The sequence below is a fragment of the Meriones unguiculatus genome, chromosome 1 (assembly GCF_030254825.1).
Source record: "Meriones unguiculatus strain TT.TT164.6M chromosome 1, Bangor_MerUng_6.1, whole genome shotgun sequence".
In the NCBI taxonomy this organism is placed as follows: domain Eukaryota; kingdom Metazoa; phylum Chordata; class Mammalia; order Rodentia; family Muridae; genus Meriones; species Meriones unguiculatus.
In genome coordinates this window covers 28,893,028-28,996,156 of record NC_083349.1, presented here as the reverse complement: position 1 = coordinate 28,996,156, position 103,129 = coordinate 28,893,028, and the positions used below count along the sequence as shown (strand labels likewise).

General features: G+C 49.3%; 2 protein-coding genes and 2 long non-coding RNA genes across 9 annotated transcripts; 1 reads left to right on the top strand and 3 right to left on the bottom strand.

Moving 5' to 3' along the window:
- Positions 1-5,504: 5,504 nt before the first annotated feature.
- On the bottom strand, positions 5,505-70,318 carry LOC132655125 (uncharacterized). Its single transcript, XR_009592765.1, has 3 exons — positions 70,074-70,318; positions 10,722-10,909; positions 5,505-6,174 (listed from the first exon to the last, which is right to left on the bottom strand). It is a non-coding gene; the product is annotated as an uncharacterized LOC132655125 (long non-coding RNA).
- LOC132655127 (uncharacterized) lies at positions 22,527-23,688 on the bottom strand. Its single transcript, XR_009592767.1, has 3 exons — positions 23,593-23,688; positions 22,707-22,805; positions 22,527-22,610 (listed from the first exon to the last, which is right to left on the bottom strand). It is a non-coding gene; the product is annotated as an uncharacterized LOC132655127 (long non-coding RNA).
- Positions 51,005-72,088, top strand: Cd5 (CD5 molecule). Its single transcript, XM_021636030.2, has 11 exons — positions 51,005-51,153; positions 60,018-60,056; positions 63,622-63,927; positions 64,306-64,368; positions 64,848-65,189; positions 66,853-67,140; positions 68,147-68,272; positions 68,876-68,929; positions 69,902-70,021; positions 70,595-70,686; positions 71,676-72,088. Exons 1-10 carry the CDS (start codon positions 51,006-51,008, stop codon positions 70,681-70,683), a joined length of 1,575 nt encoding a protein of 524 aa, XP_021491705.2. The 5' UTR covers position 51,005; the 3' UTR covers positions 70,684-70,686; positions 71,676-72,088.
- A 3,804-nt stretch (positions 72,089-75,892) lies between these two features.
- Positions 75,893-101,545, bottom strand: Vps37c (VPS37C subunit of ESCRT-I). Of its 6 annotated transcripts, none has more exons than XM_021636123.2 (5): positions 101,330-101,545; positions 84,171-84,269; positions 79,929-80,100; positions 79,068-79,150; positions 75,893-77,948 (listed from the first exon to the last, which is right to left on the bottom strand). In XM_021636123.2, exons 2-5 carry the CDS (start codon positions 84,261-84,263, stop codon positions 77,235-77,237), a joined length of 1,062 nt encoding a protein of 353 aa, XP_021491798.2. In that variant the 5' UTR covers positions 84,264-84,269; positions 101,330-101,545; the 3' UTR covers positions 75,893-77,234. The 6 variants fall into 6 exon arrangements, with proteins under 6 accessions (XP_021491798.2, XP_060242621.1, XP_060242633.1 ...); XM_060386638.1 differs by lacking the exon at positions 101,330-101,545 and adding an exon at positions 86,506-86,527; XM_060386650.1 differs by lacking the exon at positions 79,929-80,100 and having other exon boundaries at positions 101,330-101,367.
- Between the last annotated feature and the right edge of the window lie 1,584 nt (positions 101,546-103,129).

The window sequence follows — 103,129 nt, the reverse complement described above, 5'->3', positions numbered from 1 at the left end:
TCCCCGTAAATTTCTCTCAAGGGAGAGGTGGCCCAAGAGCAGCCATCTTCCCATGACACTGCGGGTAGACCAGGTGCAGGCCCTGTGCCAGGGATCCATGCTAGTGGCGGGCAAAGCAAAGGCAGCTTTGACCCGTTTCGGCAGAGATGTCAGGGCTCCCATCCACTGTGGCCTGGCACCCTGGCCAGTGCAGGGAAAGGAGACCCGGGCCCACTGTGCAAAGGGTGGGCTGCAGATGGGAGCTACCCAGGCCTGTGGGCTAAGGTGGCTTTGCCACAGGAGCTGGCTGCCCACATCCTGACAGGTCGAGGGTCTCCCCAGACAGGACCAACGCTGCAGCCATGCTGCCTGGGTGGGACTGAGTTCGTCTGCCTGTGACTTTAATCTTGCTCCAGCCACGGCTCTACTCTGCCTGCACAGTGTGGGTCCAGCCTCCCTGTGGGGAGCCGGGGTGCTGGTTTACGGGCCTGCTTTTGCTCCGGGTACTGCTGTACCAGCCACAGGCGCTCCCGGGGCAACCGTCCCAGGATGTGGTCGCCTGTGATGCGGGTACCTCCCAGTAAAGTCTGCCCACCACTGCGGGGGATTCCTAGGGGAGGAGCCCCAGCTGCGGTGGGCGGGGCATACTCCTGGCCTGAACTACTGGGAAAGCTTTTCACACCACAGCCTGGGTTCTATCACTAGCGCTGTTTCCTAAGTCCTGTGGCCCCTCAGGCCAGCTGCTCACCCTCTCTGGTCCCCTGCTAGCAGAAGCTTGGCTTCTGGGTGTGCACAGAAACTCACGGTGTGAAGGAGGGCCAGGAGCTCTGCATCAAAAGCTCCCACATTGGTAGATAATTAAAAAGTCTGACATTAGAAGAAGGGGGGAGAGGATGGGGATGGGAAGAGTCTTGTCCCCAGGTCACTGAGAAGGAATTAGTATGGAGTCACAAATTCGGCCTCCTTATCCCCACTCCAGCCTCAGACATAGAGGGGGCACTGTCTCTAAACCCAGATAGCCCAAGTCCTTGAGAAATGGGGACCGCTGAGATGTCTCTCCTGCCACCTCCCAGTCTCTGGGCACCATGTAGCAGGGGAGGAGGGGGATGGGACCCAGCAGGAAGGCCTTTCTTACCCTATGCCACCCCTGTTTCTAAGCAGCCAGCATGATGGAGTAGCTGGCAGCGAAGTCCCTGACAAAGCTGGTGATTTCCCCCTCCACTCTCATAGACCCTTGATTTAGAAAAGACCGAAGAGTCGCAGGTATGGGTGAGAGCTCTCAGAGGAACCCCACCCAGGCAAAGGCGGCTGCAGAGATGGAGGGACACACGATTAGAGAGGGGTGTTGCCACCACTTTCTGATTCCTGGACCGGCTGAAGGATGGTGGAGGATTTGCCAGATCGGCAGAACCCCTGAGCTAGCTGTTCGAGGCCTGCAAGGAAGGCCTTCAGGAGGTGACACCTGAGCAGGTCCAGCAGAATCAGCAGCACCAGCAATGACGTTAGGGAGGAACCAGCCGTCTAAGTCTATAGTTAGATGTGAACAATGACACCAAGAAACTGAGGCTGGGGCCAGCTGTCTAGTTCTCCAGCCAGCCCTGTTCTGTGGGTGAGAGTGTTAAGGCTCATAGAGGCTCAGTGTCACCCTACTAAAAAGTGACATGCATGAGTCTGGGCTGAACACCCTTGTTCTGTCCCTGTGTGGTCAGAGCCATGCTGCCAGGCCTAGCAAAGGTTCCACCTCCGGCTGCACACTGTGGGTCCAGAGCTCACACCAGGCCTGGGGACACCAGATAGTCTGTCAGGGCAGAGACAGAGATAAACAGGGCTGTGTCTGTTCCCCCTCTCCTAGTACAGGGTCACTGACCCCCTGGGACCTGAGCTCAGGGACAGATGGTTTAATACCCACAGGAAGCCAGGGTCTTGGGTGGGGAGGGGCTGGGTGAACAGACAGGAATGGAACCTTGCCCTCACTCTTGGGGACATCACAGTCTGGGTTGTGGATGGGATGACAAAGTTGATAGAGGTAACAGAGGTGAGCAGTGTTTGCCAGGTGGATGTAATTTTATATCACCATGATAAGGGCACTCTGAGAAAGTTTTAGCTGCACCACTTATAAAGAAATTGAGGCCCAGAGAATTGACTGGCTAGGTAGAAGCTACATAGCTTGGCAGGAAGCACTGATTTTCCTCCCAACTCAAAAGGTCCAGTGAGGAGCCACTTGCTTACACGGTGAGGACACATCATGTCTAACCCACAGGAACCTCGGTGAGCCTCCCAGGCACCCCCAGCCCCAACCAAGCTCACTGTTCCCCTGAGAACAAGCCTAGGAGGGGCAGGACAGGAGGTAGGCCTTCTGTGACCGCCCCTCAGACTCTCCATTCTGGGCACATGTGGGCATCTCCCTAACCTGGAAGGCTTGTAGTTCATTTCTCACATGCGATGGCCTGAAATGAACTGTTTTATTGAATTGATTTGCGACTTCGGGGAGAAACATCTAGACTGAAGGCAGCGCTGCACAGTCTCATGCAAGCATCTTCCTGAAACGCTGACCATATTCAAGGTTTTTTGTTTTTTTTTTTCCTCTACTTGTCATCCAAGCACATCACCTCCATCTTTCACAGGACACCACCCACATTGCTATGGTGGAAACAGAGATGAAGAAACTAATTGCCTGAAAGGGTGTGGTGGGAGAAAACAGGATAAAACAAGGGATAACTGATCTGGCCATTGAAGGATGTATAGGAGTTTGCAGGATAAGAAAGTTGAAATATTCATAAATGCATCCAAATTGGGTTCATGCTACCTGCAGTCCACAAGCAGGGAGTCCAGGTAAGAAAGACCTGGAGGCCTGTGGATGTTGGTCATTGTTCTTGAGGTCCTAAGGAGTGATTTGATAAGAGGGAACTTCCGAAAGATCTCTGGTGTAGGAAAGAGGTTCTACGAGCCCCTAGTGAACACAAGAGCCAGGACTGCAGGTGGGGGAGATGGGGAAGACTGGAGAAAGGCTTGGAGTTCATAGAGTTCACCGGTTTTGAGAATGACTTTTTGTACCCAACAGCATCAAGCCTCAACAGAGATGTTCATACTGATTTGATAATGGCAGTTTCAGTCCTGAGCCCACTGCACACTTAGCTGTTCTGGGCCTACAGGACAGTGAAGGAAACTGTACAGTGAAGGAAACTGAGGCTGAGAACTGGTCTTTCTCCCAAGTTCATCTGCTTGGCGTGGTGTAACCAGGCCTTGCCTGTCACTCTGAGTGACCTCCTGAGGGTGGAAAGGTCTACGCTAAAGGCCCCTGTCCATGTCTGCTGTGGTGTACATGCTGGTCTAGAGCCACGTGCCCTTCTGCAAACCTCACAGTTCATCTATATCCTCAAGATGTCTGGAAGAGCCCCAGTGGATGGGGAGGGGGTAGTGGTGAGCAGATAGGCCAGGAGGAGTCTCTGGAAGGATTATCTATCCAGAACCAGCATAGATGTGGCTTGGAGGCTCGGAGATTCCCACCTTGCTGGCTGGTCACCAGCCTCCGGGACTAGCGCTCACCTGCAGGGCACACCTGAGAAGCTCCACTCCTCATCTCCCCACATGTAGTTGCCACTTCTGTAGATTCATGAAGCCCCCCTTCCCCATGACGCTCTTCAAGGTGGGCAGGGACACTGAGATGGGGCTGATCCTCAGGGTTCCCTCTAGAATTGACCGTGAGCCTCTGGCCTGGCCTGGAGAGATGGGATAGGGTCTCCTCAGCCGGGAGAAGCTGGGGAGGCCCTGCATAAAGGGACCAGTTCAAAGTTATCTCAGTGGAAAGTTTGTCTCCTACCACATCCTTCAGCTGTTTACAGGGTGGCGGGGGCCTGGCATCCTGACATGAAAAGAGACTCACTCCTCACCATCATGGAGGAAGGACCAAAATAGCAGCTAGGGGAGGGGGACAAAGAAATAGAAAGAATGTCAGGGGCAAGGTGCATCCCACAGCCTTGGTGAGTCCTGACCTCGGGCTGCAATGTTCTGACCTTACCGTCTTCAGTGAGAACTATGAGGCCCAGAAAAATCTTCAGAGTAGGTCAAGGCCACCTGGGTGGGATGTCAGGACCTGATTCAGTCCACAAACTATTGCCCAGAGCAGAAAAGATGTGTGGGAAGCCAGGCTGGAAGGGTCAGGTGGGATGGAGTCCCAGGGAGGGTCAGGAAGTGGGTCTTCCTGGGTAAAGATTATGGATGACCCAGAAGAGCTAAGCCATCCTGCATGCAGAGGATCTCCCCCACCCAACCCAGGCCCACCCGAAAGTCCAAGGAGGGAGAGGGCTCTGCCTCAGCCTCCCAGAGGTCACCAGCTTCCAGACATACCTCCTTCTTCTCTGACATGGCTCTCCACGGCATCTGCTTTCCCTATGAGGTGTCACACAGCAGAGGTGAGAAAAATGAGTTAAACACATCATGTTCCCCTATGGCCACACAGACACACTCCAGAGACCGGGGTTGTAGCACACGGAGCTTCAACAAAGCCACAACCCAGCGGGCAGTCTCCCTGACTGGGTGCAACAATCATTCCCCTGGACTCCTGATGTTTGGGCTCTGCTTCCCTCGCCCTTCCTGGAGCTGCAGGCCTTTGACTGCACAGATCCTGGCGGGAGTAAGCGGGAGGCAGGAATGCCAGGGGACCTCAGGCGGTGGGTGAGTGTGGTAAGAAACAGACTTCTCAGGAGGAAGGCTTCGTTGAGCAGCTCATTTGATTGGGGGTGGAGTGGGACAAAGGCTATTTAAACCTCCAAGGAGTGGGCAGAGAGGTTTTTGGGTGAGCGTACATCAGAGGCAGGGGCTTCGGTTCTGGGCATGCCTTATTTTTATTTGTTCGCGGAGGGATTCCAGGCGCCTGTTAGACATGACCTTATAAGGAGAGGGGGAAGTTTAACCTGGCTGCAACTACGTGACCTCCTTTGGTTGGGACAAAGATGGGGGGTGGGGGAAGCATGCGGCTGGGGTAGGGGAGGGAGTGGTCCTCACTCCTGCCGCTCTCAAGACAGGTTTCTGGGGCTGGGCACAGCTCAACCCCACTCTTGCTCCAAACTGGCTCCTCCTGCCTCCACGGTACCCTAGACCCACAGATTCCATCCCTCCCTTGACCTCCATCCTTCCCTTGTTCCTTCCTCCAAACTCCACTCTTTCCTTGACCCACAGTTAAAGTTCCTGTTTAAGCTCACACCCATCCAGGAACACATCCTTGCCCCCTAGAGTTCCCACAGGAGAACCCAGCACCGTACTTTTTTCTCTGAGGTGGGCTCCCTCTCCTAGTGTGGAGCATTCTTAGTGTCAGTTCTTTGCCCCACGGCCAACCACCCCAGTGGAGTAAGGAAACAGGGCAGAACACTGTTGAGTCAAAGCATTTCCTCAGCCCATTTTCCCCATGTGTCGTCAGTATTTTATCTGAGGACTGCTTGTTCCTCTGGCCCCCTTTCTAGATTTTCCTTAAACGAACTCATCTTGTAGAAAATAAAAGACAAATAAGTTTATTTTCAAAGGGATCTTTGACATTTTACGAAGCATCTGACATGTGTTCCTTAAAAAACAAAATACAAAGACTCAAGCGCAGCTCCCTATCAGAGCAGCCTGGAACTGAGGGTTTTCCTTTGCTAAGAAGACACTGATGGGCAGGCACAAACAGGGGTGAGGTCTACAGGTCAAATAACAGGATGCAATCAGGGTCAAGTCTCAGGCTCTGAACCTATGCTGGAGTCTGCAAATAAATATTCTTGCTTTTTGAAACACAGCAGTCTCCTGACACTCAGGAGGCTGTGGCAGGGGGATGAGAGGTTCAAGACCATCCTTTGCTCTATAGTGAATTCAAGGACAGCCTGGCGACAGGGGAGCCTGCCTCAGAAATAGACAGGCAAACAAGCAAACACAGAGCATTGCCTTTCATTGGAGTCCTGTCCCATGGCTGTGGGTTCTAGATCTTCAGGTCAGGAATGCTCAGCATGTGCTGGCAGCACCAGGTCCACGTGAAGTCCGGGAACCTAGAAGACAGGGACCGTGTCTTTGGGAAAGTTGTCCCCTAAGCATCCCTGGTGTGGAGCTGTGTCTCCAGTGGAACTGGCCTCTCTGAATCCCACGTTCCTGAGCTCCCAGAAGTTCAAGGTGTCGACCTGAGGGCTAGCACATATCCCAGGAGTAGATGCAGAGTGGGCTAGCTCAGAGCTGGGGAGGAAAAGAGAAAATCATCAGATCCCGGAGATGAGGGGTCCAGTCCCAACTTCCTTCCCTGCACATGCCCCACCCCAGAAAACCAAGCTTCAAAAGCTCACCCTGACTCCTGGCTCCCACTGGCTCTGCTCCCTTCTGCCCGCCAATGCAGCTTTCTCTCCACCTGCCTCGGCCATATTTCTTTTTTAAACATTTTTTTTTTAATTTTAAAATTATTTTAAGACTTTCATAAATGGTACAGAAAATTTCCCTACACTGTGGGCTCATTTCCCTGCTATGAAACACTTGCATAAGCAACATAAATTTATCACAATTAAAAGAATTAAGAGCAGCCAGGCATGGCGGTACAAGCCTATAATCCCAGCATTTCAGAGCTGGGGAGGGGAAGGATGGAGAATTCAAGGCCAACAGCAAGCCTGATCATTTTCTCTAATCCCTTTACCAAGACTCTTGGTCCAAAACCAAGAGATGGCTGCCATCTTGAACCTAGGTCAACGGCAAAATAGTGGAATCACCCTGGCAGATGTTGACCTGAGGCTGCCTCCGTCAGCTTTCTCCACTGTGAAGCTACGGTTTTCCAGTCCTGTTTGCCTGGAACGTTCTGGAAGGAACCAGCTGCTCACAGCCCACAGTGGGGATTCCATTCCACGCCTGTCTGTACAATCAGAGCTTCTGCACAAAGGCTCAGAACATACCCCTTTGGTGTTTCGGACAGTTTCACATACTACAACAGGTTTCTTTGAATGCTTGATGCTCAGGCCCCACAAAACGCTCCTGGTTTTCGAAGGGAAGGGGATTTGAATACGCACTACAATTATGGGAAGCGTCGTGGTAGGCAAAATGGACGGAGGTGCACACACAAATCCATAAACGCTTCAGTGTGTCTCAATCTGCACCTCCAAAAAGGCCGTCCTAAATGCATGCTGCTGCCCCACGATAAGCCAGCACAATGTGCTGAGTAGCATTCTAGCCTTCACTTTCATTTGTAACCCTCCCCCACGCCCCAAGTGGGAAACCGGACTCCTGCCGCCTGCCATCCATTGGCCCCATCTTTCTATCCTGTGTATCACTTTGTCTCATAGTCTGATTTCTAATTATAAATTATTCAAATCATAGATGTGTGCTGGACATGGTGGTGCATACCTACAACCCCAGCCCTCGGGAGGCTGAGTCAAGAAGACGATGACTTTCAGGCCTGCCTGAGCTCTGTAGTGAGACCCAACTCAAAGAAGAAAGGATGACCGACAGACTTTAGAGAAGCAGAGCCTGAGCTTGCCTGGTGGTTTCCTTATTCTTTCTGCCCCCATTTTCCCATCATCAACCAGAATGTCTTTTACAAAATGGCCTATTGTTTTATGAATATCGACTGCGCCATTTTCTCTGCTTATCTTGGGTAGGTGAGACGGGGCGCTCAGCCCTCATCTGCTCCCAAGGCCAAGAGATCTTTGCGGAACATGTGTGCACAGTCTTGGCGTCTGCCTGGACTTATGAGACTCCTCATCACAGCAGAGTCCCTGTGAAGGCGAGGCAGGTAGAACAGCCTGAACTACCCACATCTGTGGAAGAAAGGAGGTCTACACTGCAGCCTGTCACCCACCTTCTCTATAAGGACAAATGGAGAAACAGAGGTGCTAATTCTGGTGGTTGGAGCAGAGGAGTGCTCTCCCTGTGTTGCTGACCTAACTCAGGGAAAGCTGAGCAGGGGCCAGCGCAGAAAAAGGTCCACACCCAGCCCCGGAGTGCCCTCCTCATCACTCACAGGGAAGGGATGGGTTAGAGAACCCAAACTAGCCTCCATGTGGGGCTGCCCAGGGTCACCTGGCCCACGTGACCTCCAAGGCATCGATACATGTAGCCATGGAAGGTCTGGGACTAACTGTCTGTCTTTGCTCAAGAATCAGGTTTGTTTCTTTCTTTGACGTGTGTTTCTATAAATAGGCTACCCTTCCACCTGAACATCTGTGTCCCATAAAGGGTTTTCAAAGGGTGCAGATGGGTGTTACTGCCTTCCTTCATTCCTGCCCCAATTTAAAACAAGAACCCAGTTTCACCATCCCCCATCACCTTCCTGACCCCCTCTTAGTTTGCTTAATATCCCTGACATCGCCCTTGGGTGTCCTTCTCCAGGCTAAAATGCTCAGGCCCCCCAGAACTGAACTGGAAATTTCCCAAGTGCATTGCTTTTTAATCAAGCAAGATGAACCAATTAAAAGTAAGAGGCTTCAGAGGAGCAGAGTGAGACTCATAAGTTACTATCCCAAAGGCAGAGAGAACCAGGGAAGGGTGACAGGGTCTCACTATGTAGCCCAGGCTAGCCTCTAACTCACGGCCTTCCCGCCTTGGCCTACAAAGCCCTAGGATGACTACATGCCCAGCTGGCTTTTGTACTATACTCATACAGAGTGGAAATCACTGTTTTCATTTGATTTGCAAATATGTAACCTGCTAATGCTCAAGGGCTCCTCATCCTTCCTATCCTTCCTTGCTCCATTGTCTCATGTAACAACCCTCAGTGGCATCCCATTGTTATTAGCCCAAGAAGACTCAAACCCAGCCCAGACTGAGTCTCTTACCACTCTTAGCCTCTCTTTCCACTCAGGCACCAAGGGTGGGGCAAGAAAATGGACCCCTCTGCTACATCCATTCAAGGATATCGGATTTTCCTCCATCAGGACAGCGCTCACGCAAAGCCCAGAAATCAAAGCTTTGTGTGTTGTGCAGTAAGTTTATCATTGCCATCTCAGCAGCCACCCCCTCCCCGGGACCTGCATCTGTAGGCGCAGTACTCTGCACCTACAGGTCTGAGAGGCTTCCTGGGGGGGGGGGGCGCGAGGGGAGGTACAAAGGGACCTTTGGCAGCCATCGATGCAGTCAAGGGGAGAGTGCGCTCATTGGCCCACAGGCTAGGTGGCCCAGCCCTCCCCTCCAAGAGTGACTAAGGGATGGGGCAGCCACCCTGACTTCATATCTACCAGACCCAACTTCACCTCAGTATCATCAGAAACCATTACCTAAGATGCCCAACCAGGAGAGATGCCGTGTGTAAGGACTGACCCTGGCACACATAATCCTCTCCTCTATCTAGAGGAGGGGGTGAGGCCCAGGGATTGCTGGCAAAGTCCAGGACTTTGCCCAGCTTTGGAGATGAGGTCATTGATGCTGAGAGTCACACAGGCCATAGCTGAGACGTGACTCCACAGTACAGGCCTTTCCCTCTCTAAGGGAGCCTCTGTCTTGGAATGCCGAGGATGAACCCATGGCCCTACACGGGCTGGGCAAGCTCCCTACCACTGATCTACAAGCTCAGCCGTTCCTTAATTTTTAAAATGTTTATGTTTTTAAAGACATAGTCTTACTAAATTTCCCAGGTTGACCATGGAGTTGGTGGCAAACATATGTGCCAACCCACTCTTCAAGCCTTGCACCAGGGTGCGGCTGATATGGGTACAGCATCCTTCCGGTTTACTGTGCCTGGCTTCCCTGAGGCTGCTATAGGTCCAGGAAGTTTGTAACCTGGGAAGGGGCTGCAAAAGGCATCCAGGGACAGTGGTGGGTGCTTGAAAATGAACCGATAGATGGATACAAACTGTCATCTGTCTGCCACAAATTCTGAAGCAGACAGTTCTGGGAAGAGCTCCTTCACCAAAATGTCCACAGTCAACTACTCTGGTGACTTAGCTGCCGTTAGCCATACACACACACACACACACACACACACACACACACACACACTGTCCTTCTTCTTTAAGAGGCTGGTCCTCTCAAGAGTCGTTTTTAAAGATGGCTTCTCCTTGGGCTGGAGAGATGGCTCAGCCGTTAAATGGTAGGCTCACAACCAAAAATATAAGATGGCTTCTCCTGGGAGGTACCAGTCATGAATCCCTGAGCACAAATTGCTTTCTTGAAGTTCTTAGATTCTTAGTGCTGAAGCACAGCTCAGAGACCACATTGTCCAAAACAACCACTTTTTTAGATTCAGTGCCTGGTCAGTTGCAGGGCCATGTGACTAGTAAATACCTCAGGATTCGATGGCTACACGAACATCTGCCGATGTACCATTAAAATACCATGTCTGAAGCCCACGCAGTAACACTTAAGTTTTAACCCAATTTATCTAAGACTTAAGAGAAAAGGAAGAAAAGAAAAGGAACGAAAAGAAAAAGAAAAGAATTTCAAATCACTTGAACCCGATCATCAGTCTTTCTTCTTTTTCTCGCCGTGTGGAAAGGCAGAAGCTGCTGGGAAGGCCACGTGCCCCTGATCTCTGCGAGTGACTGACAGCAAGCTGCGCCCAGGCGCTCGCCTCGTGAAGCTGTTTTTCACAATGTCTCGTTAAAGGTTTGCTAAAGCAGGATATGATTCATAACTCGTGCCCAATGTCATATTTTCAAGAGTGAAATTTTAAAAGAAAACTTACATCATTCTCTCAAAATAAACTTGGTAGGCTAGAACTCTGGTAGCCAGAAAACTTACGTCACTCTTTTAAACTAAACTTAGTGGGATAGAACTTTGATACCCGCCTCTGTCCAGCAGCGAATCACCTTAATCCTTGGCTCCTTGAACTCTTCATCCACTCTTCACGGACCCCTTTTATCTTTCTTTCTTTTTAGGTTCTTGAGACGGAGGTTGTGTGGGAGGGTGAGTGCTGATAATGGTGCAAAGCAGGTAACATCCTGAAGTTTGATGGGGAGGAGGGTTGGTTGGGGTGGCTCGGCCTCCATGAGATGCCCTGTGGGGAGTGATAGACAGGGAGCCAGACTCACTATCCTGGAGAGGGGACGTAGCACACCATGAAGCTAAAAATGAGGTGAGCCAAGCATGGATAGGAAAACTGCACTATGTCAAGTGCTCTCTCTCTCTCTCTCTCTCTCCAGGGCCAGCATAGGCACGGAACCTGTGTAGACTACCTCACTCGACCCTCTGCTCCCCAGCTGCATTTCATGCTCTACAACCATTTTAAGTATGTAGTTTAGCCCTACATGGGAAAACCTTAAAAATTTAAAAAATCACCTTGACTGACATATAATTTACATGTAATAAAATGTACCTACTTCAAGTGGACGGTCAGGGGACTAGGGAAATGGTTCAGTGGCCGTGAGCACCTTCTGTTCTTCCAGATGATCCAAGTAACATTCTCAGTGCTCACAGACTTGCAGCCACATGTAACCCCAGCTTCAGTGTTATCTAACACCTTATTCTAACCTGTAGGATATAAGCGATTTCATTTCTCCTGGGCAAACACCCTCATTTGTTAGTGCTATATATAAAGGTGCCTTCACTGCGTGAAAAAAATGTGACCACCCTAGGGAGAGCCAACTACCGCTGTCTTGCCGAATGGACACACTGTCAAACTGCCTTCTCAATACTTAGGTTTATACGCATAGATTAACGCTGTCCTCAGCCCTGCCCAGAGAAGCTCCTCTCTGCCGTGGGCAGCAGCCAGTGTGGAGACTCGTAACGGCCCAAGTGCCGAGAATGACTAAGTATCGAGAGCTCACCCCAAAACAGTATCTAGGTATCAAATCCCCCCTCACCCCAGAGACTCAGAAAACATTGCCAAAGAGGGTGGAAAGGATGCAAGAGCTGAAGGGGGGGTGCTCGTGAAATGCCGACTTCCGGACACGGCATGGCCATTGCACACACAAGCTCACTGCAGCTGCAGCTAGCTGCATAAGATCCAGCCTAGATGAGGCAGCATTCCAACAGGGTGCAAACAGGGGAGGGCGTGGGTGACATGCTGGGGTCCCCGGGGGGAGTGGAGGAACTCAAGATACATTGCATGGATGATATCGTCAAAGAAAAATAAAATATATTCTATTTTTAAAAACAATTTAAAAAGTCAAAAAAACAAAAAAGCCATAGAGGAAAAAAAGGGGGGGGGGAATTACATGACAAATTTGGTTTTGTGTCTCCACTTTTCGGTGTCTATTTGGTTACAGATGTACCTTTGAAAACGTATTATTTTGTGTGATTGAAAAAGAAAATAAACTACTGAATCTGTCCCCCAGTGGGAGCGCGTTACACAGTCAGCTACTTGCTAGATGTGGGTCTTTCTGTTTCTGTTCTTGTTTGTGGCAGTCACATGCAGGATATCCAAAGTCAAGAAGCAAGGGGTTAAACAGTGATTGCTCCTTGCACTCCTTCTCCACAGCTTATAACTTAGAGCCACTTTACCTAAGAAGGTGTGGGGAAGTTATAGGAAGATACATTGAGCCTCGGGGATATAACGATGTTTTATAGGTTCTATATATGTGCTTAAAAACAGTCTCACTGTTCACAGAGAGACCTGGAACTTGCTGTGTAGACCAGGCTTGCTTCAAACCTACAGAGATCTGCTTGTCTCTAACCTCCTGAGCTCTGGGCTTAAACAATTGTGCCACCACATCTGCCTGTAATAATGGTTTTCACCTCCCATATATGAGCTACTGCTATTTGTTACGTAAAAAAAAAAAAAAAAAAATTAAAAGCAATGAAAATAATAAAATTAGGGCTCCACATCTTAATCATTAGGCTGCAATTTTTTTTGTCCTGTTGTTTGCCAGGTGTTTGTGTGTTTAATGAGACGCAATATAATCACTTCCTGAAACACCCTCCTTCTTTTCAGCCCCAGGACCTGTCCTGGTAAAATTTAAAAAATTAAGTATGAGACCTAAGTGGGGCTGTGGGTGTAGTTCAATAGGTAGAGCGCTGCCTAGCGTGCCTGGAGCCCTGGGCTCCATGCCCGGCGCCACAGAAACCATGCACCACATAGATCCAACACTCTGCTGCTGGAGGCAGGAGCCTCAAGACCTTCGAAGGCATCCTCGGCCGTGTAGCGACTGTGAGGCGGTCCTAGGCCACTTGAGACCTTGTCTCGAAAAAAATATTAAAATTACAAAATGATAATAACAAGAACAAGAAAGGGGCACCTTCCCGAAAATAGCAATATATACACGCTGTAACGTGAACACAGAGCGCTTTAGATACATAAAATCTCCAAAAAAAAAAAATTAAAGTTTTGCATGCTTTAACTAACAAGTACGTATCACTTATTTTACGGGGTTAGTGGGCAGGCGTGTGCCACAGGGCATCGATGGGAGGTCAGACAACAGTTTGTGGACGACAACTTGGTTCCCTCCTTCCCCCAAGTGGGTCCTGCCTCTGCGTCCCAAGGACATTAAATAAGGTATTAAATATTAAATAAGGTATTAACTAAAGGAAAGGAATTAGAGAAATGTGCTACCCTGCTGGCTGTTCGAAAATTCTGAAGTAATTTTGGAGAGAAGAACTATTTCTCACCCCTGAGTGAATTCCTAGGGCAGTAGTTTTATATATATAGAGAGAGAGAGAGGTGCTTATTGAACGTTTTTTAATCTTTTCTTTTGGAAACTGCTTACGTTTTCATTTGCCCCCAAGGCTCTTATCTTTTAAGTATTTACATATTTTTGAATCCCCGACATGTATGGCAGTGCCCCAGCACCTCAGCATTCAGCAAAGGTTAAAAGAACGAATGCAGATGAGCAGCTGATCCCTTTTCCTATTGCTCTTTCTTATCAGACACCTTAAACCTTTGCTCACATTGCTTTGTGGTTTACAGAATTTCAACATCTATTCTATTTGTCTTTTGGAGCTTGCCTCACTGTTCATCCTTAAGTCAGATAAACATCGCCTGTACCACCGCGGTCCGGAGGACGGTGCCCAGACCCTCACGCATGCGCGGCAAGCTCCCAGCCGCTGGCTGCATCCCAGCCCCATTTTAGAGCCAAGTAGGGTGATGCATGCTTGTAATCCCAGGGCTCAGGAGGCGGATACAGGAGCATATGTGCTTAAGGCTATCTTTGGCTACGTAGAAATACCAACTCAAGGGGAAAAAATGCTGTTGGTGAATTTTGCCAATGTTTCCTCTGGTTGACTTTGAAATTTAAATGCGCCATCAGTACCACCATCACTACGAGAAAATCTCTCTGGGCTAAGGTGCTTTTGAACTGTGGGTCTCAAGGATATCTTCATTCTCCAGGGTATCTTCATTCCCCACACCACCACCCATCTTCCCACCCCCGAGGCCCCTCTGGTCCCTGGGTCTTTTTACTGGAGTGACCCGGAGCTTTGAAGTTCCAGATCCCCCAAGATTTATCACACCTGTGCCAGCCTGAGCTGACAAGCTCAAAGATAGTTGATTAATTAATTAAGGAAGGGGCTTTAGTTTTTGTTTCGTTTAAATATTTACTTAGTCTCTCTCTTTCTCTCTTTGCCTGTGTGCGCTCATGGGTGAGTGTATATGTGTGCACCATGTGTATCCAGGAGTCTCTGGAGGTCAGAAGACACACTGGGATCCCCTGGAACTAGAGTTATAGGGAGTTGCGAGCAGCCAGGAACCTAACCTTGATCTTCTGTAAGAGCAGTAAGTAAGCCTCTCTCCACCGCTCAGCCACCTCTTCAGCCATTGTTTCTGCTGCTGCTGTTTTGTTTTTGAGCTAGGATCTTTTAGGACTTAGGCCAACCTCAGATTCAACATGTAGCTGAGGGTGACCTTGATTTCCTGACCTTCCTGGCTCCGTTTCCAGGGAGCTGAGAATACAAGCCTTGTCACCACACTGGTTTTTGAGATTCTGGAATAGAACCCAGGCTTCATGCACGCTGGGCAAACAGGCTACCGATAAAGCTACATGCCCAGCCCAATTAGTGAACATGTAGAAAAAAAAAAAATTATCCCCCTATTTGATGCGCTTGGATGACATAGACATTCTCTCGCTCCGGCAGTTGGAAGGTAAGGGAAAGACTGTTTGAAGCGGCTGGACTGTGTATGCTGAGGGTTTTAAATCTGAGCGCCTGTTGCTTTGTGATTTCTAATTGTAAGCTTCATTTCTATTTTTTGTCAGGAGCTGGCTCTACCCTGCGTGGTTTCACTGGGAGGATGGCATTTACAAAATGCTAATGTCTAGCATCTACAAAAGCCATCCAGTGCGCACTTGTATGGAAAGCAGAGAGATTTTAGACAGCTTAGAAATGGTTCTCTTTAAAGACACAGCAGGGTGAATAGCATTACCTGTGAGGCTCTCAGTATAGAAATGGATGGAGTCCTTTCTTTTTAAATTTTTAGGGCCTATTAATTGTACAAAATGTAGGTTTGCTTTACCAGTTTTTAAAGAATAATTTTTCAAGTTTTAGCCCATGAACATGTTTCCTTAATACCAGTTTTGCTCATTTGCTTGATAGCTTGTTTATTTGAGAGACATTTCTCATTATGTAGTCCAGCCTGGCCTGGAGCTTGAAGCCATTTTGCCTCTGCCTGAGGAATGCTGGGATTGTAGGTTTAAGTCGCCAGCCAAACTTCCTTGATTGCTTTTTATAACCTATCTTACATGAGCCTATTAACATTTTTTTAATGGACTTGGAGCCTGGAGAGATGCTCAGTGGTGAAGAGTACCAATTGTTCTTCCAGACGACCAGGTACCCACAAAGAGGCTCACAAATGCCCATTACCCCAGTTCCAGGGGAGTCAAAGCCTGCTTCTGGCCTCCTTGGGCACCAGACGTGTTTGTGATACAGACACATACATGCAGGCAAAACATCCAGACATAAAAGTAAAATTTTATTTTAAATAAACATAATTTTTAACAATTGCAGGGTCATTCAAAAGAAAAAAAAAGGTTGGTCAGGGGACTAAAAGCTTTAACACTGCATGAAATGTAAGGTAGAAGGCAAAAACAATCTAAAACCTCATCAGGGATACATTCCTGTACAATGACAGGTAATATAATCCCTCCTTTTCTCTCTCTCTCTCTCTCTCTCTCTCTCTCTCTCTCTCTCTCTCTCACACACACACACACACACACACACATTCTGAAAGCTGCTTTTCACTGGTCAGTATTCCATAGACAGCCTTTCACACAGATAACTGTCCATCTCCCTCATTCCTATTTAATGATCTGCACTAAAAAACATTTCCATCTCGTACAACTATGCCATTAATCACTGAAGTATCTTTTCTCTAATGATCCACCCGTATTTTGAAGTATTTCACTTGGTCACAGACATACCGATAGGTGGCTTGGGCTGAGAGGCAGCCTCTGCTCTACCATCTTGTCCGGTTAATTCCCCACCCCATCAGACCCTGGACCAGGGACGGCGGTGAGCATCACAGTGCAAGGAAGTTCTTGTGAAACTGAGAGTCACTGTGCAGCCAAGGGTCTCATTTTTCTGTAAGATGGTGTTGTGGTGGCCCTCTGTCTTAAATGATTCCCCGTCTGCAGGGTGTCGAGGTGGTTTCCAATGCCATCCTGGGTTCCAAACAAGCCAGGGTGCAGCCTGCGTTCAGAAGCACAGCTGTGCAGCCCTTGCCTTACACACACACAGATACACACACACAGACAGAGACACAGAGAGACAGAAAAAGAGAGAGAATGCCTTAAGCTCTGAGTTGGCTCTAGGGCACTTCCTCCACACACTACCTGCTGTAAACACTGTGCCCCCACCTCCGTCAGTGTAAGAACACACACTTATTAGCAAAGAGCCTCTGGGCTGAACAGCAAGCGTGAGAGTGGAACTCGAGGCTGGGAAGGTGGCTCTGTGGATAAAGAGCTTGCTGTGCCAATGCGAGGACCAGAGTTCAGATCCCCAGCACCTACGTGAAAGCCAGGCATGGCGATGCATGTCTGTCACCCAACACGGGATGATGCCAGGGACCAAATGAGAGTGATGGCGGAAGGCACTCAACATCAATTCCTGGCCTCCACGGATGTAACTCACGGGTAAGCACACCTACATACAAACACACACCCACATACACACCTGAGCCCGCACGCACGCGAGCACACACACGCATACACACACACACACACACACACACACACACACACGGTAATAAACAAAATGGAAAATTTTAAAGAAAGATCTAGTCTGCTGCAAAGTTCCTGCTACGACACTAGCTATGTCTACTGGTTCACACGTATTTGTGACTTTCATTGACTATGCTTTGGGGCAGACCTCCAGGCAAAGAGATTTTCTAAGAAACAACTTCATGAAACTTGCTGCTTATTGCTCCTGGAAATATTGAGACCATCTTTCAGGACAGCAGAGACGGTCCTCAAGCCTTGTGATCATCTCTTCGCTCTGTCTACCAGGAAGTTCAGAAGCAAATCTGTGCTCTATCACTTACCAAGTGGGTGGACCTTTCCCTGTGATGCACTATGGAGAGCCTTCCCATCAAATCCATTTTGTTTTATACCCTGCTTTCTTATCATCAAATTACTCCCTGGTTATTTTTCAACCTTTTCCAACTTATGCATTGCTAATGTATACCCATATCAGAAGGAAAGGGGGAATAGATAAGTACTTTCTTCAAGCACTGCACATTCTTTTTTGTTCTCTCTCTTTCTCTCTCTCTGTAGGTCCACATGAGGAGGCCAGAGGACCACCTTGGTGTCATCCTCAGAAAGGCTGTCCACCTTCTTTGAAGCAGGCTGTCTCATCGGCCCAGAGCTCACTAATTAGGCTAGGCTAGCCAGGCAGTGAGCCCCGGGGACCCCTGTCTCCTTTTCCCCAGCACTGGGATTATAAGCACGGATCATCACTCCTGGCATTTTGGCCTGGGTTCTGGGCATAAAACTCACTTCCTTCTGTTTGTAAGGTAAATGCTTTACCGACTGGGCCATCCCGGCAGTACCCCCATTGCACATTCCCACCCATTAAAACAAACCTATTCTCTTTGCCTAGCAGGTTAAGACAACAAAGTCAGTGTATAAAATGATCTATGAAAAGTTGGCTTCTGTGAACCAGAATTTTGCACTCATGGCCTACAGGCGTCTAAGGGCACAGTTAAGATACTCATATCAGCACACATCCTCATCACGGGGCACAGACAGCACCTTCCTCTGGTCTTAAGCATCTGTGCCTGGCCTTTACCTCCTTCTCCATCACTGAGCTCCGCCACCCCTACAGAGCCCTCACTGACCTGAGCATCCAGAACTGGGGAAGGACATGCTTCCTCCACCCCATCCCTCTTATGACTCTTTCAACACAGTTCTGCCCCATCCCACACCTCACCTCTGGGTCCCCCACGGATGCTGGTTCTTGAAATGCTAGTCTGGTTTCAAGAGAGATCAGAGTCAATTTCCTGCTTGGCTGCACGCAGCCTTTCCCTCTTGACAAACATTCAGCTAAAGCTGTAGGGCTGGCTGGCACCAAGACCAACGCCAAATCCCCCACACTGCGTGTTCTCAGTCCATGTTTAGATCAGCCCCAACCCCCAGCCCACCCAGCACCACCAAGCAATGGTTCCAAAGAAGCTATCACACGACAGAGTTTGCTGCACACGTCCTTGTCACCTGGAGAAGGGACATGGCCTCCCTCTCTCCTATCCAGCAAAGTGCCGAGGACTGCTGCACCTGCCCATGTGGGATTTATTTCCCTTCTCTCTGTTTCCTCATCTCCTTGGGTGGCTGTGACTCTGCTGTGACAAGGTGTGTCAGTCACATACAATACCAGGTATGGATGATGGGATGATTAGCTAGTCACCGTGATAGAACATCAATGGGGCTCAGCCAGCACTGACAGACGGTGATGTCTGGCCATATCACTTTGTCTAAGTTTCCAGAGCCCGTCACGTCGCTGTTCGCACGCTGTCAGTACACACTTTGCTGAACTGTCTTCTTTGTACTGAGGCCACAGTTTCACTATGGGGAGGGAAGAGGCTTGCCTTCCTTTCTGTTTTATTTTGTAGAGAAACGTTACTTTACGGCGATAGAATGTTACCTTAACTTTTTTTTTTCTTCTTTTTTTCTTTTTTCTTTTAGAATGAATTGGCTGACTCTGGCTATACTTCTCACTTCTCATGCCCAAGTTTTTGTTTGTTTGTTTGTTTTGTTTTTTTGTTTGTTTGTTTGTTTTCCTCTTACTATTTCATTTGAGTGTATGTGCCTGTGTGTGGGGAGGGACGATGTGCATGTGGAGGTTGGAGGACAACCATTACGAGTCAGTTCTCCTACCTTGTAAATCCTGGAGATTAAACTCGCTCATCACAGTTGGCAGTTAGCACTGTTACCCGAGGGGCTGTCATCTCACTGAGCTCCCTCTAAAGGGTATTAAATAAATAAATGAGACATCAGGGTCTGAAGAGAGAAACTACCCATAAAGCCTTTCTTTGTCTCCCACAAACCATTCTGCTCTGATCCCAGTCCCTCACCCTGCTGTATGACTCAGTTTCCCAACGTGGCCTCCCTGGATTCTGCCTCATGCTGGGTCGTGGCACATCCCTGGGCTTTTCTATCTCCTTGCCTGTCGCTGGGATGGGGAGCTTTGTCTGGTTTTCTCCATAGTTATCGCCCTGAGCCTTCTACAAGCCTGCGTCATGTAACGCAGGCTGCCCTGGAACTCGTCATTATGTAGGGTAAGCTTGTTCTTCAGGTCTTCCTGCCTCCATCCCTGGCATACAAAGATTGCAGTTATGTGCTACCATGCTTGGCTTAAGCAATGGTAGGGGCCGAACCCAGGTCTTTGTGCATGAGAGGCAAGGACTCTACTTACCAAGCTACATCCCTGCCTCCCAGCCTGCTATTTTGAATGCACTTTCATCTGCGTGGCTTGATGTTTGGTCCTTTTCCCTTAGTTACTTCCTAAGTAGCACATTGTCTTCACCCAGTAAATAAGCCTGTAGTGAGGCTTACCTACTTTAAACCCATACACGTTTTTGGTTTTTTTTTCTTCTAAACGGAGTCCTTTCTGTTAGTGCATTTAAAGCAAGAAGTGTAATAATCATAGTTCCCCTGGTTTAAATGTAACACACAGCGGAAGCACCTCAGGCATGCCCCCCAAATGTACCTATGACACGAGAACAGCTTTGGGCTGAAACCAAGGCTCCTTACTTGCTCCCTTCTGTCTTACAGAGGGGTGCGAAGTTACATCCATAAAAGTGATACAGAATTCTACTTGGAAAGGTGTCCCTTCCCCCACAGGGAGAATACGGGGACTCAGCTTCACTGGGGACTGGACAGTGCCAGTCAATGGGCAAGGCTCCAGCTGGAATCTGCAGGGCGTGTTCCACTTCCCACACATCAACACACTCAGCTTCCCCTAGAGCCTCTGTCTACTTCCTGCTCCATAGCTATCGCCCTGAGCCTCCTATAAGCCCCCAGGTCTCACCTCCCCTTGTGGTTCCTACTTCTTTCCATGAAACCTCCACTTACGTGAGAAATATAATTTTTTTGATATTAATCTTTTTCTCTGTCTAATTCTTGGGCCCTGGCTGCTGAGTCTAAAAGTAGAGAGTAAAAGGGAAAAGGTTTGTTGTTGTTTTTTTTTTTTTTTTTTTGGAAATGAAACAAAAACCCTACCTCTCCTGTTCAGTCATGTGCTGACATCTTAGAAAATGCGTAAGATCTGAACAAGAAAATATAAATTGCCTATAAACGACTTCTCCACTTTTGGACCAGCAACGCTCTATTTCACCATCATTTGTTCTAATTCCCCACACTGCACACGTGCATGTAAAGTTATGTTCACAGAACAATGGGAAGAGTTGGTGAAACAGAGTCATAGATGCCAGGTGGCTATTTCACCTCTGGGTCACATGAGCTTGATGTGTCACTTAACCTTCCTCAGCCTTGTTTCGTGGACTGCGATGACGGGGAGGAGAGTTTGCTCCACAGGGTTGTTGCAGAGTCTCTATAAAGTCAGACGTGGAATGAGTCTTGGATGTGCGCCAGCCAGTGCAGTGTTTACCTCGCAGGCTGGAGGCCCTGGGTTCAGTCAGCACTACAGAATGCAGCTATGGCGGTACATGAATAGCAGCTCATGTCAGAAGTCTGAGGCCACCCTCAGCTACATATAGAATTTGGGACCAGCCTGGGCTACATGAGATCCTGTTTCACACAGACAAACAAAAGGCACAGCAAAAACTGGTTGTTGGTGTCCATTAAACAGGACCAATTTAAACAGAAAGTTTCATCTTCCTAAGTACGTTTCGGTGGCCAGTATCTTAGGAATTAAAACATAATCTAGTCATATGTATTATACATTTAATAGTTTATAGGTTAAGAATACAACTCTGTGAGTACAAGCTGAAGTGATGTCACCAGGCTCCGGTGAACAATTCCAGACCCATGGTCACACAGGAGGCCCTAGTTAAACTCAGCGAGTCCCAAAACCAAACAAAGGGACACAAATTCAGGAAAGGGAATTTTAGGGAGGAGGGGTCTTGACAGGGATTTGGGAGAAATAAGGGAAGATGGGGTGGGTGGAACCAGAGTACATGATACATGTGTGTGAAATTGTCAAAGAAAATTTTAATAAAAGTTATTGTTAACTGAATGAAAACAGGACATAGTTATGACTACTGTCTCATTCTCCATATGAAGCTGGCTGGTAGAATGTCAGAATAGCTCCTGCTTAGAAGGTATTCCCATTACACCGAATCATTTATTTTTAACAGAGCCACCTACTCTTTTCAGTGTCATAAAAGCACAGCCAGGATAGGAGAGTCATTAGATCCCCTTTCACAGGACCTCAAAAGCTATTTCCAATCCGGCTCTGCTCAGCTTCATTAGCGAGTCTGTAAAGTGGCTTCCTGAGCATTTGGGCATTTGATTTATGAACAACAGCTAAAACGAAGAATGTTTCACCTCTGGAGGCAATCAAAGAGTGAGCGTCTCTACTCCATGGGCTTGAACAAAACGATTTTCTTCTGGGCCCTATGGGCACTGGTAGCGACCACTTCTCCGGGGCCTCAAAAGGAATCAGAGAAATGGGGGATTTTATGTGTCACGGGTCACAGGGAAACCACATTCCTGGGCACTTCTCCTGTAGCTGATAAGACCTAGAACACACTTGTGGGAGGGTTCAGAAGTCAAGGTTCAGTAGAGAGAAGAACCAGCGTCCCATAGATAGGAGACAAACATAGGATGCCAGCAGATGCGGCTGAATCCATCTAATGCCCTCTCCTACCCCAGAGATCCCAGGGAGAGATGAGTGTCCAAAACCCCAGACAGACACTCTGAATAAGCAGGAATGCAGGTCAAAGGCATAGTCATGTCACACCTAATGTTTCTACTCCCGTCCTATGGCCAGATATCATCCAGGGGCAGCCTGGACAGCACAATCTGGCTGATACTGTGGAAGGGAAAGCAGAGAATAGAAAGTTCAGGCTCTGGGCCTCATGGCAGCTTGCTTCCATCTAGTTGCTCACTCTCAAAAGCTGTTTTAATTAACACTTGAGACAGTGGAGTTCTCGCACTCCAAACTCCTTTCAAGAGGAGCTAGGTCAAGTCCGAACCACCCATCACTGTCCTCCTTCCCACTGCGGAAAATTACCTCGCCTCTTGGGAGAGAGCAAGCCACTATTCAATTTAAATTGATTTCCACAGCTGGCTGGCTGGCGGCAGTCCCTTGGCAGAGAAATTGGGGGGATGAGAGCAGACTCCCAAAGACAAATGAGAAAGCATCTGTCCGGATTGTTGCTAGAAAGCAGGGAAGGGGACTTTAGGAGACCATGGAGGGGGCTTGAAGAGGAGCACTAACACTTCAAGCCACGGGAATAGCAGTGCAGAGCCCACCTGTCAGGCACAAAGAATCAGAAGACGGATGTGCCTCCTGTCTCAGTCCAAGGAAACTGGGGCTCAGAGATGCAGCAGCTTCTCCTGGGTCACACAGCTCTGAATAATCAAGCAAGAATAAAAACCTCATCTATTCCTGCAAAGCCCAAGTACCAGTACCCAAAGGAGAAGTGTTAGAAGAGGAGAAGCTGGGATTGAAGGATGGAGCATAGGAAGTTGTGCTCCTACACACACACACACACACACACCCTGGCTGTGAAAAACACCTAGATAATGCTATGCCAACGGCATTAGTGAAACTGATTTTCCACACCAGGAAAACTGAAAAGATTCTTTGGCCTGGAAATAAAGGAACTGCACCAAAGAAAAACAATACCTTAGTCAATCTAAAGAAGTTTAAACCACCCCCCCCTTCAAAAAAAAATAATGCAGAAATATAGAAACACAGATGGAGGGCTTGGGACCAAGCTCAGTGGTTAAGTGCTTGCCTGGGTTTGATCCCCAGAATCCTATAAAAGGAAAGAAGAATGAGGGGACGGAGAAAAAGAGAGAGGGAGAAAGAGAAAACTGAACTCGGAGCCAATCAATACTTTGCCTGGTCAGTGGATCATAAAAGAAGACTCCAGTTTCCTCTGGGTCCAGGCATAGGTGAGCCTGAGGTGTTGATGAGCCTCAACCGCACGCTGATTTTCACAGCATCATGTACAGAGTCTCTTTCACAGAGCACGAAAGTGAGAAGTTGGGATGGTGCCCCATGGCTCTAGCTACCTACCTCCAGCAAGTTATGGACAGCACAGCTCCGGAGGGGCATCCTAAAGGATTTAAAGGTGCCTTTCCCCACAGAGCCAACACCTCCTGTGCCCAGGCAGGACAGAATGGAAAATACCTTGTCTAGCTGCCCATCGCAGAGTCCTGACTTATGGGTCTGAGATACCAGCAAAGACAGACTTTTCTTTAACCGTAGACCCCATCCCCCAGCATCATCAAGAAATGCTGAGGTACAGGATGCCAAGGACCTAAAAAAACAAAACAACAACAACAAAACAGTCAGACCGGAATTCAGCACTGTCACGTGAAGCTAGGCCACATTTGGGGTCTTGTCCCATCTTGGCTCATCTGGGAAGCACCTTAGCATGGGCTAGCTTTTGTCTCCTTTTTCTCCCCATCACCCTGGCTACACTCCCACAGGCCCTGGGAAAACACCTAGGCTGGATCCCAGGCTCTCCCACAGCCTCCCATCTAGCTACTCAACCCCAAACACACCTCCTCAGTGAAACAAGTGCAGTCACAAAGTTCCCCACCCCCGCCCCAAAGAACCCAACTGGTCAGGGGACCAGCCCCTCTCACCCTCAGCCCAAGCGTGCTTCTCGTACTTCTCGGTTAACCATGTGCCGGCAGCATTCAGCCTTTTACGGTTAGAACTACTGCGGCTATGCCCCACCATCAGAGCCTGGCCAGGAGGGGTGCTGGCTGCGGAGGGCTTTAGAACATCTTCCCACAAGGGCCTGAGGCTGCTTATATATCCACACCTCTTGGTCCTCCCTGTGGTAATAGTCTTGGATGGACCCCCTGAGCCTGGACACTCCAGAGAGAATTAATAATGATAGTGAGACAGTGTGAGTGAAGACCACTTTAAGTAAGTAGAGTAGGTGAGGGCTCATTTAACATAATGCTCAAGTGAGGCTCCTGGACCTCAGCCTCCTCATAACCAGAGTAATGATATTGTGCGGATCTGGGCTACCCAGATCACTAACAGCGAACTGTAAGACTGCATGCCCAAATGCAGGTGTTGTGTTCTGTTTCTTAATTCACAAACAACACAGGCTCCTGAGCTCATCTGGCTCTAACTTCAGTCGGGGCAGGACCCTTGGTTCTGCTGGTGGCATGAAAGGGCTTGACCCCCCCCTTGATTTACAAACTGGGAGTCACAAAGTGGGGCGACTGTGCGTCACATCTGAAGATGTGGTAGGGAGACCAGCCGCCACAGGTTCACACTGTGTCATGCCTACAAACAGGATGGACAGGTGTCACCACTCTCTGGGCCTTAGCCGCAGGCACAGCCTATGCTCGAACAGTGTGCAAGCCAGGTCGTGGCTATTCGTGATGCATGAGCAGCCAGCCGTCTGAAGCTTACAGATGGGGTTGAAGTGGGTGAGCTCTCTCAAAGGACAGATAAGGCAAGGGCTGTGCTGGGGAGTCACCCTCAGATGACCTTCTCTAGCTCCATGGTCCTTCTGGCTGGACCTGTCATTCACACTTTCCCTTCAATTCTTTCCATCCCAGAACACAAGCATATGAGTAAAAGCTAGGATCAGGTCAATGATTTTATCCAACCTAGCTGTTTTTGAAAGGCCAGGTTAACTTCAAGTCATACAAGCCATACCACACATATCTTTTTTTAAAAAATAATCTATTATCTATCTACCTATCATCTACCTATCTATCATCTACCTACCTATCTACCTACCTATCTATCTATCTATCTATCTATCTATCTATCTATCTATCTATCTATCTATCATCTATTTAGTGTGTGGAGATTAAGGAAGAGTCAGCTCTCTTTTCTCACCATCTGTCTTGGGCATTGAACTCAGATCTTCAGGCTTAGCTACAACCACCTTCACTGGCTGAGCCACCTTACCAGCCCCATACCATCCACCTCTTAAACAAATGTTGAAGATGTATGGAATCTGTACTGATGACTAGAATGCAAATTAGGGGCGAGTTTCAGATTTACCCTATTGCCAACCCCCAACTCCCACCAGAACTACTAAATAACACTAACATTCTGTCAGGATCCCACCCCAAAAAGTCCCAGGTCATAAATATGTCAAGACTCATGGAAAATGAGAAAATGGAAAACAGAAAACAAAAACCAACACACACACACACACACACACACACACACACACACACACCCAATCATTCCCAGAAAAGACTTAGCAGCCTCACGAGGCTTTGCTCCCACTGAGCAGCTTCCGGCAAGCTCCTATTTGTACAGCCAGTGAGAAACAGAACCTGCACGATCTCCCTCCCTTTCGTACCCCCACTTGCTCATTCTCTTATGTCGGTGGGTGGCTTAGCCGAGTTTCACAGCACCCTCAGAACGTGCCAGTGGGCTGCCTGAGACTCTCACGGCTCGGTCTATCATCACATCTTGGTTGCGACCACAGAGAGATTTTGTCATTTTTCAGTCCTCAGTTCAAAGGCGGGTGATTCGTCAGGGCTGACAGGTTCCTGATCACTACTGTATATGACCATCACATCATTGTAAGGCCCCCACAGCTCAGCCTCCGACCCCACTGGGAGCGAAGAAAACTCCCAGGTACTTTACCAGACACTCAGAGCACCATCCTGTTTGGGACACAGTCATTTGGCACTCGAGTTTCTCAGCTCGTGGCAACGGAGCTTTGAGCTCTGGAAGGGACAAACGCATCCAAGAAAGATGACACACCATGACTCACACACACTACTGAGCTGAGGGAGCAGCAACTGGATCCACTTTATTCACATCTGACTGGAAACAAAGGTGGTCCGTGTGAGTCCATGGTGCTTCCTGTCGCTTTGCCTCCAGGAGTGAGGAGAGCAGCTAGGAGGGATGGCTGCTGTACCACATGGGTACACAATAGCCCTACCTGTCCTGTTTCCTTGGTTCAGGTGACAAAGACAAAATCCGTATTGAGATAATAAGGATGGTGCCTGGGATGATGGGATGTGCTCAACTCAAAAGCAAAGAGGACCCGATGTCAGTGCTTAGAGCCCGTATTTTAAGAAAGACAGGCTTGATGGTTACACCTGGGAGAGAGGTGGGTCCCTGGGACTCTGTGGCAGCCAGTCTAACTTAATGGGTGAGATTCTGATCAGTGAAAACAGTGGATGGATCTGCAGAACGACACACAAGGTTGTATATTGGTCTCCACATGTGTAAATGCACACACGCACACACACACACACACACACACACACACACACACACACATACAAATATAATAGAAACTTTTAAGGGAATAACAGCATAACTCCCTCTCCAGGATATTTTCATATATATAATGCTGCCCTCAAATTTGCTATGTGACAGGGCTCAAACTCATGATCCTCCTGCCTCGTCCTCTTGAGTGCCAGGATCCTAGGAATATACCAACATGCCAAGCTTCTAATGAGTACCTCTCTAACAGCAGTGTCTCTGGGCTCTCAAAGTCAACCTAGCGAGCATCTAGATCAATCCAAGCCAACCATGCAGATGAAAGCTAAAAATGAGCCAAACAAAGAAAGAGCCTTGGGAGAAAGAACTTCCAAGCATCCACACTGCCTGACTTTGCACAGACCGGGGTTCACGAACAGGTTTCAATTCATATGCCAGGTGAGATGATGTTAACTACAGATTATAGTGAGTTCAGATTCAACTCGAGCCATATCTGAGCCTTGCAGAAACAAGCACTGACCGCTATTTACTATTTACTATGCTCTAGTGATGTCTGTCAGGGGCACAAGAATGGAGTCAACCTAGGTGTGTTATGTCATTTTGTTGCTGGTGTCAACAACCTAGACATTCTGTTCTTCCTGAGACTGTTTGGAGGCAGATCGTGTGTCTATAGGCCAAGCCATTCCGCACACCAAGAGTCTGGCTCAATACTCCCACTTTCTGTTCAGGCCACCATCCATCTCACTCGGTTTTCTATTGAAAGCACCTGTCACCGTCTCCACTTCCACCCAAGTAACAGCAACCAGGAAACAGAGATAAATCAAGATCCCATTTGTCTTGATGGATTCATTTCGATACAACTTCACTCAAGAGCTAGCCGCTTCCTGATTTCACATGTTACCATCAAAGACAGGGGCCAGGGCAGAGGGGTGTGTGTGTGTGTGTGTGTGTGTGTGAGTGTGTGTGTGTGTGTGTGTGTAGAGGGGGATGGGGGCTGCCCTGCAGAAAGCTGGGCTGAGCTTCCCCAGGCAAGAAGCCATTCTAGGATAGCAATGTTGGCTCCAGCAGCTAACAGAGGGGCCATCCTGGACTGCCACCTGCTTGTCCCTCCCCATGGGTTCTCACTATCATCTCTGACAAAGGCAAACAAAAATCCATTAGTGCAGAAAGGTGAAGCAAGGCCCAGAAATGGCAGTGATGTGGCAATGGTCACATCTTGAAGCTCTGAGTCTCCTATGCTGGCCTGGGCATCGCCTTAATTTACTTGCTTCAGAAGGGTCCTCATTTCTTTTCCACAGGGAGGACTAAGGGATTGCATGACAGGTTTGAGCAGCCCCAGGATCAGGACAAGGGTTGTGATAGCCATCTGACTGCCATGGGCCTACTAGAGCAGGGGCCATGTTCTAGCCTGGGTTGTGGAGGCCGGGGGGTGAGAGGGGGAAGGATTGTGGATTCTGGGTCCTCCCCAGAGGTTTTCAAGAGTGAAGCCTACTCTTCACAGAGATTCTCAGAGTATCTGAAGTGTGTCCGTGAATATCACAACCAGCTCCTGGTTAAATCCAGCCTTGGCTAAACTCCACTAATGGTCAGAACACAGACAGATCAAAAACCTGTGCCCAGGACTGCAGCCATGCTCCTAAAGAGAGGCTGAATTGAGGCCTTTGTGGTACTCAGAGCAAAATCAATACTGTCTATTGATGCAATGGGGCACAGTGCAGCAATAAAACAGAAAAGCACACCGCAAACCATGCTACATCAAAAACACAGGAGAATCCCACATTCGAACGAAAAGCCCACGAGGCCAGATGCAAAAGAACAAACACTCTATGGCTCCCTTTGTCTTAAATTCAGAAGAGGTAGATCTGACCAACAGTGATAACAGACAGAATGGGGCTGAGCTCTTTGCAGATGGGAAGGAGCCCAGGGAACCTTCTATTTAGAGGACGTTTTATTTCATGAGCTGGGTCCTGGTTATATAACTGCATATTATTCCTAAAACAAAACAACAAAAAGTTTATAGGGGCTGGCAAGATGGCTCAGCAGGTAAAACACTTGCCACCAAATCTGACCTGAGTTCAATCCCCATGATCTACACGGTGGAAGGAGAGAACCCACTCCTACAAGGTATCTCTTGATCTCCGAATGCATGCTTTGGCATGTGCACACATATGCGCGCGCGCGCGCGCGCGCACACACACACACACACACACACACACACACACGCACACACACACTGTAAAAGAGAGTTTGTGCTTTATAGTCTTGCCCATGTTTTTCTGTGTTTGAACAGCATTCTCACACAGGTCTCAGTCAGACAAATCGCCTGGGTTTGTTAATCTGTCCTGTGAATTACGACACTGGGGATGCTGCCAGTCCATTCATCTGTCCCTGTGCCTTCAGTGGGTAGTCCTCCTGCCAGCCAGGAGCCTCAGGAGCTATGGCAGATGAGCAGACCCCTTTCACTGCTTGTTCATCTACCAGGGCTCCAGGGAGGAGGAGCCATGGGCTGACCAGAGCCACACAGAGCCCATGAGGTCATTACTGCGGACTGGACATGTAGTCAATGACAGACATGATATTTAAGCTCCAGGCTTGGGGGTGACCTAGTTTTCAGACCTGTCGTTGGTCGTTGGGACAGGGTGTCGATGGCTCCCAGCCTCTTTCCTCTGCCAGTGGGGGTGGAAGGAGCCCAAAATAGAAGCCCCTCCCCAAAGCCACAGCAGACAAGTGACTAAAAAAAGAAGGCTGGAGGAGGAGGGGACAGGCAGCATTGGGTGGGCTCAGGGACAAATGTCTGTCTTTCTGAACGAAGGATAGCTGAGGGGCAGAGAAGTCAGTGAATGACATGATCCTGGTGCCAGAGTACCAGGCCCCACATCTATCTTGTCCACAGCAATGACGCCAGTGTGTCCCCAGCTGAGACTTCTCTTGTGACAAAAACCCACACTCCCCAGTCAGCCAGTCAACGTGGAACATAGCCACAGGCAGAGTGGGCACTCCTGCTTCTGACCAGGCTTCTCCATCTTCAGAGGGGCTGTTCCCAAAACCCAGCATGTCACCCCAAATCCTCCGTCTCTAACCTACCATACTCCAGGACTGGAAAGACTCAGGCCCAGATTCTCTCACCCAGCTGGTCTTCTTGCTTCCTGCCCTTGCTTCTTGGGTGTATTTTCTTTTTTTTTTTCTTCTTAATTTGTTTTATTAATTTATTCATTTTACATCCGGATCATCCCCTCCCTCATCTCCTCCAGGTCCCAATTTCCATCCCTCCCCCCCCCATCCCATTCCCTAGTCCTCAGGAAGGGGGAACCCTCCTCCCTTACCAGCTGACCCCAGACTATCAAGTATCTTTATAACTGCCTGCATCTTTTCCTCTGTGGCATGGCAAGGCCACCTCACCCAAGGGAAGTGATCAAAGAGGAGGCAACAGTGTTCATGTCAGAGACAGACCCTGGTCCCCTTTACTAGTGATCCCACATAGAATTGAATTGCCTATGGGCTATATCTGAGCAGGGGACCTGCGTCCTCTCCATACGTGGTCCTTGGTTGGTGCATCAGTCTCCGCAGGCTCCCCTGGACCCAGTCTGTTGGTCTTCTAGTGGAGCTCCTTCTTGTCCTCTCCCAGCCCTCCTATTCTCCTACCCTTCCATAAGATTCCCTGCACTCTGCCCACAGTTTGGCTGTGAGTCTCAGCATCTGCTTCAGTCCTCTGCCGGGTGGAGTTTTCTATACCTCCTAGAAAGAACAATGGCACTGAAATAAAGGCCCCACTGCCCCTTATCCCTCAAGTCCTACTGCCTCGCTCCACCCTACTGCTGGAACTACACTGGCCTTCCTACTAGCAAACATTTGGGACAATTCCTGCCCTAGGGCCCTCACTCAAGCCACTCCTTACTGGGAATTCTATTCCTCTAGAAACCCACGGTCTTTCACTTCCTTTCTTCCCCTTATTTTAGTTCCTAACGTCTGACACACAATATCTTTTTATTTATCTTATTTACCATCTGTCTCCCCAGATTTGACTGTAAGAAACACATCAGTAGCAGGGATTTTGTCTGTTCTACTTAGTGTTGTAGGTACCACGAACAGTGCCTGATGCAGACTGAATGGCAGGCATTTACTCCCCAAGCTGCTGAAAAAATAAAGAATACAGGCTGCAGCTTCCTCTGGAACTACAGTGTTGGCAAGAAAACACCATCCTCCCCCTGGCCACCCAGTGCTTACACTCAGAACAGGACTACAGGTGCTTGTGTGGCTCCGGCAGGGTCCCACATCCCCTCAGATCCAAAGCCTCATGTCGTGGCTTGCCTTAGCGATCATCCGAGTCCCAGTCACAACACACAAAGGACCGAGAGAGGTCACCGTGCAAGGCTCCAACTAAAACCCAAGCCACACAGAAGGGGCCAGAACTCCTTGTCCTGAACCCAGAGATGTCTGTTGTTCAGTTTTTCCCTCTGTCTGACACTTGCTACCTACAGGCATCGCAGTAGCCATAGAGGCTCTGACCATGGGGGGAACTGAATCAGAGAGGTTCCAGGAGAAAGGGTGTGGGCAGAGGACATAGATGACATGGGGTATGGGTGACTCAAGTAGGTCTGGGAGGTCACCCTAGATACCCATCATGCTCAGCTTTCCCCTCAACCTAAAGTAGATTGTGCTCCCAGCACAGAGCCTTTGACTTTTCGATATTCATCACTGCGACACAATAACCCTTGACCTAGAGACTTAGGGCAAAGCTCTCACAGCAATGGTGCACAAGGTAAGGGCAAGGATGCTTGCTTGTCATGGCAGTGCCAGGAGATGGCTAAGCATCTCTGCAAGCACGGCACAACTGCTTCATTTCCCAGTACAGGAAGCTGGCTGGGACAGTAGCCTTAACTCTCATATCCCCACAGACCGTATTCTTTGTTTAAAACTGCTGTGTGCGCGCACAGAAATGCATCTTAAAAGACGTGCCCCAGAAGCACACAGGGGCTTTTCCTGAGCTGCGAACCTGCAGGAAGCATTCTTCTGTCCTTTTCTACGTGATATGATTAAATGTACAACCAGCATCTACCAATAACCTTAGCACACTAACCACAGACGTTGCACCCACATTTTTCCAAAATTCAGTCCTCCAGAGTCTTCCTGCGGATCCGCTGGCTGATGCCTGGCCCGCTGCAGGACCCGCATTCACCATGGGAGAATGTGCATGCAGAACCTTGCTGAGTGACAGAGAGGAAAAACAGAAAGAACCACTTCCTGTGGGGCTGGGGGTGACAGTGGCTCTGGAGGAGGAGCGACGCCCACCCAGAGTGAGGCCCCCTCATTCCTCCACCTCAACCCTCTGGGCCACAGGTAGACCAGACCTACAGGTGATAAGTCCCCAAACATACACTGGACCCTGCGCAACATGGGGCCTTGATGCTTGATTGAGCACAGAACTGGCTGCAAGCAAAGGAATTCCCAACTATCTCCAGTGAGGATTTGGGCAGGTGCCTGGCATCCTGGAAGAAGTTTACAGACCCCACCACCCACCTCCAAGAGAAGATGGGATAGAGGAAGCAGCGAGGTGGCTCAGTGGGTAAGGAAGCTTGCCACCAAGCCTCCATAGGAACCATGTGACAGAAGGAAGAGAACTGGATTCTGCAAGTTGTCCTCCCGCCTACACTTGTGTCCTAGAGTTGTGACCCTAAGGAAGAACTATTTGGAAGGAAGGAAGGGAAGTCTGGGGCAGACAATAGCAGGCCTGGTTACAAAAACAGGCCAGGGCCCCACCCCGAACATGGGGCACGAGGAACTGGCTTCTTGGAAAACATAGGCCTCCCCTGGAGCTGTCCTATGGAGAGAGATGACATGCAAGGCCTCAGTCTCCTGCTGTTTATGGGAAAGGCAAGGAGTGCCAGTCCACAGGTGACTTGGCAGCCACATTTTTCTCTCCCTGGCTTCTTCCCTGCTCACTGGAGTCACCAGTCAGAAGCACCTTAGGTCAGGCTACTGGGCCTGGGTGTACAGGCTTTCTGTGGGCTATACCTGGGCCATACAGGCTATCCTGTGGATCCTGGTTCCAGAACAGAAACAGGCCCCTAGCTTTGCACAAAAATGACACCATCTGTCACCACACTCCACCCCGATTTTCTACACTGACCACTGATACCCCACCAGCCTCCTCACACACTGGCTTGGTCACACGCCTCAGGACGGACATGCAGAACGGCAGAGCCAACCTCTGGCTAAATGGCTACAAAATGCAAATGAGCTTGTGCTGTATGTATGGGAATCAGGAATGGTGATAGGAACTCGAGATTATCTGTTCTGGTCCCCAGGTCTTAGAGGATCCCAGACAGGAATAATCCAATCCGGATGGGAGCCAGGGCCCCTGACTCCAGGTGTTGGGCACCATGAAAATCTGTGGAGATTAGAGTCAGGGCATCCGAGAGGCCCACCTCAGCAGGATGTGGTATCTGTTTGCCTCAGGGGGCAGTCCCTTTCTCTGCCCTCCCAACACTCCTGGCACTGGGTGGTCATTGTTCTCACAGGAGAGTGTGTCCCCCACCTCCCCAAGGAAGAGGACAAAGCACAGAGCACCCAGCTCTAACTCACAGCAGAAACTTAGGCAGATTCCTGGCTCTTCCGGACCATTTTCTGGTTTTGTTTTGTTTTGTTTTGTTTTGTTTTTTAGGCAATGTGTCACTGTGTATCCCAGTCTGACCTCGAACTTGGCTAAGATCTTCCTGTCTCTGCCCTTTGAGTGTTAGAATTGCAAGAGAATGCTAGCATGTTAAGCAAGAATACTCATTTTAGACTTTCATTTTTATCTACTTGTTTGTTTATTTGTTCATTTATTGAGGCAAGAGCTCACTACGTAGACCAGGCTCGCCTTGAACCCACATAGATCTTACCGCCTCTACTTGGAGTGCTGGGATTAAAGGTGTGTTACCACGACAGGCAAGAATATTAATTATAGAAAGACACCAAAAAGAGAAATATGGACTAGGTGTTCAGATTACAAGTGCTGCCATAATTTCGGGGCTTTTTTTTTCCCCTAAATTTATTTTACTTTTAAAAACTCTGATTTTTTTTCACTAAGAATAATAAACAGCCAGACGGTGTATGACTGTAATCCGACGTTTGGTCGGCTGCGGCAGGAGATTAGTGAGTTCATGGCTCTTGGCTAGCCATGTCACAAGCTGAACCTTTGCTTTGCAAGGCAAGTCTCTTAATGTCTGTGACCTGGTGTCCTGCTGTTGGGTCCTAGAACAGACAATATTTTTACTGCTGATGTTTTTAAAATAGACCCCGAACAGAACGCTAACTCTAACCTGACCCCCTCTTTACCAGCGGGGATGGGGTGAAGGCTGAGACATTGGGCACTGGGTATTTTTAGTTAAATACCAGATCCTGGCTGGGGAGGCTCAGTACTGTAAGCCTGCTGAGATCCTTCAGACCAGTCTGTAAGGTCACAAAAATATCCATCTCACTGTATTGTGTTCTGGGTGTTTTGACAACTCGGTGGATTCAGCAGCTGTTGCTGCCCGTGTGAGTACATGCACACACTTTTGTGCACAGTCACACACACATGCACACATAGACATGAAATATAATTTTAAAACGCAGAAAGAGGCTTATTATAAATGAGTAAATAAATGCAGGGGAAATTTGCCTAGGCAGGAAGATGACGATTTTCTGTTAAAATGAATGATACTAAGAAAGAATAATGTCCCTCTACATTTTCAAGAGTCTGGTTAAATTTAAAGTTTACAGAAGCTAAAACTGTGGCCACCATTTTAGAAACAGAATAATTAATGGAAGAAAGAATCCAGAAGAGAAAAATCACATCATTTATAAGGAATTCAGATGTAACACACCCCCATCTTTCTCTCTCCCCTGTCCCTCACCTTTTATCCCCAGTGCTGCAGACTGAACCTAAAGCCTTGAACTTGTCAGGAGACATTCTGTCACTAAGCTGTATTCTAGCCTCATGTCATACATTTCTAATCAATAGGGAGAAAGAAATGTTCAAAAAGTTCTGAAACAATCGTTCTTCTCCTTGGAAAAAAAAATGAAAACCTTAAAGATGGTTTGAGAGACAAAATGGAGCTAGATTAAAGACTTCTGGGTAATAAAACAAAACAAGATCCAGAAGAGAAATGGGGAGAAATATTTACAACCTCAGTGTGAAGAAGGCCATCCCAAGCATGTTACAAAAAACTAAAAGTAAGGGCTGGTGGGAGGGCTCCTCGCCTGAGCACACTTGCCTCGCAAGCCTGACTGACCTGAGTTCAGGCCCTAAAACCCATGTAAAGGTGGGAGGAGAGAACCAGTTCCTGAACGTTGTTCTCGGGCCTCCACACACATACCCTACACACAAGCACACTGACTCACCACACAACACTAAAAAACAACTTTACGTTTAAAAGTCACAAGGAGAAAGAAGAAAAGAGACCACTTAAAATGTAAAACCTCTGAGCAGTAGGAAAGTCGTGCAAGCAGTGGCAGACAAACCAACAGGCCCAAGAGGACACTGGTGATGCATCCGAGAGACGAAGAAACTACAGCCCTTATGCATAAAGAGCACCTGTAATCAACTAAGAAGAGAAAAACAATGCAAAATACAGGCAGGGAAGAACGGAGCGCAGGACTGACAAGGGAAGAAACAGCTCTCAGGGCTCAAGAGCTGCCTGAGCTCCTTGCCGACTAAGAAAATTCAGATTTCAAATACAATGATACATTTTAGGCTTACGCTATTAGTAAAAGCTAAAGCAGACACAGCATTCAGAACAGAGCTGGGGCCATCAAAAGGTCTCCTAGAATACAAAGCCCGTTGGTTCAATTTCCTTTTGACTGAAGAACTATTTAGTTTAAAGAACTATTTAGAAGTGGTCTTTCAAATTTTTAAGTGCTCAGCAAGAGCCCAGGCAGAATCCACCCTCGGCACTCCTCATACTGGAACTCTGCTGAGAGTGAGTGAGTGCATACATCTCTCTCTCTTTCTATGTGTGTGTGTGTGTGTGTGTGTGTGCGTGTGTGTGCGCGCGCGCGTGCACATGCATGTGTATGTTATTAGAAATTGAACCCAGAGCTTCATGCATGCCAGACAAGAACCCTACCATTGAGCTATAGTTCCAGGCCACGTTGCAGCATCTTTAAACGCATTTAATATCTTATTTAGTCGTTCTCTTAGGTCATTAAACTCTTTGTGAGCTGGGCTCATGACATGTCTCAGAGTGGGCAAAGGTACCTGCCACCAAGGCTAAGCACCTGATTTTTCTATTTAACATTCCCCTCCCTCCTCTCCTCTCAGTCCCTTCCCCACCCTCCCTCTTCCCCTCCCCATGCACCTCATTTCTCTCTGGAACTAGAGACCCACATAGGAGGAGATAATTCGCTCCCTAAAATTTGCTCTCTGGTGCCCATACACACGCTGTGGCCACTTGTGCACTCACAGACATTAAAAAAAAATGAATTAATAAAATGTAAAAAACAATACTTTAACTCTTCCTAAGTATTAAAATTAAAAGATAGAGCTGGGCTGTGGTAGCACATGGCTTTAATCCTAACACTGGGAGACAGAAGCAGGCAGATCTCTGAGTTTGAGGCCAACCTGGTCTACAGAGGGAGTTCCAGGACAGCCAGAGCTACACTGAGACACGCTCTCTCAAATAAAAACAAACAAATAAACTGTTATTTTGGACCCCTGAGGGTCCACTTCATTTCCCTCAGGGCATCGAGGCAGTGATGCTACTGATGCTGGGCTTGAAGGAATGAAGCTTAGCTGGCTTGGGTGGGCCAGATAGCAGGATCTCAATTTGGCTCCTCTAGCGATACAGCTCTCTTTATTGAGGGGAATAGGGGCTATGTAAACTTGGGGAAGCGGGTAGGGGCGTTCAGGTGAGTGTACGTCATTGGTTGGGGCTGAGGTGCTGGGAATGATTCATTTTCTTGAAGAGGAATCCCAAGCACTAGCTGGAAATGTCCTAGTCAACACCAAGCCTAAGCACCTGACTACCTCAAAAATGGTGGAGGTGGGGGTCACAAAACTATGGGCACTGGGGCATGCAGGCACAGAAAAGGGAGGGAGCCATCTTACTCCTGGTGGTCTCCAGATGGAGATTTTTGGGGTTTGCACTGTTCTCCATCTCACCCTTGCTTCAGGCTAGTTCCCCTGAGTCACACAGTTCACATGCCCCACCATAAATAAAATTTACAGCTATATCAATTTTTAATAGTAGTATTTTACATGCTATTAAATTTTGTCCTCTTATCTAGTGACTGTATCCCATCTGAGGTAAAGTTCATGGAGTACATCTTCTCTGCACAACACTGAGAAGACAGGCCACACAGAGAAATGACTTCAGGGCTAAAGGAGGTTAAAAACAAAATCACAGACAGGCTTGCACAAAGCTGATGAAAACCTCTGCGAAGCCTTTCCACCAGGGAAGCCTTTCTAACTCTAACCTGCATCAGAAACCACAACAAATTAAAAAGAAAAAAGAAAAAAAAAGATAACTTGATTTGGCTGCCTAACATTTTGAAGTAAAGGTCAAATAGCAACCTGGGGAAAATATTTGTGACAGTTGCGACAAAAGATGAATATCCATATAAAGAGCTCTCACAAATCAATAAAAGCCACCCACTGAGACCTCAATGTCCAAGGCAAAAAAAAAAAAAAATTAAGACAACAGCCACTAGCCATAGTAGAATATGTAAATTTAGATTTAAATTAAAGGCTTAAGTGGAATAATTCTATATTTAAATAAATGATTCAAGTGTTCGGTAGCTGTATGTTGCTGGTAGCAACCGAATGGTGTAGATTTAGGCCATTTTTAATATGCTATTAAGTTTGATTGAAAAGCACTGTTTCAGCAAAAACAGACACAAAGGCAACTGCTCAACATATGCAAACTTTCAATTCACGAACACTCTCAGGAATGCAAATGATGATCTAATTAAGGGTAAACCAGATGTTGCTAAATTGAAGAACAGAGATACTGACCCTTGGAGAAATCAGTAAACATTGTGTACGAAAAGCTACAACCCTCCACCCGCCCCAGGCCACCTTTAATGCCAGCACGCAGGAGGCAGAGGCAGGTAGCTCTATGAGTTAGAGGCCAGCCTGGCCTAATAGCAAGTTCTGGGGCTGGAGAGCTCCCAGACTGGGAATCCCAGACATTCTTACACAAGCCGTCATATGCAGGAGCTGATTTATCACCGAATTATCTATAGATTCAGAGATCACCTCCCTACGCTGAAACTGAAGGTCCAACCTTCGGGAAGTGTGACAGCCATCAGGTCAGTAGGAAGATAGGTGATTAATAAACTTATGTGTTGCTCAAAATGTTTAATGACTTGGGAGACATACTCAAGTAAGGGTATATGTAAAAAGCAACAAAAGTGGGACACAGTGGCACAAGTAATCCCGGCACTCTGGAGGCTGGGCTACAGAGCAACCTTGGAAATGGGTTTCCAAACTTACATGAAAACCTAGGGAGGCTCTTTTTCAAAACAAAACCAAAGTTGTCCATGACAACAGATGCATTCAAAACAAACAGGATAGCATCAACCAGAAAAAAACATAGGGGAGTTTTTGTTTAAAAACAAAACAAGACTGTTGGAAGCCAGGGAAATGTCACCTGGTAAAAAGTTTCTGAATATTCCTTACTCTTCTCAGAAATACCTGGTTGCTAATGTTATGAAAGGGGGTCAAGGCTGGTTTTGAACTCAAGATCCTCCCAGCAGAGTGCTAGAATTATAGGTGCGCTCCATCACACCTTGGCAGTTTCAAATTTGTGTGTGTATGAGAGAGAGAGAAACCAGGATTATTCAGGTCTCCTCATCTGCAGGCTCAACACGCAGTACCTGCCTCACCAGGAGACGCGCCCATAACGGAGGTAACAGAGGCCTGCAAAGAGCCAGGCCTGGTCTGTGCGCACGGCAGCCCTTCTGGGAAATGTGAGAGCTGCTGTTTTCGCTAACATGGCAACACTCTTGTGCGCAGTTGCATTGCAGACTTGGACCCAGCATCCTCTGCATAGTAGGCTCTTGGCTGGGGAAAGACGTGCTTTTTAAAACCTCCAAAAAGAACAGGAGGAAGCGGTTCCTATCTTCAAACAGCGGTTACCCAGGGAGGTGGAAAGAGGAGTTTCCTTTTTTAGCTTGAAGAAACAAGAAAAGAGCTGGTCCAAGGAACATGCCACCTTGCCACCTTTGTGATGAAAAGGGAAGAAAGAAAGGTGAAACTTTAAAAAGAGTAAAGTTGAAGTGTCCAGTGGAGGGCAGCTGGTGCTGTCGTGGGAGTAGCCGAGGGCCTTTCTGGATATGAAAAGTCTGAAAGTAACTAATTATTTTTTTTTCCCGTTAATTGTTTATAGTTTCCAAACCTTGTCCAAGGGGTAGTGAACAATTTTAGGGGGAAAATGGCATTAAAAATCGAAGCTTGGACTGGCATAGTGGCACAGGCCTTTAATCCCAGCACTAGGGAGGCAGAGGCAGATCTCTGAGTTGGAGGATAGCCTGGTGTGGTCTACAGAAAGAATTCCAGGACAGCCAGAGTTAAACGGAGAAAGCCTGTCTCAGCAAAGGAAAAAAAAAAAAAAAAAGAAAGAAAAAAGAAAAGAAAACCAAGCTTGAAGACGATGGTGGAGCATGCCTGAAATCCCAGCACTCAGGACACACGGACTCAAGAATCTAGAACCTGAGGTTATCCTACACCAACCTGGATTACACGAACCCTGTCTCAAAAGGAAAACAAAGAAAGCAAGCTGAACTCTAGGTACGTGTATCTAGGAGGGAAACTGAGTCTAATACAGACAGGAATTGAGGGTTAGGGTGTATTGGTGCCAAAGAAGAATCACAGGAAGACGCCTGACTGCTGAGCCGGTGGGCGCAGGCTTTACTGACTCGGCCTGCAGCTGTGTCCAGTTTGAGCCTCCAGTTTTGTGTGTTCGCAGAAACTAAGGCTTGCTCTTTTCTAACCTTCTGGCCAACAGCCGGTGGATTGTTCCTCATGGCTGGCGCAAACAGGAGAGGAATGTGTTCTGCAGCGTGTGGCTGATACGCAATCTGCAGCGTTGATCTGTCACTTAGAGTTCTTCTGTTTCCTCTGAGAACCTGAAGTGCTGGCCCCACCCCCCTCAGCCTGCCCACGGGAGGCAATCAAGAGTTCAGAAGCCCACAGGTCCCAGGTCCTACAGACCCTTGAAACAAAGGAAAAGAAGAACCACTACCCCAGGCTTGGTGGCACAGGCCTATGATCTCAGCACTGGGGAGCCAGCACAGGACAATCATGTGTTTGAGACCAGACTGAGCCCAGTCTGAGAAAGTTAGCGAGCCTCTGTCTCCAGATAAAAAAATAAAATAAAATAAAAAGATAAAGGCTGGGGTTGTGGCTCAGTGGTAGAGCACTTGCCTAGCACCCATGAGAGTCTGAATTCAATCCCCGGTTCCACAGAAGGGGCCCCACCTTATGGGGAAAAAACACTTCTCAGAAAGGATTGGGCTGGTGCCACAGGCAGACCAAACTGTGGTCCCAATTTCTCTTATTTGCCTCCTCAAATTCTCTAGTGTCTCAGGCTTCTTTGTCCCCTGAAGCTGGAGCAGGGTGTGGGGCTAGCCACTGATACCCTGTGTTTGGGTCACACTTTGAGGAACTGGGGGTAGACCTTGGCCTGGCACAGAAGCAGTCTATCCCTAGAGTCTGAGGTGATGATGCAGAAACATGGCGGCAGCTCAGCAGGTGCGCGCTTGTCTAGAGCACATGGAATTAGACCCTGAGCATGGCACGGAGGTGCATTTCTGCAACCCTAGTACTCAGGATTTGAAGGCAGGAGGATCAGGAGTTCGAAGTCCTCCTTGACTACATAGCAAGTTGGAAAAAAAATTTTTTTTTTCCCAAGGGAACAGGAGGAGAGACATACACACTAGGGTCAGACAATGAAGCGGTAACATACAGACGAGATTTCCTGTGCTTTCAAGGGTTGTGGGGAACCATAGGTTAAGTGGCCGCTGCAAGGAAAGTACTAGAAAATATTAACTTCCTCTAGCTCAACTCTTTTGCTGTTGTTGCCACAGCAACAAAGAAGGCTGAGGTAGGAGGATAATGGGCAGAAAGGGCTCAGGGGCCAGAATGTGACATCTCAGGTGCCATCCTTTCCCCAGGCACTTGACCTTGTGGCTTCTTCACATCAGCCGTGAACAGGAATAGGCCAGGCCTCAGCAGCTAGAACCAGGGACACTTCTGCACAACCCTGAGGAGGGGACGGAAGTGCAGGCCATTGTCACCTCTGGGAGAACTTACAGGTCTCGGCAGTCTCTTGAGTGACGAGCAAATGTGCTTTCTGTAGCAAACCAAGAAAACACAAAACCGCCCCTCACATGGGGCGAGGGCACCACTGGTCTCACACTCCCGGCCCAAGCCTTCCAGTGCACACCCAGACTGCCAGGCAGCTAGGAGAAGCCCAGAAGACAAACAGGCCCTTGAGGTTCCAATCATGGCTGACAGGAACTGAGAAATGTTCCTGGCCTGAGGCACCCCTCAGCAAGAGCAGAAAAGAGCTTCGGGCAAGGTGGTTCCCAACAGTCAATCCTGTCCTGATTGATATCATTCCCACTCCCAGAGGTCCCCAAACCCTGCACGATACAAAAACAGTTCTACCAGTTCCCAACAGCCTCCCTTTAGAGTCACTCACACCTAGAAGCCGACAGATAATGGGACCCCCCCCACACACACACACACCGAAGCAGTTTTCTACCCTCAAGGTCATTGAGTGTCCTTGTCTGAAGGCTCTTCCAACCAGGTGGTTCTGGTACCCCCCACCTCATTCAAAGAGGAGCTTCGAGGCTGGCCAGTGGCAGTCTCCCAGAAGCCAGAACCAGCTTCAGAGGCAGGTCAGCCCTAACGCCTCAGTGATTCTGAACTCTAGAACAAGTCTGCCCTGAGGCCCTCCATGGACACTCGCTCTCCTCACCTCCAGCCTCCTCACCTGGCCCTGTCCTGCAGAGGGCCAGACAGAGGAGCCATGGGCTCTCACTGACCGTCCTTGCTGTGTGTCTGGGGAATATCCCCAACGTGAACGGACCCTCCTAACCTGTGTCTTATGCCTGAGGCAGAAGGGTTGGGTGTGTCGTTGCAAAAGACTTTCTCTAGTGGGCAGTGCCCACTGTGGCACCCCTGGGCTCAGAATCAGCATCGCGTGTCCCTGTTGGTTCCTTAACCTGTCACATGACAACATATGGGCCACCTCCCTAGATAAAGAGACAGAAGTTCACCTGGCCATTTTGTGCTAGAGATGTTATGAAAGTCAGATTGACTAGAGAGGCTGAGGTAAAAATTCACCATCAGCAACTGACTCCAACTGGCACAGGCCGCCTTGAAGGGTAACAAAGGTTCTTCCCAGGCAGGGCATCAGCGACCCTCTCCATTAGCTAATGAAATAAAAAGATATTCAAGGGAAGGCAGAGTCTCATCCCAAAACAGCAAAAGAAACTCATTTAAGATTTCTCACAGCCAGGACAGCTAGGAATGTGTCCCAACATAAACCTAACTTAAAACATTATAAAGCCGTTATTGTAGTTGTTGCAATTTTTTAAATTGCGTTGTGCAGTTCCTGTCCAGGAGATGACAACATCCTGGCCTACATCAAAAGGGTGGAGGTGCCTTTAAGTACTAAATACTTCTCAGAAGGAGGCTTAAGCTGAAAGTCCCTGGAGACACAAAAGGTCTCCTGGGCCCAGGCAAGTTCCCCTGTAGTGGGAAGCAGGTAAGGAGAGGATTGCTGAGCTCAGACCTTGGTTTTCCTGTCTCTCTGTTGGAGGTGCTTCCCTTAGCCTAGGTTTGTCTGACTTCTAGCTTAAGGATAGGTACTTGCCACCACCCGAGGGCTGAGGTAAGACGCTTCTGAGAATGCGCTGTACAAAATGCAGCTGGAAGCCAGTCAGCAGGACCAATGTCTGCCGAGCACCCCACCCTCAAGGCCACTCTGCCTCAGAAACGCCGCTCTCTCCGTCACTGTGGCTTTGTGTTTTACACCCCAGTCTCCAGCTCCGTGCTGTGCAGGTATCTGTGGGTGGCAGCAGAGCTTCGACGTTAAAATCGCATACTCTGTGGGACACATGCACCTATCTCGGTACAGCGTAGCAGTCAACTGTTGTTTGGCCAGGCATCACAGTACTACACAGCCATGAAGAGAGACTGGACACTCTCTCCACAAAATACCATGGACAGATTCAGAAGAAGAAAAAAAATACAAGCTGGGTGATACCGTCAGCAGAGAATTCAAGAACAGGTTAAAATAATCAGTGACAAGAAAAGACCAGTGGATACCTGAGTAGAAGCAGCGAGCACAAGCAAAGCGTGTTTCAGTCTGTGGCGTCACCTGGTCAGTTATGGTATGTGCGTCCTACATTTACTAGTTTTCTCTTAGCCTTTTAAAATTTTTTACTTATTATTTTTGTTTGTTTGTTTGTTTGAAGACAGGGTTTCTCTGTGTGGCCTTGGCTGTCCTGGACTCATTTTGTAGACCAGGCTGGCCTCAAACTCACAGTGCCCACCTGCCTCTGTTTCCGAGTGCTAGGATTACCGGCTCTTAGCTTGAGCATTGTGTTCGAGTCCCAGCTCCACAGCTGCACGTGTGTGATCCTCATGAAATGCTAACTTCCTGCGCTGTGCTTCGGAAGACTACCTGGCAGTCAGAGATCCAGCCAGTGATGTCATGTTTCAGCTCACCTCTGCAACGTTCCTCTACTTAGGGGATTTGCCCTCTAAATAAACAAAATTAAAACCCTCCCTTTAAAAACGAAACAAAGCTGTTGCTTTAAGAGATCTCTGTAGTCCAGGCTGGCAAGAATGACCTCCAGCTCTTAATCTCCCTGCCTCGCTTCTCAAGTGCTACAATTGTAGTAACATGCTGCCTTGCCTGTAAAAAACAAAACTTTCCATAACTTGCATGAATCATGGCTTTGGTGTGTTAATTACTCGTTTTCTAGTGTACTGAATTACAGCAAATTAAAGCAAAGTCATAAGTAGTCAGAATAAAACATCCACCTGTGAGCTGCCTCAAGCCCTCTTGGAACCCCTTAGCACCATGCAATCCATTGTCTCTGCCATAGTCACCAGCACCATTTTCACTAACATCAACATTTCCATCATCGCCACCATTTTCAGCACATCGTCCTCTGGACATCATCACCTCCCTTGCTGCCCCCACCACCATCACCGTTGTCAACACCATCACACATACAAAACCAATAGATAAATATTTCTGCATCAGCCTTTAGGGCCAGCCAGGCATGACCCCAAAAGCCACAGGGACTAAAGAATCAGTAACACAGGACCTCCCAGAAGGACCAAGGCAGGCAAGTGTGCACATCCAGGTGCTGGCTCTGAGCAGAAGAGGAGAGGCTGCAAAAGCCCAGTTTCCAGGCCACGTTGAGCCCATCCCCCTCCCCCAGGCCAAGGCAAAAGCTCCTTGAAAATTTCTCTCTGCTTATAGACCATCGCCTCAACCTTCAGAGGACAATGTCCTCTCCCAGAGAGAGCTCATTCAGCATATCACAGAAAAAGTGTCTTTCCTTCTTTCTTTTTTTTTCTTCCTTTCTTCCTTCTGTCCTTCCCTCCTTCCTTTCTCTATCTCAACACATTCATTTCTTTTCTTTCTACTCTTTTAAGACAGGGCGTCCACTCAGGAGGCAGAGGCAGGCAAATCTCTGACAACCTGATCTACAGAATGAGTTCTAGGACAGCCAGGGCTACACAGAGAAATCCTGTCTTGGAAAACAAAACAAAAGAAAAAGACAGGGCCTCACTACACCCAGGCTAGCCTTACACTTGCTCCGTAGCCCAAGCAGGCCTTGAATCTCTGATCGTCCTGCCTCAGCCCACTTAGAGTAGCTGGGATTACAGACTTGTGCCAACAGGTTTGATGAAAAGTCATCCGCCAAATGGGCCCCTTCCTCACTGTCCTATGGTGCCCGGCACTGATCCCCACAGTGGCTACAAACCTGCTCAGGTCACCCTTTTTAAGTAAGCCCAACAGATGAGCATTCATATCTCATATAAACACTTTTACTGTTTAAAATTGTCAAAACCTTTGGTTCGAATAACACCATTTAAGGAAAATAAAGATCTACTGAAAAAAGTTAATCATGTAAAAATAGCTACCATGGGTATTTTAAGTACAAAAGAATAGACAAACGCCCAATAATAAGAATTAGGCCTACATCAGGGCTGTGTATTAGGTACCATACAGACATTTAAAGCAACTTTTATCACAGAGCTGTAAATGGACTGAGGATAAAGCTCAGTGACAGAGTGTGTAACAGTGTGTGAGTGTGTGTGTAGTGTGTCTGTGTGTACACGTGCCCAAGATTCAGGCTGAGAAGATGACTCAGCAGGTAAAAATCAGTTGTGGCCAGGAACGGTGGTACAAAGCCTTTAATCCAGCAGGCAGATCTCTGTGAGGTCGAGGCCAGCCCAGTCTACAGAGTGAGTACCAGGACAGCCAGAGCTACACAGAGAAACCCTGTCTCAAAAAAAACAACACAAAACAAAATAAATCCCTTGTGACTCAAGCCTGATTACCTGAGCTCTAGCCCTAGAACCCACATAAAAAGGCAAAATGCAGATGGAGTAGCACACATGTATAGACCAGCACTCCCAGTGAGAGGGGAGGTGGAGAATCAATGCAGCTTGCTAGGCCTGCTAGCCTGGAGGATGCAGTGCAGCAGAAACAAAAAACAGACCTCGCTAGGCGGGCGCTAGGCGGGCGCTGTGGCCTACGCCTGCGATCTCAGCACTCGGGAGGTAGAGGCAGGCGGATCCCTGTGAGGCTGAGGTCATCCAGCACTACACAGGGAAGAGCCCGTCTCAATGATAAATAAAACAGAGAGACTCTTTCTCAACAACATGGAAAGCGAGAATGAACTCCCGCAAGTCATCCTCCGGCCTCCACACTGGTGCTGAAGCACGCCTGCACTCACACACAACTGTAATCAATCAGGTTGATTATAACTCAGAAGTAGAGTGTTTGTCTAGAACAAAGACTATGTGAGGTCCTGGGTTCATGCCCAGCACCGGAAAAATATGTATTTATATATACTTGCACATAAATATGTATCTATAATGCAAAGATAAAAGATTATATTACATATTATTTACATATGCTGCCAGCTTTAAAACGTAATTATCATAACTAGGAACGGCAAAAAGAAAAACTGAAAGTTACATAGGGCCTACCATGTCCACCATGGTTATTATCCCCAGGTGGCAGGGTTGAGGGCAGTTTTACTTATGTTTTCCTTTATGCTCCACTGTGTTTGCTGACTTTCCTCAATCAGCATAAATTATTTTTATCAGCAAGGAAAACCACTGAACTATTTTCATTAAGAGGCTTTCTGCACACCCCTTGTAAGTTGTCTCTAAACGATGCCTAGTGAATACGTATGTATGCTTTTTAAAATAATTAAACAACACAGGCATCATCCATGAAAACAAAAACCTACCCATTCTTATCCATGCTCTCAGATCTTTCAAGCCCACTCCACTATTAATCCATCACCCTCAAGTCTAAATTCTGCACACTTCCTTTTGTGGACACGGAAATGCTGTCTAAAGATTTGTTTCGTGCATATTTTATTCAAGTAGACAGCAAGACACAAAGCATCATAAGGTTTGGTCACCTGAACATCAGTGCCTCAGGGCCTGTTCTTTTATCTTTCTTTGCTTAGTGCAGGGGTCCCTTGCCTTGCTCAAGCTACGCTCTCAGCCTTCATTTCACTTTTTATTTTTGAGACAAAGTCTCACTAATCGTATGGGTTAGCGTTGAGCTCACTCTGTAGTCTGGGAAGGCCTTGAGTTTATAATCCTCCTGCCTCAACCCCCGGAAAAGCTGGGATTACAACAGGCTTGCTGTCCCCTCCTCTGAGGGCTTGTGTGGGCTCTGGAGTGTGGCGGGGCTGGACTTTCTCCTGCTCTTTTCCTTTCCTCTGGGTAGCTAAATTACCCTTACATAGGACCCTAGCTCCCAACCAAGAAGCCTCTCTAAGGGGACATTGTGGATGAGCTTCTTTTTTTTTTTTTAACTATTAACTATTAACTATTTTAAGTCACATGTGTTTATTGCATGTTTGGGTCTGTGCTCATGCATGTGCTTATGTCAGCATCAGGCATATACAGGAATCACTTGGCTCCTTGTACCATGTGAATTTGGGAGATTAAACTTAAGGTGTCAGGCTTGGCAGTAAGGGCGTTTACCTGCTAAGCCATCTTGCTGGCCCTGTGTGTGAGTGTTCTAAAGAGTGTTATGGCATCAGCACAGATGGCTCAGGTGCTGACCAGCTTTCTAAATGACACTGACGAGTGAGCTCACAGTCTGAGGACTCTCGGTGACCATCTGGAGAAGGCCCTTTATAAATCAGGGAAACTGGGGACCGGGGAAGAGCTTCTACCTCGGACACACATCGAGTGAGCTGAGCCAGGACTCATGCCCCACGCTTCGACTCTGTACCCTTCTCACCTGCCCCAGACTAGCTACTACCATAGGGGAGCCAGGAGCCTTTGTGTTCACTCTTCCCTCAGCCTAGGAAACCCACCCTACTGCTTCCTGGGAAACTGCTCATCCTTCCAGTGCCCTTCTACCTTCCCTAACGTCCCCACAGGTTGCAATGGCTACAGTTTCTCCGCAGTCCCCTCAGGCTGGCCCTTCGCAGACCCTATCCTAACGTCCTGTGAGAGACTGCCTCACTGGCAGGAAATCTCAGGGGCCAGTCTGCTTCGTGTGCCCTTGCTGAAGGAGCCCCCTCCACGTATGCATTCGTTTGTTCAAGAGCAGGCCTTGGGCTCTCAGAGAGAGCAGGACTGGGCTGGGTGATCAAAGAGGCAGGCAGCTTCAGGAGCAATGCCGCCCTAAGGAGCTGGGACTGTCCACTGCTCTAAGAAACCCCCCACCCACCATGTGCATTCCTACCGGTGCCTTGGTCCACCTCACCACTCCGGCCAGCCCTGTGTGTCCCCTGATTTACAGATGGCATCTTGTGGTCCCCAATGTCTCTACTCTAACCCACAGGCATTCCTTTCAGGCAAATGGATGCACCCAACTGAAATAAGAGACAGGTGGCATGTGAGAGAAGGACAGCCACCTGCCGGGAGAGCTGGAGGCACATTTCAAACCTCACTGCTGCTGCGCTCTGCACCTTGGGAAATTCACCTGACCTCAGTGATCCTCAGGTGGCTCATCGGAAACAAAATGGGCTTGGCTAACACGCATCCTTGCTCTAGTGAGGCAGCCTTGTTTTCTGCTCTCACGTGTTTACCCTGTGGGCCAACAAGCTCGGTGTCACTCCTAAGAGCGACAGAAGAGAAAGCTCAAGTCAGAGCTGTGGGCTGGCTGTGGTGAGAGTGACAGAGGTGGTTCGGAAGGCTGGTCACTTCATCCGAGCACCTCCACATAACACCCCCTCTGGGAAAGCATGGGCCAAGCCCGAGAGACTGGCCTCACATAGGAGCACCCCGTGCTTCACAAGCCCTGCATGCCACCATCACCGCAGCTTCCGGAAGCCCTGGGATGCAGGAAGATGGATCTCAGGAAGGGGAAGGAACTTGCCTACGATTCCCACTGAACTTCAGTCAGCTTCCAGACCCTAAGTTGTTTCTACCCAACTGTGAAAGCCATCATTGGAAGCAACAACCATGGATTCTAGAACCTTCCCTCTGAGCTGGCCAGCGTTGTCCTGTGCTAGTACTCCATGGGTCTTGTCACAGGATAGACTTTCTTCAAACACACCACACAAGGGGAAGTTAGGTAATCAGCTACATTAAGTGACTCAGTTTCACCACAGATGTGAGAGGCTGGTACTGTCCCAAAACACTAGGGAGCCTGCTGAGCAGCCCGGAAGTCCAAGTTCAGAAAGTGCCCTGGAAGTTCTGCTCCCCCAAAGAGTTCAGGCCTATGCTCTCCCACCAGCAAGAACCAAATCCTCTAGGTCCCAACATGGAAAGGCCCTCCTCTGAGTGCACCTGGCACACCCCTCCACCATCTCCATGGGTAGGAAGACCCCAGGACTCACCTAAGGTCACACTGCAAAGGCCATGCTCTAAAGGCACCTGGGCAGTCCCTTCAATAGACAAGGGGTCTTCCCACACACACACTCTCAGGGAAAGAGCAAAGCTGGGCCAGGGGGTGTACTCCCTAAGCTGGGTAGTTAAGCTGGAAAGTCAGCCCGGGACTGTCATGCTCATACCTGCTCAAGGATGCCAAGTACGGAAGAAAGTGGGTCAGTCACTCAACAAATACTGACCTCCTGCTAAGTGTCCGTCATTCCTCAGCCTTCAGCCCCCTCCCTGCTCTCCTCCTGCCCTCAACTCCTCCCCTCCTCCACACACATACCCCATGTGACTCCTTTGCCACCTCCCCCCCCTGCCCAACCCCTGGTCCTCCATCCAAAAGGACAGGTGTCAGGATCACTGAGGAGTGACCCAAACCGGGAGGGTAGAGCACAGTACAGCTCTTCGGAGGTTACCTGGTGTAGCCAAGGCAATGGGGTACATGTCTGTCTCTCGGAGGCCGCTGAGGTTCTGAAACTGGCCTAGGGGGCTCATTCCCCCTCCCCCACCTCGGTCTCCACCTAGCCACGGCATGGAAAACCCAGCCGGCTCAGCTGACTTCCTCTTGTGTCATGGAAAGTGCGGGTGATAGGACAGGAAACTGTGGCCTGGGATCTGGGGTCCTGAGCGGGCACAGGACCTGGGGCCTGGAGGGATACAGTGGGGGGCAGAACCACCGTGGAGTGGGTGGGTGAGGAAGAGGCCAGGGCTGTGAGGGGACTGTGGACCCAGGAGTGGAGGGAGCCCACCACTAGGGTTCCCACAGGTACATAGCCAGTAACTGAGGTAATACTTTCAGATTTCTGCAAAGGATGGACCACAGTGGAAGCCACCTCGTAGGTGACAGGCAAACTAAGTCTAAAGGCCGGGGTTTGAGTCGCCTCTGATAAAAAAAGACAGGCTGGAGGGTTGCGGAAGGGAACGTCAGTTTCCGTGTGTGTGTGTGTGTGTGTGTGTGTGTGTGTGTGTGTCTGTGTCTGTGTCTGTGTGTGTGTGTGTCTGTGTTTGCTGCACTCAGTGAGCAGTGAGGCTGAGCTCTTCCAGCTGCTCTCTGTAAACTGTGAGGGAACAGGCTGTGGGGGGTTAAGAAATAGAAAGGGATGCTGGAGACAGGGGTCAGCTGGTAGAGTGTTTGCCCTGTACGCACCCAGCATGCATCCCCAGCACCCATCCCCAGCACCCATCCCCAGCAATGCCAAAGGAGAAAAATAACAGGAATACTAGGTCATAGAGGTCCCCTGGTGGCTAGCAGGCAGGTCTCTCTCTCTCTCTCTCTCTCTCTCTCTCTCTCTCTCTCTCTCTCTCTTTCTCTCTTTCTCTCTCTCTTCATTTTTCAAGACATTCTATGTAACAGACCTGGCTGTCCTGGAATTCACTTTATAGACCAGGCTGGCCTCGAACCTGCATAGATCCGCCTGCCTCTGCCTCCCAAGTGCTGGGTTTAAAGGCATGCCCCACCACACTGGCTGCATTTCTAGTTCTTGGATGGAGTTTAATGAATGAATGAATACATGAATGAATCCAGATTCGTAGACCATACAACATGGAGATATCATACCTAACATGGAGATCACACACCCAACATCATGGGGGTCTCACGCCAACACGGAGGTCTCTTTCTATCTCATACACATTAACACACACACACACACACACACACACAGACACACATACTGGTGCAAGTCCAACTCTGATGAAGACACCCTCTCCTTGCTATACCTGCCGGTAAAATATCACTCACGGACTTCTAGGCATGGCAGCTCACACTTCTAATTCTAGCATTTGTGAGGCTGAAGCAGAAGGAGTACCACAAATCCCAGGCTAGCCTGGGCTACCTAGCAAGACTTCCAGTTTGGTTCACCGCCAGAAGTTAGCAGGTCTTCTTACATTTCAGTTTTCTTCACTGATCCCTCAACAAGACTCAAGGCCTGCAGCCTCTTCCCACCTCTCACAGCCCCACTCAGAATCCTCTAGAAGAAACTCCTGCCTCAGGCGCTTGCCCCGTCTGCCCTTGTTACCTCAGCTTAGCTCTCCCCAGAGCAGGACACCCTCTCTTGAGTCCCCAGCCTCTCTCTGCCCCACAGTCCCATCCCACAAGGACACCCGGCTCTCTCCGAGCCCGAGCATGGCCAGCGGGCACCACCTCAGTTCTGAGCACCTCGTGCAGGAAGCTGACAGAGGCTCGGGCCGCCATTCAAATTGGGGCAGGTGGTTTCACCGGGAGGAAGTTGACAGTTCAACTTCAAACACGGGTGGCAGTGACGCACCCACACCGCCTGCTTCCCTTGTTCCACCCCTGCCTATGCACCCTTCCTCCCAGAGAATCACTCACCGGGCCCGACACCTCTACTGCTGGCCATCTGAGCTCACTGAGGCTGAACAGCAGAAGGCCACATACATGGACTCTCGCCAGGTGCTGCTGGTTGCCATGTACCTGCTGGGAACATTGGGTGAGTCTCGGGCCAGCTACTGCCAGGCAAAGTACCTGGGCATTCCGGGGTGCAGGAAGGGGAATCTCCATTCTTCCCAGGTCAGACTCTGGGCCCATGTGCAGTAGCGGGGAAGTTTAGGGTCTTAGGGGCCAGGCCAGCAATCCATCCTTAGCTGGGTTCCGCCCGGACATTGCAGAGCCTGATTCTCTGTCTTCCTCAGCCTTGGGCTAGAATCAGGGCAATTAGCTCCCAACACATGCTGCTGCCTTCTGCAGAGCGCCACCCAGAAATGCCTGACCTTAACCTGGCTGCCTCCATGGAGGTAGAAACCTGATGCTGAGGGTACTCCGGGTGGAGTAGGCTTCTGAAAATGGTCCCTCCATAAGGTTGCCGAAGAGCAGACGCCAAGCTCACAGAGTAGCGCTGGGTCAGTCCTAAAGGAGCCCCCAACTCCAAAGTCTTGTTCTAGACCCGAGACCCTGCTGGTGGGCCCTCAGTGACATCAGCAAAGGGGGTGCTTCTTGACTAGCCAGGGTCATGGGAGCTTTGCCTCCGGGAGTTACCCCTGGAGGTCCAAACCCTCAGCTCCGAATTTGATCATAAGATCTTCCCATCCACAGCATGTGGACGTGCAGGAGCAGGGGTATAAACTGGTGGGTTCTGACTACTCAAGAGGTGTGGCAGGGTAAGGGCTGCTGGATGCCAGGTGTGACAGAGAGGAAGAGATGGCTTCCTATGTCACAGAGAAGGGTCTGAGGCCTCAGGTACTCACTATGTACCCACAACAGCTAGTGAGTGAGTGAGTGAGTGAGTGAGTGATTAAGTGAGTGAGTGAGTGAGTGAGTGTGTGTGAGAATGTGGATGTGTGAGTTTGGATGTGTGTGTATGTGTGTGCATGTGTGAGGGGGAAGAGTGCCTTTCAAATGTGTGTATGTATGAGAACCGTATGTGCTCTCTCCTGGACACTACATGCTTCTTCACTCATGTTACCGTGGCTTAGGAGATAAATGCACACACCCGTTGTACATATGACAGCAGAAGATACAAAGCACCTGTATGACAAGCCTTGTTCACTTCCTGGGCCCCACCAGGACATTGCCGTGGCTCCGTTAGTCCTGAGAATCCCAGAAACCAAGGCTTTATCTCTTCCCCCCCCACCCCCACCCAGTGCTCCCCTGAAGCCTCAGATGCACACACAGGGAGGCAAAACCCACCCAGGCTCCCCACTAGGTATGGAGTGCACTCCTGACAAGACTGGCAGGCAACTCAGCCCCCTTGGTACCCAGAGTCCAGAAGAGATGGAGGCAAACCTTCACCCCCAGTGGGGGCATCATGTGGAGGCCCAGGAGCACATGGTCCCTATGTGTTGCTAGAGCATATAGGTAGGATGTGACCCCATGGTCCTGGGGGGCGGGGAGGGTAATGCTGACACTTTTATTTTTATTTTTATGGTCCTACGATTGAATCCAGGACCTCACACATGCTAGGCAAGCTATCAATGAGCTATATCCAAGTTTTTATTTTAAAAAATGTTTTTAGACATTTATTTGTGTACGTGTGTGTTGGTGTGTGCACGAACACACATGTATGTCCTGTGCAGGCATGCCACTGGGTCCAAGGACAACTTGCAAGAGTCAGTCCTCTCCTTCTGCCATGAGATGGAATTTAACTCATCGGTCTGGGCAGAGAACGCCTTTATTTATCTTTATGCACTTAGGCACTGGCCCATGGATTTTTGAGGCAGGGTCTCCGTATAGTGATCAGCTGACCTCGACTACATCCCGTAACCCAGGAGTCCCTTGAACTTGCAATCCTTCTGCCTCAGTCTCCTCAGTAGCTGGAATTAAAGGCCTGTGCCACTAGGCCTGATTTCACGAAATCCTTTTAAAGCCAGTTTTGTTTTGTTTTGTTTTGTTTTGTTTTGTTTTGTTTTGTTTTGTTTTGTTTTTCTATAAGCTTCTGAATAGTACAGTCTCCCCCATTTCACAGTGAGGGAAAACTGAGACCCAAGAGTGGCAAGCCCGTGGTGGAACAGACGGTAAGCATCATAGAGAGCCTGGTCCACCACTTCTGCCTTTACACGGCCCCACTGCCTCCATAGGAGCACTAGGTCCCCAAAGCCATTCTCACATGTCAGGGCATGGCCGTGGAAGAAGCCTCCTACAGTCATCAAGGCACAGGGCTGGGGATACCGCAGGGCCTGAGGAATGAAGGTGTACACAACCTGTCTGCGTTAGAGTGTCAGCCAGGGGGTCCCACACCGTAACCCTCTTACAATTTTTCTGACCCTCAGTCACTGGAGTGGGTTGGTGACATGGCCTGGACACTGCACAGCCCGCCGGACCCCACCACGGTGACTCCACAAAGCAATCTGAGTTCCACTCTGCCGCTTTTGCTGGTTTGGTAACCCTCAGTCTCTTCCACTGCAAGTAGAAAATAGTAACTGTACCCTGTGGATGTTAGTGGCGGGTAAACGAGTTGACGCACAGTAGGTCTGACCTGCCTGTGGTGGACACGGTGCTCACTAGACATCAGGGCCATCCAGAAGCAAGGCAAGACAGGACAGAGCTGGAAGGGGTCTTATGAGATGATCACTGCACCACCGATGCTCTCCCCCTTCCTCACACACAGGCTGTTCATTCATTCATTCACCTATCCATCCATCCATCCATCCATCCACAAATGTGTCTTCAGCGTCTACTAGATACTCAGCTCTTTACAGCAGCAGGAGCAGCGAGCGGGAGCCAAGGCAGATGTCCCAGGCCGTGGGCCTGCCGAGCTCACAAGGAGGCCTGACGGAAGTCTGGAAGTCAGCACCTGGGCCCTCGCATGTCTGGAAGCATAAGAATAGGCACAGGATTTTTTTTGAAGGGGATGATATTTCCCCGGTCACGCTGAGCCCCGAATGATAAGAAGAACCAGCTAGTCTGAGAAAGGAGGGAAGAGGTGCCTGGGTTGAGATGGCCACAGGGTAGAGGCCCTGGGGGAAAGATGGGCCTGAAAGGGCTTAGGTACATGCTGGCTGTGAGCTGCTGTCCCGGATACACAGCCGAGGCTGTCTTTGGCTCTAAGCACAAAGGATCGGGTCAGATGGTCTCTCTAAAGTGACCGGAACAAGAATTCATCTGGAGCTAGGAGCATCAGTCCTGTGTGTTTATGTGCATGTATGTGTGTGTGCAGTTAGTGTGCAGGGCAGGGTGGGAGGATCTAACTTGCTTTCTTCTTAGTCACCCTTAGTGACAAGAACTTCTCTGGTCCTTGGTCTTCTCCTCCATCAAACAGGCTAGGCTGAGCTGGTCGTGGTAGTGATCCTAGAACTTGGTAGGCTGAGACAGGAAAATCACATGTTCCAGGCCGGCCTGGGAGACACAACGAGTAACCTGGCTCAAAAAAAAAAAAAAAAAATCAACCCAACAGAACAGAATATCAGAAGCCTGCAGCTGTGTTTCAAAGGATAGTGGTGGTAGTTTCTGTGGATTCATCCAGACAGCAAGCATTAACTGAGTACCTACTATGTGCTGGGGGTACGCAGAGAGCAAAGAGACAGGATCTCTGCCCTGGTGGGCCTGACCCGGTAATTAGAGTGTGTAGGAAGATAGACAAGAGACCAAGATAGTGAGTGTGGGTGTTAGAAGGTTTTGCAGGCTGGCAATAGATAAGGATGGGCTGGATGGGAATGGGAGCATGCTGTGCCCACACAGGACAGGCCTTAGAAAAAGAGAAAATGTTCACGCTTAGGTGAGGGGGGGTGAGCGAGCCTGCCACTGGGTGAGCCTGGGCGATTTAGCAGAGGGGTCTGTGGCTCCACAGGTCCAAAGAAGGGAAGGAGAGAGAGCACCTGTGCGTAGAGCCTCCCTGAGGACTAACCACCCCACTTTGGGATGGGAGAACCACGCAGTGCAGATGGCTTTCCTCCAGCCTCTTCGGACTATGGGTCCTCATCCAGATCTCTAGCCAGGCATGCTCTGGAATTCAGATGTTTTTGTTCATTTTAAAGAGCTAATCTATAGAGTGAGTTCCAGGACACCAGGGCTATACAGAGAAACCCTGTATGCTTCTCACTCTGAGGTCCGGGAGCACCACTGGGTCACAGAACAGAACACAGTCCCACCTCTGCAGCGACACCTTGGCTATGGGGAACCCAGAGGAACCCCTCACGCTGTGTCGGATGGTGGGTGTGAGGCACAGTGCTGCTCACCTCCAGCCACGTCTATGACCTTGGCCAAGTCATCATCCCCTCAGAACTTCGGTTTTCCCACCCGAATGTGTGGAGGCAAACACAGCCTGTTCATACGGGGCTGTGATGGCAAGAACAGGCTGCTGTGAAGAAGGGCTTGCACACCTGCAACTGCAGCGCTTGAGAGCTAAGGCAGGAGGATCAAGGAGTTTCGGGGCCATCCTCTGAGACATAGTGAGTTCTAGGCTAACCTGGGTTACACAAGACCCTGTAGCACAAAAAGAGGGGGGGGAGGGAGGGAGAGAAGGAGGAAAAAAGGAAGGAAGGAAGGAAGGAAGGAAGGAAGGAAGGAAGGAAGGAAGGAAGGAAGGAAGGAAGGAAGGGAGGGAGGAAGGAAGGAAGAAAAGGGGAAAGGGAAGGAGAGGCAGTCAGGGGGCAAGGGAAGCACAAGCAAATAGCAGGAAACTGGAGTGGATTCTGTTAGGTGTGCCAGAACTCCAGGCAGAGAAGGAAATGTGTGTGGAAAATGTGTGTTGCCTCAGTTTGAACCCACTGCCCATTGAGCATGCTCTCTCTTCCAGGCTGCTCCTGTTGAGGGTGGAGGGGGAGTAGTGTTTGCACATTGGTCACAGCAAAAGGCACTTGCCATAACCAAAGATTTTACTGATATCTGGAGCCCTGGCTCTCTCTGACCTCTGTTTCCAGAAAGCTTTGACAGTTTCAAGCTAGGGACAGCTCCATTGCTAAGTGTTTTTTGTTTTTGGTTTTGTTTTTTTAAAAAAAAAATTGAATTTTAGCTAGGCATGGTAGCACACACTTTTAATACTAGCACTCAGGAGGCAGAGACAGATCTCCGAGTTCAAGGCCAACCTAGTCTATAGAGTGAGTTCCAGGACGCCAGGGCTATACAGAGAAATCCTGTCTCTAACAAAAAGAGAGAGAGAAAGAAAGAAAGAGAGAGAGAGAGAGAGAGAGAGAGAGAGAGAGAAAGAAAGAAAGAAAGAAAGAAAGAAAGAAAGAAAGAAAGAAAGAAAGAAAGAAAGAAAGAATATTGGAGTTTCTGGAACCTTCCAAGTTAGCCAATGCAGAGGAGATGTGGAGAGAAAGGCTAGGGTCCTCCCCAAGCTGGCTGCCTCCTATGTAAACTGATGGCTGCGATTTAGGGAGATCCATGAACTGTCAGGATATCACTGGTTATAGAACAAAGAGGCCACCTGATTTCTAAGTTACATGAAAGTGATTGGAAGAGAGTCCTCTGAAGAGCAAGATGGTAGCATCCGCTTCATTTGAGGTGTTAGGTGAGAAATGGGTCTTTCTGAGAGAGGCTCACTAGTGAGGAACCTACCACAATAGCTACTATGGTTATCACCAACAACCCAGGCCCTGCCTCTGACCCGATGGTGCCTACCAGATGCTAAGTCAGCCCTACCCAGCATGTCCAGGCTGCAACTGACAGTCAGGACCTCTGAGCAGGTCAAGGGCGGAAGCCTGAGTCTGGCTTTACCGCCAGCCGCCCCAAGTTAGGTTTTGTCCTTCCGAATACCCCTGTGAACAGCGACAGCCTGCCTACCAGTAAAGGGATCCATGGTAGAAGGCCATGAACTTTCCAGCCATTCCAAAATCCACAAAAAACTTAAAATTCCTGACAAACAGGTCTGGTACAAGGTGGCGACTTGAAGTCATGGGAGGCTAATTATATTATAATCTGGATGTGTCCCATTCATTGTGGGATTGGGTGTGTTTCACTGAAGACAGCACCATATGCCTAAAACCAGTCAGGGCTCAGGAGACACGGGGAGAAAGCAGGGCCCCTCAGCTCTGGCAAATCAGAAGATAAAAAGTATTAGAGTGCTGGCTGAAGCCCTGGTGATGGAGACACAGCCCATAGCCTGGCTACCTGTTTTCGTAACTCTCACTCGGATTTATTCTAAAAAACAAAATAAAAGGAAGTCTTGAAAGTTGTCCCCCAACCTCCCACACCCCCTCCCCCGCCAAAAAAAAAAGAAAAAAAATTAAAAAAAAAAATGTTAAGCACTGCCTGGAGCTAAGAACTCACAGGTGGTTAAACATAGCCTGTGGGATGTAGCACCAAGAGCCATACTCGGGGCAAGAGGGAGAGGATTGCCCCCAGCAGTGCCCTGCCATTCCTTCGACCCTTTCTAAGTCCTGTCGGGTTAGGCACATTCAAAAAATTGGATTTCTATCAACGTGGAGACAGGGGGCTGGGCTAGGGACGGTGGCTTCTTTTGCCAAGATCTTTGTCTGGCCTTGCTCAGTCCAAGCCCTGCACTGTAGGGGTTTGGAGGTTGTTGGGCGGAGGAAGGAAAAGGCCTTGGATTCCTAGATGTTGTCCCAGGAGCTTGGAGGAGAGGTGTGGGTGGTGGAGAAGAAAATGGCGTAAGGCTTCTTCTTTGCACCATGTCCCTGCAGCCTCCGGAGTCTCCAAGCAGAGTCCTGGGTTGGGATTGGCTACAGGAGTTTCAGAAAGGGGTGAGGTGTGGCTCCAGGGGAGGTCAAGGAGATGCTGAGCACACAGCCTGCAGGGCTCAGGGGTAGGAGGGTGTTCACGGGTACCTGTGAGAAGCAGCAAAATGAATGAAACTGGGTTGTGGACCAAGAAAGCCTGAGAGTAGCCTTGGCAGGCAAAGAAGCAGCATGCCGTGAGTCTTGCTCTGCCAGACACTGGTATGCATCAGAAACACAGGTTGGAGGTTATGGACATTTAGGCTAAGAGAAGGAAGGTGAAGAATCATGAAACTGAATTTTGTCACCTTAGAGAACTGAGAGTCTGACTGAGTAGCCAGCATCACAGAGCTCTGTCTCTGTATGGTGCACTTGCTTTATCTTGGCCACTTGAAACAGGCAGGGATGATGGAGCATAGAACACAGCAGCCAGCTTGGCCCAGTAGGGAGCGCAGAGCCTCTGGGCCACTAGTTTTACAAGCAAGATACTCACCTCTCTTGGTTTCCTCTATCAAACAGGGACCAAAGCAGTAATGTGTATCGAATGGCATAATGGAGAAAACTGAGAGATTTAAGCTAAAAATTCCCAGTGTTAACAGTGACAATGGTGATGGTGGCAGTAGGAACAATGGTGATACAGATGGTGGTGATGACGACTGTGATATTGAGAATGGTGATGGTGGTAGTCATGACAACGTGATGGTAATGATGGTGATAGTGAAGGGGGTGACCGTGATGATGGTGGAGATGATGACAGTGAAGATAATGGCAGGAGGGATAGTGATGATGCTGACAGAGATGGAGGTAGTAGCAGTGAGAATAATGGTGATTGCATTCTTGGTGATCATAGTGGTAGTTACGGTAGTGATGGTAATAATGATGGTGATGGAGAGAGAAAAGGAAATACAGTTCATCTCAGGACCAAACAGGATGAGCCACACCCTGGAATGCACAGCCGCTCTCTCTCAACAGATCACTTTCCTTTTAAAATTTATTATCATTGGTGTGTGTGTGTGTGTGTGTGTGAGAGAGAGAGAGAGAGACAAAAGTAAAAAGACAACTTTTGGGAATCTGTTCCCTCCTTCCACCTTACTAAACATCTCTCCTTCCTTCCTTCCTTCCTTCCTTCCTCCTTCTCTCCCTCCCTCCTTCCTTATTCTTTCTTTCCCTCTTCCTTTTTTTTTTGGAACTAACTATACAGTACAGGATGACCTTGACTCCTGATTCTTCTGCCTCCACCTCCCCAGAAGTAGGCTTGTAGAGCGTACCAACCCATCCGATTTATGAAGTGTTGGGGATAGAACTTGGAGCCCTGTGCATGTTAAGCAAGCATTCTACAAACTGAGTTACATTCCTAGCCCCTGGCATTGCTATCTGAAAAAAAAATATTGTGTGCTTACATGTGCATGCACACGCCATACCACATGTGTGTGGGATCTGAGAGCAATTCCTTCCCCCACGTGGGTCCCAGGGATAGAATTCAGGTCACTAGGCTTGGCAGTGGGCACCTTTCCCTGATGACTTGTCTGTCCAGCCCCGGCCTTACTTTTGAGACAATACTTCTCACGGGTCCAGAGCTTATCCAGTAGGCCAAGGGCCAGGGTCTTCCTGTCCCTAGCTCCTAGGAGCTAGGATTAGGGTTACAAGCACATGCACACTGCCTGGTTCTTACAGAAGGGCTCTGGGATTGAACAAAAGAACTCATGCTTGAAAGACAAACGCTTTACTGACTGAGCCATCTCCTCAGCAGCACTGCCCCTCCAATCAACTCAAACCCTCCCAGTACCAACCTGGTGCGTCATTCTATATTCTGTCCCATTTCCCTTCTAAGAAGAGGAATGCTTGCATTGCTCTATGGGGACAGACGGGGTGAGGAGTCCTGTGGGCAATGAAGCTGGCGTGTATCTTGATTGCGATGGAGGGCATGCATGTGGTATGTGTTAACATTCACAGGATCATGCACTAAGGAAAAATCAATTCCACTGGCATATCCATTGAGAAAATAAATTTTAAAAAGTGAGAGAATCGATGGCTGCAGCCCACTAAATTGATTCTATAACCGCTTTGGGTTCTAGGCTACAGCATGAAAATCCCTGCCCTGGCATCTCCTTGAAGGGGTTGGGGGATGGGGTGGGGAAATCACAGGAAGATGGGACAGTCAGCCAAGGCCACCGCTGCCCCTTGAAGCAGAGGCCAAGGGATGGGGGCTTCACATTGTGACCTGCTTCTCTCTCTTGCACAGCTGCTTTCTGCCATGGACAGTCCTGGAGGAATGACCCAGGTAAGGAAGATCGTGAGAAGGGACGTGAGGCGGGGAGGGAGCAGGACAGCCGGCTTTGTGGGCTCTATGAGGACCTGCGTGTTGAAAAGAAAGCTGCCTCCTCCATCAATGCGAACTCCACCTCCTACAAACACAAAGACATCAGCCGTGCCAGCACGCGTACACGTGGTGCCCTGTGAAGCACACGTATGCTAGCTAGCGCGCCCCCCACCCCATTCTGTGGGCAGGAAACATACCCACCCACAAATGCACCTCACAAAGCCTTGCTTCCTCTCTGGTCCTCCGTCATGGACACTTGCGGATAGGCTGTGAGAAAGGTTGTGTCGGATTGCAGAGAGCAGAGGGCCTCCACCTCGGTCTTAGAAGCCGCTGTTTCCCGAAGGGTGGGGCCACACGGCATCTCCTCCTGGAGACAGACCGTGTGCACCGGCTTAGTGAGGCTCGGAGAAATCTGCAGTGCAAAACTGTTGCTTTAGTTCTCCACGCCAGGCGTGAACCCCAGGCCTTGCACGTGCGAGGCGAGTGCTCTGCACTGAGCTACGCCAGCCCTGTCATCTTTTAAGTTGACAGTCTCCATATTCATTGCACCACAGTCCCATCGCCACATTAACCTGGGTAACACTGTACTGAGTTTATCTGGAGAGAGAGGATGTCCCAGATCAGGTTCTAGTAAGTCACTTGCTGTCTGAGCCTCGCTTGCCCACCTACAGAGGAGAAAATCTCTCCCTTTGGGTAAGCACTTTTGGGGTGCTTACCAAGCCAGGAGCCCATGAAGTATCTGCAATGGTTAGATGTAGGACCAGTCCTCGGCACCCAGCTAGCCAGGTGACCTCGGTCAGCCACAGCCCTGCTCTCTACGCTTTACACATCCCCAAGGGCAGGAAAGAAGAGGCAGTAGCTCTAAGCCAAGGAAGTGTCTGGGAAAGTCTTTTCATTTTTAAATGTGTGTCTTGAATGAGTAATACCTCTGCTCAGCTCAAAGCTTCCTATGACAAGAACTGCTGCTACTTTCATTTGTGTCTCTTCTCTTCTCTCTCTGTGTGTGAGGATAGTTTTACATATCCTCACACACAGAGAGAGAGAGAAACAGACAGACAGACACAAAGACAGAGACACAGAGAGACACAGAACACACTATTTGTGGCTTCAACCAAGTGAAGATGAAGGATGCGGACAGGATCTGCGGATATGGCTCAGTGTGTAAAGTGCTTGCCTTGCAAGCATGAGGACCTGAATGATCCCAAAACTTGAGAGAAAAAAAATCCAGACATCGTGGCATGCCCCTGTATTTCATGTACTGTGGAGGAGAAGGCAGGCAAGCCCCTGAGACTCACTGGCCAGCTTAGCCTATTAAGCTCCAGGCCACTGGGAAATACTGTCTCAAAAAATGTGGACAGTGCCTGAGGGACAGCATGCACACGCACCGCATACAAAAATGCAGCCAGGCCTACCTCTCCTGGATGCCTTTCTTGTTGAGGTCCCTAAACAGTACAGAATCACAACCATTGACGTAGTTTTGCGTTGTGTTAGTATTCTGAAAAACCTCGAGGGGACAGCGTACAAAGGATGTGTGGAGGTCAGATGCAGACACTCGGCCAGCTGGCTTGTCTTTGTAGGGCTGGGGGTGGAACTCAGGGCCTTAAGCATGTTAAACACATACTCTAGCGCCGAGCTACATCTCCTGCCCCATCCCATTTTGAAGGGGTGGGGATTGGCTTGTTTGCTAATTAGTTAGTTAGTTAGTTAGTTAGTTAATTTGTTGGAGAGGTGTGTGGCTCAGACTGGCCTCAAACTCACCGAGAGTGACTTTGAACTCATGATCCTTCATCTTTCATCACTTGGGTGCTAGGATGACAGGCATGTGTCACCTTGCCTAGTCCTAGACCATTTTACGGGAGGAACTTAAGCATCTGTGGATTCTAGCAACTGCAGGGGTCCTAGAAGCTTCTTTCCATGGGCCACGAGGGGCACCTCTATATATTATCTATATTATCTATTTCTCTTCCCATTGTGGAGCTTTGTAAACTCACAAAGCAGCAAGCCCACCTATAATTCCTGCCTAGGAATTTCACTGTAAGGTGTTTACTCAAGAGAAATGGAAATGTGAGCCCACACGCCTGCCTGCGCATGTAAATTTATAAGCAGTTTGATACATCGGCGGCAAATCCCCAAACAACCCACATGATACATAGAAAAGAACTGGGGAAAATTCACACAATAAAATATTCTGAAGTTTAAAAATAGGGGGTGCACAAACTACTGATCTATACAGGAACACACATAAACCTCAAATATATGTAGAGGGCAAGAGGCCATAGCAAACGATGCTCTGTGATTCAATTCAATTATGTGACCCTGGAGAGGAGTCTAATCTTTCACGGCAGAAAGCAGGGCAGTCCTTGCCTGAGGCTGGAGCCAGGGAAATGAACTGGCTGTTGAGGAACAAGCCGGAATTGTCCAGATGATGGACAGGCTCTGTATCTAGATCACAGAATGTGCTTGTAGATGTTCGTCAACTCCCACCAAACAGAACCCTTAAAATGAGTGTATTTCACTGTGTGAAAATTGTGCCTCTATGAAACTGAGTTTTGATGTTTTGTTTTGTTGAGACAGGGTCTCCCTACGGCAGGCTGTCCTCAAGCTCGGTATAGAGCTGAGCTCAGTATAGAGCTGAGGATGACCTAAAACTCCTACTTCTCCTTCCTCCACTGCCAAGGCCCTGGGCTTGCAGACATATACCACCACACCCAGATAATACAACTGATTTTAAAAGCTAAAACAAAAAGATCTTGGGAGAAAGAGCTGTGGAGATGGTTCAGTCCAGTAAAGTGCTTGAATACGAGGACCTGAGTTCAATCCTCAGAGCCCACATTAAACACACACACACACACACACACACACACACACACAAGGTGATGGTACACACCTTTAATCCCAGAACTCAGAAGCAGAGGCAAGCATATCTCTGTGAGTTTGAGGCCAGCTTGGTATACAGAGTGAGTCCGAGGACAGCCAGGGATACACAGAGAAACCATGTTTAAAAAAAAGCAGGGCATGTTGGCACACTTGTAGTCAGTCCTGTGCTAGGAGGCAGAGATGGGCAGATCCCCAGGGCTTCCTGGCCAGCAGGCCTAGCTAAATTGGTAATTCCAAGTCCTAGAGAGAGACCATGTCTCCAAAAAGATAGACAGCTAGCTCCTGAGGAAGGACACTCAAGAGTGACCCCAACCCCTGATACACATATGCACACATTCAAACACATATCTGCATGCACACACACACACACACACAGCGACACCAGATAGACATCAGGCGACACCTCAGGCCTACTGAAAAAGAACTTCCAAGTTTGAGGGGATTTTATTGGATAGAAGGTACTGGAAACATCCTGTCTACGGCCCCAAGGTTTCCTCTAGCTCGAAACCTGAGCCACAGCATGGGGCCAACACAGTGCCCGCCTGAGGCTCTAAGAAGCCTCTGCCATGCCCTAAAAGGGGGGAGAAGGAGAAGAGCTGAGCTCTTCCTCCATCCCCTGATATCTCCCATTGCCTCTTTTGACCCCCAGATCACCAGGTGACACTAAGTGGCTCCAACTCCAAGTGTCAAGGTCAACTGTCGGTCCAGCAAGCAGACCTGAGGTATACCGTGTGCAGTTCCAGCTGGGAGTGGAGCCAGGACCGCTGGAGAAAACCCCATGAGGCCTCTGTAGTGTGCAAGCAGCTGGGATGTGGTGATCCCTTGGCCCTCGGCAGTTTCTTTTTCTCGAGCACACCCCAGAAACAGGTCATCTGCCACGGACCCCTGTTGTCTTTCTCCAACTGCAGCAAAAATCCACCAGCCAGGTGTCTTCCCCTGAGCCTGATCTGCCAAGGTGGGTGATGCTATGTGCCTGAGTCCTGGATGGGAGGGGGCTTCACAGTTACAGTGCCCCAACCACAGACAGGTGAGGGGACTGGCTGGCTCAGGTAAGCCAAAGGGTACTGCATCCATCTGGCAGGATTGAAAAGCAGGATCTGGCTCTGCCAAATGCCACCTTAGCTGTCCTTCGAGCCTCCAGGTTCCTGTCTGTGATGTGGGGGACTTCCACCTCCCAGGGAGTTGAGAGGCAGCACTGGGGATGTGGGGGTCAAGTCAGCTTATTGACAAGTGGCACTAAAGGCAAGGGCCCAGGGTTTGACGTTGCCACCCCCAGCTCCCCTCCTTCCCTCCACTCCCCACTTCCCGCCCTTGTCTGTGTGTTTCACTGCAGAGCCCCAGAAGACAACACCTCCACCCACAACCACCCCACCCACCACCATGCCGGAGCCCACAGGTAAGAGGGTTCTCAGGCATCATGGAGGGAAGGAGAAGGGACTGATGCAGACAAATAAAGGCCCAAGGGCCAGGTATGACACAGCCACTGCACTCTCAAACTCTGAGGAGCTGTGGTTACCTGCACAAGATTAGGCCCGTCAACACTCTTTAATGGAGGGAGGAGGGATTCATGAGACCTTTCCCCTCCCTGAGGAAATATAGGCAGTTAGTGGGGGTGCAGAGAGACATTTTATTCAGTGCTGTAGCCACTGCTAAGGTACCCATGTTTCTGTAAATAAGCCCTAATTAAATTCACTGAATCACCAAAACAAACAGCAGCCAAGAGGAGGCCTCCTTACAACTAAATTTTAGTGGAAAAGATTCAGGTGTGTCCTATGTAATGTTTGGGACCCTCACCTCCCAAGCATCCATCTGTTGGGTCTCAGCAACAAGGCATTCTGGGAGTTATCCACACTCAGGTGTGCCTTCCGCTTCTAGCTCCTCCCAGATTGCAGCTGGTGCCAGGTCACGAGGACCTGAGGTGCGCAGGTGTGGTGGAATTCTACAATGGCAGCCGGGGTGGCTCCATCCTCTACAAAGCCAAGGACAGTCCCCTGGGCCTGGGGAACCTCATCTGTAATGCTCTACAGTGTGGATCTTTCTTGACATATCTGTCGGGGCCGGAGGCAGCAGGAACAGCAGCTCCTGGAGAACTGAGCAAACTCAGGCCCTTGCCAATTCGATGGGAGGCCCAAAACGCGAGCTGTACCTCACTGCAGAAGTGCTTCCAGAAAACGAAGCCCCAGGAGGGTGGTCAGGCACTCTCAGTCATCTGCTCCGGTAAGCCATCTGTTGCCTTAGAGTGAGGACATGGGGGCCCCCTGATCAGATGCTCAAGTTTTATGAGAGGGCCAATAGGGATAAAAGGGATGTGAAGGCCTGAGCCCATGGCCTCTAAAAGACAGGACAAGTTAGATGAGGTAGTGTCTCAGGCATCTACAAAGCAACTCCTGCCCAGGCCAAAGGAGCTACCATCTGGAGAAGTGGAGGCAGCTGGGATCCCAGCAGGAAGGGGAGAAAAGGAAACTGAGGCTTGGGGAAAGGCCTGGGGGAAATTAGAGGGATAACCTTTGCCAATGGGAAGTTTTCAAATCTTCAGAAAGGAAGCTGGAGGGATGGTAAGGTGTGGGGGGTCCCTAAGGCCTGGCTCAAAGCACAGCTATAGAGGCAGCCCCTGAAAGGATGCTCTGTATGGGCCCTGAGCAGGACTGATGTAGCTGAAGAGAAGAGAGAGGGAAAGTGTGGGACTTTATGGGGCCAAACCAGAATCAGTACAGACTGGAAGAAAGCACAGTTCAAAGCAAGACAGAATAACCACCAAGCCTGGAAAGAGATGGTCCACGTCACTGGAAGTGCCCAGGTGCATTCTTGGTTCTGTTCCCAACACGCTATTTGATGCTGACATCCTTGGTTTTAGAGAGTTGGGGGGAGGAAGTATTATAACCCTCTTCTTCCATGGGGAAGCCAGGACTCAGAGAAGCTCAGCTTCCCCTCAGTATCACAGAGCACTAGCTGAGATTTGTCCTCAAGCAGTGTCAATCCAGAACCCATTTTCTAAGCCTGTACTACTCAAGGTGTGGTCCTAGACAGGCAGCATCAGTGTCACCTGGAGACAGTCTCACCCCTCTCCACACCCCTAACCCCTGCTGGTTTCAGCAGGTCCCCAGGATTCCTACACAAATATAGAATGCATGGCTCTGAACTATAAGCTCTACAAGCAGGACAGCCTACTCCATCGGAGACCTCAAATAAATTGATCTTCCGGGCAGAAGCAGCCCCAAGATTCTCTGGGCCACATGAGAGGCTCACGGCTGGCTTCAGCCCCACCTACTCTTCAGCTATGAACCCTCAAGCTCTTATGCAGGCTATAACCTGTAAAGCCAGGCCCAAGGCCTTGCTTTGAAGTTTCTTCTAAGTAGAAGATTCACTAGGGCTTTGAAGGTGGGTGTTGCCATGGAAACTAGCCATAGCTGGTGAGCTCACTATTGACTCTAAATCAAGCATAGTAGCTTCTGCCACAGATTCCCAGGCCCCACCCTGATTAGCAGGCATGAATACCTGTCTCTAGGTACCCAACCTCATTGCAAAAGCCTAATCCACAGGGTTGCAGGCCCAGGCAGCAAAATTCCTGGGCCTACCAGTTAAGTACACCAGCTTTTTCCATCTTCAGGCCTGTTTTTTTCCTTCTAAAAAGCCCTCCCTCTTTCCAAGGAATATCAAGAGAGTAAGAAGGCATGGCTGCCCTACCAGCTCCTTTGCCACTGATGTCTTGAGATAGCCACCACCAGCTACCCATAGGCTCGGGGACCAGAGATTGGTTGGGGAAGTACTGGAGAGGATGTTAGGAGGGCTGTTGAGAAGGACAGCACCTACCCTGGAGTGCTCAGCACTGCCAAGGGTCCCAGGTCAAGCCTACCGCCTCATCATCACTTCCCCTCTGCAGATTTCCAGCCCAAGGTTCAGAGCCGCCTGGTGGGTGGCAGCAGTGTGTGTGAGGGCATTGCTGAGGTGCGCCAAGGATCACAGTGGGCCGCCCTGTGTGCCGGTTCTGCAGCCAGGGGTCGGGCTTGGTGGGAAGAGCTATGTCGGGAGCAGCAGTGTGGCGGCCTCACCTCCTTCCATGTTCTGGACGCTGACAGGAACTCCGCTGGGCAATTCTGTGCCCAGGAGAGGCTATCTCACTGTTACCAGCTTCAGAAAAAAAACGCCTGCAAGAGGGTGTTCGTCACATGTGAGTTGACCGCGGCCCTCAGTGGGTGGAGGGCTGTTAAAGATGTCTCCTCTGAGGCCGAGTCAGTGAGCACATCTCTAAAGAACAGATCTCAAAGGTAGACAAAAGCTCCTAGAAAGGGGACAGTAAACGGGGTTCAAGGATCAGAGAGCAGTGCTGGGTAGAACAGGCAAGACCCATGTGGATCATTGACAGGCCGCTGGCAGACACCAGAGCTCTCCCTCGCCTTCTATCTCCTGTTCTCCCAGGATGCAAGCTCCAAAATCAGGGCTGGATGGAACATATTTTACTATATGGATGGTAATTAATTAATGGGTAAAAGAAAGATGGATACATGGATAGGTGAAAGGAATGGGAGGCGGATGGATGGATGGATGGATAGATGGATGGATGAGTAGATAGATGATTGTATTAACAGATGGATGGGTCAGTGGATAGATAGATAGATAGATAGATAGATAGATAGATAGATAGATTGATTGATTGACAGACAGATGACTTCACAAGCAGATGAATTGATGGGTCAGTGGATAGGTGGATGGATAGACAGTTGATAAATAACAAGCAGATAGATGTGTGGGTGAATAGATGACCTGGATGGATGGATGGATGGATGGATGGATGGATGGATGGATAGATGGCTGACAGATCACTGATTGAATGAACAGAAGGCTGGCTGGCTCTTGATATGAGGTCCTGTATGGTCATCTTCCTGATGTAGATAATGGGAAGTTGATTAGCCTAAATAGTAAAGATAGAAAGTTAACACCTGATAACAAGAATGGCAAATCGTATCTGAATGCTCACTGAAGGAGACAAACGGTAGACAAATGAATGGATAGCAAAGATTTTTAGAGAGGGCCAGAGAGACGGCCAAACAGACAAGTCCCCTCTGAACAAACTGGTGTGTAGGTAGGAGGTGCCACGGTACCAGGGAAATCAGGCAGTCACTGCCCTCTGAGTCACTCCCTAGGGCTGGGACTCATTTAAGACTCCCCTTGTCCAGGCCAAGATCCAAACCCAAAAGGCATGGCTCCAGGCACTGTGGCAAGCATCATCCTGTCTCTTGTACTCCTGCTGGTGCTGCTGGTCATTTGTGGGCCTCTGGTCTACAAGAAGCTGGTGAAGAAGTGTAGGTGCCAAACCCCAAGCCTTCTTTCCTTACCACCCAAATCCCTCTGCTGCCCACTGGCCATTTCCACCTACAGTATTAGAAAGTCAGGACAAACTGTACCCTCTGATTCTTCCTTGTCTACATTTGGCAAAGGCCATAGCCGCATGACATCAGCACAACCTTTGATGTCACAAGATGTGGCCCAAGACCAGCTCTACAGCTACCAAAGACACTGACTGTACTGCTGCCTTCATCTGAGCCTCAGTTTCCCCGTTTATTAAATGGACAGGTGGATACTTTATGAATGAGGAAGTTTGCCTGCCTGCTCTTGCAGACCTTAGAGAAATTGCCCACAGGCAATGAAAGAACAGAGCAGCAGTTTTGGGGCCTTCCTGCCCTGGGGTTATCCATTATGGTTCTAAATAAACCCTGTGATCATTTCTGAAGGTCCCAAAGGCTTCCATTCCCCACCCCCAGTCAGTTAGGAAATGAGGCAGCAGAAGGCCTGGAGCTGTGGCCCCCATCAGTCCTGCCTTCAGGGTATCTGTGCCTCCCCTTTCTCCCCACCCCTCCTCTCCTTCGCCACCATCTGGTCTCACGAGCTTCCTGTCTGTTGTCTAGTCCGGCAGAAGAAGCAACATCAGTGGATTGGTCCCACGGGAGTGAACCAGAGCAGTAAGTGTCCCCAGAGGCGGGTGTTCCTCAGCCCCAGGACTCAGGCCACTGAGGCAGAGTCAAGGTCTCTGCTGATCACAGCAAAGCAGCGGCTGCTACAGCCTCAGATCTCCACCACATTTCACTAAGGTGTGACTGTGGCCAACAGATGTCCCCACACCAGAGAAGGCTGAGGCTTCTTCTAGGGGCAAGTGGTTCCATGCCTTTGGCCTCTTGAGCCCCAGACATCATGGTATCTCTGCTGTCTCTTGCCTTGTGGTTGACTTAAGCAGAGGTCCCCACAGCCCTCATCCCCGCCCCCCAGGGTGGCCTTCCCCAACTTGATGACTAACAGATACCCATGGGGATTATCCCTCCCACCATCAAACAGGGCTAAGCAAAGCTATGCACAGTTCTTCAGGACCTTATCAGAACCTTCCCTACGGCTCCTCTTCAAGGCAGGAAGACATGACAAAGGATGGGCCCAGCTAGTTTTAGCACAGGACAACTTCAGAGGGCCAGTTTTAGAATTCCCTGATCCTGCCAGCCCTCCCCCTCCCCTAGCCCTTATTCTCTCTCCTAGCCACATTCAGAGCTACACTAATGGATGGCAGCACACACTCTGTTTCTCTCCCCTTTCTATGCCCAGGCTCTTTCTAGAAGGTTCTCTGTTTTGTTTGTTTAAAAACATAAAGGCTCTCAGCTCTGGGTGGGTATGATGTACATCTCCCTAGCACCTGTGTTCCAGCTGCCTGCTGGGTAAAAGCGTGAGGTCTGACAGAACAACTGCAGGCCTTGCCTGGCCAATCAGACTGCTCTGTAAATCTGAGGCTGACCCCCGCCACCATGAATCTCCACAGAGAGAAAGAAAGGGGAAATGTACCACCCCTCTCCCATGACCTAATGGAAGCAGGAAGCTAAGCTAAGGGACCTTGCTCTGGGCAGAAAGCACATCGATTCTAACAATGCCACTGGCCTCCTGTGTCTGCTTAGTGTCTTTCCATCGAAGCCACACAGCAACTGTACGGTCCCAGGTCGAGAACCCAACATCCCTTCACGTGGATAATGACTATAGCCAACCTCCCAGGAACTCCCACCTGTCTGCTTATCCAGGTGAGCAGCAGGGGGCTGCTGGGCAAGAAGGGCACACATGCTGACTGCTGACCTTGAAGTTTTGTGCTTTTCCAAAGAAGGAAAGGGAGGCTCCAGGGGGTGGAGGATGAAACTGCCTGCTTGACAGCTGGCCCCAGCAGGGAGGTGGCAGGAATGCGGCCTTCATAGGATTCATCTCTGCTGTCCCTTGGAGACCTTGAAACACTCATCTAGAGAGAAGAATGCAGTTGGATGGATGCCATTAACCCCAGCCTTGCTGTGACCTAATAGGCCTGTTTGCCTGCAGGCCTTGAGGGGCTAGATGATAAATGAGGCCCTCAGATCTCACTAAGCCAGGATGGAGCCATTAAGTGGTCCACAGGAGCCTCCAATACTTGGCTCCTACAGTCACTCACAATTAAGTCCCAGGGGGCCTGGAGTTTAGCATCATTAGCGAACACTTGGCCAGCCTGATCAAAACTGATACATGGATGTCACCAACTCAGAAAGCCTCTGTGATCTTGCAACCCACTCAGCTCCTGGGGCCTTGTGTAGCCTCCGGGACCTCTTTAATAGGCATTCTTTTCTCTCTAGCGCTGGAAGGGGCCCTGCACCGCTCTTCCACCCAGCCTGACAATTCCTCTGACAGTGACTATGACCTGCAAGTGGCTCAGAGACTGTAAGAGGTGAGCCCACCCCTGCCTGGTGCTTGGCACCCAGCCCAGGGGCCCAGCATCTCCCCTGCCCATAATGGACACAGGCCCCTAGCATCTTCTTCACATAAAGGGGGAGAGTGAACCAGGCCTGTCACCCCAGCACTTAGGAGGTGGAGTTACAAGGTTTAAGGTGAACCTAGTCTACATAGCTGGTTCCAGGCCAGCCAGAGATGCATAGCAAGTCTGTCTCAAAAAATAAAAATATTAAATAAACCTGCCCACCCAACGCCCCCCACAGACCCCACACACACATGCGTGTGCATGCCAAATCTTTGATGATGACGCCACCCAGGAAAACTGCAGAAGAATCATTAATCTTAAGGCCATCCTATAAAGCTGCATCATGAACAGCCACTGTTCTAATATACCTAAGAGAGCTGGGAAGATAGCTGTCAGTAGAGCAGTGGCTTATAAGCAGGAGGGCCTGAGTTCAATACCCTAAACCCATTTAAAAAAAAAAAAAAAAAACACACACACACAAGCTGGGTATCATGGCTTGCAATTGGAAATTCCAGCTGCGGTGGAATGGGAGAGAGACAGACCATATAAGTTTGCTAGCTTAGCTTTGTGACAAGGTTCCAGGCCAGTGGCAGACCCTGTCTCCAACAGAAAGTAGAAGAGGTCTCCAGATGTCTAAGGCTGTTCTCTGAACTCCACACGCAAGTGCAGGTGTGTGCACTCCCATAACAAATATGCTCAGAGACACAGACAGACCACTAAGGGTTCATGAGAAGTCACACCTGCAAGTGCACACATGTGTACTACTCCCATAACACACCCCTGAGAATTCATGAGAAATCATATCCTTCAGCTCCACTATGCCTCCAGGAAGAACTCCGGAGCACCAGACAGCAGCTTCCCCAAACTGAGCCCAAAGCAAGACCCCATCTCCCACTTCTCTGGTTCTCCTCCATGGTGCCAGTGTCTATGCTCTGACATGCCTCCGTTTCACCTCACAGAACTTGGGACCATCCTCTCCGTCCTGAGGAAGCATTCGCCACTTGGAGAGCTGCCCATTTCCATCTCGGCCAGAACTTGGGCAGATGCCAAGGTCCTTTGGAAACGATCCTGGGCCCTGCAGTGGCAGGCCAGCTCCTATGCCCCCTAAGCCATAACAGCCTGGCTGCTTCCTCCAAAAGCCAACACTCAAAAGACAGAGCCTACAAGCAACCAACCCTTGCAAGCAGAGACTCCATCTCTGAGGCGCCCCCATCCTTGAGGAGCAGTGACCAGCGGGGTTGGCTTTCTCCTTGGACTCTTGACGCCATGAGAGAATGATGAGGCAGTGCACATCTGCATGGGAGCTTCTTTCTCGAGTGTATTTTTTAATATATTCCTTGTAAATAATGTTTTTTTTTCTACTTCCGGAGAACTTGAGTATTCCAGCCTGTTGTGTCCCAAGCCTACCCTCCAGACCCTTCCGATGAGACCATAGTCACAGGCTTCACACCAAGCCAAGGAGAGGCTCATTTTCCCTGCCTTCTACCTTCCACATCCCTCATCCAAAGACACCTCACCCTCCAGATTGCAAGGCCTGCTGGCTGGCAAGGGCACTGGTACTCTTCTCCCATCAGAGCCCAGAATAAAGGGATACCCAGCCAACCCTCTCCCATTAGACTTTTTACTCCTCACAAGTTAGAAATCTCCAGTACAATACTTTCGGCTAACCTTTAAACTGAGGAGCTGGGGGATGGGCTGCGTATGTTCTGGGGTCTAAACAATTCTCAACTAAAACAGTTTCCTAAACCATTCAGATAACCCTGACTCTCGGGGAGAGGGAAGGCATCTGCCCAGGAGCCTCCCTCCCTCCACCCCGAGTCTAACCCAGAAATAAGCTGTGCCTTGGCTATAAAGCCTTCAGACACAGTTTTCCATGACCCATCCATAGCAGCCAACTCTGGGAAAGTAACAGAGAATCACTAGAAGGAAGGGGTATGGGAAGAGGAGGACCAGAGAATCAGAAAGCTAGGGTCACCATTGTTCTAGAAAGGTCTACTCAGTACTCTGCCCTTCTTATAACACCCCCTCCCCACCCAGGCCTTGCTCCTTCTAATTTCTAGTTGTGTGTCTATGGAATGTCTTTGTGTGGGAACGTGCAGGGTGAGAGCCCCTGAAGCTGGAGTGTCACCTCAAACGGGTGCTGGGAAACTGACCTCTGGTCATCTGCAAGAGCGGTATTCACTCTTAATCACTGAGCCACCTCTCCAGCCCTAGGCCTCAGCTCCAATAGCACACATCACCCTTATCTGCCACTAGGAACCTAGGAGCAGGGTCCACCACTTGCCTGCTCATACCTAATAGGATAAGGGGACCCATGAAAGGGAGCTAAGAGGTTGATACTGGAAGGAAGCAGGATCCAAGGCAGCCACTGCCTCCTGTAGGTGTCTTCCTTGTAAAAGCTCTTTAGCTCTCTGAAGCCTACCAGTGCCTTCAAAGCTTCCATAGCCTATTTAACAGGAAAAGATGCACACCACAAAGTTTAGTGGAAAGGGGGTTCTTTAGAAAACTGCTTGTGAAGCTAGAGAGATAATTCAGTCAGCAAAATGCTTGTCATGCAATCATGAGGACCTGAGTTCTGACCCCTGACACTGGCATAAAAAGCTGGCATTGTAGCAAGCACCTGAAATCGCAGTACTTGGGAGGCAGAAACAGGCAGACCAACCGCTGAAGCTCCCTGGACAGCTGGCCTACCTCAATCAGTGAACTCAGGTTCAGTGAAAGATCCTGCCTCAAAAACATAAGGTAGTTTCTTTAGCCACCTTATGTTTTTGAGGCAGGATCTCTGGCTAAAATGCTCAATCCCTACCCAGAAAGGCAAAGAGGATGGACATCAGAAGAAGGAGAAAACAGGGAACAAGTTAGGAGCCTCCCACAGAGGGCCTCTGAAAGGCTCTGCCCTGCAGACTATCAAAGCAGATGCTGAGACTTATGGCCAACCTTTGGGCAGAGCGCAGGGAATCTTATGAAAGAAGTGGGAAATACTAAGATCTGGAGAAGACAAGAGCTCTACAAGGAGAGCAACAGAACCAAAAAATCTGAGCACAGGGGTCTTTCCTGAGACTGATACTCCAACCAAGTACCATGCATGTAGATAACCTAGAACCCCTGCACAGATATAGCCCATGGCAGTTCAGTGTCCAAGTGGGTTCCATGGTAATAGGAACAGGGACTGTCTCTGACATGAACTGATTGGCCTGCTCTTTGATCACCTCCCCCTGAGGGGGGGAAGCAGCCTTACCAGTCCACAGAGGAAGACAATGCAGCCACTCCTGATGAGACCTGATAGACTAGGATCAGAAGGAAGGAGAGGAAGACCTCCCCTATCAGTGGACTTGGGGAGGGGCATGCATGGAGAAGGAGAAGGAAAGGGGGGGGTTGGGAGGGGAGAAAGGAGGGAGCTACAGGGGAGATACAAAGTAAATAAAGTGTAATTAATAAAAAAATTTTTAAAAAGAAACCTGCAAACAAACAAACAAACAAACAAAAAAACATAAGGTGGAGAAGGGCTGAGGAAAACTGGTAAGTTCTGGTCTCCATATAGGAACACACATAAAACTCTCAAGCTGTGTAGGCCTGAAAGATGTGTCCCAACTAGACTCGCCTGGTGACACAGCCCAGGAGGCATAATTTCAGTCCTATGGCTCTTGTCAAGGTCTAGCTGCCCCACCCCCACTCCCCAGTCCCCAGGCCAGCACTGTCCCCTACTGGGAGGTTCATGGCACATATCTCTCGGCCACCAAGGTTACCCTGTTGTGACTTGGGCTGTCTTAGGGTCTCCATTCTACATCACTGGAGCAGAGTAGGAACTGACCCTCCCATTCCGGGGTTTCCTACCTTCCTGCCCACTTCCCTATCACTGGTCAACCTCTGAAGGCATGTATGTACAAGCTAAGTGCAGGGCATCCTCACAGCGGTCAAAGGAACAGAAAGCCCGGCAGGAAGCTCCCTTAGACAACAATCCTCAGAGCTGGAAGGACACTTCAGAGCTCTTCCCAGCCAGGAGTCTCTAAGCTAGGTCTCGTCCAGGCCCATTCTGTACCCAGGGCCCATCACTGTTGAAGTGCAGCAAGAGATCCTGTAAATATTCACAGGAGGTAGGAGGGCCTGCGAGTGCGTGCAGCCATCTCGGCAGAGCAGCGGGAAGGAAGGAAAAGAGAGGCAGGGTGCCTCGCACAGTGACCAGACCATGTGGCTTTCCAAGTCGAAGTTGGCCCTGTGTCCTGGCCCCACCCCCACCGCCTGGAATAACCCAAGGCAGGTGACTTAACTGCTGCAGTAAGATCTGCAACTTATTCCCAAAGAGCTGTCATCATCTGACTGACAGCTCGTGTGCCCAGCCCTGGCCTCCTGCCAAGTAAACTCAAGTACAGCTGGGAATGAAAGGCAATAAACATCCAGCTGCAGTTGGTGACTCTTGGGTGTGTCCGGGGACTTCTAAGCACCACAGAGTCACAGTGCAGGAACCCTGCAGCCCTGGGATTCTATGGATCAAAACCCAAGTCCTACCTCCATGTACAGCCTGCTCACTGCCCCGCTTCCACGGTCTCCCTCCTGTTTAAACCTGGGACTGGGAGGGCCAGGGCGGCTGTGGAGACACATGCCACAATCCTGATGACTCCTAGAACCTCTGGGCATCTGCCACAGGCAACATACCTCTATGACTCTTCCAGGAAGAAAAGGCTGAGAGCTGAGTGGAGGAACTGCCAGGAACCTTGTCTCCCTCATCCCCCTAGGCTCCAGGACAACCACCCAGCAACAGCGCCTGGAGGAATGCAGTCAGCCCACAGCAAGCTCCCTGTACCAGAGAGATTAACATCCCCTGACCCAGACTCTGCAATCCCGGTTTAGAAAAGGATAAGACCACAGTGAGGCTGACCAGGTGACAAGAACCCTTACCTCCCAACCTGGACTGAGGCACGGGTGCCCCCTGGTGGAACTGAGGGGCCATGCATGTAGCCGAGGACAAAGCAAGCATTGTAGACTCCAAGAAACAGCTAAGGAAAACCACAAAGAAAATGCTAGAAAGAGCTGAGCCCTAGGGAGAAGTGGGATGGCAGTGGGGGACTCAAGAGGTGGCCATAGACGTAAGGCACCCTACAGACGCAGGCTGCAGAAGGCACTGCCCCACAAGCAGCCACATCTGCTCTCTAACTCATCAGAGCCACCACACAGCACGGAACTCATCAACGTTTATTATGGCAATTACACAAACAAACGGGTGGTCATCATCCACTTCAGCAGCAGTCAACCACAGACTCCATTAGTGATTCATTATAAATAACTCAGGAGAAGCAAGCAGAGTTGGTAATGCATCCGTGGCCTGTGGGCGGGGTGGCACCAGAAGATGGGGTTCCTCCTTGACCCCCAGCACCTTGGCCCACCAGAGGCTGGGTACCCAAGCAGGGGATATTTCAAGGCACATACAACTTCCTAACCCGTAGCAGCTCCAAGGTCCATCCTGAGACCTGGTTCACATCTGGCCCATCCACACTGACCCATCGTCCCCTGCAACCCCTTTGGTATAGTGTAGTCACTTTTATTACTAAACAGGCTTCAGCCCCTTTGAGTGCTGGGGCTGCACTCACAGTCCCTACCCTTTACATTCTAAAGACAAGAGTGAAGAGAAACCAACCCCAATGTAGTGATATCTGGGAAGCACCATTGGGACCTTCTGGAAGGGCAGGTCTGGTGCCTGTTCTGCAGGGACACTGGGCAGGAAGGAATTACACAGGAGGACAGAGGGGCTGCTAGCCAATGAGATTCAAGGCACTAAAAGGAGTGGGTAGATGAACCTCAGAAAAAGCCAGCCGGAAGTGGAGGATCCAGGAGTGAGAAGTGGCTGGGAGGTAAACCTGGTCCTCTACTCCAGCCAGGGACTCCAGAGTGACGCCTAGGACAGCCAACCATAAAATTGAGGCCTGGGTTTCCCTTCGCATTCCTCATACCAGTGCTGCTGTGAATCCAACCACCAAAAAGGACACATTTGCCTGACATTGGCACGCAGCTAAATTATGGCTTTTAGGACTCATAGTCCCTGTTTTTCCTAACCATTCTTTCCTCTGACCCAACTGTGGTAACTTAGACCATCCTTAAATGGACAGAGCTGTGTTGCTTGGCAAGTGGCTCCACACGAGACATGCCAAGTTCCAAGGGAGAGCCTGGATGAGCAGGGTCTAAGACCCAGGGCCAACCTGCTACCAAGGTCACTCTGCACTGGTTCATCTGTCAGTGAGCAAGTGCAGGCAGCTGTGCAAAGACATGAACACGCTTGCTCATGCAGACACAGGAGAGCCCTGGGCTCCCGCCAGGCCACCTCAGGATGTGCTGAGCTGTTCCCTGGCAGGAGGAGATCCCAGAAGGACCCATGCCACACTGTCCGGGGCCTTTCAGGGGGACCTGTGTGTTCCCAACTCTGCACGGAGCATCAGCTCCACTTCCAGTGTTAACCTCGAATCTCAGCAAATGGAGGCCAAAGGCTATGGTGCAGGAAGAAGGAAGAAGGTGGACAGGGACCAGGTCTAATATCTAGGCCAGGCAGGCCCTGGAGGGTGAAAGCCATAAGGAGGGGTTGGCCCGGTAGGGTATGGAGGTTGAGGGGGCACTGGAGGCTGGGGCTGTCCTGGGAAGCCTGGCAGCTGAGGTTGTGTTGGGTAGGGAGGTTTGCTTCCTGATGAGAGGTAGGGGGACTGCTGGGGGTAACCAGGACCAGGAGTTCGGCCCCCCATTAAGGGATATCCTGGACCAGGGGTGCTAGTTGAAGCAACAGGATAGCCAGGCTGGGGTGGCACACTCCTCTGTGGAGACCAAGAGTAGCCCATAGTGGTCCTTGGTCCTGGCTGAGGTGATGGGTAGGAAGGACCCAGAGGCCCACCATAGGAGGAAGGCTGAGCCACTACAGGGAAGGGGGCTGGCTGCAGGGCTCCCTGGGCTGTAGGGCCCACAGACAAGCCTGGGGATGGGCTGTAGGGCAAAGGGTAGGGAGTCACGACAGAGGGCTGCGGAGGCTGTTCTTCAGTCGCAGGGGGTGTCGCCTGGGGTGCTGGGCGAGGGGGCGGCGGGCGCTTTGGAGGGGCATCTCCGGCCAGCTCTGCCAAAGCGCGGGGCCGCCTCACCACATCCTGAAGCTTCTCTACACGAACTCGGCGCAGGTGCAGCAGTGTCCTCATGGAGGAAAAGGACTCTAAGAACGTTTCCAAGGGCACCTCACCCTCCAGGAACTTCTCAGCCATGGCCTAGAGGACACAAGAACTGTTGACAACACAGGAACAGAGGCCTTCCACAGCCTTCCCTGGCCACCATTCAGAGTGACATTAAGGAATGTCAGCTACTTAATGGCGGGACCACGTCTTCCATGGTCGCACCACCCCTTACCCAGCACTGTGCCAGGCCCTGGTGGTCACTGCAAGTCTGTTCAACAGCTGGGCCTATACAAGTGCCTTATATGCTGGCCCCTGGGCTGCATCTAAAACACAAAAAAGCTTCTGCCCACTGAGACAAAAGGCACATCCACAGGGAGGACACAGCAGAGAGAGCCAAGGAGCATGGGCCTAGCTCTGTACCACCACCCATCCAGGTGTGCGTGCTTCCTGGGGCCTGCTGTCAGTCACCTGTCCTGACTCACCTGGGGTCCTGGTACAGTAAAGGCCCCTTAACCACGGTTTCAGATACTAGAGGGCTTCTATTGCAAACACATTGCATGAAAAATTCTAGACATAATCTGTAAGTTTTAAGTAACTTTCATTATAAAATACTTTATAGCTGTTCATGTGTATGTACATCTGCATGTGTGAATACACATGTGTGTGGGTGAACATGCACATGTGTGCATGTGGAGGCGAGAGGCCAGCCTCGGGTAGCATCCCTCAGGCACTGTTCACCTAATTTCCTGAGACAGAGTCTGTGTTATAGGCTCAGCAGTTGAGCTAGACTGCTCCCAGAACCCCAGGGATCTGTACCACCTTGCCTGGCTTATCCTTGCCTGGGGTGCAAGGATCACACTCAGGTTGGCATGCTTGTGAAGGCTGGCTTATCGCCCCAGCCAGTGGTTACTGTTCTTAATCTCCCACTGAGCCTGCTTTATAAATTATAGATCACCCTAGACATACATGTACCAGAAAAACAGTACTGTCTATTCAGAAGCAAGTGCTAACTATGGTTTCACGTGCTCAGGGGTCTCAGAATGTGTCGCTATAGTGTATTGCAACCAAAGTGCGTCCACTAGTACTCCACGGGCCATCTATTCTAGCTTCATCCCAAACCCTTGTGCTCTGTGGTTCCTGAGCTCACCATGAGACCTGGCTCCAGGGGCCACTACCCTGTCCAAGGGCTTAGGATGCCACTCCCCACCTCACCTCAGACTCCTCCTCAATCTTCATCCCTTCAATCTGCAGAAGGTCCAACAAGGTGGCGGGCTGCAGTGCTGAGGAAAATTTCTCTGGAAGAAAGGCAGAGAGGTTGATATTTCAAAAGCACTGTTTTATTTAAAGCTAAGGACCCTGATTTCAGCAAAGGTCCATAGCATGCCCTCTGTGAGCACTCAGGGCCTCATCATACCAGGTCCACTGTAGACTTCCCACAGGTGGTTCTGCAGGGTCCTTTAGGTTCATGTAGGCATTCACTGTCTTGAGTAAAGAGAAGCTCAAGGACAGAGCTCAAGTGTTGGCCACACAGGTCCCCATAGGCATAGCCATCCAGGAAGCCTTCCTACCTGCACAAGGCCTAGACCAGCTCTGCAAGGCTCAGGGTTAAGTTGCCAGAGGCAGCGAAAGACACTGGCTGCCTAGATTCAAATCCCAGTTCCAGGGCTGAAGAGATGCTTGCCTGTTAAAGGCTAGGCTTGCAAATCCCAGCTCTACCCAACTTCAATCTCCCCAGCCTTGTTTTCCTCATCTATAAAAATAGTAAATTCAGGCCATTTTTAATACTATAAAAATATTTCCAAGGTATATAATAAAATATAAACACTCAAAAGTTTAAACTAACCATAGTACCTACACTTTTCCATCCTTTTGTGTAAAAAAAAAAAAAAATGCTAAGCACTTTACGCAGGGCATGGAGCAAGTGGGCTATAGTGGCTGCTGGCCCTTTCCTGTCCTGGGCATCTATGCATTCATGCTATTCCAGCTGCCTCCCTGTCCTCCCTTCAACGGGAACGCTGTTTCAATCAGCAGGCGAGATGGCCAGAGTGCATGTCCATAATCAGCTGTTCCTACCCAGCTTGGCTTTCTGCTCCTGGCACCGCTCCACAAGCTTCCGCAGCTCCTGGTATTTGTCTGAAAGGTTAGAGCGGCTGATTTCCAGGGGACCTTGGAACTCCAGGTTCTGCTCTGCCAGGCTCCGGTTGGTGGCCAATGCCATCTCTCGTTCTAACTGCAGGTCCTGAACCTAAGGAAAGTGGGACAACTGACAATAAGCACACTGTCACTGGTTAGCCTTTTGGGGTGGGGTGGGGGGCTCCTGTACTCACTGCTCACCTGGTGACACCCAGCTGGCTGCTCAGCCCTCAACCACAGCCACAGGAGTTTAAACTCTGCACAGGCATTGTGACCCAGGTGCCTCACCTCATCCTCATCAAGAGAGCCTGTGAAGCCCACACTGAGGAAACAGCACCAAGGCTAAGCACCTACCCCAGGCTAACCACCTACCCCAGGCTAACCACCTACCCAAGACGTCCCAAAGCACAAGCACCAGCAGGTGGTTCTGTGTCGTGCAGGGCACAGGTGAGGGAGAAGATCCACTCCTGTGAGAGGGAGGGGACTCAGAGTCCCTCCCTATCGCTGGTTCCAGGCTTTAAAGTGAACACACACAGCATGCATACATACAAGAGGCTGCTAGGGAGAACTCAGGTGGCCCAAGCCAGACCACAAACTAGAAATGCTGTAAGGTCCCAAAGATATTGGAGGGGGGAGGCAGGGCAGGGCCCCAGGGCAGCCCAAGACACTGGAGCAGGACAAACATCCCTGCCTCCCAGGTCATACATGGCCTACAGAGCTATAGACAGTCCCTGAATGCCCTCTGCTGAAAATGCTTCCCTAGCCAGCATCCCTGAGCCCTCACTAAGCCCACTATTTAACTGCCAGGCAGGCACAAGCCTTGGAATCGTGCCCAGCAGGCCTAATGTGGGAAGGCATCTACTGCCCTGAGAGGAGCTGGAGGCAGGGCCACCATCCTGTCACAGTACCATGTAACACCAGCAGAGGGGGCTCAGCACTGGCCACAGAAGTCAGGGCCCAGGTCAGCAAGGCCAGCTTCCGCAGGGAAACAAGGGTCCTGCAACACAGAGTTTCTCCCTCCACCTAGGCCAGTGCACAGCACAGCAGGCCAGATTGGCCTCCTCTACAGCAGCCACAGGAAGCCAAGTAGCATTCTGGATAAGGGGTTTCCAGAAGGGCCACTCTGATTCCTGCTCAGGGCCTCAAGCCCTGCATTCCACAGCAGGCAGCAGCCTAATGGAAAGAGGGATGTTGCCGTTACCCCTCCACTACAAGGCTCCCAGGGCCCAGGTCTAAAACCCTTCCACCAGGACTGTCTGCTGTCCGGCCAGAAACGCCATTTAACCACTGGCCAAGCTCACTAGCATGGGAGCAGAGAAACTGGTGAGTTTGAATGCTATCCAAGGAGGCTGGAGGATGGCTCAGCAATTAAAAACACACTGCTCATCTAGAGGACCTGAATTTAGTTCCCAGTGCCCATGTCAAGTGGCTCACACCTCCTGCCACTTCAGCTCCAAGGGTTCAACGGACTCTTCTGGCCTCCAAAGGCACTGCACCAAACATGCACAAACCCACACACAGACATACCTACACACATAACAAAAACTACAATGTTAAAAAGAAAAAAGGAAAAAAAAAGCCAGGAGACTCGTGTGGCCAATTGTGAGTGGGGCCTGTCCTTCCTGGGCCACGTACCCTGGGCATCCTTACTTGTCCATGGCTTTTCCCGGGGTCTGAAGCATGGCATCCATGCTGTGCCATCCTCTCCAAAGCTTGTCACATTTCCACCTCTCCTATTCTCCCGCCCATCTCTTATGAGCACTCCTCTGAGGTCGGTCTACCGCTCCCCGAGCTCGGCGCCCTCACTCCACACAGAGCAACGTTCCCACCGCCTTCCTCTCTGCCGGCTCTTCTCCCAGTCCCACGGTGACACAACCACGGTCTCATAGCCACAAAGAAATCCAGCCAAGGACTTCCTGAAAGTCTAAGTAGCTTGCCCTACTTTGCTTCTGTCTTTCCCACAGCGAGTATTTTTCCCCCTCAGAGAATTCAACTCAGTTACTCAGACATGGCTATACCAAAGAGTTCCATCTACCCTTTGGCCAGGAGACTGCATCCCTTACATTTCCAGGAACCTATGCTTTTCCACAGGGTGGAAGACTTGCTCAGCTTGAAAGCAGTGCACGGGAGCTGGGTACAGACTCACTTTTGCTGAGCTCCACTCCCTTCAGGAACAAGCCTGGGAATCCCTTTAACATTCTGCTGCTCATCATTGACTGAAGAAACAGTTGGGGCCAACAAGATGGCTCAGTGGGTAAAGATGCTTGCCGCTAAGGCTGACTGACCTGAGTTTGACCCGAGGGCACCAAATGGTAGGAGAGAACCAACTCCCAAAAGTTGTCCTTTGACCTCCACACTGGTGAGGTGGCATATACGCACATCTTTGTGTGTGTGCAAGCATCCCTAATCCAGCAACCCCAAATCCAAGATGAAGACCTTTATCAGTGACACTTTTCATGTTCTGGATTTCAGAATGTCTCGGATTTTACATTTTTTTTATTAGAATTATCTAACTAGTAAATCTACACAAAACATTTCAAAACCCGAGACATATGAAATCTGAAATACTCTCGTCCAAAGTATCTGGGATGGGTAAGGGACACTCAGATATATGTGACAGATGAATATGCCAGGTAAGACAAGGGTCTGTCAGAGCTCACAGCCTAACCAACCGTAAGAGTCATCCTTGCTGCCTAACCAAGGCCATTTCTCCTAAGATGCTAAACAGGGTCCTCCTGCCTCAGCCACACAAAGACCTGTCCTAACCCCTACCTATGAGGAGGTCTTTCTAGCCCAACCCGGGGTCACCTCCAATTCAGCAGAGAGGCCTGAACAGTGTTGGAGAGCAGGTGGCAGCAAAAAGCACAGCAGAGGCAAGGACAGGGCCAGGTGGCATGTGCGCCCGTGCAGCAGAGGCAGGGCTCCAGGGAGGCTGAGCAGATGCCTGGATGGACCCCTTCCTGTTCTCTAACACAGTGAATCATAGAACAGCTGCCACATCTGCTCGCCAGGGAAAAAGGAGTCCAACATTATCTGTGATCCTTTCTCTCCTTCAAACAAAGGCAGGGGACAGAGCTTCCAGGCAATGACCAGCCATAGCTGATCTGGGGGTACCTGTGGTTATTTCTAGCTGCGTGGCCACAGAGTCACCTGACCTCCATCTCACAGGAAGGTCACAGGAGACAGTGACAGGGAGGGCCAAGTCAAGCTCTTCAGAGACAGCAGGGTGAAGCTTATTCCTGTAACTTATTCCTTATTACTGTGACTAGGAACTGAGGAATGGGGCACTAGCAATGGGAAACAGCATGAAACATGAGTGAATGATGTCCCCACGGGGAAAGATGGGCCCCTCTCCCTAGTGCATCAGAGAACTGCCTCGAGATCCACACTGGAACAGTGTGAAGACTCCTGGCCATTTGAGTCCCTGGCTGTCCTCAGCCAAGGCGGACCCTGGACTCCCTATCACTCCCTAGGCTCACAGAGGACCAGACCCTGGACTCATCACTCCCTGGGCTTCTAAAGGACCCAGGACCTGACCTGAAACCCCAGGGCTCCTCTAGTGAGGTAAAGGCCAAGGTAAAATTCACAGCACAACAAGGTGAATCCTGGCTCAAGAGCCTACTGAGCAAGCATCTTTAAGAAGCAATTATTAGAGAGGTAGATGGGATGGCTCAATGGGTAAGGGCTCTTGCCACCAAGCTGACAACCTGAGTTCAGTCTCTGGAACCCATATGGTAGAAAGAGAGACTCATTTCTCGCAAGTTGTATCTGGTACACACATGCATGCACATGAATACCCCCCCACACACACTAAATAAATAAATATAATAAAAATTTAAAAGACCTTAAATGAGGCTAGAGACATGGCTCAGCAGTTAAAAGTACTGACTGCTCTTGTAGAGGACCAGGGTTCAGTTCCTAGCACCCACATGGCAGCTCACAGTAACTCCAGTGCCAGGGGATCTGAATCTTCTGCACACACCTGTACACACCTGGTCCACATATATACATGTGTCAGGCGTGCACACACAGAGAGACATATGTAAATAAATAAATTTGTTGAGGACCTTAAGTGATCAATTACTTAAAAGAGAGAGAGAGAGAGAAGAGAAGAAGGAGGAAGATGAAAGAGAAGAGGAAGGAGGAACAGCAACAGCAGCAGGATTACTGGCCTCCCTGTACCTCTGGAGACTCCAAGGCCATCCGAGCAATGGCTTCTGGATCATTCTGCATCTCCTCCAGCTCCTGCAGGGTCTTGTCTTTCAGCCCCTCCATCTTCCCCTGTAAACACAAAACAACACCCAGTTTGAGAGAAAGTCACTCAGAGTCCCTTTACAGTTGGGGTCTAAGGAGACTGGAGTGGCCCTATAAACACATTCCTCGAGCCCCAGCCATTTCCCCCAAAAAAACCCTGAGACTGATGGAAAACTGTGCAAGCTTCTTGGCAGCCAAAGCATGAGAAGGCATGGAGCTGACAGGAAAAGGCGAGGGAGAGGCCAGGCTGCAGGGACAAACTAAAGTTGGCCCCAGGCCTTGGTACGTGACCACTATTGTCTGAACCTAATTTAAACAGCTTTTCTCTCCATGCATACCCCCACCACACGGCCTTACAGGCCCAATTATGTCCCTGCTTGTTACATTTAGTGTTCTGGTAACCTCAGCTCTCCCTAAGTATTCTGCAACTGCAGCCCTTTCCACGTGTCACAGAAGCAAACTTTCACATCTATGTCCTCACAGGAACAGAAAAAATAATAATAATCAAATCACCTTCAAGGGTAGTCAGAAGAGAAAGAAACCAACTGACTCAGAGAGAAGGTTGCTCTAACAGGGCAGGAGTCAGCACTCCTCCCTCTGCCACTGTCCCAAAGGTCATCGGTCATCTGTGTGACAAGTCACAGCCAGGCCTGGGGGCAGCCAGATAGAAGCAAACACACCAGGAACCTCCTTTGCCAGAACCTTCCATGCTTATGTCTTCTTATCCTTCCTAATTGTGTGTTTTAGAGCATTCGTGTTGAATGTTCTCATCATAAAGGTTGCTTGTTTCCAGAATTTGTATAGTTCCTTGATCTGCAAAGATCAAGGGTCCTCTACCCTCATTAGAGCTTGCCTGGGGGTCATGCTGATGACTCAGCCAAGAAGGCATTTGGGAACTAAGAGCCAAGGTGACAGACAGAAGTCCCCTTCTCTGGGCCTAAGTTTCACCATCTGTAATGGGAAAGGAATGGCATCCCTAGGTGAAGGGAGAAAGTAATGAGCAACGATGACAATCTCCCTTTGCCAAGAAGGCCCTCATCCTGGTTTAGGCCTGACCTGTCTCCTTGCATGTTCTAAGTGTCCTGCTTTAAAGAACAAATGACACTACCACCTGCTAATGAAGAGCTACTTAAGTGGGTAGCACCACTAGCCAGCATCTCCTGAGGGCTTCACATGCCCAGCCTCTAAGTAAGCTTGGCTATGCATCATGAGGTAAGCACCCACCCCATCTAAGCCTCAGCACCAGAAGGCTGGGACAGAGCCCAGAAACTCACAGTCCATCCTGGGAACAAGGATGCAGCTAGGAGAGGATAACTCCACACTTGTTACATCACGCTGGAGGCAACCGCATCATGCTACAGTATGACCTACACTGTCTAGCCCAGGCACCTGGATTCCAGACGCATGCAAATTCTTGGCCTGCTGACCTGTAATTCCAGTGCTCTCAAGATAAGAGTCAAGGGATCTAGGAGCCAGCTGACCAGCCAGACTAGCCCTCAGTGGTGAGCTCTGGGTTAAACAAAGAGACTGCCACAAAAATGAGTTAGAGAGTGATAAAGGAACACTTTCAGCATCAGCCCTGGACTGACACCTCCATATGCAAGAATGCCCATGTGCATCTGCACACATATGAACAGTCATACCACACACACAAATACATGAGAGGAAGGAAGGGAATTTGTATAGAGAAATTCTTCATAATGAAAAGACCCAAAAGGAAAGAAATCAAACCAAACCCTGCACTGAAACTATACCTCACATTGCTTCCTCAAAATGCAGGGTCTAGAAACCAGAACAGAGCAGAGGCCCTGTGTTGGACCAGAGCTCTGAGGAGAAACAATACTGTTCCACCAAAACCTAAGTGTGCCGTGACAAACAGGAACAGCACTTTAAAGATCCTGAGTCTCAATAGGAATGGTGGGACATGCCCATAGTCCCAGCACTTGAAATATGGACATCAGGAGATCTATGAGCTCTGCCTCAAAAAGAAAAAAAAAAAAAATCACAGAAGGGCTAAGACTGTAGTTCAGTTTGTAGAATGCCTGTTGAGCATACATATAGCCCTGGGTTCCATCCCGGCACAGTATAAAGCCAAGCATGGTAATGCAAACATCTGAAATGTCAGTATTACAGAGAAGTAGAAGCCAGAGGATCAACAGTTCAAGGCCAACATAAGTTACATAGTAAGTTCAAATCCAGTCGCAAACACTTAAAAGACTTGAAGACACCCAGACACATGGAGTATAGGCTTAGTAACACAGACCTAACCCATGACCAGTTCTGCCCCCTTGTCAGCTATGTCCTCACACCAGCGGAAGTTCTGGAGCCTCTGGGTCTTCATCTGAGATGGGCCAAATGGCAGGACCTCCCTCACAGGCTCAGTGACACAAGAGTTCAGCACAAGAACAAATGCTGGCCAAAGATTTCAACTGCACTGAAATTATGCAGGACCACACTGGCCTCCAGGGAGGCTCAGCCAAGAACTTGCTGGGCTCCAGGGGCAGCACTTAGCGCAGCCCCACCCCCAAGCCCAGTGCCTGCTGCTCTTGCAGTCAGGGCCAAGTGCAGTAGGCACTGGTGGCCTGGTAGGATGAGAACTGACTAACCACACACAAACAGCTGGTCAGCACATGTTGCCACATGTAGCAACCCCAGCAGGGCCAGGATCTCTCCCCACAGAGGTCCATTCAGTAAGCCCTGACAGAGCTGGCAGTCCCTAGGGCAATCTTGCGAGGTTTTCCTTTGACATACTTGCTCCACCCTGGGGATGTGATGAAGACCAAGCCTAAAATGAAGAGATCGCAAGCCCACAAAAGCAGTGCATGTTACCGTGATGGCTGCTGTTCCTGTCTCTTGGCTAGTGGTGGCTCCCAGCAGCAGCAGCGCATCCCTGGTCCAGCAGGCACAGGCTTTTCTGTGAGAATTCTCACAGCATTACCCACTGAATGTTCCAGGGGCTGGTTTCTCACAAGTCAGTTATCACCTGCTTTTCGGAGCCACCCAGAGGCTGAAAGCAGGCCACCATTTGGAAAGGGTGAGAAGGAAAAGTACTGAGCCCAGGGCCCACGAAGCAGCTACCTAAAACTGTGGCCCTACGGCCTGGGCCTCTGTTTCTAGCAACTTATAACTCCCACCAACAGCCAATATGGTAGATAGAGTGACCAAAACCCCCAGGGTGTCACAGGGGAGGGAAGCAGGAGTTAATGACACATTATTTAGGGACCAAGTCCTTAGGCTTTTGTTTCTAGAGGGATGGCAAGTCCAATTTCCTCAGGCCTTGGTGCCTGGGCTCTGACACAGACTTTCCCTCCCATTACCACTATGGCATCAAGAAGATGGCTGATTCTCTGAGGACAGGGGAGTGGGCTGCTAGGGGAGGAGAACTGGCGGTGATGTGAAATGGGCAGGGTCCTGGGCATTCATCTTTGTCTTCCCAGTACCTGGCACAGACCTGCTCAGAGGCAATTCAGAAATAGCCAAGCAAGGGTGGAGGAAGAAAGTGACTAGGCCATCCAGATGATGGACAAGTTCATCAAGGTACAGAGTCAGAACAGCCCATCCTCCCACTCAAGCCTTCCTTCATGTCTTCATGCCTTTACGGAACAGGCATTTATTGAGCAATTACCATATGCCAAGGCCCATGCTGTCCCACATCATGGGGTGGAAGGAAGTACATAAACATGTTGAATTTTATGAGCCTGGCCCAGTAGACACATTAAAAAAATAAAACAAAAAAATCTTCCTTCTTCCTCTTATGGAACTCAGTTGTTTCTCAAATACCTTTTTAAAAGCCCATAAGTCATAATGAACATAGGTGAAGGAGTGGCATGAGGTATGGACCAGTGAAGAAGACAATGGCAAGGAGGCAGGAAGGACACCTCAGAGCAGCAAAGGGCAGAGAGGGTCCATGCTGGAAGGGTCCTGTGGAGCCACCGCAGATCCAGGAGGGGAGCTGGTGGCTGGTGAGGCAGCTGCACAACACCACAGGCACAGCAGGATAACAGCTCTTATGGAGGTGACACTGACACCTCAGAGGTGATCAAACTGCCAGTGAGGCGGGAAAGTAACACCCCAGGAGCCAGGCTGGCCTTTTCTTCACAGTAGGGGTTGAAAATGGGTTCCTGTTCCCTGCACTGAGAAGCGAAAGGCCTTGACTTTGTTTCTTCCCACCCCCCCAATCCTATCCCTGCCATTTTTTTTTTTAACTTTTGCCTCCTCTGCTGTTTTCACCTTCATTAGAGGTCACAAATACAACCATGTGTGAAGGCCAGTCCCACAAGTCAGAGGCCAAGCATGGAATGAAGACCATGAACCCCATGGACCCTGGCCCCACACCAGACCCTCCTGCAGGAGAGAGTGATGGCGGTGCCAGGCCTGCCAGCTCCCCTGGAAAGCTACAAGGCCCAGTTTAGATGCACGGCCCCATTTAGAGTAGGCCACAGAACCCAGGGGCTGTGGTCTGAAGCCTAAAATTGACACCATGCCCTTTGGTGACTGTGTACATAGGGATGACAGGTCATAGAAAAGCAGAGAGATGGGAGGAGGGAGATCCAAGCCAAGTCTGATGCTCCGAGTGGGGACGAAATGGGAGCACAAGTGAAGAACTCCCTACCAGAAGGCTGCACTTCCTGGCCTTGGTCTTGTAGTCTATGGCTGGCCACTGGCCCTGTTGCTAGTTTCAGCCTCCTTTCATGACTCCATATCTTGACAAAACCATTCCACATGCCTTAACAACAGCAGCACAATATGACCCAGATAGTGAGGCCATAAGCCAGATTAGGGCCAGTGGATTTAGGCCAAATGGAGTGTTATTTCTGGCCACACCCCAGCAGAAGCAACTGAACAACTGCTCAGGGCGAATGCGCAGGAGTGCTGGGTGAGCTCAAGAGATCTGTTCCCAACAGCAACAACACACAACACTTGTGGTCCTCACTCCAGGCGCTCCGGTGACTGACTGCTCTGCACAAAAACACAGCTGGGAACAACCTGAGGTCCTTTCCTGAACAAGTTAAAAGAGGGAAACCAAAACACACCATGCAGGCCATGCGGCTCTCTCTAGACCACACAGCAGCACAAGGCAGGATGAGCGCTGACTAACCACACACAAACAGCTGGTCAGCAGTGCCACATGTAGCAACCCCAGCAGGGCCAGGATCTCTCCCCACAGAGGTCCACATCCGAAATGCCCCCACCTGTCACGGCTCTGGCAGGCTCAGGCCAGCGTGCCCTCCACAGTGCTCCAAGAAAAGCAGAACTGAGTGGGGACAGCTGGCCTGGGGTCCCACTTGGAGTCCACCAGCCTTTACTATGTGAACTCCACCAAGTCCCTGAACCTCAGGTGCACTGAGAGAAAATCCCCTTGGCTCACTCTACACATTGGGGTACCGTGATGCTGAGAGCAACTCCTGAAAGCCTGGAACGCAAGAGAAGCAAGCCAAGTGACTGCCATCACTGAACCCTAACTCATCCCTGTAATGTGGCTCTGTGGGGCTCATCCCTCCCCTCACCACAGTCAGCAAGCACTACTTGCCAGCCTGATATCACACTGCAAGGGCACCCCTCAGTTTCTCATAAATCCCCCATCCATCAACAGCACAGGAAGAAGTTGGGGAACTGATCTTCCCTGTGATTTGAAAAGTTGGATTATAAGCCATAGAAGTGAGAGCCTGTCAGGCTTTGGTTCTCACTGCCATTTCTACCATGCTGGGGATGGACCCAAAGCCTCACAAAAATTAGGTGTTTTAGTTGTGCCACTGCTGAAACAAAATACTCAGCAATAGCAACTAAGAAAGGACAGATGTTTGGATCACATTCTGGGAATATGGTCCATTGTGACTGGGGGAGGTACGGTGGCAAGAGCTTGAGGCATCTACACTAAGGGCAAAGAGATGGGACCACCCATATTTAGGATGGATCTTCCCAGCTCAATTAACCTAATCTACAGAATCCCTCACAGAAATTTGTTTCTGGGGCAATTCTAAATCCCATCAGGATGAAAATCAAAATGAACCATCAAGTTAGGAAAGAGCTTTACCACTGAGCAACACTCCCCAACTCAATCTTCATTTTTTTTTAAGAGTGTAAGAGCGGGAGAGGGGTCAGAGGCCAACTTCAGAGAGTAGGTTCTCTCCTTTCACTTTTATGTGTGTCCCAGGAATCAAACACTTTGTTTACTTGCTGAACCATCTTGCCCGCCAGATTTCCCCTCTAAAATGGGGGCAGGAAGCTCCTCCCTATCTTCCAGTGTAAAGAGTCCTAAAGAGGTCAGAGCTTTGTAAAGCAAAGTAGTGTGTAGACGTGAATCAGCTGAAGCTTTTCTGATGGCTTACTCAGCCTTTCTCGTCTGATGCAAACATCATCAGGGGCTGGAGGGTTTAGTGAGAAGGAAACAATTTCTAAAGGGTTAGGCAGACACCTGGCCACAGTGACTCCAACACACAACGCCTTCGCCGATGGCCACAAAGTGCCGCCCGTCAGCCCTGCCGGGCCTCCGGCTGGGCACACATCGGAACAGAGCGACCAGGTGTGGCTTTCTCTTACAGGTTCCACATCAGTGTGAACTAAGTCCACAAGAACAAGTCCGCATGTAGAAAGCAAGTAGACACAGCAAGCGGGGAATGTAACCTTTCAGGAGAAAGCTTTGTGCAAGAAGCTACTTCCTCTTTGTAAATATTTACACAATAGCCCACTGTTCCTTAGGCCCACTGAAAAACTCCCTACTTTGCCTGGAGGAAACGAGCAATTCCCTCCACCTGGTGCCAAGTACGGAGGCCCTAGGGAATGACTTTTGATACCAACCAGGCTTGCCCACTCCTGGGCTGTCACCAGCTGGCAAGCCACAGAGACTCTAGCCCTTGTGCTAGAGAGACCCCTCCCACAACTGCTGCATCCTCCCTGCACTTCTGAGATGCCCAACTTCAGTTTTTCTCTCCCTCCAACCACCGTTTATTTACATCAGCTTTTCAAAGCCATCCCCAACGCCTCAGCGGGCCACTTCAGGCCAGAAATGGCCCTCACCTTCAATATCCAACCATCAAGCTTCCTTTAGTCAGTGTTCCAGCCATCACTGCCCTGCCACAAGATCCAATATGATTTTCCACCCCAAAGCCTCCTCCTTGCCATCACTGTTCAGCCCCTATACAGTTTCCAGGAGGTTTCTGTAAACCTCTTGGGTCCCTCTGGCTTCCCTTGGGCCAGTCACCTCTTCCCATTCTCTTGCCCAAAGCAGGAAGAAGCCTGGAGAGCACTGCTCTAAGTTCTCCCACCTGCTGACACTGACCCCAAGCCCTACTCTTCTACTCCCCTTCAGCTGTGATATATTACCAGTAGGGCAAAGAGGGAACCATACCGGACTAACCACCAATGGCTTGGTTCCTCTGTAGGACTCCAAAATGAGTTCAGCAGCAAAACAGGCTGATGCCAGTCCCTACAGCTCTCAGTAAGGGGTCACTGGGTATAGAGAGCCATACAAGGCAATCTGTGTCCACAAGTAAAGTGTGCACCATGGTGTGGTGTTGGCCCTTCCTTTTTCTGTTGAGGATAAAACTGGGCTATAATGTGGTGTGTCGTCCCACAGCCTCACAAGGAGGAACTCTGGCTAAGCAGGGCAGCCAGGTAGGGAGCCCACGCTCTTCACATATTCATCGCACCTCACCATGAGGTAAACCAGTGCCTGGCTCTGGGAACAAACTCAATAAAGGATGGTTACTAGAGACTGACTGCAGCCAGCCTCCAAGGAGCAGGGCCTGTTGGATTATGTTCAGAACCCAACAGAAATCCTAAAAAAAAAAATAAAACTAAAAACAATGAGGCCTGAAATCCTTTACCAGCATGCAGGCTAAAGTCCAAGTTCCTCAGCCAGGGCCACAGTGCCCAGGGACACAGTTCCACTCAGAGTCGTTCCTCCCCCAGATCTCAGCTCCATGGGGCAGACCCAGCATCTAGGAGGCTAACAGCCTTTACTGGCTGGGAGCCTGGGCAGGGAATACAACCTCCCTGTACCTCAGTTTCTTCCCTAAAAGGGGGCTTTAGCAAGAACGAAAAAAGTTAGCGCTTGAAAGGTCTACCACCTGCTGTTGGGTAGGCTGGCACCATGGCTAGGCTGGCAGAGTGCCCAGTCATACAGTCACACAGTCATACCTCTACCACTCAGCACTTCCTCTTTTTAGAGGAACTTGGATTCCTCCAGAGACAGTATCTGTCAACAGAGTGATGGAAATGGATGACTGGATCTGACCAGATCAATACCCTTCATCCTCAGTCAATAAAGCTGACAAGAAACGTGTCTGAATAGGCAGCCAATCCTTCAAGCTTCCTGACAAAGACACCCACCCACTTGGCAGGGCCTCTTCTTTCTCTTCCTTCCTTAACTTGTGGCTCAGAATTGAAATAACCACACACAGCCTTCCTTCCTTTCTGCTGTGTCCTGACCACTATCTCTGAAGGCCATGAAGGCAGCTATGCGATACCACTGTCTCTGAAGACCATGAAGGCAGCTATGCGATACCACTGTCTCTGAAGACCATGAAGGCAGCTGTGTGATCTCCCACCCCTTACCTCTAGGCTGCACAGAGCAAGCTGAGCAGATGGATAGTCAATCATCCCTTACAGAAAGATCAGGATGGAGGTCAGGCCTGGGTCAGGAGGTGCCTCTGTTTAACATCCACGACAATGGGACTACTTCTCTGGCTGGTCGGTGGCCATCCAGGCTGATAAGATATGGAGTGGCTGCACAGCCTACCCCAGCCAGTGCCAAGTCCAGCTCCACAAACTTCTAGGATGAGCAGAGTCATAAATAAGCAGACAGGTCCACTGAGGGCAACAGAAGATGGACAGAAGACAAGAAACTGAGTGAGAGCTCCCTCATATTCACCTCTGACGCTGGAAGGACCCACGAAGGAAAGCATCAGAGAAGGGTTCAATTATAGAAGGTGGCTCTGCCACAAACCAGAAGCGACTTAATGAGTTCCAAAGGACTCAACCCTCTCCCACATGCCCAGAAACCTCCGAGAATACTCAGAGTTCTCATGGCCCTGCTATGAAATTTTCCATGGCTCCCTAGCACCTTGCTATTGTACTTCAAATCTGTGATCCTTGGCCTGACATATGACGAGCTGCTAACCCTGAAATTCCCTTTCCAGCTAGCTCTGAGTCTTCCACCATCCATGGGCTCCTCTGCTCACCCCAACTCTCGCTGCCTAACCCTCTCACAGCACAGAAATACACTTCTAGTCTCTCAACAAGTAATGACAGTAAGACCAACCATATCCAGCCCTCAGGAATACACAGTTTGCCCTTTTTTCCTGCTTATCCCTCAAATGTCACATTTCTATGAGGCTTTCCTTGCTCATTCCTCCTAAAGAATCCATGCCCTTTCACAGTTCTATGTAAATATCATGCAGATTTATTGTTAGGAAACAGCACGGTTCTCCAGCAAAAAAACTAAGCTCTCTGCTCATCGCTCACATCTGCATCCCAAAACACAGATCCCTGCTGAGCACACACCAGGCACTCAATGAGTGCTTTAGGGATTTCTGCTTCTAAAGCAGGAACCAGGTTACCACCAACATACCAACACACACATACACACCCTCAAAGAACTAAAAAGTTAGACAAAGTAAATGTAGAATAGCATTTAAATACTGGATATCAGGCTTCCTAGAATAATGGTGCTCAGGGAAACAAAACAAAGTGAGCTCTAGAGTTGTCCCCAGGTTACTTTTACAGTCACTCTCCAAGATGGCACAAGGAACTGGGAAGCGGGATTTGAGAATCCCGGAAAGCCAAGGTTGCCAGCAGGGCAGAGAACCAGCATACACAGGAAGGCATCCTGTTTACTGCTTTTGTTAGAGCACCACAGAAGGCATTACTCAGTAGTGAGGGAAACCTAGCTCTGCTATAAAAGCTGTCAGCTCGCAGCTAACAAAGCTTGGCTCTATTTCCACGTAACAATATAGCCCCAACCAATCCAAAGATGGTGACAATATATATATAATAGCCAACAAGATAAAATTCACATTTGAACTCCAATCAGAACTTAACAGACAAAGACTAAACAAGACCTGTAACAACCAATAAAAATGGACCCATGAAATACATAGGTAACAGAATTAGCAAGCAAGGATATTAACATAGCAACCATATTTCATCTGATATATATGTTTGTGTATACATATGTATATATGTATATGTGTATTGGATGGTGGTTATATAAAGAGAAAAGGTGGTTTCTACAGGGAATACTGTATGCGACTGAATGTATACCAGACTGGACAATCAGCAGAATAGATCTGCAGAAAAAAAGAAAAAAGAAAGAGAAAGAAAGGAAGAAAGAAAGAAAGAAAGAAGGAAAGAAAGAAAGAGAGAGAGAGAAAGAGAGAGAGAGAGAGAAAGAAAGAAAGAGAGAGAGAGAAAGAGAAAGAGAGAGAGAGAAAGAAAGAAAGAGAGAGAGAAAGAGAAAGAGAGAGAGAGAGAAAGAAAGAAAGAAAGAAAGAAAGAAAGAAAGAAAGAAAGAAAGGTACTATCCAAATAGAAACTATTTGAAATGAGCCATGAAGAGGAAGTAATAAGAGAACAAGGATAGGAAACCTGAGGGATGGCTGTAAGCACTGAAGCACATATGACAGAAGTCCCCACAGGAGAGGAAGGGAGATGGATGGAATGCCAGTTTGAAGAATTAATGGCTGAAAATGAAAGCAATAACCCACAGACACCCTCCCCCACCAAATGCAATGAATCCCAAAATGAGAAATATGAAGAAAAGTACATTGAACACAATAGAATTAAATAGCTCAGTGGTAGAGTGTTTGCCTAGTGTGTGTGAACCCAAGGTTCAATGCCTGGTACCTCAGAACATCTATAGAATAAATGAAGTATAAACTGCTTACACCTAGTGACAAGAAATCAGCTGGAAGTGAGGAAAGAAACATCGAGAAAAAAGAACAGAAGTAAAATTGGCAGCGGACAGTGCCTATGAAGCAATGCAAGCAACAGACACTAGGGCAGCTAGCTTCTTTAAAGAACTAAAAGAGATCAGGCCTGGGAAAAAGGTTTTGCAAAAACAAAGACTTCCCTTAGCCATCCAAAAGCTGAAAGAATTCATCAAGCGACAGACTACAAGCAATGTTCAAGGAAATCCACAGACAGAAGGAACACGCAAGGAGATGGAATCCCAGGTCAGTATGGAAGAATAAACAACACCCAAAACCAAACAAACTTAGAAGACTTTCCTTTTTGATCTCCTCACATTGCAACTGTGCAAAGCACTATGGGATTTGTAGCATGAAGTGGGGGGTGTGTGTGTGTGCAAGATTCAATCCTGAAGGTAAAGAGGCACTGGACCCTTGAAACAGGCTGCAACAAATGAAAAACACACACTGTATATGCTTAAAGCCACTGCTGAAAAGAAGTGTTCCTGTTATAAACCACCACAAAAAAAAGCAAAACGGAGACTGTGAGAACTACTCAGCACCTAAGAAATCACAAAAATCGAAGAAAAGAACAAAGAATGTGGGACAGATGGAAAAGAAACAGCAAGAGTCTATCACAGAAATGTGGTCTACACACCACAATTAAAAAGCAGGAGAGATTGCTCAGTGGTTAAGAACACTAGTTGCTCTTCCACAAGACACAGGTTTGGTTCCAACATCCTCATGGCAGCTCACAACCATCTGTAACTCCAGTCCCAGGACATCTGAAGCCTCACAGAAGGCATGCAAGCGGCACACAGTTATACACGCAGGCAAAATACCCTTTCACATAAAATAAAATTTAAAAAAAAAAACTTCAAAGGCAATAATTCTAAGACTAATTTAAAAGCAACACCCATCTGTGTGCTGCCTGTAAGAAATCCATTTTTCATATAAAAAGTTTACAAGATACTAAAGCTGTGCCATAAATTTTAATCTCTAATTGTAACACCTACAAAACCTACCATTTTAGTGCTTTTTAAATTTTATATTTATGATGTGTGTATGTGGGCGCATGTGCACCGCAGCACACATGTGCTCAGAGGACAAACTGCAGGAGCTGGTTCTCTCCTTCCACCAGGTAGATCCTGGGAATTAAACTCAGGGCATCAGGCTCGGAAGCAGGCGCCGGGACCCCGCCAGCCAGTGATTCTCAACCTATGGGTCATGACTCCTTTAGGGGAAGGAGAGGTCACACAACCCTTTTGCAGGCCTCACATATCAGATACTTACAATTCATAGCAGTAGCAAATCACAATTATGAAGTAGCAACAAAAATAATCTTATGGTTGGGGGTCCCAACATGAGGAACTGTTGACAAGCCCTGGCTTAGTGGTTAACTGTGCCTGCCTCCAAGCCTGATGACCTTCATCCCCATTTTACCCATTTGGAAGTGTAGTTTCTGACACTTACATTTTACTTTGCTGTACAACCATCACCTACCCCTGTCTTCAGACCTCTTCATGACCCCCCCACTGATAGACCTGCACCCATTAAATACTAACACCTTCTTCTCCCTGTCCTCCAACCATCACCAATGAATCTGACTAGAAACTAAGAAAAACTATATGGTCAGGTGTGATGGCTCATGCCTGGAATCCCAACTCTCTGGGAAGCTGAGGCAGAAGGATTGCAATGAATTCCAGACCAGCTTGGGCTACACAGTGAGACCTTGTCACAAACAAAACAAAATTTTGCTCTTCTCTAGGTGTCACGACTCACACAGCACATTGTCTAAAAAAAGATAAGAAAAGAAAAGAAATGTTAAAGCTAATTTTCTAAGAGATCTTTGTTAGAAGCATTATTTAATTTTTTTCCTTTTAAATTATGGAAGCTGTCAGGCATGAGTAGGATTTGACTGACAGCCATCATATCCTTCTTCCCAGCAGTCCACAGATGCAATTACCCAGAGTGGTACCTGGACAACCGCCTTAGGCTGGGCATGGACATAGGAGGTAGAAACGGCTACCATCAACTTCTCTGGTTCCCAGACTAAGATGAAGGTTGTCAAGAAGGAACCCCTTAGCCTTGTCCACTCCTGAAGTCCACATCAGAGACAGCCTACTTAAGCAACCCCAATTTTCATGAAAATTGCATAAGCTGCCAATCAAGTAGCCACTTCTAATGCAATTCTTTAAATTGACAATCAAGCTGTTTTAAAACCCCTGTGGCTGCCAAGACTCCAATCTAGCTACCATCTCCTGGAGGAGACCCAAGCCAGACACAGTCACTCCATGGGATTTGGTTCTTGCCAGGGTGAACCATACAACTGTCAAGGCCACTAACCCAACAAAGGCTTTACTTGGGGGGTAGGTGGTTATGGTTTCTTGAAGCCTCAACAGCCAGGGATGCCCTTCAGATAACCAGGTCCATGGCTAGTACTCTGGACCTCATCACAAGGGACCTCATAGCACCAAATCCTCAACCCAGTCAGGGTGGAGTTCCGCTCCCACCTGGGAAAGCTGGTGAGCATGGGATACCAACTGGACAGCTTAAAAAAAAAAAGTGTTCTCTCCCGCTCTAGCAGCAGTCTGGGAAACCTCACTCCCCTGTACTGTCACTGCAGGCTGCAGCACAGGCCCCAAGAAAGCTCCTTACAGTACTCTTACTGCCCAAGAGTAGAGTGAGCTGAGCTGCATAGGAACAGGTGACTCCGGGACTGCCAGCTCCCACACTGAGCAGCACCTAGCAGGTGGCAGAGTCTTATTGCAGGAACAGAGACTAAGAATAAAGATGAAGGACTGGAGAAGTGCTGGGAAGGTGACAGACAGTGGGGAGCAGACGGCAGAGGGTGAAGAGCTGTGGAGAACAAGAACAGAAACTACAAAAGGCAAGAGACACAGGGAGCTGGGACTGTGGAAGAGCTGAGAGCCTCCACTATCAGGAGAATTTTAAGAATTGCTGCTAGTTAGTTGCTGCTGCTAAGAAGTTCAAAGTGGTAACACTGAATGTGAGAGTCATCACACACACATACACACACACACCCCTGGGTAAGAGCTGTAACACAAGACACTGGGTGCGAAGCCACTTACCTAAAGCTATAATACTAAGAATGAAGGATGCCCCAAGCTCAGACCAACTGACACAAAGAGGGCTAGCTAAGCTTGGCTCATTCTCAATTTCCATCTGAACAGGGCAAAGAACCCTCAGCTTCAACAGACTGGTGACATGTGCAATTGCCCTCTTTCGGTGACAACAAGAGAAAGTCAGTAAGCACACAGAAGACAAGTAACCAGCACTCCCAACAAACTGGACTTGACCACTGAACACAGAACACTCTACACAACAGCAGAACACACTTCTTCTCAAGTCTCCCTTAGAACATTTGCCAAGATACACCTTGGACACAATAGTAAATTTAAAACAATTTAAATGAAGGCCTGGCTCAGTTGGTAGAGTGCTTATTCAGCAGGCATGAAGTCTTGGGTGTGATCCTACTCATCACATAAATCAGGTGTGGTGGGACACGCCTGTAACCTTAGCCCTTGCATAGTGGGAACAGCAAGGTGAGAAGTTCAATGTCCCTCTGCTACATGGCAAGTCAAAGCCACTCTGGCCTGTAGGAGACCCTGTCTACAGATAATAAAATAAAAAGTAACCATGATGGTTTGTCAGCTGGACAGGCACTCCGATCACCGATCACCTAGGAGACAAGGCACGCACGCCTGTGAGGGATTATGCAGATTCAGGTAATTGAGGTAGGTCTTCCTACTTCAGCTGTGGGCAGCATCACAGGCTGAGGTCCCTGACTGCATAAAAAGGAGAAAATGAACTGAGCACCAGCATCCATCACTCTCTGAGTCCTGATAACAACACAGTATGATCAGCCACCTCAAGCTCCTTCCACCATCACTCCCTACCAGAATGATCTGTGCCCTGGAACCATGAACCAAAATAAACCCCTTCTCCTTTCAATTGGTTGTGTACCCACCACAGTAAGCCCTCTGTTCACAGAGACAGTAAATGCAAAGTTGTTTATGGGGCAGGAGAATAAAGCAACGGCACAATCCTAGCTTGCTCCTTCTGCTGCCTGTGAGCCCTCTGAGGAGACACCTTGCTGAGGAGACACCTTGCTGTGGGAGTTAAAACATTCACACATTTTCAATGCAGGAGGTCTACTTGCCTGAAGTTACCCTCAAGTTGGGAGTGGAAACTCCCTTCTCCAGCCCATCCTAAGCCCCAGGGCCTCACTTGTCAGTCCCAGCTCAATCAAGGCAAACCTGTTTGATTTCCACTGTCTTCCAGGCAGCCAGAGAAAGAAGACAGAGAGGAGAAAAATGGAGGAAGGGGTGAGGGATTTGTGGAGCATGCCGCCAAAGCCTGCACAACCTAAATACTGTGGCCATCACTGAAACCTGTGTCACAGGGGAAGCTGAGTAGGGGCAAAACAGAACCTTCCAGAAACTCCGTATCTCAAGAGGAAACTTCTAACAATCCTCCCACAATAGCTATTAACTGCACTAATACAGGTCTTCGATGACTTCATTGGTCAATCAGAAAAAAACCCCACTACTACTAGCCAAGTGTCCAGGGAATGATTCATCATGTGGCTGTTTATCTCAAAGCCCTTTGAAATGGCATATTAGCATATTCCAAAGCAATAAGCCAAAGGCAACAAGAATCTTGAGTTAGCATCTCATTTCCAAGCTCCAGTGGCCGGGCAAACCTGCAAATTTGCATTAAGATCAGAATCACCCTGTGTGTGTGTGTGTCTGTGTGTGTGTATTAAAAACAGGCTCCTAAGGTTCCCTCTAGGTAACATCACAGGACTCTCCAGAGATGGGGCTCTGCATTTTCACCTAGAATTATCAAAGATAATTGTTAAGCTCCAATACTTTGGGGCACTGAGGCATCTGGAAGGCAGTATTATCGAGTTAAAGCTCATCTGCTTCACAAAGAGACAAGAGGGGTAAAAATCCTAACTGGGCCATTTAATGCTTGGAGGGCACTCAGAGGTGCTCTCCATACCCAGTATGTTCAAACCATACTGGATGTACATACAGTAGGTACGTTCAGCCTGTACCCAGGAAAGGACAGCCGTCAGAACTACTACAGCAATCAGAAGTACTGCTTGGCTAAACAGCAACAGAGAACTAGAGGCACTCCATCATCTTTTCTGCTTAATGGAAATTACAAAGGCACGGGGCCAGATTTCCAGGATAATCTCAGGAAAAAGGCTGTTCTGGGCACTATGAAGGCCAAGAACAAAGTCTCATTTCAGAGTCCACTATTCCTGCCAGCAGTCCTCAGTTCCAGAACACCCTGACTACGTTTCTCCTCTTAAGTCCCCGTATCACCACCATCTCCAAGGCTGACAGACACTAAATGTGGAGTGGCACCTGGATAAGAGGATAAAAAGCAAGGAGAAATGAAGGAAAGTTAGTATTCTGTGAGGCTCCTTGGCTCAAGGTGAACAGTCCCAGTGTGACTGACAAGGTATAGGCTGGACTCAATGGCTGTGGCCCCGACTGTAGTCAACTCTACCAGTAACTCAAACACATCCTCGGGGAACGCCTTCCCCACCCAAGAGTGGAAGAACACCCTTAAGCGGCTGTGAGAGGAGAAACAAACGCAGAACCAGACACATGCTGGGACCATACATTGCTATCCTTTACACATGGAAGACACAGGAGTAAGGACAGCTCAGTCCAAGTAGGGGTTCAGAAGAAAGAGGAAGAACAGAACCCCAACCTCTCGCTATCCTAGGGAAAGACACAGGCGAGCAAGACAAAGAGCAGAGTTCCCCCAACCCTACTATGTCCCTAGGGTAAGTCGGACCACACACAGGCCTCAGTTTCCCCATCCACACAAAGGGCAAAGAGGGCCTTAATGACCCAATGGCCACGAGATACTACTACAGAGAGTAAAGGACTGCGTGGCGTTAGCGAATAGGTGGGAGGGGGCGGAGCTGAAGCGACCGGCGCGGACAGCCTCCCACCCTCCATCACTCCCACCGCGCTGCAGGGGCGCAGGCCCGCGGGGAGTCACGCGCCCACTGCGCCCAATCGCCAGCCTCGGCCAGGCGAGCGGCAGGCGGGGGCCTCAGAGCTCGCCGGCAACGCCTCCTGCCCCGTCCGCCGCCGCCCGCCGCCACCCGAGACCCTCCCCAGCGGCGCTCACCTGCAGGGGACGCCGCCACCGTGGGCAATCGGCCGCCGCCCGCACTTCCGGGATCCGTGAGCCCCGCCTCCGCCGGATGTGACTCCCTCCCGCGACCAGCAGGGAGCGAGCCGCGCTGCCCCTCCGCCGCGCCTCGTGCGTTCCGCCTCGTGGGCCTCGGGGCGGCCACGGTACCTGCACTCAAACGCCGGTGGCGGTCGGGCACCACACCCGCGGAAGGCCACTCGACCCCGCCCTCGCGGCAAGGCCCCGCCCCCGTCCCGCCCCCGCCATAGGACTCCGCCCATAGAGAGTGCGCCTGCGCAGACTTGCAGGCCTGTCTACATTTGATAGCCTTGAGGGACCGGAGGGGAAAGCCTGGAATCTCCAAGGGAGGCCCAAATGAGCTGGTCTCGCATTGAGGCGTCCCTGGCCTGCTGCGCACACTCCTTTTCATAGTTTGGCTTCAGGACTATAATGGCTTGCGATCCGGGGTGTCCCCTTCAGACTCTGCAAACAGCTCTGAGGCGTTTTCCTGAAAGTCATCCTTTGTCAGGACCCTAGATTGCATTACGTTGTCTGTAGGTGGTTGACTCTGGGGTAACCTTGGACCTGATCCATCCTCACTCGCCGAGTGACAAGCCCCAGGAAGGCATGGGAACAAACCAGCCCTGAAAGGTGAACGCCGTTCCTCACTACCATGGTTTTGGGGACCCTGAGAGATAAGCTTCCAGCCTAAGGAAACCATGCCCCTTGAAATGCCACACTTTGTTATGCCTTGGGACTTTTGTTGTTAGTGGCAGAGACCAGCACAAACCGGCTTCTGCAAAATCGCTGGGTCATACAACCAGGAAAAGTCCAAAGGCCATACATAGTGACACCAGACCCAGGGTCATGCAAGGCCTCCTGTCCATCACTTGAATCTTAACTTCTGTTCACACAAAACAGATCTCTTCTCAAAGGGGATGAGAGTCATTTTGCTCTGAGCCGAGGAAGAGTGACCTGACCGTGGCGTGAGACACAGTTTCAGGTTGCTTAATGTGTTCCAACGTAGAGGTGCTTTTGTGAAGTTTGTAAAGGAACAGAATAAAAATAAGTCATACATCAAGGCATCTTTCAGATTTCAAGGCATTTCTGGGAACAGGTCAGTGGGTTCCAAAGCTTAGGGGGAAATCTCTGCTTGGGTCTGAGATGCTATCTGATTACATTTTAGCTTTGGGGTCTGCTGAGTTAATGTATCCCAAAAAGTTCACCCATAATCACAAGGATATGAGGCCAGCCACAGAAGTGAGCAACAGTTGTTAAGGAGACTAAAGATAATTTGACCCTGTATCTGCAACATCCCAGCTCTCCATAATCAAGAAGTTCTAATCAGTCTTCAGCCTTTTTTTTTTTTCCTGGGAATTTCAGTTTTACATCTGTTTCTCTTTTGTAGCATCGAATTTTCAACAAATGTTCTATTTCAGATTGTAGGTCTAAGATAATAATCATAGTTCCCATTGGGCAAAACTCCCTCCCCTTTACTACTTTACCAGCTACCTGATCACATAATCCACCTTCATCAGTCAGCTTTTTATTTTATTTTATTTATTTTATTTAATTTTATTTTATAGATACGGTTGTCAAAGTCTCAAGTAGCCCATGCTGTCTGTCCTAGAACTCTCAAAATCCTGCCAAATGCTAAAGATTACAAGTGTGCACTGCCATGCACACTGGAGAGAGAACCCAGGGCCTTATGCACCAGAGACAAGCAGTCAACCATCTGACCTTGGGCACAGTTACTGCAGAAGGAACCAGAATAGAAGACACTCAGCTACCTGC

Bases quoted from the DNA above. Each gene is read 5' to 3' on its own strand.
- Cd5 (XM_021636030.2), top strand. From the start codon at position 51,006: ATGCACCCTTCCTCCCAGAGAATCACTCACCGGGCCCGACACCTCTAC. The intron at 60,057-63,621 runs GTAAGGAAGATC...TTTGACCCCCAG, and splicing joins GTCCTGGAGGAATGACCCAG to ATCACCAGGTGACACTAAGT. The intron at 68,273-68,875 runs GTAGGTGCCAAA...TCTGTTGTCTAG, and splicing joins CAAGAAGCTGGTGAAGAAGT to TCCGGCAGAAGAAGCAACAT.
- Vps37c (XM_021636123.2), bottom strand. From the start codon at position 84,263: ATGGAGGGGCTGAAAGACAAGACCCTGCAGGAGCTGGAGGAGATGCAG. The intron at 79,151-79,928 runs GTAGGAACAGCT...CCTTTCTTCCAG, and splicing joins GGAGCAGAAAGCCAAGCTGG to AGAAATTTTCCTCAGCACTG. The intron at 77,949-79,067 runs GTGAGGTGGGGA...TGTGTCCTCTAG, and splicing joins AGATTGAGGAGGAGTCTGAG to GCCATGGCTGAGAAGTTCCT.